Raw genomic sequence first — 144,179 nt, forward strand, 5'->3', positions numbered from 1 at the left:
TTCTGTCTTTTTGTAAACTAAAAAAAAATATATGTTTCCAAATTATTATTATTTTTTCAATTGATTCATTTGACGATTACTTATTTTCCTAGTCGGTTTATGGATGTGAAATATATGAATAATGTACAGCAATATAAAACTCTTTGTATAAATCATTTGAAATATATGTACATTTAAGTACTGCCAATCACTTTAGAGAAGTCATATTAATACGGCCCTATGCTATGGATGTCTTATCATTTTAGTTGACATCCATGAATATAATTTCTCACAGTTTTACCTCTATCACTGTTCTCAGAGGGCAACATATAAAAATTGGCACAGCTTCCCCCAATCTCCCTTGGATATTCGATGGATTAAAAACAAAAAGATGATGCTTTTTCGTCCTTTGAGCCTTAAATAACCCAGTTCCTGAGAACTCTTAGAGGCCTGTTTCACCAGAACTGTACTGATTATTCATCTGCTGTAAATGGCAATGATGGCCTTATGGAAACAGTTGCCATGACATCATGAAAGCATTCTTTAAAAGAGATGACAGCGCTTTAAACCAGGGAAGGGCATGTTTAACATGAGGGGCTGTTGTCTGATCAAAACCCCGTTGAGCTCTCTGTGAAAGACATGACTTTAAAAGCACCCAGCAGGGCATTGCACTGCCAGACTGAAAATCAAGGGCTCATCATGATTCGGTCACAAGGCAAAAACACGTTACTTTGACACTAAAGGCCACATTCTTCGACTTCCGACTGCTTAAAAATTACTATATCATCTGCTTACTTTAAAACAATAATGTCTTGTCAGTACCAGAAAGACTCGGGAGGCAAAATGACGTACACTGTAGCAAAGCATACATTTATTAACAGCCCAGCAAGCAAATGTTGAGTTCCGTCCGTAGCTCACAATCTGATGGTAACGGAATCTGCCTGAAGACGAAGGCAGACCCCCTGGGAGGTATGGGAAGGGACCATCCTGGTGGTGGTGGGGGAGGATGGAGGTGAATATTGGTGTCAGCATCTGCAAACTCAGACATGTGTAAGTACCGATCTTTTATACTATGAGTATTAGATCACGATTGGTTCGATGTGAAGGTTAATAAGTGACGTAACAATCGAGTCTTCCTGGCAGAACTTACGCTAAAGCTTTCATTTATGATTGATGGGCTTGAACTTCATTAGCAGCACTTTTGAAGATATCAAAAGAAACCATGGGCTGTCACATCTTCTGAAAGATTTTCCCATTTCCTCGATTTAGTTTCAAAACTGGGTTGTACATTTCCACTTAAAGCCCAATTAGAAGTCATGCTTTCTGACAGATTGATAGTTCATTCAGATGATCCAAATAGCATTTGCTCTGAAGCTAAAATGTAAAATTCACACTCTCCTTTTTATCATCTTTTCTCATCTTCTTTTTTTTTTTTAAACAGAGGATTTGGGGTTTTATGTCCCATCTGTCATGGCACATTTGTTGGGCTGCATTACAAACAAAATCACCCAGTGGGAACAGTGGACCTGATCCTGAAACCGAGACGGGAGACACGTTTCGATTGCACAAAAACAGGTGATTTAAAACAAAAAAATGTATGTAGATTATTTAAGTCCTATTTATTTTCACTCTACTTCTAAGCAACTTTTCAAGGATGCATGTGGACAGAATGGCTCAGCACTTTGATTTCAACACATCTGTTTATGTGACAAGACAACAAGACAGTATCATGTTGCGTAATGAGGGTTATTGATGCTCTAGGATAAAAATAGACACAGCCTGTGCACTACTTTTAAGATCCACCTGCTGTCAGGCAGTTGCTTTAGCGCTGCTGGAACTATTTTCTGCTTAACCTCCCTCTGATATCAAAAGAAAAGAAATGTTGAGTTTAAATATTCCATCCAGAACTTCTTACCTTTCTTGCTTTGAAACCTTATTAAGCTTATTATTAAACTGTTCAAATTTTGCTCAAATGCAGAGTTCAAGTATAGTTACTTTTCACTATTTCACTATAAAATACAGGTGAAACTCGAAAAATTTGAATATTGTGCAAAAGGTCATTTATTTCAATAATCCAACTTAAAAGGTGAAACTAATATGTTATATAGACTCATTACATGCAAAGTGAAATATTTCAAGCCTTTATTTGTTATAATTTTGATGATTATGGCTTACAGCTATGAATCCCTTATCACAATATTCTAATTTTGAATTTGGGGTTTTCATAAGCTGTAAACCAATCATCAAAATTATAACAAATAAAGGCTTGAAATATCTCACTTTGCATGTAATGGGTCTATATAATATATTAGTTTCACCCTTTAAATTGAATTACTGAAATAAATGAACTTTTGCACGATATACAATTTTTTCCAGTTTCACCATGTATGTACTATACGTACATCTATAGGTCAAGACCATGACACAACTTATTTATTAAACAAACAAACTGCAATTCATACATACAGTGTATGTATGAATTGCAGTTTGTTTGTTTAATCAATAATTAAACTTGAATTAAAACTCATTTTGATTGTTTCAAGGAGCATTAAGTCAAAAAATGTGAGGGTAATACAACTATTCTGATATCATGAAGAAAAAAAGCTAACCATCGACTTGAACGGTCGATATATTGATGTTGATGGTACATGTAACTCATGTTTAAATATGTTGATATAAAAATACCTTATAGTGCGCATTTATTAGCCAGTACAGACAACGTTTCGCTGTTTTTTACAGAGTAAAATATTGATAGCAGATTTGGGAATTGCTCCCCTAACTGTGCAAGCTCGTATCCCTGGTGACAGCTGCTTCCCCCTCAGGCAGACACTTTTGTTTTCATGCTTAAGAAAACAACCAGCAGTACAAGAGCACAGGGGCTTTCTTAGTGTGGCGAAGCGGAGCGGTACAGGATTTCAATAAGTTACTTTGCTTATGGTGATAATTGTCGACTACGCCACCCTGAATAAATCAGGGAATATCTAAGTAACCCAGCGGTTAGCATTAGGTCACACAGGTTCGTGTGTGTCAGGGAGGTTAGAGACAAGAGTACACATAATTACAAAAAGGTCTTTTATTGACATACAAAAATAGTTAAAAACAGTATCTTCTTTTAAAACAAAGGCGCACAGCGCTCAATGCACAAATGTCAAGGCACAAAAACAGGTGCTCACAAGGGGGCAATATGAGTGGCACACACCGACATAGTCCTCTACCCACGAGGGTAGGAGGAGTTTGTCAAACAAAAAGTAAAACAAACCAAAACCAGGCTGAGCTTACCGGCGGAAGGACCACTTAATGGCTTTTCCAAAAGCGTAATTCTACTCACACACACACGTCACCGTGCACTTGGATCATACACGCAAGCACTCCAAAAGGTGTCACTCACTGCAACACTACCACCACCACAAATGCACTCGGGGGTCCTCCCGCCTGGTCACCTCAGTTCCTGGGAGAAACAAGATAAACAGCTGAATTTGTTTATCCAAAAAAATATAATAATCAAGGTCCACAACAACACACAACAGTAGTTACAGAAACAAAATCTAAACAATAAACACAGCTGACCAAAAGAAAGAGAAAAAGAATCACAGTAGATAGAGCTGGTGCAGCACACACACACACATACACGCGCGTGTGCACACACACACTGGTTCTCGTACTAATAACAGTCAATTATTATTATTAATCAACTTTTCTAATCACACAAAAAAACGAAAGGAAGTAGAAGTAGACGGTATAATCCTGTGCCCTTATGAATTCCCGCCGGCACGATCAGCGCGACACGGAGGGACACTGGTTATCCAGGTGGACTCAAGTTCGTAGAAACACGGAAGAACGAGAGGGAGATTGTGCAGAGAACCAGCACAATGGTCCGGAGGACGAAAGGGAGGACCTGCGCCTCACGAACGCCTTAAAGAGAAGCAGCGGGATGTTAGTGCCTCTCTTTCCACTACAACCTTACAAACATCTTACATGACACTTACCAAAAGACGACATTACCCCACATGAAATCCCCACAGGCTACTATTTACCGCGATCATCACAACCACCGATTAACTGGGGTACAGGAAGCAACGCATTAACAGTGACATAGCGACTCAGTATACCACACGCCATCATAACCACCACTCAATACAGGGACAGTTTACATACCTGAAGGGTGGGCAAACACCTATTCTGAGCTGATGAAAATGCACCGTCAGACAAGTGCTTAAATGAAACGCTACAATTAAAAAGATAACATATCAGTGGCGTTCTAAACACATGATTTAAACCACCCGCTACCAGCACATACCTGAGGCGATAGTGGATGACGCAGGAGGGGGAGGACAAGACATGACGCATCTCAGAGTACAGCCAACCAGCGTTAAATAGACCGTACTCTTTCCTGATAGGACACCAGGACTGTCAGTCACTTACCTAATTCTGCCACAATCCACCCCTGCCTTTTGTATCGTCGCCCCGACGATAAGAGCCTAACCATACTCAAATCGTCTACCGGGAACAATGGATGGGCATCATCGTTCCTAAAATCGGCTACAGAGAACAATGGGTGGGCATCATCGAACTCAAACCATTTCTAAAATCAGTTACAGAGAACAATGGATAGGCATCATCGAACTCACAATCATATACACAGAGAACAATGGATAGGCATCATCGAACTCACAATCATATTCACAGAGAACAATGGATAGGCATCATCGAACTCACAATCATCTACACAGAGAACAATGGATGGGCATCATCGAACTCACAATCATATACACAGAGAACAATGGATGGGCATCATCGAACTCACAATCATCTACACAGAGAACAATGGATGGGCATCATCGAACTCACAATCATCTACACAGAGAACAATGGATAGGCATCATCGAACTCGACTCAGCTACAGAGAACAATGGATGGGCATCATCGTTCCTAAAAATCATTAAAACCCCTGTCTGTGGGTGCCCCTGTATCCCGTGCTGGAGGCCATCAGCAAACAAAACTGAGTGGCCCCGAGCACGCATACGCCCAGGCGTTCCTCCCCACTCCCTGCGAATTGCCCCACTGCGGATATCCAACTTATCTGGGTCCCCCCTCTCGTCCTCCAACCGATACCGAACCTCCCCCTCAGCCTTAATTTTTCGTTATCCGCTTTTAACTGTGCTACCAATTCTCTCAATTCACCTTCCATAGCGGCAAACCATACAAATCACTTACCACTACGGAAGTAACTCTCAGAGGGTAACACCTATCCTTTGCGACAGGACCACCACCGTCTACTTCCTGCCACAGACACAAAGAGAAGAAAAGAAAAGCAAAAGCAAAAATCCCCCCCCCCAAAAAAACTTTTTTTTTTTTTTCAATCACGTCTCTGCCTTACACAACTGACACACAATCCTGCCGACTGCGCCAAATGTGGCGAAGCGGAGCGGTACAGGATTTCAATAAGTTACTTTGCTTATGGTGATAATTGTCGACTACGCCACCCTGAATAAATCAGGGAATATCTAAGTAACCCAGCGGTTAGCATTAGGTCACACAGGTTCGTGTGTGTCAGGGAGGTTAGAGACAAGAGTACACATAATTACAAAAAGGTCTTTTATTGACATACAAAAATAGTTAAAAACAGTATCTTCTTTTAAAACAAAGGCGCACAGCGCTCAATGCACAAATGTCAAGGCACAAAAACAGGTGCTCACAAGGGGGCAATATGAGTGGCACACACCGACATAGTCCTCTACCCACGAGGGTAGGAGGAGTTTGTCAAACAAAAAGTAAAACAAACCAAAACCAGGCTGAGCTTACCGGCGGAAGGACCACTTAATGGCTTTTCCAAAAGCGTAATTCTACTCACACACACACGTCACCGTGCACTTGGATCATACACGCAAGCACTCCAAAAGGTGTCACTCACTGCAACACTACCACCACCACAAATGCACTCGGGGGTCCTCCCGCCTGGTCACCTCAGTTCCTGGGAGAAACAAGATAAACAGCTGAATTTGTTTATCCAAAAAAATATAATAATCAAGGTCCACAACAACACACAACAGTAGTTACAGAAACAAAATCTAAACAATAAACACAGCTGACCAAAAGAAAGAGAAAAAGAATCACAGTAGATAGAGCTGGTGCAGCACACACACACACATACACGCGCGTGTGCACACACACACTGGTTCTCGTACTAATAACAGTCAATTATTATTATTAATCAACTTTTCTAATCACACAAAAAAACGAAAGGAAGTAGAAGTAGACGGTATAATCCTGTGCCCTTATGAATTCCCGCCGGCACGATCAGCGCGACACGGAGGGACACTGGTTATCCAGGTGGACTCAAGTTCGTAGAAACACGGAAGAACGAGAGGGAGATTGTGCAGAGAACCAGCACAATGGTCCGGAGGACGAAAGGGAGGACCTGCGCCTCACGAACGCCTTAAAGAGAAGCAGCGGGATGTTAGTGCCTCTCTTTCCACTACAACCTTACAAACATCTTACATGACACTTACCAAAAGACGACATTACCCCACATGAAATCCCCACAGGCTACTATTTACCGCGATCATCACAACCACCGATTAACTGGGGTACAGGAAGCAACGCATTAACAGTGACATAGCGACTCAGTATACCACACGCCATCATAACCACCACTCAATACAGGGACAGTTTACATACCTGAAGGGTGGGCAAACACCTATTCTGAGCTGATGAAAATGCACCGTCAGACAAGTGCTTAAATGAAACGCTACAATTAAAAAGATAACATATCAGTGGCGTTCTAAACACATGATTTAAACCACCCGCTACCAGCACATACCTGAGGCGATAGTGGATGACGCAGGAGGGGGAGGACAAGACATGACGCATCTCAGAGTACAGCCAACCAGCGTTAAATAGACCGTACTCTTTCCTGATAGGACACCAGGACTGTCAGTCACTTACCTAATTCTGCCACATTAGCACACTGGGATGTCCTCGGGATATTGCTAGCAAATGCAAAGCAAACAAGCTGCAATCTTTCAAGCATTCCTCATTTATGTCATTACACACCTATTTCTCCTCTGGCATGACTACATTAAGTAAGCAAGTATGTACAGTCAGCTGGTCATTATCGTAAAACAAACTCTGACAGGGAGATCAGGCCAGAGGGTTTATTTGTGTGGTAATGTACGGTACATTATCGCATTACATTGCATTGAGAAAGAAGAGGTTGCAGAACGATATGGTCTTGTCATTACAGCACTTTTACGAGTGTGTCAAAATGTTAATACTAAAATAAATAATAAAACTTAAACTTTAGACACAATATTGACAGTTACTGTCTTTTTTTGTTCCACTAATGGAAATATTTCCAGACAAAGCCACCATTGCACTTCAAACAACACGTAATGGCGTTCCTGAGTGAATCAATGTTTTTGAACAAATTGTAAATTATTCAGTGATCCGTATTTATAAAATGGTTCACTGACTCACTCATAAAAAACTGTCTGCATCTGAAATCGCATACTTAGTTGGTACTTTGAATAAGTAATTAGCTTACTTTTCAAATATTGAAAAGCACATTCTATATAAGTGTCATAGACATACAGTACTACATGCATGTTGTCATTGTCATGTGACTGACCAGTGTGAGTTGCATCACTTCACTGGCATTCATTAATCCTCTCCCTTGGCCTCATGGGATGGTAAAGTGGCCATTGGAAATGCACTTCAGATTTTCACCGGAAGTTCAGTAGTAGGCCATTTGGTTACTTTTCATTTGGGCTTTCATTTTTTCGATTTGTTTCTGAATAGATCAGTGTTTTCGAAATAATTGGTTGTGTAAATGATTCAATGACTTACTTGAAAAGTTCGTCCCTGAATCAGTCAGTGCGTCTGAAATCGAATACTGTCTAAATTTGAATTTATAGTATGAATATGGGTAGTATGAATGAAATTCGGATGTGCGATATAAGCCATGTTGTTACGGTCACGTGACCTACTGTACCAGCGCCAGTTGCGTTGCTACACAGCCATTCATATACTCTCCCATAGCCACATGGGATAGTAAAGTGTCCATCGAATGCGCACTTCAGAATCTTGGCGAAAGTAGTATGACATCCGGGTACTTTTCACCTACTTTTCATTCAGACATACTACTCTTTTGGCATGCCGTTCAAGTATTTAAGTGTTGTTGAACGAATTGTTTGAAAGAATGACTCTCTCGCAGTCACTTGCTGCTACTGTACCGTATCGATAACCAGCAGAAAGAATCACTGAAAAATCCTCACTACTAATGCACAGAAAGTGGTCACTAAAGTGTAGCCTATTTTTAATCCCATATTGTCAGCTATGCACTTTTAAATGTCTACATTCTAACATATTTAAGCCCTCTTCTGTCTCCACGAGAAGACTTTTTTTCAGGGCGTTCTTGAATGAGTGCTTCTGAATGATTAGGCTATGCTGTACATGTAAGCAAGCTTCCACGGTGGGAAGAACAGGCCAGGTGAAAAAGAGCTCTTCCATTAACATTCCCTCACAGGCGTCTTTGCTCGGGGTGCATCTGTCAAACAAGAGTTAGTTGAAAACAAATGGTATGGGAATGCCATCTATTTGTCAGCTATGAGTGATGCGATGCCTGATTCAGAGCAGGCCACTGAACACAGTAGAACAACAGCCTCTCAGAAAGAATACCAGGGGAAATGGCAAAAATTGCTTTGGCCCCTCGGTTATTGTTTTTCAGGATGCGTCATATTTTTTGTTGTCCTGCAGAATCTTAGACTCATGACAGATAAGACGATTATTACTCTTCCATGGACTGAATCCAAATGCAGCCTAGAAAAGCACAAGGAAAAACTGAAGGTCTGGAATGTTAACATTCCTAGCTTACAAAGCACTGGTTACCAAAAACATTTGATCTACGTTCTATAGAGGCAGTAAAAGAGTTCAGGTGAAGGCCTAAATGTTTTTGAGCAGTAAACCTCTTTGAAGGTTAAAACACGCACTACAAAATGCTAAGCGTACTTTTTCAAGCAAAGAAGAGGTTTTTGAAATGACTGAATTGTGCACAGTGGTATCCTAATTATTTGAACATTCAAGATACAATATTTTTGCATTACAAAATATCAAACCAAATAGTATTCATTTTAATGAAAGATAGCAAAAGGAATCTTTTCAAACAAAACTTTTCACAAAAAGAAGCTTTTTAGGTTTCAAAGGATTAAACAATAGATACATTGTTCAAAATGGAGACAAAAAAAATAGTTATACACGGTCTGGTTGTCAGATGTTAGTGTATGTTAGTTAGCTTGTTCGGGACCCTTTGGCGTCACTTTTTAACGCACAGCGTCATTTTTCGATGCTCAGGGTACTCCATTGCTTTCCATGAGAAACCCTGGCATCATCACAGACACGTTGAGCATGAGAATTATAGTCATGATGAAATTATATATTGGGTTATAATTTTGCCTTGATGACATGTTTGAGTGTGATTCTCAATCCGCCAGCATAATTTTATTTACACGAACACGTAACCCAACCCAACACCACCCCTAAACCTATCCATTTGTGTATTAGATATCTTCAAACACAAGATATAACAGGCAGATATGACTACAGGCACAATTATTCAAAAAGTACATTCCAAGTTTTCCGGGGCCAAACGATTGATTTGTGTGAAGAAAAGACCTAAAAACGACCACCGTCTCCATCTGCCGTAGATCATGCTCATTGCAAACTGCATTGGCTCTCGTGCGTCTCATGATGACTCATTGTGCCATGCTAAAGAGTCGGGTGTATCTTTTGAACGAGACATGACTGCATGCGTTCACAAAGCAGCGGGATAATTTCAGCGATTAAAACATGAAGATCCATCCTGTTCTTCACATAAAAATATCATATGGCTTCAGAAGACTTGGAATGCAAAATAGAGTTAATACATGTATACTGTTTGGCCAGTTTTTGCAATAAATACTCGTGACTGTGCTTTTATTTGCCTGCTACGCATTTTATATTGTTTAGAAGTGGATAGGTTTAGGGTAAGAGCGGGGTTAGTTGCTCCAAAATATAAAAGTAGCCTATACATATTTATAAAACCATGTCTACATTTACAAATGCAAAGAATCATGCGTCTTGATCTGATCAGAAAAAAAAAACTTGTGTGAACTACCCCGTGTACTGTAGATGGATAGATAGATCTGATCTACTGTACAACTACAGAGAACTTATTTAAGCTAAAAGTAGAGAATAAATCATGTATTAGAGCAACTTTATAAGTGTGTAGGAAGTATGTTGCTGTGGATGAAAAGTGATGCCGGCAAGAGAGGAACTCACCAAATGCAGAGGACATGCATTGCTGTTGAGCCAGAATAGACCACGAAGAAGTCTTCAGTCCGATTGTATTTTAAAGTGTTTATAATTTAGGCCAGATTCGACTTACCTAACCAGAGAATAATACAAATAAGGTAAAGGTGGGTAAACCGATGGATGGATTGATTGATCGATTTGTTTGTAGATCCCACTAGGTTTGATACTTGGTCTCTAATAGAGAGGAATTCCCAACAATTCAAACAAGCTGTCCCACTACTTTTTGGGGCCACTGTATTATACATGTGATGGATATGCCAAGTCTCCTCCTAGGTGTGTAACACAGTGTGGGACGATCACATTTTCATTCATTTTGTACATGACTCAATGGTTTCAAATCAAATATATTTTTTACCAACCATTGGAGACGATGGTCAGTGAAGCTGACAGAGTAAAATGAACAATTGATAGACCTGTGAATTAGAAAAACACCATTCAATTTCAGTTTTGTATTTTCTTTCAAGTTGCCAGTTAACAATTCATGCTCCAACTGTCATCCTTTAATACAGAACATCAGCGTACGTTTCGCTTTCACACAGGTCTGATTGGCGTCAACATTATTTTAGATTTTCCAGCCAAAAATCACAAATACTACACGTCTTGGTCACGTCACATGCCTCTTTAACATATTTTAATGGAAAATACAGATACGGGCAGCAGAGAAGTAGGCTTTTGCATTCTCTGTACGAATCATTAACTCCGGCATTCTTTGTTAATATGCGTTTGTGATTTAATTTTTTTTTTATTATAAAAGAACATATTAATCTGTATGTAAATTATTCCTGAGGCTGGAGGAGCATGTGGTGCGCTCACAGCTGTGTTGCGTGATAGGCAAAACTCTCCCCGGTCGCGGTTAATTGACCCCTTTAGTGACACAATACGCACGTGTATCTGCTGTTTTCGGGTCTGTTTGTCAGCCGAAACGGCGGCATTGCAACCTAGCTCTCTTTGTTGAATCCAAGGCAAAAGTGCGGCTGGTAAACGACCGTTCTAGCTCTAAACTCTGTATTAAAATGCAATTCAGCACTGCTGTACAATCACTGGCTTATGTTGGGCGAATAAATGTTCAATCCCGTCCCGCGTTACTAACTGACTCAGCATGCGGCACCATGTGATCTCGGTTTGTCTGTGCTGCTGCTGTCCCACTGGAATATTTTACAAGGGTTCGCAAGAAATGAGCAAATGACTTATGCAAATTGTAAAGCAATTGAAATAACCACTGCTGTGACTTGCTTTTTCTGCAAAGATGAATGTGTCTGTAATGCTATGTGGCAAATTTCTAATATTACGGCAAAAACATAGGCTACAGGCTTAAAACTGACAAGGTCAATGCCAAGGTTGTGTTCTGAGATGGAACTTATGTATTAATTTATTTAAAAATGAATGAATCTAAAGTGCCTTCATTCATCTCAAAGTTGTCTAACTAAGAGTCATTTTTGAACACTAGTCACCGTGACCTTAAAACTAAACATGCTGAGTATCAGAAGTTCGACTTGTTTGATGTTTTTTCCTCCTCAGCAAATAACCCATGAGCGATTTTCTTAACAAAACTTCTCTGGGAAACCGCATGTAAGTGCAGCTGTTTCACAGAACTGCGATCTCCAATCAATTTGGTCGCAAATCACAACTGCAAACACCCTCAACGCTGTAAACTACACTTACGTGGGTTAAGTGGGCTCTGAGTCGTGTATTTGCCTAAGGCCGGCGTGTTCTGAAGCCAGCAGGAGTAGGATGAAGAGATTCAGTAGGAGATTTGGTCTGTCCTCACAACCCAGAACCTCCATTTCACTCTCCCAGCTGTGTTTACACCTCTCACGTGCCATCAGAATACACCCAAGAGTCAATTGGGTTGCACAAGTACCCCTTTTTCAAACAAAAAGAGCTGGTGCTCGACATGAGAATCTGTGAACTTCGGAACCTGCTCATTTCCTCTGACTCTGTCGGCAGAGTTATGACCAGAAACAGACATACAGTAGCAGTCTTTGGCTATGTTCAGAATAGCATGCATAAGATGATACTCTTAGTAAGGCAGTTTGCAAATTAGGACATTATGAATAATTCAAATCCGGAAGAAACCCCATTAAAAACTTCTGTAACTCTGCTGGGCGCAGAGGTGCTGAACTCGGTTTTCAAATCTAAGATGTTCTGGCAGCAGCAACGGTTGAGTTTGTCACCGTCCCAACACACATACATTTATTCAGATCTGACCTTTTGATGCAGCCAGTGGATTTTTCCAGTGTGGCATGTCATGTAATGCAGGGTACTTAACCACCATCTCTGTGTAAATCGTATGTAATCACAGGGATTTTTTACTTTTGTGTGGGTCAACAAGAGATGGGGGGGGGGAAAGCCAAGAATATTCACGGTTTCACACATTTACTTCAGGCTAATGTGCACGGATAACAGCACGGCTATTTAAAAGAATCAAACACGGGTACATTTTAACATGCATTTATTCCAGTAACAGTGAATTGACAAACATACTGTATGAGACATTTTATTAGTATTCAAAAATCCTAAATATTCAGTGCATTTGGGGTACAACTGGAAACTTCAAGTGGTTACTTCATATGGATGGACAATGCACAATTTGTATTATTCATGTTAAATTTAACTCACTTTTACTTACAAATTTAATATACAAACAATGAATGACTGTTGTAGTGCTACAGTTATGCTATCCAGTGGGATACTATGCCCTTCATAAATGTTTTACATTGTATTGCAAATAAAAAACAATTTAAGTTGAACAGTTTTTAAAAAGTTTGCAGTACCAGGACAAATTTACATTTCGTACATTCATAATGTTGCATGGTATGAAAAATGCATGATGACAAAGTGGTGAGGGGTGGAAAAATAAATCACTTAACTATATTATTCAGTAGCTATTTCTGAAGAATACTAGTGCTGTTTGCTGTCAAAACAGCTTAAAACAAGCTGGTCTATGCTGGTTCAGCCTGGTTCAGAGCTGGTGTTTAAAGTAAAAGTTTTTTCCATTAATTAATTTATTATTTATCTGCTTATTCATTTGTACCAAAAACAACTTCAGTCACTTCCCTTTATCATAATATAATGTGCATCTGGTACAATTCCCAATGGAAGACTATTGAATGTCCTACAGTAAATGCGGATTAAACAAGAACAGAGAATGAGGAGAACCAACTGTAGCTTTCAGATGGAACTGCAATATTACAGAAAAAAATCAGCATTGAATGCCCTTCAACAAGATCAAATAAACATCAAAAGCTTCACACGATCCACAACTTTCCTGCAATTAGTGGAGCATGTATCTTTCTACCAGCAGCTGCTAATGAACTTGCTTGTTAAGTAATGGTGATTTAAGCAGAAGTTTCATAATGACTGCCATATGGTGAAAATGTTTTCAGGTTGTGTCTATAAGAAGAAAAAAAAGATGTCCACTAAAATAGAATTTTAATTAAGCTTCACAATTCGCCATCATAGAAATTTAGGCCGTCAAGTGTTTTGAAACGCATTTCACAAGCTTTTAACACTGACCTTCTCAGGCTTGACTTTCAACTGAGAATCATGCGTTCACATTATCAAGAGTCAAAGGGCGAAAGTATTCTCTGAGTGACTCACAAAAGCATGCGAAACCCTTTCACTTTGCTTCTTACTTTCCACTGATATGATTTCTTCAGATGCGGGGGAATAAAATACCCGAGCAGCTCTGTGGCGTGGTTAACTCCAAAGAACATGATTCACTAAAGGTCGACCAGACTGAGGCCCTCAAGGAAATGTTCTGTCTGAATAGTTTAGGCCATGATTATGGTAAAATGAGATTTAATACATGGATCAGCATTCTCTACCGGTAAGTAAAACACCTCCAATGTATTGACGGAGGCAGAATTAACTGACAATTTATCATGAGCCTTTGAGTCATGGGATATTTTTCATCGGAGGACCTGGAGATCACAAGATCAATTAATACAGGAGACATTCCTTTTCTGGAATAGTGAACAGTAGAGTTGCAAGCCTCACATTTTGTACCACACATGCCCAGTGAAAAAAAATATTTCATTTACTCATCCTCATGTCTTTCCAAACCCAAATTACTTTGTTCACTCCGACTATCCTGGTTACCATTTTTCAGTATTATAAAAATGAATGAGGACTGGAGCTGGAAGGCAAAAAATATGACAATAAAGCACAAAAAATGGAGCGCAGATAGCTTTGTGTGAAGAACCAGATCAAATTTTACATTATTCTTCACCAAAAATATTGACATCCATCCCTAGGTGATGTCTCATTTGTAAACCACTCTTCTTTTGAGTCAGATTTCTTTAAATAAATCAGGTGAGCCAGTTCACAAAATCTGTCTGGATGACTTGTTCAAGAATCAGTTCTCAAGGTCAACTCACTGGCTACGTTTACATGCAACCAAATAATCCATTAGTAATTGGATTGACGGCTCAATCGGACTGAGAAGCCTTCATGTAAACACCTTAATCGATACGATTGAGCTCGATACGATTAACAGGGGTAGTTTATTTATTTTCTAATCCGATCGACAGGACATGTAAACGCTTGATCGGATTGAAAACCTAAACTGAAAGGACTGTTAGGACGAGCTGTTATTCCTGTTGAATAAAGTGTAGAAATACTGTATAAGCAGCACGGCACAATGGTTCATATACTCACTGTCTCCAAATTATGACCAGACGGATATTAAGTCTGCGGTTCAATAAAGAACCAAATGTCGGAGAATAGTTATTATGCTCAAACAGCGTGAATTTGTGCGGTGTGCGCATGTAAAAAAAAACGATTCCGATTTAAAGCTTGTGACAAACGCAAACATCAACCTGATCACTTTATTAAGTGATCATGTAAACCGTACGTTCGGATTCATCAATCGGAATGAATTCAGTCTGATTGAAACAGAAGGTGTGCATGTAAACATGGCCACTGGCTCAATGATCCAGTTACACTGATGCACTTGAGACAAATTTGCAATAAATTCATTCTTTAGTGCTTATCACACAAATATTGTATGACTTCAAAGAATAAGTCGTACGGCCATATTTAATGATACTTTAAAAAAAATTCAGTTTCCATTTATTGTAACTACATTGAAAGGAGTCACCGGTACATCAGTACGAATGACATGAAGGTGAGTAAATGATGACAAAATTTTAATTTCACTATTCCTTAAACGTAATTTCAACTCAAACAGCGAGAGGAAGCTGCCAGATCATAAGCATGCTTTCCGTGGTGGCCGGCATCGAACCCTCCTTCAGTCGACGGAAGCCCTTCCCGCCTGAGATGACCGCTACCGAGGTTACCCTGTCCCTCCTCACCCCTTCCCTCTCGCAGGGCCGACCCCTGACCCACATGTCTGGATCATCGCTGAGTTCGTAAATGGAGCCATCTTCCATGCTGTGTTCCAGAGATTCTAAAGACGAGTCTGAGGCCTCGTCCCCTCGTGCGGTTAACGGTCGCCCGGGTAACCCTGAAGTTGAGCGGAGGCGGTACTGTAGCAACAAGCCCCGCCCCTTCCCTTTGCCCTCCACATGGGCGGAAACACTGGGATGCTGGAGAGATTCCTGAGACGACGAGTCACTCCGATCTTCTACTCCACAGGCCGAATCATGTCCTTCCACCATAGAATCCCGCTTCAGAAGATCAGGAGATAAAGTGCTGGAAAGGGCAACTAAGAAATCCACAGGCCCACAGTGTGCATTAAGGGATATCATCCCCTTACCTGTGCCACAGTAAAACACACAGAGCTCAGACAGCTTTAATCAGTAAAAAAAGCAGCAATGCCAGAGGGCAAGAAGAACCTTAAAATTTGATTATTACACATTTAAATGCATATTACATACAGAAAGGATCTTGAATTAAAGGAATAGTTCAGAAAATTGGTCATTATACTAATCTTCGCTTGTTCCATCCCCTAGATAGTTTTTTCTTCTTCTGCGGAACACAAAAGATACAATTTTGAAGATTTTTTTTCCATACAAAGACAATTCATTGTGGTGATGCCCCAGATGTCTTGCTCGGAAAATAAAAATAAATGACATTTTATAATAAAATAGAAAATTGGTATTTTAAACAGTAATAATATTTCACAATACTGTTTTTACTGTATTTTTGATCAAATAAAAGAGATTATTATCGACCCAAAACATCTTTTTTCATGGCAATCTTCCTGCTTCAGCTCTTATCAAATACAACACTTATGTGTGTGTCATGTCAGGATGCATATTAAATGTATGTGTCATGTCAGGATGCATATTAAATATTTGGTCTCAAGACATTTGAAACTACTTTTAGGAGCTTCGCAATGAACTGACATACGGAAAAGACTTTGTAAAGACAAAATGATATTTTTGTGATCCACAGGAAAAAGCATACAGGTTTGGAACAACATGGTGTCGGATAAATAATGACCATAGCTTCATTTTGGGGTTGACTATTCTTTTAACAAAGGGCAAACTATTTGAATCATTATGTAATTGTCATGTCATTGCAGAGGAGACTTTCCAAAAGAACTAAAGGCAAGATATGTATTATGAAGAGCCCGCATCTGTGTACCTGTAATTTTGGGGATGCCCTCCAGCTTGGGCACAGGCAGGGTGATGATAATGCCCTGGGCAGTTCCCACCCAGAGCAGCCCCTGGCAAATCAGCAGGCTGGTAACTCTCATGCTCCTCTGACCTTCAGAAGAAAAAAAAGAAAAGAAAAATAGTATCACCATCACGACTTCTTTACATCTATGTAGTATGATACTATTTTTATACCAACTTTAATAAGAACAAACTATGCTAAATATATTTTTTTAAAGCTTTTTCGCATTTGGCTCCTAAACTTGGAACATTAAACTTCCTGATAATGTTCGGAGCTCAAACTCCCTTTCCCAGTTTGAATTTCGATTAAAGACACGTCTTTAGCTAAGCACATAATGCACCTCATAACCTTGTACTCCAGTTATATCAGATTCAAAGCACATGATTATCTTTACTTAATGTTATGAACAGCAGCCACTCCAATCATTTCCCACTCTCTTTTCTGTTTTATCTCAGGATGTCCATCCCGAGGTAACTAGAGTTACCTATCTCCAGTTTGGATCATTACGAAGACTTCCGATGACCCAACACCAGTGAAGAGATGACTCCAACTCTTGAAAGGATGACGCAAACTCTGAATCAACATACGCCACTGCCAAATTTACTATATTGTAATCATTATGATCACAACCTGTAATATCGGTAATTGCTTTAATGAGATGGTTGTCTAAATCATGTAAATCAATGTTAGCTAACTGCATGTCACCTCTGCTCACAGATTACTTTAAATTGTAATGTAGAAACATGCATTTTTCTGCAAAGCTTGAAATTATATGCATTGTGAAAAGCGCTATTCAAATAAATGTGAATTGAATTGAATAAAATAAAATAAAACACTTTTCTGCTTTTATATCAATAATCATAGTTTCTGTGGAGACCCAGATAAAAAAGATCAAATAAAAAGAAACAGCACATCGTTACGCTCTTCTCATCAGGTTTATTGAGCTGGTCAATTATAGCAGTGTGCCGGTACAGTATGACAACATTTAGATTGCTGTTGTTTAGACAAAAAGCAACATGGAACATTTTAGTGACTTTATTCACAATACCCAAATCCCTGACCTTGGGACTTCAGAAATCAGAAAGCAAGCACAGTGTAATTAAATCAAAGAAGAATAGCACAGCAGAGTCTCCAGCAATATAGACGGTGGCTCGCTTTGCATGAATGAGCGGCAAGTGGCTAATTGATTAATTTTCACGGCAGGCTGTCTGTAGTTCGCTATAGAACTCGCAGAGTCTTTGGCTAATGTGTAAATGAAGCATTTTCAGTATGGTAGTTAGTCACCAGGAAATCACTGAAGGTCATGAAAAAACATTAGTGAATGCACTGCATTAGGAAGAGCTCATTTCGTAGAAATGTCAGCTGTCCAGTTCTGCAGAACATTCACCTATTATACATTCTGTTTCTGTGCAAGAGGGATCGCCTTGATAATATATTGTCAAATAAATCTGCAGTACTACAGTAATGCATATGAATTCATGAATGCTGAAAACATAAGATGCTGAGGTTTGGAAAAAAAAAATGCATATTACATATTTTATTAGATGTCCTTGTAGTTGATGCATAATGTGTACTAGAACTTTTTCTGCATCATAATCACCGAGATTGTAAGTTAATCCGGTAACATTAGGTAGTGAAACAGCTAACATGAATTAACAATCAAGAATACATTCTCAGCATTTATTTGGTTAATATTGATTAATGTTCATATCTACATACATTCAAATATGTTCACATTTCAAGTTGTATAAAGTAATATTATAGTATTGTAATTAAAGATGAATTAACAATAGTATATTTATAAATAAACATTAACCTAGATTAATAAATGCTGTAAAAATGAATTAATTGAATGTAAATAATTGTTAGTTCATGACACAGAATGCATTAACTAATGTTAACAAGCTGAACCTTTGTTATCATCTGAATATATAAGGGAAAGTGTGAGTCTTCGATAACTGGTCATAACAGTCATTTTCAATTAACTGAATTTAATTTCAAGATTTTATGTAGTCTCAATTTTCAATTTATTTTCAACGCATGTGATTTCATTTCAATATTTCATGTTGACATGTTGAGGTCATAAAAGCTGCATGTTTAATACATAAATTATTTAAGATTTTTACACTGCAGGTCACACTTATTTATGATGGTATAAGGGCAGGTTAAATATAAAATTAAATTTGTAAATGTATTATTATAATATATTATATTATATATTATTATAAATATTTAAAAAGTTTCAAAGATTCTCTTCTGTATAATATCAACTTTCCCTGTGGATCGGACTTTTCCAGCTATTATTAAAGAGGAAGGATTCAGCCTCAGTGTGTTAAAGAGATGTCTGGCTTGCTTATCGTTTTCTAGCTGAGGAGAAACTGCAGAATAATCGGTTGCTTTAAGACAATAATTAATTCATCACCCATCACTTGCGAGCAAACCTGTGGGATTAGCAGACCATTGATCTGTAATAACTCTATCAGTCCTCCTATGTGTGATGTGTGCGGATTAGCATATTCAGGAAAACCAATGGGATGTTCTGTGGGCCTAGGGTAAAAAGAGGGGAAGAAGGCTTCTGCCAAAGCTCATTTTCACTTTTGTGCTCCGTGGACTGTAAACCCCCCGATATAACACGTAATCGTAGCGCTACCTCACCTAACACGAACTACATATTTAAACACAGCTTTCTGCGCAGGTTTGACAACAGCCTCAGGGTTGCAGGACCTTCGCAGACATCTTCGCCACAATACTCGCCTTTTCTCCTACATGTGTCTTCTGAAATGCAGCAGTAACTTTGATCCAAAGGTTTGATGTTCTCGGTCTTTGACGAAAAAACTGGAGGTATATCTTTTCGTAAAAAAATGTTTTATTGAGATGCGGCTATAGCAGGCCAGTTGACATTAACTTGCTGTGGCCAGTTCCTCAAGTCTGCAACACACCACTTTGGTTTTATTTTTTCTCCTTCTCCTTTGTATTCCACTTGATCGCAATTGTCTGTGACAACCGGAGAATCGTGGCTAAACGTGGACGATCGCATTCAAGTGAAATCAAACATTATTAGACCGTCTGAAAGGAGTTATTCTGCTCCGGAGAATTCTGCGAGCTACTGGAGCGACGCCGCAGATTTTCTCTTTATATAGCCTGATGTGTGGCGCAGAATTGAATTGAAGCGACAGTTTGCTGCGTGGATATGTAAACATTATTTATAAACTACGCTTTTTGGTGCCCTTGCTTATAATGAATGTTTACATGCGCTACCTTTCACAGAAGGCTTTGCCTCATATACATTTCATCTAACAGTAAAGGAGGGATGAAATAAAAATAATTTGGTAATTTTAAGATTTAAGTGGATCCAAGGGAGATTAAGACAGCTAAAGGTGAGCATTCAGAGAAGAAGAAAAAAAGTGAATGTAGAAGAATTTAAGGCCAGCTGCACAAAGAAAAGGCACAATGGCAAAAAGCTGGCACATTACCAACATGCCACGGCTGCTGATGTCATGAGAAGACCGTTGCCATGGCAACATTTCAAATGGAAAGCTTTGTCTGTGCCATTGTGACTTTTCCTGCCTGTAACCCCACAGCTCCATTACTGCTCTGCGGGGTCTTAAGTTAGCTACTTATTCACGGCCTATCCCTGGAGAGCCAGCCTACAGGAACCATTCCAAAAAGAACTCCTCCGTTATTACTTTTTTATCACTAGAAGAGCGGTTCAAAGAAAAGATGGAAACAAGCACTGATCAAGCATGTGAAAGCATACAAAAATGTCTATATTCAAATGAATGGAGATTCACAGGGTCAAAGGAGAGATACTCACTGGGGTTGTAAAACGACGAGGGTGTGGAAATGTTGATCTCCTGCAAGTGCTCCAGCGTTTCCGTATGGAACAAGCGTATAGAGGAACCTTCTGAAAAGGCCATCCATACGCCCCCTCCGGCTCGTACCATGTGGGCCACGCTCACCATCGGGTCCTGATGGACCTCAAATCTCTAAGACAGAACGGAGGACAATGAGACTACAATAGAGAGATTGGAATTAACTAACTTCATATCGATACAGGTCAAGTGGAACAGCATGCCACATTTCTCACATCAAACTGTTATAGTCTCTGCAACACTATTGAGAGGAAAAATAAATAAATATTAAAGGCATAGTTCAATCCGAAATGGAAAATCTATCATCATTTACAAACCCTCATGTCATTCTAAACCTGTGTGAGTTTCTTTCTTCAGAGGGAATATAAATGTCAAATATATTTTTTTGTGTTTCTCAGAAGAAATCTTACAGGTTTGAAATGCCATGAGGGTGAGTAAAAGATAACATAATTTTCATATTTGGGTCTTCTGTCCCTTTAAATGTAAAAACTTGTGTGACCGACTTTTCTAGTTGTCCGCTTTACCTGTAGTCACCCAACTAACTCGATGCATAAATTGATTTAGCCAAAGACACAATTGTGATCATGAAAAACCTCTTTGAAGACGTCAAATGATACATAATTTTAAGAATGTTGACATGCGTCAGAAATCTTATGTTCACATATAGCATGGTCATTATGACATTTCTGACATTTAAAATTGTGCAAGACATTTTTATGGATTTTGCAAATTGTCAAACTGTCAACACTGGAACATTTTGGTTTGAATTTTTAAGATCCATTATGCATTTGAGTTACATTTATTCAGTGGGAATTCAGCAAATACTCATTCCAAAGGGATGATACATGCCATATTATCTTTAATATAAAAAAGTCACAGTGAAATTGTACCAAATTCTGTGCACAACAAGAAAGAAAAAAAAAACTATAATAATTAGGGCCGGGACTCGCTTAAAAAATTTAATCTAATTAATTAGAGGCTTTGTAATTAATTAATCGAAATTAATCGCATTTTAATCGCATATAAATATTTGACCTGAGAACAGTGAGAAGTAATTTTTTCCACATGGATTTTTAGTATACCATTGAATAATGACTGAATACATAAGCTTAAGCAACAAAATATTGTTTATTTTTGTTTAACCAAATCCAGCAGACCAGTGCTATTTTTGCCATTAAGTGTAACGTTAGCAATAGCCGTTCCGAATTCCTTGTTGCACAGCTTGCACACAACCATGCTCTTATAGGTTGTAAATAGTTTTTTCTTTGACACTGGTGGCTCATCCGATTTTGTTGTGTTATCCTCCTCGTCCGTCTCTCCCCCAATTTCACACAATAGATGTAAATAGAACGTTTTTTTTTAAAGCTAGCGACAGCACAGGCAGTTGCTAGGCGATAAGTTGAGCTTCCAATCAAATAAAAGTAAACGCCTGGCATTGGCCAATCCACTGTTTTGCCCGTTTACGGACACAGGATTGGATGTACACAACCATGAAGAAAACAAAGTAACAGTAGACGGAAACGGTTTAATTTGAAACCAGGAAATTCTACTTTAGAAGTACATTTTCACAAAAAAAAAATGGGACAATTTGTGTCCCGGGTAAGAATATAAATTTTCCGGGACTGTCGCTCAAAAAAGAGAACAATCCCTGGAAAACCGGGACGGGTGGCAACGCTAGAAGTTATCGTTTAAATACTGTCTATGGAAGTTAATAACGCTAGTTGGTGCTCCAGTATAATCGGTCCGCCTAAACTCATCCAGTGAGAAACGTTCCGCGGTGCAAAAATAAGTGCGATTAAAATGCGTTAATGTTTAACGCGTTATTTTTTGTGTAATTAATTAATCTTAATTAACGCGTTAAAGTCCCGGCCCTAATAATAATGCTGTGTAAAGCCTAAGCGAGAGGCGATTAACCTCTTCCGATTGGCAATCGGATGGTCGGAAGAATTTCTGACATGCCAGGATTTAATGGCAGTATTAATAATTGAATACATAAATTGGAAATGCTAAATCCTCTTGATATCTATAGTCGATGCTTTTGACAATATCTCTGGATACAGGTTTTCTTATCGCACATATTTCACATGCATAGTGTGAGCAGTCAAGTCGCAGCTCGACGATCGGATCGAATTGTGAGCACATAAATCGTGAGTTTACATCACATGCGATTTACTCGTGAGTCGGTAACCTTGCTGAAATCGCACAGTCTATTCCCGGCCTAACAGAAAGGTGTAAACTCCTAATCTAGGTTGCAGTTGAGATGTTTGACCTACGTCCTTACCAGGGAAGTATAAACATGACATTAATATTACCCTCATAATAATGCTAATTCACGTCAGACTACAGTCACATAGCTTTACTAATGGGTTAAAAGGTGGACTGGAGAACCCGCGACCAATGAGAATCAACAAGCAGAAAAGATTGGAACACAGTTTGGTACAGAACTCAATAAGGCATGACAAAAACAAGCAGTTAAAAAAAACTCCATCTCCTTTTTCCTCTCATTTGCTTTCTCTTCTCCATTACCTCACAAACAGAAAATTGAACTATAATGACAAAGGGTCTGTTGCAAATGTATCTCGTTTTCAGTATCTCCTTTTATTCTCAATGCAGTACATCTGCAAGGACTCCCTCACACTCAAGCGGTTTGAAAATCAGAACAATGAGCATTCAGCCACTCAAGGTGGCATGAGAGAGTGAAAATCTTGCTTTTGAAGAGTGCACACTATTAAGTAACACATTCGAGCATATATGAAATGTTTAGAGAGTCGCTTTTAAAGGACATATTTTTCCACTTATTTAATAAGATCATGCATAAGGAAATTACGTAAATACATAAACCTTCCAACATCCGTCGCCATGATTTTTGGAATGACTTATCGCGAAAGGAAAAAAAAAACACGTTTTAGTCGCATAACATTGGTTAATACGTCATTTCGCAATTGTTTTTTTTTCTTATCAACATTTAGAAAATATCGCAAAAGTTTTGCACAAATCTGTAATGGAAACCCAGCTATTTTTTTACATACTGGAAGATCCAAAAATGAAGAGCAATTTAAGGCTCTTTGTATCATTTTATTCTCCCGAGTACACAGTGTACCTGCATAAAGTCCAAACTTTCTGTTCGAAAAATAGTTCAGAGCTGATTTATGGTGTTCTGTATTACCAGGCACGCAAAACAATGAAAGTAGATCTCAAAAGCAGCCACTGAGGTGGATAAGGGCATTCACATCTTCGCATTTCTCTTTTCCCTGGTCGTGTTCCTGCACTGATCCCTGCAAAACACCACAGGGCTCCATTAAAGGCAAAACCTAAGTACTTGGATTGCTCTGCTCCAGGGAAGCCCTGAATTTTAGCCTGTGGCTAAAGAGTTAAGCAGAAGGCATTATTCTGGTCACCCTCCATCAAAAGATCTCCAGCTGAAAAACAGATACTTCATCCAGAGGTTAATTTGGGTGTCCCTTTCTGGTCAAGACCAGTTCACTTTTGTCACTGTATCCGAAGCATCGGAGTTAAATATGTAATTCAGTGGAGAACATATTTACTATTAAAAGGATAGCTCATTCAACATTCATTCTTTTAAACATTCATGTCCTTTTAAACATGTATGACTTCCTTTATTCTGTGGAACAAACGAAGATAATCTAAAAAATGGTCAATGATGTCCAGTGTTGTTTTGGATCCCACTAACTTTCATTGTATGGACAGAAACATAAAATGTGAAATATTCTTCAAAATGTTCATTTTAGCATTAATAATTTCAAAATGTTACATTGATTTTGTTTCCCAAATAGAAGAAAGAAAATCAAGTGAAAGATGTAATCATAATGCTTTTGTTTACTGTCAGTGCATATTATTGCATCACTGATTTCAGCATTTATTATATAAAACAACCTAAATGGTAAAAACATTAGCAACCCATGGGTTACACTCGCTACGTCTGACCGACTGATGCAGATCTCTTCACTGACGTCTTTTGCATTTTCCTTCTCTGGAAGCGGTATAAAAAAGCTCAGTTTGTTTCAAAGAAGGTTGATGAGAAATGTCACCTTATCTCTGAATTTGTTGAGAATGTTAAAACCTGAAACCACAATAATAATATGCCCCGCCTGTTTCTTATTCATCCTGTGATCATTTTGCCAAATAATTTAATAAATTGTCGCACCCAGTCGAATGAACGGCTAAAAGACAAAACTCCACTAGACAGTGGAAATATGATCAATCTCAAAACAAACTGAAGGGGAGCTGAGTGTAAATAAGATAAACCAAAACTACAAATAGACTATGACATGTTAAGACAACGCCGATCTGTTCAGTAATGCAGTTAGAGCTGCCCAATGCGTTTAGTTCTGTAAATTGGTCTCTGGGAGCCTGCAGGGCTCGATTCTCAACTATGATGATTTTGCAGCTTTTTAAAGAGATAAGATATCCATAAACTGAGATCTTTGAATTTAAAAAGACACTTTTGACTGAAGTAACTCCAGAAATCATTTGACCAGAGGACCTACTTCATGTTTAAAAGAGTTCTTTATTAACGTTTTACCCAGCGTGCTGTTAATGCTCCAAAGGGCCATTGGTACAGTATAACTGCCTCATAAGTACTACTCTGAAATACAGACTGGTATAAATGATGAAATATTCCTTTTAGACTAAGACTATAATCTAACTCTCCAATTCCTTAGTTAAAGTTAATGAAATGTCAGTTTAGCCTCTGATGCTTTAGTCTAGACTCCACCAGTCTAACTGAAAAACTGTTGAGGTGGATTCCCTTATTGGGGACAGTTATGAGTTGGTTTAGAGATCCTGTCTGAACATAAAAACATTTATTTATCAACTAAGTCATAATTATGAGATAAGTAGAAATTACAAGAAATAGTTCCATTGTAAGAAATGATAAGCTACAAAGTCAAATTATGAGATAAAACATCACATTTTGAGATGTAAAGTCACAATTATGACATACAATTAGTCAAATTCTGAGATATAAAGAGAAGAAAACAGGCTTTCACAGTGTCAGTGGCAGGCTACAAATACAGTACTGTTCTGTCCGATTTTCCAGAATAAAGTCCTTGCTAGACTAAAAATTTCAAACACATAACACCAGAATGGGAACATACTGTACATTACAGCAGTTTATAAGTCCCCTTATTGGCTTCAACTTGTAGAATTTATTTCAAAATGCTGTAATCCTTCATGGAGCTTATTCTAAATAGTCTCCTACAGGGCCGGCCTGTGGCAAAGGCGGAATAGGCAAATGCTATGGGCGCCGGCCATCCATAGGGGTGGCCAAATTATTTTTGCAAAGCTTTTTTTAAAATATAACTAATACTATTAATTCAAAATATTGAAGAAAAAATCCAATAAAAAAATATATAACTACATTGCTTGGGCACACAACTCACCCCAGTCCGATGCATCAAGTAACGTTTGTTCATTTGAAAGCTATCTAGCCAGAGTTGGGGCCAGTTATTTTGACCCTAAAATAGCTACATTTTATGTAAAATTAACTTTATTTGAGTTCAGGCTATAGGTATGGCTTAGGAGCTATTTTTGTATATTTCACCATTATAATTTTTTTTTTTTTTTTTTTACATAATATAATGTAACACTCATTTGGTCTTTCATGATCCAGTATATATGCAGTTTTTGTGTGTGTATGATCACAATGATCAGTGGCTGCTCAAGGGACACCAGGTAAAACTAGGGCCAGATCTGATCTACTAACACAGGGATCGTTGTTTTGTTTTATGGGGATCCAACGTTCACCGTCTATGGTTCTCTTGCAGAAGAGTTTTCCAAAAGAGCTCATGCTGTTACAACCATTAAAAAACATCTTCATTCATTTTAGGAAATGCATTTTCACTAGTGGCTTTATTCATAATCCTCACTTTGATTTTGCTTGCAATCTGCATTTCTGCTTACCATTTTATTTTAAATGGAAAGCAATTGCTATAAAATAACAGTCTAAGGATATTCAGTTCTACAAAACACAAAAGCAACTTCCGATGTAAACAAACACCTTTTATCTATTCCTGCAATGCGTAGAATTATTGCGCCATCAAACTCACTATCCGACCAGTGGGTTCAAGGGCCACACATCATGAAGGTTTCAATGACTCAGGATCCAGTTTCTTTGATTTCAAAGTGATTCACAGCGGATACACTGTCTCCGAAAACAATACACCCCCTCCCAAGCACCTTTTAAAAGTCCACAGGGAAAGAGGAGCCATTTCATGCCTGATCCTCTAATGAGGCATGAGGGAGCTGCGCTCCTTATCGAGGGTTTGCACGCAGCCCCCTGAGGTCTGTGGTGCTACCGAGGAGCCCTGAGAGCTCTTACAAACAGCTAGTTCTCCAGTCTGGGGTTGAGGCAGATTAGTTGGAGGGGGTGAGGTGGGTGCGAGAGACCATTCTCTCCTCTGCACACAAGCGGACAGGGATTAGCACCTGTTTGCGTGCCCTTGCCAAAGGGAGCTTCTTTAGTTTGAGAGCAAGGGAGAAGACTGAAACTGCCTTTGATGTGTTTTCGCTTTTAATTGACTTGTCGGCAGTGCTTGCCTTTGTTCTCTCTATGTTTTTGTTTTATTTTGCTTTGACTATTTCTTTAGAGACAAGACACTAGAAGAATAATTCTATCAGAACTAATTTTAGAGTTTGGGGTCAGTAGGATTTTTATTAGTTAATTATTTGATTCAGCAAGGATGCTTTACATCGCTCAAAAGTGACAGTAAAAACATTTACATAGTTACAAAATTCATCAAAGACTCCTGAAGAAAAACGTATCATGATTTCCACAAAAATATTAAGCAGAACAACTGTTTTCAACATTGAAAATAATAAAAATTTATTCTTGAGCACCAAATCAGCATATTAGAATGATTTCTGAGGAATAAGGTGACACTGAAGACTAGAATAATGAATGACTATTGAAAATAGCTTTACCATCACAGGAATAAATTACATTTTAAAATATTTTTTATTTTATTTAAATCTGACCCCAAACTAACTTTTGAATGGTAGTGTGTATATTAGTACATTGGCCTATTGATCTCTGAATGCTAACGCTTTCAGAAACATATGTCCAATTTAAATCTGTCTTGGGTGGACAGGGCTAAATACAGGTGTAAACGGTGTCCAAAACATCACCACTACTTCATCCCATACAACACAACTGTGCTAAAACAGGTAAGGCTTTGCAGCTATCAAATAAAACAAATATATGATTGTAAAATGTGGAAAATCTCATAAATCTGCACAGAACTTCTCAGATTTGCCTATAATATACACAGATACTTTGATTTGGATAAAAGCATCTAAATGCATAAAAGACAGACCATGTGAAGCTCGCACATCTTAAGTTAATTTATCACAGCTGCTTGCTGAAATAACAATGATCATTTTGCTTGAAACATCATGTTTGTGATGATATTAACTATGTTTATCCACATACAGTAACATACTGATACAGTAAGCCATGCACATAGTTACAGGACATTCATTTAAAGGAACACGGCACGTTAAAAAAAAATAAAAAAAATAGGGGTTATTCACTGTCTCCCCTACATTTAGATAGGTGGGCAAACACATTTTTGTCTCAGTCTGGCAGCGCCGCCGCTAGCTTAGCTTAGCATAATGAATGTAATCTGTTGTTGCCGGATAGCAAGTAAAATAAAAATAATTACTTCTTGTGGCCTGCATATTCACAACGAGTACAAATTTGTTGTGTACTCGTACAATTATATAGTACTAATAGTACAAAAAACTGTATTGGGGTGAAGCACAGGTGAAGCACTGCTACTTGGGCGCAGCGATATCACGCATGGTGATTGGTTCAGTTGTTGCGTGATATCTCTTACTCATTCCGGCTCAGGTATTTCAGAATGATCAAACCAACATTTGAGATGCTATGCAATGATATTTGCCCACTGGTTAGTCCAGTTTTTTTTCCAATCACATTGACTGTTGAGGCAAAATCTTGTGAGTTTTTGTTGCGCATCAGGGTATTTATTTGGTAAATGTTTTTCCGTTGTAGTTTATGCATGTCTTTTTTTGTCAAATAAAAAAAATATCCGCCTCAATTGAACCAACCCGTTCTCATTAGACGAGTTTCTAAAGCACGCATTGTGTTTATCGTGCAATTTATACGCAACAATTTGTTTTTACGTGCATATGATACGCACTGTAAACCCCTTGGGTAGGATTAGGAGTGTGAGGTACGTGTGTATTATACGCTTGTGTAGGATTAGTGGTGGGGGGTGTGTGCGTATTAAGTGTGTGTCATATGCACGTGAAAACTGCGTGTCATATGCACGTAAAAACTAATTTTAGTGTATCAATTGCACGAAAACAACAATGCATGCTATAGAGATGCATTTCTTGAGATCAGACTGATTAAACGCGTGCTTTTTATGCACATTTTTAGAATGTAAGCGCATCTTGGCATTTCCATCCAGTGTTTTTTATGCGATATCCCAAAATGTGAGTTAAAATAAGTGGATGGAAACATAGCTACTGAGTCTCACAAAGAGACAGAGGTTGCCCCCACCGCTTCACCCTAAAGATACATCATCACTATCTCACAGCAGGAGATCACTGTTCTTCCCTAACAGCGGACAAACACAGCAAGCCTCCACCTACAATGCAAGCATCCCACCTAACCCCTCATTAGCCCACTATAATACTAGGTGACGGTGCTTAAGAGAGCAACATGTTTAAACAACCTCTCATTTTACCAAGTGTGGGACTTCACTCCTCAGCTTTTATTGTTCTACATGTTTATGAGCCAAAATTGGATATCAAGTTGGTTGCAGTCCAAGGTATTTATTTTAAAATGTTTGCTCTGCATAGTGTCCGGTCCATGTTTTTTCTGCAGTACCAAAGTTGATATATTTTTAGCATTCTACATCCATAGCGATCCAGCAGCCTCAATAGTTTTGGGTCGGGAACAAGGTGGCACACTGTAGTGTGGAATTATTACCTAAAAACCAGTGACGAGAGAGACAAATTCACAAAGGCTCTATTGCTTATCCCACCGACACACATCATTGTACGCCACTTTGCCATGAGTCCCAAAGGGGCAGATTTACAGCTGTAGAGGCGATGGTTCCCCCTCCAGCTGCTGGGCCAGCATGGCTCCGCAGGGAAAGGGATACAATGTAATCAGTCGAACAAAACAGAGCACTGGCCTGAACCATGGAGGATCAACCGAAAAGCAGCAGGGGCCCACTCACCTACCACTAGCTCAAATCTCCTCTCTGATGGGCGCATCCAGAGAAATCTCACAGGATAAAAGAGATGTTTGATTCCAAAGATAAAACCCAAGGAGGCAGAACTAAAAGGAAGGCTCAGGGTTATGGAGGCCCATGGGGTAGATCCCTAGGGTACATCTCCTCCATATTTGAGACAGCCGGAAAGATTATGAGCATGTCAGAGCTATTTACTCATCCTGTGTGGTTTAAAGGTAAGAGGGAAAAAAGGAGAGCAACAACAGACCATAGAAGAGACACCCTGGCCATATGGATCGCAGCTCTTCGGTAGGATTATTGATCTTCACACACAAGCTAATTTGTAAGTCAGTGTTGGCAAAATGCCCATGAAACATAGTATTTGCTCTTCCGTTTGTTAAAGTTTGGTGTGAACACATATCAGCGTAAGTAGAGCTTTGGAATGATGAGTCTACCTGAGTGGACAGACTGGAGCCATCAACTACAGTAACTGTGTTAGCACAGCTAGCCCAGACCGAGTCCTCCAAAGCAAGTAGCGTCCTCACGGGATCTGAACCAAATGTTACTTTTCTACAGGAGTCTTGGCTCCACAGTTCCCCTACAAAACAGAAACACAAAAAACACAATTTCAACTTTCCAATTTGCATCTATCAAACATTATTTGACTTTCCTTAAAATAAGGGCACATTTAGGCACTTAAAACACATTTTATACTAGTTTTTACTTAAGAATTGGGTATTTTCTTCTTTTTTTTAGCACTGTTATTTCCACACTTTCTCAAATTATGTATTCCGTTTAATTGCATTTTGTAGTGGAAATGACAATGATAGTAATGAACTGCTAATAGTTATGTCATTGCTAGGATTTAATGTAGTCTACATACACACATTGAAATATATTTTACACCTATGCATAATCTGATCAAAATTACTTTATTTAGAAATCACACACAATAAAACATTCAGCTCATAAGTGATATTTACCTCGGTTTTTCCATTACATTGCATAACTGATATCAAGCTTAAACTGCTATGTCCTTGTTAAAAAGTATGCAAATTAATCATTTTTAATAAAAAATTTAAATAAAACATTCTCAAATAATAAATAAGTGGTATGTTTGTTTTGATCGCCATCAGCTTTAAAAATGGAATACCCAGAAAATAGCCCAAAATATTTCCTCTTGTATATTCTGTAAGTTTTATGACACAGAAAAGAGAGTAACGAGGTAAAAGTACACGGGTAGCATACAGCGAGGCCTGTGAAATACCTTGCTGGAGGGCAAATCGCTAATCCTATCTGGTGGAACATTTCAAATATGGCCAAAGATAGTCAATGCTAGTAAATTTGCATGTTATTTCCCTTAAAAAAATAATGCTTCAAATAGCAGAGCGACAAAAATGAGCTGCATGCTAATTCCACAGCTTTAGCCCTGAGCAAGTCACTTAAAGTAAATTGGTTTCATTAATACTCAAGAGTAAATCCTTGTGTTTTTAAGACAAATATGTATAACTGGTGGTGGAACTGTATAATTTGTGGCTATGCCTTAAAAACATACAGCTAGAGTTAGCACTGCAAAGTGTGTTTGTGGACTGCATATCTGCACCCCCCACCCCCCCCAAAAAAACTGAGTGCTTTCTATGCTAATGCCCTAACAGTGCCATGTTAATAACTGCGGCGTGTTGTGTAATCCAATTTATACGTTTCTCTCCAGTGTGCTCAGAACACGCCAGACTTTTTCCTTGAGTTTTAATCACAGGGTTTGCGCCGTAGCCACCATGGACACCATTATGGGATGCATTAAAAAAAAGCTTTTTTCTTCGTCTTTTTCGCCCCCCATCACAGTGTGTTAATGAAGCAAAATTGGAGAGGGAAGCGCAGCGAGCCATTTAATTAACATTTCGAGTTGTTTATTTCTGCCTTTGAAACCAGAATAGCTTTACAATGACTTCCGACTTCCTCAGGTTAATTGCATGGCATATTCAAAATGTCAGTCTTCCCACTTTTTTCATGCATTTGCTTTGAAAACATCCCCTCAGCCACTCTGTACCCCTTAATTCTCAAATAAAGGCCGCCTTAGATTTGCTTCTTTCAGAGACAAGGACCTTCAGGGGCGGAGAGGACTTATCTGGACACTCAAAGCATCTGCAGATGCAGTCTTTATTGCTCCAAAAGTAATAAACTGGTAGGGGGAGAGATGCCGTTTCATTCAGATGGGCCCTTATTGCTTCTGGGAATAATATATTTACGTATTTTCTTCGGAAAGTTAGACACCTCATTATTATCCTTATAAATTCTGCGCACTGTTGATTAAACACAACAAAATGATCCTACCCTCTTAATGTATCTAGGAAAAAAGGGGGAAAAAACCAAGAAATCTCCCCCCCGAGCAATTTTGGCTTGCTCATACGTTTCAAAAAGCTTTCTGATTAATCTCATGTGAGACTCCAGTGTTTATTACAGTGTTTGAGGGCAATGCATTGCACCTCAGAGTAATTTGAAGGATATTTTTTTGCTAATATATAAAATTATATTTTATATTATCATATTTAATTATATATATATATATATTCACACACATACATACATACATATATATGTGTATAACAATGTATATATTAGTATATGTATAATGTATATTAAATATGTACTTCCCCGGGAATATGTATTTGTTTGTAATTTATTTCGTTCCAGTATATGAATAGCAATATTCAATCGCCACACTGCACATCAGCATAATTAATCTTACTTTCCACTTCAGTGGAGGTAATTCCTTGTTGACAGCCAGGTAAGTAGTGCAATGTGATAAACCCATTGTGCCAGGGTTGTCTGCCTTGCACCACCCCCAACATACACGTAGACACACACCGCAGTCCCTCGCTATCTATCATGTCTCCGAATGCAAGAGTTCTGCATGCCCGCCCGTCTCATGTTGTCATTAGCCCACACTTACTTACTGCAAATGAATAAGGCGCAGACGCGGACAGAGGACAGACTTGTGAAATCATAAATTGCTTTCAAGGTAATCCCGAATCCATTGGCTTTCTATCTAACTAATACATACCCAGAACAATCTTATCACCCCTGTCTCATCTCTGAATGCATTCAGAATACATGACAGAACTAATATCTTTCACATACTCACTGAGGCATTCAGCTTCAACAGAGAAGGGACCAAAAAAAAAACATCCTTGAATGTTTGAATAGAAGGTTGATGAAAGAGCAAATTGAACACGGGGACAATCAGATTCATTTGTACTATTAATTTGATTTGATTACCCTTTCACTCTATTGAGTCCCTTTCATTTGGGGGACATACTAATAATTACCACTCTTAATTATCCCACCCATTTAGTGTTTAATCCCATTAGTGAGAAAAAGAAAAGAGAAAACATACTGAATGCAACTGTCCATTTCTGTGCTAATGTGATAAAGAGAAAAAAAACAGGCCTAATAGGATAGAAATAACATAGACGTTTAAATCCAAAATCCTAAACAAACAGCAACAGTGTATGCAGAGTAAATGAGCTTTGTTTAGCATAATACATAAAAGCAAAAGAGAAACAACTATATAAATCCTCACGCAAGTGATAAGCCCTTAAATTAATCAGAATATATCGCAACTTATTGAGTGGTTATCAGTGGGAAACTCTCTGATATCCAAATTAGGATATTGGAATGGGCTTGGCCACATAAAAAACAAGGTAAAAAGCCAAAATAAAAGTGAGCCAAGAGTAAAAAAAACATTTTTTTTTGGCACCTTCAGTATTTCATTTCCAACTGGAATTCATGACAACTTGGAATTAACTCGTAAGTAAGAGCTTTTCAAGTGCACTTGAAGGAAACATGAGTGTAGGATGTGAAAAAGCATGGCAAACTCCACATCAGTATAATGAGACATCAAGCATTATGTAACTCGTACCTCTGTGATGTCTCCCGTAAACCATCAGCGATCCATCCCGCAGGCCAGCGAACAGGAAGTTACCGGAATGTTTGAGACACAGAACTGGACAGCCCTCGGGGTTACAGAGAGTTAGGAGACACTGGGCGGCTGTGTCCATACTGCCATAGCACAGGATGCTTTGGGAGAAAAACAATAAAGAATATACAAAGACATCTATGTGGAAAAAAGTATAATATTAAAAGAAAGAAAAGAAAGAAAGCTCATGCCGTATTTCCACTGTGCCTTGATATTGTGTAATGATATTTTAAAAGGAAATTAGCAATTTCAGGAAATGTGTCCACTGTATAGCTAATCAGTCCCTTTCATTTGCTTAAAGAATCTCTCAGAATACCTATTGTTCTTCTCAGCCTTCATAAATGATTGAACTTAGAGAGAAAAATCACAGTGATTTTAAAAGAGAAATTAATAAAATTTCTGCTAAAATGACTGCAGTTCAAAAATGTCCACAAAACACCACGAAACTACCTAAAAGTTTTAACTTGGAAGTAAAACTTTTTTTTCTTCTACATTTTTCAGTCACTAAAACTCATGCAAAACTATTTTTAGCCTGCTGAGCATACATGTAGCTGTCACCTCTTTCTGTACACAGCAATGTCAGTAATGACACCTTAAATCTGATTGAAAGGATTTTACCTCTCACTTCCTCTATTGCTAGACATGTGCTTAAAACAAACAGCTATTAGGCTATTAGTCTTGGCTAGCGCTTGGATCTCACACACTGCAGAGTGAGCTGACAGGAAAATAAGGGAGCATTGATGTTGCATTTCATTTACATAGAACCAAAAGCAGCATCAATATCTTTGATTTTACAGGCTTAGGTGGGTTTAGTTTCCTTGGAACAATCTTATCTTGGCTGTGAATAGATGCCTTTATATATTTAACAGGGTGTCTGCAGGGTTTTTAAAATCATATTTTAAGACTTTTCAAGATGTTCTTTAAAACCTGCACAAATACAACTTATACCATATGGCTGGGGTAGTGCAATGTCTATGGTAACATCCAAACCATAAAACCACTGTAAAAATTATGATTTAAATGGCTTTACAGTTCAAATAATACAGGTTTTGACAAAAATATTAAGTTTTTTTAAATAACTAACCTCACATTTCACCCTTTAATCAACCCATTTTTTTTAAGAAAAGGGATGAGTCAAAATAAATATAATAAATTAATATAATAGATTATTACTTTTATATTTCATTCAAATATATTATAGATTTTTAGAATACATATTTTCTTTCCAATCCACATGCTGAATGAAAATGCAACTTTCACTCTCTGACAGTAGGTGGCGCTTATAACCCCTTATAATGTTAACCCATGTAAACAACGCAGCTGTGCTTTTAGAAATGTTTTTAGTTTGCAGGTATGATATAAACACTATAAGGTAACCATTGTCATAAATTATTAACTTAATAAACTATTAACATACACATGAAGCCATATTGAGATTACTGGTTTTCTGTCCCCAAATTTGATAAGACTTTTCTATCATTTAAGATATTTAAGAATTTTATGCAACTGAATCGAAGACTTTAAGGACCCATGGGGGCCCTGATTTAACAGGTACAATTTTTATATTTTTAACTGGGAGACATTATATACAGTTCTATATGAAACACAGTCTTACCTGCCATCATCAAGTCCTACACAGATAGTATTTCCAACTCCAGTGGAGTTGTGAGGGCCGGCTTCAGCATCCTCTGAAGGGGTGGGCTCAGGCACATACTCCAGACACATCACTCGAGCGCCCATCTGGAGGGATTTTACAGGACGAGGTGTGGGTCTGTTCAAGGAGAAAATGTCCACCTGGCCTTGAGAGGAATCACCTCCACTGGCTACCTGCAAAAACAGAGCAAGGACACCACCATTATAGGTAGCCATCCAACCAAAACCACTCTCATATCCATGATTGTACAGGTAGGGAAAGAAAATAACAGTAAGGAAAGTGTCTTTCTATTTTTCTGCCATTTTCAACCACTCCCTCAACTTTGTGTTTTCACTTCCAGAGCCGAGAAACACAGAGAAAATTTCAAACGGCAGAAAACTTTTCACTTCCTGTGTACTTTAAAGCTTCCCAGCCCTGTTATTTTATTCTTGTCAATTTAAATTTCATGGTAACGGCAAAGTTAAAATCATATATCTCGTAAAATTAAAACTCAGTCTTTCGCCTGATAAAGTCTCTAAAATTCATACGCTATCACCCATAATGCATTCTCAGTGAGATAACTTCAAACATCTTTTTTTGTAACTCCAGGGATCTTTTCATCGCTGAAGCAGAGGAAAAGGTGAGGTGGAGAGATGTCTTTTGAAAGCTGCTGAGCTGTTTGACAATGGAGGGTTTCCTTTGGGCTGATGATTGATCGCCTTCTTAAGACAGAGACTGAGATGACAAACTCGATCCTTGGTGAAATTACATGTAGTTGACAGAATAAGACTTCAGCACAGTGCTGCTCATAAATCCATCCTCTGGTGCCTTTCCTCAACAATTGATCTAGGTTCTGCACCCATCCATTTTCCAACTGAGTTGCTTTAAAATGCAGACTCTTGTAACACATTTGGATTGCATTGCATCATAAATTAATAATCCCCCCTCCATGAAAATAGTGTTTGTCTTCACCCCCTGCACGGCCACTCGCACTCTCTCATGGTTACTTGTTCATGCATAATGCAAGGGAAGCAACCCGCTCGCTATTAGAAATTAAACGAACTGATCAGCGTCCCATCATGCCCGCCACATAAATTGGCTCATCTCTCCTTGTGCGGCACTAAACTGCTCCAATTACAAAATCCATACAAAAAAGCCTTCAAGAGGTGGTTTAACCGAGGGAGATAAAGGGGAAGAGTATTACAGCGAGTCTGCTTGGCCTTATTATAAATAGCCCTTGTTTAGGGGCCATCATTTATGATTACCTCAGGACACTGAGCCCAGTCACTGGCCGATTGGAGTGTAATCCCAACCGAAAAAATAGAAAGAAAAAAGAAAGAAAACAACAGCAGAGTGGGAGGGATGCTGCCAGACAGCAGAGATTAATTCTCATTCTCAGTCATGTTATGTGAGCAAAATGGCCAGGCTAAATATAGTCTTTAACCTTACAGTTCCCCTCTAATTTGCATGCAATCATTTGTCTGATTTGTATCACAGTGTAGAATCTGGACGGCCAAGGTCTCGTGGGCCGGGAAGAGCGAGGCAGAGCAAATATCGGCCTGTTAAGGCAACGAAGTGGGAGATAGGGAGGACTTATCTTCAGGCAAGAGGTACGGAAAATAACTGAAGCGGCCTGCATTGTTTGCTTCCCCAACCTCCAGCGGGCCCTCGTTCTCTTGCTTTCTCACACAGGCGCGAATCCATGTGCGTGAACATGAAGATGATCTACCTCTCCTCTTTTAATTCTATTCCTCCATAGACTAGGTGGAATTACAGCTCCCTGACAAACTCATCAGTACTTGTTTGGAGGAGTAGATATCTGGATTCATGCCCTGGACGCATCCCTGTTTTTTTGGCCGGAAAGCCATGAAAACCAGCCTTAGAGCCAAAGCTCTGGACAACAGAGCATTAATTAGGCTAAAATTGACTAAGAGCCTAAAGGGAGCAAATATAGCCTGGGGAGAAAGACTTCATCTGTCTATTTGTACATACTGGGAAAATTCAAACATTTGTCTATTGACATTCTTTACGAAGTGTTTTAGATTTGTTTGGCTTTACAGATTAAAATGGACAAAATTCATACAAGTCTAATAATTTTAATAACTCATCTTATCATCATACACATCTTGTATATAGATCAACATACAGTATATGTATATAGAGATCAACTTCTTACTTTGGTCATTATTAACCAACTAACTATATGAATAAAATCCAAGGAAGTACACTGTGAACACAGGCAAAAATCAATAGCTGAGCCTCAGCAAGAGGCGAAGAGGCTAAGAAGAGTGAATTTAGTTGCATTCACACTAAAAGCGACAAAGAGACATGATCCCATTCATTTCAATGGAGAGTGGGCGATTTCCGGTGGCACGAGAGACAGCGACCATTGGAGACCGAATGGGGCTTGTACAACGACGCGGCAAAGTTGAAATTTGTTCAACTTTATGCAAACGAATAGCAACTTTCAGGAGCGACAACCATAAGGAGTAAAGTTAGTGGAGCGCATGTGATCTGTCGCTCTTTGGTGGCGAGGCAAAATAGAGGAGAAGCTTTTTTTTTAGCTGTCAGCAACTGTCCTATAAGTTATAAAAGTTTACAAATGTCGCATAATAGCACATTTAATGAGAAACACTGCCAGCCCCATTGAGACTAAATGGATGCACTGAGATATATAAAAAAAACTGACCCCGTGCTTTAAGCTAAAGAGTGAAATTTGGATTCAGGATCAGATGTCGACGAAATTATATTTTAGATATGCAATACTAAAGATTTGTGATATGTCTCCATGTACATACAATGGTACTTGCCGTACTGACTCCAAGCCTGAATGGTTTCGTGAACCCAGATAGCCCGGCATTTGCCCTTTTGCTGCAGATAATTAGCCACAATCTCATTCATCTTAATATTAGGCATTTTATGTACCGATTCCATTTGTATTAAGACTTTCCCTTCCAAAATGTTTGTTTGTAGTGGCGAGAAAAGTGATTCGATGTCTACAACTTGGAGTAACATCCGTGAATGTCATTCACAAATGTTACTAGGCAACCAGTAGTGGGAACGCCCACTAGCGACCTCACCGCCAGCCACTGGCGACATGCAGCGACAAAGTTGCTGGTAGTGTGAACGCAGCATTTGGCGGATGACTGGCTGGCTTACTGTCTTGGACTGATTAGAAACAATGTTATTATTTTGATCTAAGCGAAGAGAAAAATTCCAGCAGCCCATCTTAGAGTGATCTGATTACTGTCACTGCTCATTTGGAACACTAGCAGTGAAAACTGCCTGTTGTGATGATGATTATGTGATATCAGTGACTTATACGTTTGGAAGTAGCAAACGACTGAATCATTTCCTCTCTCAGTCCAGTCGAGTTCTCCGAGAAATGACACCCGCTATAAGCTGAGGATGTGTTGATTGCTTTAGGGGTTTCTTTAACCCTACTATAGGCTTGTAAGACTTTTGACTAGCAGGATAAAGTCTGGTCCAAATCGCAGCTTATTATAGCCAAGAACTGCCAACAATCTTCGACTTTTGGGTGCAGCTAAATAGCTGCAAACATAATAATAAATCTGTGTGGAGAACAAAAGACTGCATAGAAAAAAACTGGATCTGTCTGAATTTCTGTCCATCCAAAAGTAATACATAATGATGATTTCACAGCCACAACTCAGTAGCAAGTAAGCTAATATCTCTGATTTGCTTCATAAGTGCCTCAAACAAACCCCAGTCTCTTTTCCACAGTTTTGACATTTCTAACCACACAAACTTAAAATTTCATTACTATTCCTTATTCCCAAAAAAATATTCCCATGCCCTGTTTGATTGCATTTGGTCTTGTAATACGCAGTGGACCAAGCCTACCTGCATTTATATATCTGAACAAGAGGCAAAAATTCATAGCACAGCTCCAAAGCACAAAAAAATAAGTTTACAAATACACTTAATGAGAAATACTGGCAACCCCATTGAGACTAAATGGATGCACTGAGATATATTAAAAAAACTGACCCCTGTGCTTTAAGCTACAGAGTGAGATTTGGGTTCAGGATCAGATGTCGACGAAATTATATTTTGGATATGCAATACTAAGGATTTTTGGCACTGGACAGAGAACCTAATCCAGCCAGATATAATTTCCCCCTGAATGTCTTCCTGTATCTTTTAAATCCGCCCAAGTCCACCCTCAGTGCTCTTTAGAATACCCACAAAAACAATTAACTCAAAGACACAGGCAAGGGCGTCCTTTTGTGTCCAACCAAGGCTTGAATTGGATTTATCCCCCTGCTTTGGGGGATTATGTGATAAATTGCCCACTGCACCAGAGGAGGGAGGAGAACGAGACTACTGTGTGAAACTTTTAAAGGTGATTTCACAGAGCTTGTTATGAAAAGCTGTTTTATTTTGCAGAGTTTCTTTGCAGAATACAAGTTACTTCCAACGTAACTTAATGGTAAATTAATGCTTGTCGTTGTGGTTTAATAGTGAGGAATAATAATTGCATTTAATAATTTAGCAGATAAAAAGCATCTGCTAAACGCTCAAGTGTAAATGTAATCTTTTCAATCTCGGATGCCACCGGTTCACTGTTTATGATATGTATATTTTATGTGCTTGTGTTTCTACTTACCCAGAGGTAGCCTTGAGGAAGTGAAGTGCTCACCGCTGAAACACCAAGTAAAGCACACTGAACAGGATTATGAAGAGCAGCCTCCAGCTATAAAAAAAGAAAAAAAAAATATATTTTTAAATTCTTGCCTAATGACTAGACCTGAGAATTGTACATGCAATCAATAATATATAAAAAGAATTAAACAAAAAAAGCATTTTTTCAACAAAGTTAGGTTACATTTATGCTTAAAACAAACAATTTTCTTCAATATTTAATATATTGTTTGAGTGAAACATGGTGCTAGCAACTCCAAGGTCATGAGGTTTTCGACTCCCAGGGAATGCATGACCTGAAAAGATGCCAAGTAAGTCGTTTTCGATTAAACAGTCTGCCAAACTGAAAAAAAAAAAAAAAAAAACTTTTCTTCACAAGTAAATGTGTCTCATTTTAAGACTGTTTAGAATTTTTTTTTTTTTTTTACAGGAAAACAAGAAAATATACTGATTAAGAAAAATATTTTATTATCACAATGAAGCAATGCTCAGTTCAAATAGTGGGTGGCATATTTATGAGACCATAATGTTGCGTGATATCACGCCATATTAACAGACCACAAACAGCCGCTGTTTGGGAATGTTTATATTTAATGTGAGAATGAAGGCTGGGAGAGATGGTAGAAAGCACGTCTAATTTAATTAGGGAAAAGGGGGGGGGGGGGGTATCTATGAGGACTGAATATCTTTCATGTTGCCCCCAATGGAAACTGGGCATCAATCGCAAGCTATTTCCAGCAGTCATTTCCCATTTTCCCCACTTTCTCAAAGTGCAAAATATAAACAGGTCCAAAATAATGCTGGAAAAACAGTCAGTCAAGAGCTCTGCATCTCCTTTCTCCAAACCACTCCCTTATTTTTCACAAGCACACCAAGATTCCTCTTGCATGTTTACGGTTTATCCCATTTTTATATAATTCATCCATATGCGGTGAAAGAGAATGTCTAATTTGTAATTAAATGCCAGTCGTGGCAGGAGCACATATGGCAGCCTGCGGGCAGCAGAGCTCGGCTGGTGGAGGGAAGGGACAGACTGTGTCTTCTGAGTCACTTGAGAACACTGTTGCTCAGTGAGAAGCACAGGCAATCTTCACAGGTGGAGATTGCTTTGTCTTTGTCCATTCTCCGATGAATAGCAAGTGCATTTGCCTGAATATCTGCTTCAGTCGCAGTCCCCCGGGGTCTAAGACACATGCTACATGATTTCCCCAGCAACACTGGTTTCTGGGTTCTCAAACATCAGTTTGCAAGACTACTGTCCAACTGCGGAGGTAATATACTGCTTCTGAAGACTGGGGTCTGGTCCATCCTGAATGCTTATTTTTATCTAAGGAATTTCAAACATGCTTTGTGACGTGTGGCACTTCATAATGCACATTGGTGGTGGTTGAGGAGATTCCCCCCTTCTATGTAAAGCGCTTTGAGGTCTCAGAAAAAGAGCTATATAAATGTAACGAATTATTATTATTATTATAACCATTCAGAGAGTGGGTCTATGCTTATTATAAAGTATGGGCGAATTCAAATGCATAAGATGCTAAGTATACATAAGTATATATTTATATTACTGGTCTTGACTTTAAAACACTCTAAAACCTATAATTGAGATATCACCAACATCACCCTCCGTTTGCTCAGCCCATTAAAGAGATAACCGAGAACAAGGAAGCAGTACATGTCACTTTTGTATTTCACACTCTGTTGTGTCTTGTGTTTGTGAAGTAATAGAATAATTCTGGTACTGATTATTATTATTTTTTAGCAATTTTAAAAAATAAACAGAGTGGAAATAAGTCTTTATGCATCGACTATGATGAGATTTCAGAGAAAAAATCCAGGACAGAAAAAGCGATAATACTGATCAGAAAAAAAATATAATAAATAAAGACATGTTATAATGTAAATGTTGTCATTTCAAAACTGTAGGACTTTCTTCTGTGGAACAGAACATAATATATTTTTATTTGAGAAATGTCTTTTTTACAATGGAAGTCAATCGCCAAAAAAACAGTCACCAACAATCTTCAAAATACCTTATTTTGTTTTCTATGTGGAATGACATGAGGGTGAGGAAATAAAGCATTTTGGATGAATTATCCCTTAATGAGTTCAGGATAAGACCTGTTATATTAATCATAAAAGTGTCAATCATTCAAACTCAGTTCACATTATCAGTGGTTTATAGTAATGAGCTCCACTCGAAATGACTTAATACTCTGCAATGCCATTTAATTAGCATCATGGTGCCTTATTCCATTAAGCCTCTTGCTCAGATGCAGGTGCAACACTGGAGATCCCAATGGGAGAAGGAGAACAACCGCAGAGAGATTTGATGGAATACTTCTGTTTGGGTGCTCGTCTGGGGAAAGGGCAAAAGGTGAGCTAATTAAAGGGAGATTTGTTGATGAAGAAAGAGGCCGGCCACACAGCTGCTGGCCCCAGTGACCCACTGCTCTACATGGTATCTATCCACCCCACCCTTCTGGGTGACGGGCCTTATGCCAGCTCCAGGTGGTGAGTATCCTTTCCATAGGCCATGAACTCATCTGGAGGAAACCCATATTAGCTTCCCCTGCAGAGCCTATCCTGTCTGCAATGTGTCTCATTTTATTCCTGTAATCAAATGCACAAGGATAGTCTGTCACAGCATCTAGAAAAACAGGAGAATGTTTCTAAAATGAATAAGATTTTGATGAAATGTGTTATTGTTTTTAACCAAATAGCCTTGATATGCATAATAATAAAAGAAACCAACTCATCCACTCAATCAACTCAATAATTATGAGTCATCAGGGTTGAGGAGGTTTAGGGACAGAATAATTAGAGCAAAACAAATGGAGCGTTATGGTTTGAGGTGCATTTTCTGTGACGGCAATCAAATCTCTATTCTACCTGTGACTTAATGCATTTTAGATGCGATTGAAGTTACACAAAAGGACATGGATCCTCCCTCTCTAGTTTTGGTCTCCTTTTATGACTCATTAAGGGACCACATCTTAAATAAAACATAGTATAGATGGTTAAATTAAATGTTATAGTTTATAAGTATGATGTCTGAACACATTATGAAACATTTATTTTTGAAATTGCACAATACATTCTGAATTGTAATCACAATAACAATATATTTTAAAAAATTGAAAAAATATATACAATTCAAATGTCTGGGGTTTTACAGTAAAAACTGCAATGTTCTGGAACATTGTTATTATTACTTAAAATAACTGTTTTCTATATAACTATTTTCTATAAACAGTTGTGCTACTTATCATTTTTGTGGAAACCATCAGGATGTTTTGATAAGACGTCAAAAGTACAGCATTCATTTGAAACATGATTTTCAACCTTCAAATTTTCAATTAAAGTTATAAATGTCACTCATAAATGTCAAGTTTTAAATGTCACTTTTGATCAATTTAATGCATCCTTAAAAAAAATCTTACTAACCCCAATCTTTTGACTAATAGTGTTTATAAAATTATAATGACGTGTGTTTTATTATACAATCAAATTTAAAATATAGCTGCAACCACGGAAAATAACCCAGATAGAGTAAGCTAAGAAAAAAAGAACTATTTACAGATAGGCCTCTTTGTTAATTCATATGAATACATTGTGTGTAATTATGTTGCATGATTTACATCACTGAATTCAAAACATCATACTTTTGGTAATTATTAACTATGAACTAATAAACTAGTTTAAACCCTATGCAATGCAAAAAATATAATTAATGAAATAAACAGAATCTGAGATATATATAACACTGACCCTAAAATGCCGTGTTCTAAAGAGTCACCAATAGGGGATTCAGCTAGTAATTTTACTTGCATTAATTAAATAGAATTCTACATTTTAAAACTTTTGGCCCACCATTTCTATCATTTAGTTTGTTTTGTATGTTCAGTTTTAAGCAATACAAATATGTTACATTTTTAGATTAAAACTGACAAATGGGAGATGCTCTCAATGATACCAAAACAGCATAGTTCATCTTTAACTCCACCACATATTAAAACACTAGGGTGAGCCTGGACTCCACAAGACCATCATTAAATGACCTCTGGTTAGCATTTAATCCACAAAGCTTGGTTAACACGGAGCGTAGCAAAACGAATAAAAGTCTAGCCTGAGTCACTACAGCAAAGCAGTACTTCACTCCGATGAAAGAAATCTCAAATCCTCCTGACAACAGCATCACAGGCGGCTCCCACACGCTAACAAACACTAATAGAACTCTTCTGTTGGTTATTAACTGATAATTGCCAGGCTTTAGAGCCCTCTTTCCCACTTCGTCTTTGCTCTTAGCCTCAGGATAGAAGAAGTGAGGCAGGGAGAGCCAAGATAGCACAATAAAAGCGCCAATGTTAACCTGATCACTGCTAGAAAAGCAAACTGAATTTGTATTTGTTTGATACAGGCTAAATCAGTGCTAGTCCAGGGCTCATGCTATATTGTAGCGTTCAGGTTAATGCTTGAGGTGTGGAGGAGAGCTGCAGACACTGGAAAACCAGAGAAACGCTGTATAATGCAAGGCTGACATGGGTGTGTTTAGCATTCTGCTTCATCGCAGGATTAGGAAGATGGAAATAGGAGTGGATTAGCCTATAGGAATTCAATACACGTGTGGGAAAGGACCGGTGACAGGGCAGTAGGACTAAATCTCTAGAGAGGTTGTGGCAGTTTAGCCTCAATGTGACTAAATTAATATAAAACGCCCAAGTCCCACCCTCGGAAACAATTACGCTGTCCCAAAGACTTGTTAGTTGTTTCCCAATATCCAATGAAGGACTCCAACACCGATGGATGACCGAATCAACGATGAAATATAAAGTGTTACGATTTCATGAGCTGGATGAAATCCAATCATTTAAATTTCATGGACCAAGATAAGCAAAGATCAAAGTGTCAACCTGCTGTGCTATCTGTTAGGTATTTTGCATAGAATATTTAGAGTAATATGAGCAGAAGTATAAGTTTTCAGTTGGACCTCTCAAATTTTAGCCCTCCAGTTACTTAGTGTTGGGTTTACGAGCTGGACTATGGCCTGTGGTGGAACATATGGCTGAGGTATTGAGTAGCGTATGCAAATTGCAAGGAATAGCTCACCTCAGAAAGAAAATCCTGTTATCATTATTCTCCCTTGGGTCATTCTGAACCTGTATCAGATTTTTTCCTCCAAAATCAAAAAACAATTTATAAAAATTGTATGAATAACCTGCCCATTTCTTTTCATGTGGGCTGTAAAAAAAATTTTTTTGTCTTTTCAGACTGTCAAACTCCAAAATGGCAAAAAGCTCCATAAATGTCTCATAAAAGTGGTTCATACAATTCATGCACTATATCCAAAGTTTTTTACAAATTATATGATAGGTTTTTGTGAGAAACTAACTGAAATGTAAGTGATAATTCCCTGAATATTCTGATATCTGCCTTCGCTATCTTTGGCACACTCATGATGAGAGTAGCAGCGATAACAAATGGATTCTTTGAATCAGATCTGATCAATGAATCACTCGATCCAGTTCATAAAACTGGTCTGAATGATTTGTTCCCAAATCTGACTGAAATGGTTCTGGTGTTCAACTCACTAACTCAATGATTCATTTGTGGTTGTTAACAGCTCATTGGAGGGTAATATTTTAGGTGAATAATGACCTAAGATTTGTTCAGTTGCTACAGTATCATTCAGCTTCTGAAGACGTGAAATATGACTGGTGCTTTTTTGTAATTTTGGAGATTGACAGCCCCATCCCCATTCATTTTCATACTGAAAAGAGTATTTCCAAAATTCCACATTGAAGGGTAATATATAGGGTTGTAACAACATAGGGTGAGTAAAACGATGACAATTATAATTTTTTGGGTGAACTATTCTTTCAACTATTTCAACGTTTCTTCTTTCTTTTAAATGAGGTGCTCTGGTTTCTGCAACAATTGATTGAAATGTTCACATTAGTGCTAGGCAGGTGGCGCTGCGAGTCATTTAGCATATTGGTGTACCACAGTACCATCTGACATTGGCAGAACATCACTAAGCAACATTCACATTCATGCAGGCATTGATATTTCCCTCATTATGTCCTGCTCAGTCATTCAGCACTTTGTGATGCATCTAGCTAATGTGATAATCCAACACATCTCTTCATCTCCGCCCAGCACAACTTCTCTGACATGGCGCGACAATCCCAGCATCGTTGAGATGAAAGCGATGGACTGTTCTGCAAATAATGGGCTTGAAAAGACGAGTGGAAGCCAAGAGTTGTCTGGAGCATATAAATCTCTCCGCCTCTGTATCTATCTCTCTTAATTTCCTTCCTTCTATCTCTACCAAGCGGAACGTGTGCACAGGGTAAAGTGGTGAGCCACCAAAATCTCGGCCAGCCCTCGGGATCTAATTGGAGAATGCCACTGCAAGGGACCACAGAGGGGTGTGACGAGAGGTATCTTTAATACCCTTGATCAGATGACATGGAACACAGAACAAAAGGTCTTCAAATCCCTACTGCGCTGAGCGGCAGGCACTGTTACCAAGCTGCCATGCTGGCTCAAGGAACGTATCCCAGGCTTTAAGCTCCCATTTTAAACACCCCTTCATCCTGCACAGCTGTGCCCCCAGAAAAACTGCTTAAAATTCTTCGACTGATCATAATAATTACAAGAAACAGCTACTAATCAGGTGCTGACAAGGGACTGGTAACATTAGATAACCAAATCTCCTGCTTCACTTTCAATTCCAGTACATTTCTCCTTATCAGCCTTGAGGGACAGGTAAGGTGGAGACGGACCCACATTAATGGTGGTGGAATGCTAATGAACCACATTTCAGCAGAAGACACAAGGATCCAGGTTTCTTCGGGTTCCCCGCGGAGGCTGAGTTTACACTGCGGCAAGAATGCAAAGCGCTTTAAAGTTGATGTGCGACCAGCGCTTAATTTGCAGAAGCCCGTGTGGGGTGATCGGTTGAAAAAGACTGACGGCATAATTAGCTGAGAAAAAGACAAACTAAGGAAATTCACAGAAACACGATTACCAGATTAAGTCCAAGATTGAGAATGTTTTAGTTCCCACTGTTAAACAATTACTTAAAATGTTCCCATACTCCACTGAAAGTATATCATAGGAAGCGTTAATGTTTAAATTAACATTTTTTTTTTTGCACGCTAAGCTTTGCTCCTTGTCGTTATTTTAGTCCCTGTCCTTTGTTTCCTCCACAAAAAACACAGGGGGCGTAAGGAAAAGGGGTGGAGGACAAGACTGTGACTGCTTGCTTCAAAGGCTATGTTTGAGCACTGATGATTTCCAATAATTAGCACGTAACTGTCAAAGCAACAGATCAACCCCTTTGCAGATGACCTCGCTCTCAGACAGTGCTGCAATGCCACCTCCAGAATGAGAAGAACAGATCCACACTGCCCTCTACTGATGGATAAAGTTGACAATATAGAAGCCAAGTCAAACTTCTGTGCTGCAAAACTGGAAAATCTGACAAATGTGAATATCTCATCCATCTGAGAGGTACTGCTAGTTTAGATTTATGATATTATACAACATTGGACCCTTTGACTCTCATTGTATTGACAAAAAGCCAATGACAAGTAAAATATGACATCTTGAACTATCCCTTTAACAAGATAGAATGAGTATTTTCTGTCTATTTAGTAATACCATTCAAAATTTGGAGATAATTTTACTGTCAATGATCTGAATAAAAATGAGTTTTTGGGTTCACTTATACTACACAACATTTACATACCTCCTAATAAGCCTTAAAGGGATAGTTCACTTTGAAATTAAATTTTGGTATGTTTTAGCTTACCTGAAGTGCATCCAAGATGTAGGTGTCTGTCTCCGCAGTAGTTTCAATTTTGATATTTTTAGGTCAAACCGTTCTTGTCTGTCAGTCATATAATGCAGGTATATAGGTACTGTCTCCAAAAGCATGCAGAGATGTCTCTAATAGCATGCAGAGAAAAGTCCAAATTAAAAAATTCCCCATTGTAAGTGCACATTGATGGCCTCATTGGGGGGGGGGGGATAGGGAATAGCACAAACCCAGAAAGTCATCCGGGCTTATTACCAAATTGGCCTTTCGTGGAACAAGATCTCCACACAGATGCTATGATAGCCTTGCTGCCATGGGCTATTCACATAGCGTAATGCGGTAAATCCTGGTCACAACCCTGAGGCAAGCACATAACAGATATGTCACAGTGCTATTGGGCCTTTTGGTGCCTACTGCAGTGCACTGAAAACCCTTGGGCTGCTTGCAAGAGTCTCTGAGCCTAGCTGGATGGTTATGAATACAGAAAATATTAATAAGGTAAGGGACAATTTATGATCAGGCAGTCAAGGAGCTTCTGGCGATGGTACCATATTAACTATCTGACTAGACAAGACTAGACTCAAGGTTGGTATAGGGAAACATTGAAGGGATAGTTCATCTAAAATCAAAAGACTGTCATCATTTACTCAAACTTTTGTGTTCATATTTCATTTGTGAACTGGATGGAGGGGAAGATTTTCAGTGAATAAAGACTCACAAAGTTATCTGGACTACTTTTATAGTGATTTGCATTTAATAACCCCAGTAAATATTTAACTATTAGGGCTTTCAAAAATATTTAACGCATTAAAAATATTGCACCTAATTAACGCAGCATCCGTATATGTCCTTGCATCCTTTGGCTATAGTGGTGCAAATTAATGTTGACAGCCAAGGATTCATTCAAGTGCTTTTTAACCATTCAAGAGCAAAAAGAGGCAAAAGAGAATTCAATACTGTGTGCTGTACCCGGAATATGCAGACAGACAAGTCTCGGGTACAGACAGGGCACTTGAGCGTACAAAAACGATGTCAAAATCTGGTTAGTATCCTCATAAGCACAGTCTTAAATGAGTTAAAAAGTCTTTAAATGTACGTAAAATGTTGGAAGATAATCGGCTGTGTCAGATCTGCGTCGTGTGTCACGTCACATAAAATTACAGCAGTCTAGTGTACCTGTTGCAGTCTGTGCCATTAATATAATCTAAGAACAAAAGAAAAAGATAAAGTCACTCACTACTCTTGATCACTTTATGGATCATTTACTTACCCTCATGTTGTTCCAGACCTGTTTCAATTTTCTTTCTCTTTTTTTTGTGGAACATAAAAGGAGATATTCTGAGAAGTGTTTTTGTCCATAGAATTAAAGTCAGTTTGGTCCAATGTTGTTTTGGACCTCACTGACTTTCATTTGTTTTCTGCAAAAGAAAGAAACTGATACAGGTTTGAAATGACATGAATACAAGTAAATGATATAATTTATATTTTTGGGCAAACTATTTCTTTATAGAAAACTATTTCTATTTCTTTTAGTTTCTCTGCCAGTAATGCTCTATTGACAGTTCAAAATATGACTGCTGTCAAGAGCAACACTCGTTACATTTGAAGTTGCAATGTTAACACCAGAAATGACCAAAGTCACTCTCGGAACAAGAGATTTTTGTTGCGTGCTGTCACCAAACTGTGCAATGGACAGTGACAAGCTCCAGTCGTGTGTTGGGAGCTTCCGCGGAGTGCAGCGATTTGAAGCCTTGACCGAGATGGCGAGTTTATATCAACACTGGTGACAGGTACTCTGTGATCTTGACAAAGAAAAGGAAATCAGATTTACACTTGCTGTCCAACATAATCCAAATGTGTTGAGGGCCCAATGCATTCGCCCTGCCTGAACTCTGCAGATGAACAAGGGACAGATTAGGGAAAAGCGATTTGAGCAAAAAACAAAAGCGCTCTTAATTAATTACACTGATCCTTGGCGATGAAGGGCCAGATGAAGATGAGGTTAAGCTATCAGCAATTAATAGCAAATGAAGCCTCCTGGATTTAGCTGTGAGTCGGGTTGGGGGTTTTAAAATTCAGCTCAATGTACTGTATACGTGTTTGTATTTACTTGCAGGATATACTGCAGCATAGGAGAGAAAGTGTCGCAGCAGTCCAGCGGAGATGTGAAGGAAAAAAGCTTTTAATCCATGCTGTGGCGTCTGTTCTTCACAGACGAGGAGGAAGATGAAATGCAGAACTCACAGAGGGATCGAAAGGAAGCAGAGAGAGAAAAAACGCAACCTTATATATGCACAGAAAAGATTGCAGAAGGCATAACCCTGTCTGATTTTATGGGGGAAAAAATGTCATGCTGACAAAAAACAAAGGAGAAAAAAAAGATTCAACAGAGTGCTGCCATGTAAGGGGAAGGGCACCTTTCTCCAAGACATTTCTGATCTATATTTCATGTGCTTTCTGTCTTGGTCTGTGTGTTGAGCATCAGCTTGAGATGTAATTTTTTTTCCCCTCTTCCTGCTATAACAGCTTCAAGTCATTGGTGTCATATATCAGTCCCCCTCCAAACGGTGCTATAAATAGACTCTATCCACAAATTCACTATTGCAAGAGATGTCATTGTACCATCTCGTCAGCAGTCAATCATTGAGTTATGGAGGCATCATATTAGTTATGGACCACAATTGGTCCACTCTCAAGCAACAGTACGCTAGCACTACTGATAGAATGTAGACAGGAAACAAAACAAGTATGTCCAGACCATGTCAGAACTCAAACTCTATACAGATCAACCCTCTATATCGGTCTGAGGGATGCAAACAAAGTGGGAAATTCACTTTTTGCCCACCAACCACAGTGGCTGTTGAATGCCCAATTTTACCAACCATTTTATTTCCCATTCAAATGTATAAGATGAAGCTGTAAATAAATACCAAATTATATTATTAAAAAACAATTTACAAACTGTTCACAAATGTATTCTATGCTTCACAGGCACAACACATGGCCAGACAAATGGAAGAATCTGCAAGCAAACAAGCCACACTGGTTTTTGCTTAAGATCAGTGATGCGTTAAGCTTATTGCTTGAAGCCCAAAGCTCCTTTTAACAACTTGAGCAGCTATTGACAATCAAAACACAACCATGAGTCACAAAAATGGTATTTAAACTGCAAAAATATCCAAGTTATCCAAAGTTATACTGGGCACATATACACAACAATAAGCTGAAGAAGGCTCTAGTTTCTGTAGGCACGCTTCATTGGACAGAACCATGACATGGGTTTAAGTACTATAAAAGAGATTCAGAAAACATTTCTCCATTTTCCCCCGTGTTAATCCCAAAAAAGAAAAGTCAAACCTGGCTGATACCTCCAAAAAAAATCATTTTTCCAGCATGTCTTCCCACACTTCAAAGCACCCGGTATGGGATCTCCACGGTATTGAAAAAAAAACACTCAAATAAGAGCCATCTTCTCTCCATCCTAATGCTTCATCGGGAAACAGATTTTGTTTCTTTCTCTTCCCACGAGACATCTTTATACTTCTCAGTACTTCTAGCGTAGAGCTTTTACAGCTGAAGTAGATTTTTAGTGGAGGGATTTTAACATGTTAAGGGACAGTCAGGCTTCCGTAATATCCATGTGAACGCTACCGACTGGAAACATGAGAAAACCAAACTCCAAATTTCTTGAAACACAATCTAGCATGTTAAACTTCAGAGTTAGAGCCGTGGCCTGGCAGTTAACACACATGGCATTTGCCAATTCCATTCCCCCTTTTCATCACCTCGGTATCTCTAATCTATTCTCATGAATACAAATCCCAAACAGGTCAACTCAACAAAATGGAGACTTGAAGGATACAAACATGAAAATCTACAATCTGACTGCCTAAGATGACATATGATTTGACAAGGAGTTCAATCAAGGTAGGTTTAACATTAGCATTCCATTTAGGAAAGCATGTATGCAAACAAACGTTGTTCCTCTTCACTTAGTATTGCATTTCAGGAAAAATAAGTGCCTGTTTGTGCAGTATTACAGGATTTTCGTAAGGTTTAGAAGTGGGTCAGATATTGCCTGGTGGACTGCTTAGGGGTGGGACATAGAGAGCCCAAAGATCCGCGTCAGAAGTGAAAGACCTGATAACGGTTATCTCCTCCGCCTAACAAGTCCACCCACCACCAGGCTTACAATAACGGCAGAACTGTGTGTGTGCAGATCAGTTGTTCATGGTGCGATGCTACAGAACTTCTATTTTATTATTGGAGACGACGAGTCCCCAGCGGCTTTTCTCCTTTTATCTTGGTCTTCAAGTGCCCCCTTTCCAATCCCTGCACCAATGAATGTTCTGCCAAGCGCATCAGATGCCAAAACCTAAACGTAAGATGTTTGGAGGCCTTGGCACTGGTTAACACATGCTGTCCGTGCCCAGTGGTAGTGGTAGTGGCAGTTAAGGAGCAAGGTTGGATAGATACTGACAGTAATACAAAAGACATCTCTGCCAGAATGTCTTAAAAGTCACTCACTTTAAATCCATCTCACCTGCTCAAGAACCTCCTTTTCAACAAGACATAGAACCACACGACTTTCCTAAAGACACCCATCCATAACCGGACCAAATTTCATACTGCATAGATGGCATTCGGATCTAATATGTTTGGTTGAGTATCAAACATATTTAATTTGTATACTTAAATTATCACAAAGAGTGTTTCTAGCCAAAGAAAAACATTGCAACTGAGAATAACAAAAAATCCTGTGACTGCATTAAATACAAAAATGTCCATGACCTTTTAGGATTTTATCAATCTTCATTTATTTCCCAGGCCTGGAATGCACACTTTTAAAATATACAGATATTTCTGTACATTTTAAAAGGAACATTGGAACATTGTTCATGGAATTTTAGAGCACAACTCAATTTATCTCAACCCAGAAAACAATTCTTGTTAAAGGTGTCTGAAACATTGCAGCTGGTTTTCACAAAGCAATGGCACCCTAAAGTTTGATACAAGAGAAACACAATTAAAAAAACTCCTAAGCAGCTGTGGAAAGAAATGATGTGGAAAAAGTACACTGTCGATCTGTTAGTCAGAGCTCCAAGCTGTTGCAAAAAACACATGATCAAGCAATTTTACCAACAGCCTTGACTTCCCATCTATTGGGTTGCAATAATCTTTATTTAATGCAGCTTGATTGATTTATTCTCGGGTGTCCAACAGTCATTAACGTAATTGCATGATCACTTTATAACACCCTCACATGGTGACTGGGGTAATTTGGCAACTATACTCACCATTCAGGGGTAAGTCAGCTAACTTCGTTAGGTCTTAAAATCTAGCCCGAAATATCATCTTCCAGACAGTAAAATTGATTTCATTCCTTTTTGACTGACTCTAAAGCCATTTTAGTCTGTCTCTTACCCGAGTTCACTATTTGATATACGAGGAGCTTGCCGCTCTTAACAGCTCCTATTGATCCACAACCTCCCTATCCTACAAGTGTGACTGGAAAGCTTCCATGTCACCTTGTAATTCCACAATCCTGGCACTGTTCCCATAAGATCATCCCATGGTCAGACTCTGTCTGTGGAGGTTGCTTTTGTGGGACTTTAATTTCCTAGCTTAAAAAATGATTGCATGCTATACAGCAGTTTCTAAAAGTACTTTGTCTTCCGGAAAGAAACTATAATCTTTTTTTCTGCTCACGGGAAGTTTCTGAACAGCCTATGGATGTCAAAGCTGAAAAAAAAAACACATGCTTTTTGTAACTGGTAGTCACTTACCTTCCATTCGTGGGCTTTGGAGGTGAAAACAGGCATGCGATAGGCCAGAAGTGGACACCAAAACTGAGCTTTTGTCTTCCCATAATCCTCTGCAGAGAACCAACCCGGTGTGTTTTCGTCCCCTGCAAGAGATTATATTTGGCTTAGTTTATTATTCGTTCTTCCCTACCAGATCATGCGGAGTGACATCATCTCATATGTCTATCTAATTATGAAAACAGAAGTATGGCAGTAGTTAAGATGTTTAAGGCTCCCGGTGTGCACTCTCTGAAGATATTTTCAGTATAGCAGACTAATGAGCCTTCACAAGTTTCATTCCTGCAGCAGGTGTCCATCTCAGCATGTGAAGAAGCAACCTCCAGGTTTCAATTAATGAAGTCTAAATTCTAGAGGCGTGGGCCACCTAGGTCTTCCCTCACAGCCACTTTGACAGGTATTTACAATTGCAAAGCACAATACATGCCTGCCAGTAACCACTCTCTATAAAAGCAATTCAGTAATTACCTATCATGGCCATCTTACGTTTGCATAAAAACAAGTCATGTTTTTCTTGTCGCCTGCGTCTTTACCAGCGCATCAACTCAAAATTAGCCCCAGAAACCATGAAAACAGGCTACAAACAAATGCAGTCAGATTGGACTCATTTGTTTTCACAGTGTGAAAGGTACGTGACACGGTTTGACGGCCGATGTACCATAGCCATATCAACGTTCAAGTCAGAGTGGGAGACTTAAGGGCCAATTAGCTTGAGGTTAGTCTCATTGTTTCTCAAGAGCTTCAGGATGATTTCTTTCCGATTTCATAGAGGGAGTACAAGCAGCCATAGTGTGACATCTCTGTATATCAGTGCTTTGTGGTCAACAAACTCTTAAGGGGCGTTAACATTTGATTTTGTCTCCATTCTCTCCCCACTAACGATGAACCCGACTCTCTAAAATCAATGCAATCAATGGCGTACTTCAGAAGGTCAGATTTCTAAAACTTCTACTTATATTTAACTTCTCAGATGGACTTCTTTTGCCAGTAAGTACAGTAAGACTATGGATAAGACCACACAAATTCTTAAGATAATTGCGAACACCTTGCAATAATCCCCTTTCAATACTTTAAGTCCAGAAATTAGAATTCTTAATCTAATCGTTTTATACAAAGTTGATCCTACTGCTACTGCAAACCTATGCATTATTTATAAAAGTATTAAAAAAGTAATTGAATTTTTTGAAGGACAAAGGGAAAACAGAAATTCATCAACATTTGAAGAGAAAATTTGAATGAACTTGATGAACTTTGCAGACGAGAAATAGGATTTTTCCATGTCTTTACAGCTGTGGTCACACTGTTATGATCATTTCTAAAGGAATATTTCTGCATATCTGTTAAAATAGTTTGACTTACATAGATAATGCTTTTCATTATCATGGTCAATGAAATATTGATTTGACTGAGTGAGAGATTTAAAAAAAAAAGGGTAACACTTTATTTTAGGGTCCAAGTCTCAGTATTAACTAGTTGCGTATTAGCATGCATATTACTAGGATATTGGCTTTTATCAGTACTTATAAAGCACATATTAATGCCTTATTTATGCATGACCATATTCTACATCTCATAATCCAACCCCATACCTAACCTTAACAACTACCTTACTAACTTAACTTAAAAGTCGTAGTTAATAGTTAGTTAACTATTGCATGTCCTAAAACTGGGGTTTTCAAAGTGGGGGCGCAAGGGGGCGCCACACCAAGTTGGAAGAAAAAAAAAAAGAAAAGAAAAAAAAACTTAATTTTTTTAAATATTATTTTGAGAATTGTTATGAAATAGCATTATAATAATTTGTCGCATAGCCTATCTGAACATTATACTTTTAATGCTAATCTTTTAGAGATTAGGCGACCGGCCGATCAGACTGACATATGCCGATTTTATGCCGGTCAAATGCACTCGCAGCATGATTAACATCGCGCAACATCAGCATCACGTGCACACGGAACGCACATGAAACCTCGTGAATTACGGCCGTTTCAGACCGCAAGCGTGAGCGGCGTGTGAGCAGCGCGTATTTTTTCCGGCGTGCATGTTAATCAATGAGTGCATTCACACCGCGAGCAGGAGCGTGAGCAGCAGTGAAGCGTGCTGCGCTGCTCACGCTCAATTAAAGTGAAAGCACACTTTTGATGGACAAAATAAATATGATTTCACACAAAAAGTGCCTAAAATGGACATTATTTGCATGTCTAGTGTGTTTCAACAAGAACTGGAGTAGGCTATGTCAGAAAAGACTCAAAAATATTTATAGAAAATTTACCTATTAAAACTTGTTTTTATTATTCAGTTTGGGTAAAAAGTATATGGTGTTTTATAAATATATATATATATAGAAAATAAATGTGTGTGCTGTAAAGTGGTTAGAAAAATTAAATCGAAATCGGCTAAAATCTGTATCGGCACGTCGGTCAAACTCAATGAAAAATCGGAATTGGCCTAGAAAATTGTAATCGGTGCATCTCTCTAATCTTTCTGATTGGCTGGTATCAAACACCATCACATAATCTGATGTTCATAGATGTTTTATTTATTTATTTATACATTTGCCGTAGTACTGTCGATGGGTTCAATAATACATGGCCAGAACCTAGTGGTATTTGGGGGGCCTTGTCATGGAAAAGTTTGGGAACCTCTATCCTAAAACATGACATGATGTGGACACAAATAACACTTTTTTGTGATAATGAACATGAAGAACTGAAAAAAAGAGAGATTAGGCCTATTAATTTTTGCATTCTGCAGTAAACATACGGCCTTCTGTGAGTAATTTGACGCTAAAAATTGCAATCACTACTTGTTCTGACAGATTGTTTATACATACAAGTCTGTTCTCATTTATAATTAGTATGTTAAGTTAATTACACAATGTGACAGAGGAAAAACATTGTTTACAAACATTGTATCCACAAGGTCTGTCAAATACTATTTAAAATGGCAGAATCCGACAATATGACAATATGATTTTAGCATAAAAGCAAATGGTATCCAGGCATGCATCTTTCTCTGATTTGATGCTATGGACCCTCTATGTTAGACGGATGTAATGAAAGCAAGGCCATGATGTCTTCAGTCATTTAAAAGCAGAGCCGTGACAGATATTACCTGCTTTTCTTTCGATCTGGCTGTTTATATTTTCACAGCACAATGAAGCATGAAAACGAATTCTACTAACTTACAAAAGCGTCTAATCCGTCCCCTCACAATGTCTCCTTTTCATTTGCAATCAGGACCGAATTCACTATATATTACTAAATAAACCAGTTATGCCAGGATCTCATTCTCATCACACGTTTGCCCTTTAGAGGGATGTTTGAGGAGCGTAGTTCACTTCTAAATCACTGTAACTGAATTCTAGCTGTCAGTCAACTACTTGTGGGTCATCAGGTTCCCTGTTTACCTGCCTTGCACTGCGCTCCCATACTGTGACCCTTAAATTAGCTAATGAAATGTGCTCTTTGCTGATTTGTTTGTCAGAAAAGGTCAATATTCATGTTTCATACACTTTTAGACATTAGTAACTACCCAAGTTTGTCCAAACGTGCATCATCAAACTCTCCGGAGAAGAGAAAACACTGGCTTTCACTGGTGTACTAGGACGCACTGTAGCATTGACATTCAGACCTTTGAAATATATTAATAATGAATAATAATTGATGTTTCACTTTCAATAAACGTAGCGTGGCAAGTTAGATGAGATATTAGCAACGTTGAGGCCTGTCTTATGCCCCTGCATAGCAAGGGCTAGCACTGCTAATGACTCTGGCATAATGCATTCTGCCTGCGTAAGCTCCCAATATCCTGGCTAACACAATGCGAGGAACAAGCCAGAACTCAGCGGCCAAACACACTCTCTTCACTCCCTCATTAACAATGCAGGAACCATCGTTCTATTCATGTTGTGTAGTAAAACTCAAGCCGCTTAGCAAAGGATAAGCAAACAAGTGTGCACCTCATCAGGGAGACTGGGGTTTAACCAGGGGTTGCTCATTGATAGCCGCTGTCAGAGCGTGAGAGAAAGAGAGACAAAGGAGAAGCAGAAAGTGAGAATGAAGGTGAGAGAATGATGGACAGGAGAGAGGATTTGGGCTCGGGGCGAACGGGTATCTCTACCATGCAGACAATGGATGAGAAACTGGGATAAAATAAAAAGTTAAATGTATTTGGAATACATCTACATAGGCAAAAGGCACGCACAAACACACACACACACGGAAGTAAAGGAATGATAAGAATTGGGGCTGTCAGTTTATTTCAGACAAATTGTATTGGAACTATTGTAGGCTTTGCTATTGCACAAATGTTCTGGTTCAATACAAGAGAAGCTCAGTTGGCAGCATCAGTTGAATAATGTCAATTACCAGAGAATTCTTTTAGCCTCGGCTATTTGTTTTGTTTTTGTTTTTTATAGTGTTTAGTATAAGGCATTTACAATGGATTACGGTGTCTGGAAGGTTTAAAAGAATTAAAAATGAAGCTTATATTTGGTTTTGCACTTACATAAAAATAAAAATAAAACTCTAAAGTTGTCAAATCTGGAGTTTTCAAACAGGGGTCCTGAACCCTTTGAGGAATGTAAGCCGGAATGTATATATATATATATATATATATATATATATATATATATATAGTCACAAATGCAAATACTCCTCTCCATAATCATAAACTTTCCATTTGTAGCACAAAAAGTAGTTTGCATGAGATCTCTCCACTCCGGAGAAATTTTAAGTACTTTATCCCACAACTTAGGAATGTATAGTGCCATTCTTATGGTTCACACAACCCCCTAAAAGAAGCACCCAAACTATTAGTGCCCTTGTATTGCTTTTCTCCTCAAACATCCAAATTGCTATTTAGTACCATAAATGCATAATAGAAAACATTCATCAGAATGGTCCAGCGGACCGGCACAAAGCGAGGCTGTGAATAGCTGAACCACCAGCCTTGGAGTGTACTAACTATACTGCTTTCTTTAGAGGTTTGCTGCCTTGACTCTTTGAGAGAACAAGCAGGCACAACTATTTAGGACAAAATGTGAAAACACAGTTTTTAATTAACAGCTATGTACTCCAAAAGAATACACTGAACTTCATCTAACTTGTTTGTCATTTACAATAATAGCTGGTAACCACTCATGGACCTTAGTTTTTTTCCAGTAGAAGCAAATATACAGAAGCATCGCATAATAGGGATTTATTTTTAATTATGCTTTGGCATTATCGACTAACAGCGGTGGGCTTTAAATCTACTGTGATGATTAATTACAAAGCAGGCCAATCTATAAGCACTTTGACAAAAGCAGCAAAGATATAGTCGAATCAAAAGAGTTCACAGGATGTTGCTCGACACTTCAGGGATCAATGTTTAGCAGCACAATTGTTTATTGAATTCCAATTAATAGTGTATTTGCAAATCATAAAAAAAAATCAACACTTATTTTTTTATGAATGTATAACAGCATGGCTTAATGCGGTTATAGATTCACATTAGAAGAAAATAAAAAAGTATGCGTGTACTGTGCATGCTTTATGATTTCTAAATAGTATGCATTTAATTCAACAACTGAATAAATAAAGAGAATAAATAAAATATTATCCTGTTGCTTGGGTTTTGACTACAGTTCCAGCAGATGAAATCATAAGACAAATCAGTCAGTCGTTTGGAAGCATAAGACTCAATGCTGAATAGTAACAAAAGATTCTTTGTGTGCAGTAACCGCATAAAAATACACAAGAAGTGAACAATGCCTTTTATGCCTTTTCATTTACTTTAGCATGAGCTTTTTCCATATGCTGTTTTCCTAGGAAGCATCAATGGGTTTCAGAAAGGGCTTTGATGAAGGAAAGCTCCCTAACTTGGTCACATTTGAAGGTTGGAGGAGGAGGGATCAGTTGCTATGACATCCATAGACGTTAGTTCTTGCTTGCCAGGTTGCTGAGCCGTATAGTGAAAGAAGAGACAGGTTAAGGACAGAGTTGTTCTGAAAGTCCTCTCTTCTCTCATTATGTAGCCGTGCCAGACAGTCCACGGCAGTGATCACTGATCAGGAGCGGGAGGAGATGGAGTGTGTCACTCAGGTGGAGTGGGGTAAACACATGCTTCCCTTCCTCAGATATGCACACACATCCTAAACTCCACCTGGAGGTAAACAGTGTTTATCATAACCTGATCGATCTCAACAATAGGTTTACAAATGATTTCCCACTCTTCTTTTCTGTGCTTAATTTAGAATGCTTTGCTGTCAGTCACATCCTCTTGTTCTTTGTCCACCACTATCACACATTGAGTAGATACACACATAAATAGAATTTGCCTTCATATAAGCTTTTCCATATCTCTCCTGCCGTTTCGCATACTTTTTCTTTCCAAACTTTCTTCCTTCAGCTCTGTGGCTAATCTGCCGCCTTTTGTGTGTGTGTGTGTGTGTGTGTGTGCGCATGTACTTACAACTGACAATATAAGCTGCCACAAGTCCAGTACCGAGAAAGCTACTTTAAAACTAGTATACCAAGCTAAAAGTAATTATTTAGTATTTTAACAAGCCAAAAAAAAAAAAGTTAAATGCTCTAAATCTATGTAGTAATGTATATTCATGTATACATATTTATTTATATTTATATTTATTTATATTAATAATTATATTAAAATATTTGAATGCATTTTATGAAATATCACATTGGTTATATAATATATCATATAATAAGTAAAATACAGTTTTAATATACAGTACTGTACAATTTATATTAAAACATAATATAGCATATATACTGTATTATATATATAACTATATAGCCAATAAATAATACATAATGAATAATATATTATATAAACATGTACTAATATATATATATATATATATATATATATATATATAATATTAATATAAATATATGAAATATAGTTATAAATCTAATAAATATTCAATATATATGTTTTTGTTGTTTGTTGTTGTTTTTCCTGGTACAAAAAAATTAAATAAAAAATAGAGAAATGTACTTTTTTTTTTAAAGAGAAGGAACTGTAATGCCACAAGAACTTGAATCTGTCAATCAATTTTCAGATTGACTACATTCTGCAAGTCAAACATTAATTAAAGGTGCACCTGTGAACATGCAGCAAGGGAGCATTTGTAAAAAGAACCAGGTATTTTCTCTGCACCACATGACGTTGTCGTGGCAATCTCTGAACCACATCTTCATAATTAATGGAACCCTCAGGACACACTCATCCACAGTCATGTTGAAGTTCTCGATCTCACGCCCCATGAGTTCCCAGCATGCCGCCACAATATCACAAACACTGTTTTCTGACAGCATGTTTTTTTTGTAGATACGAGCATATGTTACTCATTGCAGAACCTTGTTAATGGCCCTCCTAACACACAAAGCAGCTGCACTTTATATCACACAAACGTTGCCCATCAAAGCAAGGCTTGTAGCGGGAAACAGTTGGGATGGAGGACTCAGGAAAGACCCTATGCAGCTTGTTGATAGGATCAATACGTGTCAAAGAGGATACAGGGGATGGATGAACATAGGGATTGATAACACAAGGAAGTGGCTTGGGTTTTAATACACTGCCATATGTGTTGTGAAGGGTCTCAAATGACCACAATCAAAGGTGTTTTTTTGCACACATCCGACCCACACGTCCTCAAAGGATGTAAGAGAGCTCAGTAACAACAGGCCACCCATGAAATTGCACCCGCATTTCTGTTATTGTAATTTCATTTGGCTAAACGAGTAGGCAATGTGTGGGAGTAATGAAATTAGGGTGTAACTGACATCTTCAGCTGGATAACGACCGTCTGCACAAAACGCTTGGAATGTTTTGACATGATTCTAAGAAATACACATCATTTCTGCACATTCCAAATGTGACATGTTATGACCCTGCAAAGTGAAGTGTGAAAGATACACTGCGAGTTGTGAATTAAATCTCATTTTGGTCAACAAGCTTGGCTGCGATGGATTGCTCCAAGAAAAAGCAAGAAAGCAAACTGGGGGAATGCACAAAAAGCCAAATGGCTTCTTGAAGCAAATAAAAAGTTTCCTGTGAAAAAGGCTCTCAGAAATGTTTGTCATTCTCTCTCAGTTGCTATCTAGCTTGTTTTTTAAGTTTTTTTTAGGGATGTTGCCACTTACGCTGCCAACATCCACTTAGTGTCAGCCGAGATTGTTATTTGCCTATTGCCATAAAGCTCTTTTCAATAACAGCTCACAAATAGCCATAGGCAGCATATAAGGCAATTATTGTTGTTTTGAAAACAAGACAATACACAGCGAAACTTGAAACAATTTACCTTGCATTTAGAATGATTAGAAATAAGAGGTAAAAACAGGTCCCAGTCAAGGCTCTTCCAGATCTTGGCTCAAAAGCATAGCTCCAGTTCGTCCTATTCTTGCTCATTTCTCTGTGTGTCCATCAAGTAGGCTGGTGTAATCTTTGATCATGCCCCTCATGAAGTAAAACTACTTTTTTTTTGTTTTTGTTAAACTTCAGCTGCTGTGGAAAAAGCCGCAAAAACACGGCACTGAGAAGTCAGATACCCATCAGTCACTGGTAGTTTTGATGCATCTATTCACACCTCTGACCCGGTCTGCAGACTTAAAGAAACTCTCTGCACAAGTATTTCGTGCATGGCATTAATGACACGAAAAAAAATCCAGACTGCTAGATTTGAGTTGTCATCCAACATTCAAAGACTTTATCACAACTTAAAACAATGTACTGTACTACCTCAATAGCTCAATGCACCTTGACCCTGATAGCAACATTTAACACATTAATACCCAGATGTTTTTAATGCAAAATCACATGAACATGACGTGCAGTTGTTTTGCAGCAAGCATGCTAAATTCAATATCCAATAACTGTCACCCTCACCCCCGTTTTTGAGCGTAGATGTGAAAATGCAATCCAAACTTAAATGACTGCGGATCATGAATGCTTTGGAATACAGAGCTAAGGTCAGTCTCCTTTTAAAGAAGACACTCAGCAGATTATTCCTGAAGTGAAAACACGTAAAAAAAATATATTTTTTTGAAGTGTAAAAAATATATATGTTTAATTTTATTGTAAAACAAATGTACTGGATTAAATGTGTTATTTTGATGGTTCCCTTTGAACATTCTGTTGACTATAAGAAAAGTTGCACCTAACTCTGTTTAGAGCATTAGTAGACTGTCTCCTTAATATCTGCTAACACTTTCTTGTGATTCTCCCCCAACATACATTCTACTGACTATAAGCAACATTACAAGTACATGTCACCTTATTCTAACCCTAACCACCAGTCAGCTAATATTCTACAAACACTCGAATGAGAGTTAGTAGACAGTGCAACTTTACTCATAGTCAAAAGAATGTGTATAAAGAATGCCAAAATAAAGTGTAACCAACATGTTTTACTTTATACAAAATATTTCGACTATAAAATTGCTATAAAATCAAAGCCATATGTCTAACCAAGTTGTGTTCCAAATTTGAAGTTGATATCACAAAAACTGAAGTTCCTATGAGATTTTGTTGAGGCGATGTACCAAAAGGTTTAGGCTATTTCTATTAGCTGGTGATAGAAGGAGGTATGACTTCTTCAGGGAGTTAGAGATGATGTGGCTGAATATATATCTTTGCCCTAAGGTTAAAGCATATTAAAATGGTTTATGCATTGAAAAGACCAAAATAAAGCATGGCTGCACTCTGATTTATCATTGATGTGACAATCAGAATGCAAGTCAAGAAGTCACAACTGGTAAAGCAGTGAGATTTTGAAATTGTATTTTAAAGTCAGTTATTTTACTGCATGCAATTCTCTGGTCAGAATAAACATTATTATTTCTAATATTACTTAAGAAATATTAATTATTAATTAAGCAGATGTGTGTTTTGCTCTGAATAATACATTATTAGTATTTTATTTAGATCTTAATTATCATAGTCCATATTTCAGATCAAACGGCCTAAAGTCATGGGTTAGTGGAGAATAAACTCAAACTTCAAACTCACTCAGTGCTATCTTCGCTAGGTGGAACCGGTTGACCCAGGAGATCTTGCTGACAGGGCTTGGTGTGTTGAAGACCACAGTGAAGCTTACAGGTCGCCCAGACCTACAGTACAGGAGAAAAACATTGGACAGGTGGTGAGATACATTGACCTATCCAACATGGGCTCATTGCTATGGCCCTTTGAGGAAGATAATCTTGTAAAATTTCCATAAAACACATCACAACATGGTGGCACCTTAATTATCAGTATTAATAATACAGTAAAATAGTTTTGCTGCAGTGCACCAAGGAGCCCTGGGGAGAGCAGCTGCCACTCTCCCGAATACAGCTTGATCTCAAGCTGAGTCTGGATCTGTGTGCTGAGTTTTATTAATCAGTTTATTTCATTATTTATTTTGTCATGAAGTCTGTGCTTAGAGGAGGAAAAAGCAGACAGTAGAGAAGGAGGAATGGAGATCCCCACAACTGCACGTATATGATACTTTTTTTCTTAATAGAATCAAAGAGCCGGTACGAAGGTCAACGAGACCGTAAGATCTGTGGATGCGGTGGCATGGAGGGTTACGTAGGGAAGGATGGAGAGTGTCGGGCCTGTGAGCTTGCTGAGTTCATCTGCATTCTGAGCCAAGATGTTTAGCCAGGTTAATGGACCAGAACTTTTCAGCAATTCCTTCTACAAGGGGGGAATGAGCGAGCATGACTGAGCACTGTGTGCTTCTGGATGGGATGAGGTTCTTAATATGAGTTATTGAAGGAGATTGGCCACAAGAAATCCATCTGGAGTTGACTTTGAAGAATGACAGTTTAAAATTGAAAATGTGATTCAATTTCTGGATTCGATCATTATAAATTCTGTTATCTGAACCTCAGATATACCCATAGTAAGGAAAATAACAGTTGTGCTCATAAGCTCATACAGTAAGTACACACCTTTTGCAGAAGAAGTCAAACATCTACCATTATTTATAAATGCTTCAGAAATAATAAATATCTAAAACAAAAATATATATTAGGGATGTCGATTTAATGCAACGATGTGGTGCGATTATGGGAATAATAATGCGTAGACATATACGTCATCTTACATTGCATGCAGTTTAGTTACGAACATGATGCAGGGCAACGACTGACTGCATGATGAATGCAGTTAAAAATGCCACTAAAATTCAAGATATGAGGGAAAAAAATTTCCCTCTATGGTTTTTGTCTTATATTTATATCTTATGATATAGTTTAGCAATATCACACGAGCAAGAGTGCGGTTTTCCTCCCGAATATCTGCATGATTGTAAATGTGATTTTTATTTTATACAACAGTTCAATAAAGAAATTAATATTGTTACATTTCAGACACACTATTGTCGGTATTGTTTGTTTTTGCTCAATTTTGCCAATGAAAATGGTTCCAAACAAAGCCACAGTGAGTGTACTGTTGTGCGTCTTCGAGCAGCCACACTGCAGTGTTTTATTACTGAATGAATCTGAGGGTTTTATTGAATCGAGTGAGCCAATAGTTCAGTGAACCATTTATAAAGATGGTCATTTGCTTAGCTCCTCGATGAATCAGCCATTTGAATGAATCGGTTGAATGCATGACTGAATGACTCACTTATTAAGACAGTGACTTGCTGCCACCTACTGGCAGATTTTAGTTTCATATTTAGAGTAGTTTTCATTAATTTTCAGTGTTTTCAGTTGTATTTCTATCTATTTTTGCACTTACATCCAATCATCAAATATCTCATTTATTTTAAATTTAAATGTATTTATTTAAAAATGAGGGTATTTTATCTGTTAAATTGAAATTCATTCAGTCAGAAAACAGCGTGCGAGTAACAGAATGAGCTCCCTTTCGCGTCTTCTTGGCTTCAGTATTTAAATTATCAAGGGTTAAACTTTCGTGACGATGAAGCACTGGCCCGTCAACTGTCCAGAGCGTCGTTCATTATTAGAATTCATATAAGAATGCTAACACCTGCCAACCGTTGGTTCTAAATATAATGTATATATATGTCACCCCCTTGAGCATTAATGGCTGCTTGCAACCTTTTTATTAATTTGGGACATCTAGTTGAGATAAATACGCTTGAATTTAATATTATAAGAGAAGTACTACATTAAAAAAACATTTTAGTTTTTATGATTCCTCTTATTAAAAAAAAAAAGTGTAGAGTGCGGTTTATGCAAGCAGTACATAAACCTTTGAGCTAAACCGTAGTTTTGCACTCGCCTTAACACAGCTGTCCAGGCCTTCAATGAGTCAGGAACCCATTCGACACTTGTAAAAATACTTTGACTTCATTTCTAACACTTTGCTGGGTAAAGAGAGTCTCTCAGCAAAGGCTCAGGGACACGGAAAGCAATTCACATTCAAACATCATTAGAAGGTAATTGACTGGAGAATACGATGACGCCTGCCTTGGCTACTGTCACACCAGCAGCCTCTGCCTGCTCTGCATTCAATCCAGTCCAGAGAGAGAGAGAGAGAGAAAGAGAGAAAGAGAGAAAGAGAGAGAGAGAGAAAGAGAGAGAGAGAGAGAGAGAGAGAGAGAGAGAGAGAGAGAGAGAGAGAGAGAGAGAGAGAGAGAGAGAAAGAAGCGTGAAGTGCGAAGACACAGATATAGAAGAATGAAATGAAACCTTCGACGACGCTCTGAGATAAAGAAAGCGAATTCCGACTGAAATTCATGTGGTGCCTGGCTCCTTCCCAGAATGGCAAACGCAAACAACAACTCACAGATATTTCCTTCACTCAGCACAATGGTTTCACATGGAAAAATAAGCAAAAAGAGGTGGGATAGGGGGAGGGCTGGTTTTTCAGAGCAGAGTAAGTGCGCTCCATGCTTAATTTGATTCCTGGGATAAAGCTGGGCTCCCACATTGGTCTAAACACGATAAACAGAAAGGCCCTGGGTTCCTCCCGCTGGCTGATTGAAAATCTGGGTGGTTGCGAGAAGGTGTGCGAGTTTGTGTGTCTCTGTGCGGCCTGAATGAAGAAACAGCAGAGGAGGCAGACTCCCAGGCAGAAAGGGCAGAATGGAGAGCAGACAACAGACTGATTTATGGCTGCAGGTCAGTGCTGTGGCATGTGTGTGACACTAATGCAGAATGACAGGACAGATGGTGGAATGGAAGCAAGACACTCAGCTCTTCCCTGTGCCGATTGGAGGTGACTGTAAATCACAGAGGAAGTGGCGTTGGAGAAAGCACTCTAAGCTCTATAAACCCTATGCCCATTAATCCAAGTTCAATTAACCTGTCAATTTCACACTTAACCCTGGGTTAACATCTTTTTTAAACCAGGTTAGGCTTTTTTTAAACTCAAGCAAAGTTTCACACAAGTGGGTTACACTCCTTTGAAGTTGTATAGCCACAGACAACCAATCATAAATTGTTTCAGTGCTTACCTTATTAAATATGCATGTTCTTTCAAACTTTGTTCAGGGTGTGAGTGAAAGTGAAAGCAAATGCATTAACTGGAGTAATTATCATTATTGTGGCTTTTTTTGAGATTTTTGTAGAGTGTTTTAGAAGATGGAGTCTTGCTTACTTTATTCAATATTCATGTGCTTTCACTTTGTTTAAAATTCAGCTTGTAAATGAAACAGTGGAAGCAAATGCATTAACTGGAGTAATTATCATTATTGTAGCTTTTTTAGAGATTTGTGTAGTGTGTTTTAGAAGATGGAATATATGTGCCAATCTGTATTTGTCCAATCAATGTTACTAACCTCATGAATATGCAAATTCCTAAAACTCAAATAGGCAGCACCACCGTGGTCATGGGTTTGATTCCCAGGGAATGTGAATGATAAAATGGAAGTGATAAAATGTACACTTTTAATCACTAGAAGCTCCTGACTGTAAATTTAGGTAGCAAAGATTCTGGGTCTTAGCATTAGTTTATGATAAACATTTTGTAAGCTTTATATGCTAAACACATGCAAAACACTTTTGGCAGAGGTTGCGTTATCCAGCCTGAGGGTGGCGCTCTAATGTTGATTGACAGGCTTTAAGTACACATGAGACACACAGAGAATGCAAAGAAAAGAAAGTCATGTCTATTCTTAAATCAAACACAAAAGAACACAACAGAACTATATAAATGCTAACGGCTATTCACATAAGCCCGTTTAAACTAAAAGATTTATAGTTTCATTAACTTTATACGCTACTCCACATATGACAGACATGCCAAATTGTTACTGACCTGATGCAGACTAATACACATAGGCTGAATCCGAAATCGCCCAAACCCTCAATCACTATTCCCTATACGTTAGTCCGGTAATACAGTTCACTTGGAGTGAATACAAATGAGTGAGTGAATTCAGGCAGCAGCTGTTGAGTGTACATGGGCTGTACACTCCTTATTGCCGTCCAATGTGGGGTAGAATGAGTGCACTCTATAATAATATGACGTCACATTGACGTTGGATTTTGGCTGGAAATGAAAATCGTGTTGAAGTCAGAACCCAACGTCAGATTGATGCACTTTTGTGGACTTTAAAACAGAAACGGCCATTTACTGCCATTATAAAGCTTGGAAGAGCCAGGGCATTGTTTTATATAAAACTCTGATTGTATTCGTCTGAAAGAAGAATATCATATACACCTCTAGGATGACTTGAGGGTGAGTAAATCATGGACTAATTTTCATTTTTGGGTGAAATATCCCTTTAAGTCAGGGTTTACATATATGCAGTGGGAAATTTTGAAACCTGACTACCTAGAGCTAGTAAGAATGATCTTGGATTAACAATTTCAGGTGTGAAAATCCCACTAGACACAACACAAACAATTGTATATGGCTAAAAAGCTCATTTAAATACAGTGCACGACATTTATCTCAGAAGACCTAGAATAAAAACATTCTGGTAGGGAAAAAAAAGGCTCTCGGTTTTTAGACATCTGCGTGTCTACTACATTCATTTTTGTTCTCAATCAATTCGCCATGTTTTTGTCAACGTGTAATAGGCAGGACACGTAGGCACACACACGGATTTGCAGCAAGTTGAATGGGTGATGTTAATTATCCTATTTCCTGAATGTGCATCAGCCTCCATGGCAGCGCTTTGAAATTCCATGTGTCACTATCCCTTTTGCTGCTTGCTGAGAGGAGTTATCTGAAGGTAGAAAAGGCTCCTAGACTAACAGCAGGTGAAAAACAAAGAACAGGGGGTGCATGCTGGGAACTGCCGCTCTCCCTGGGTCTGTATGCGTGTGTTTGTTAAAAAAAAAGAAGGATAGGTAAAGAGAGAGAGGATTTGTGTATGTGTTCCAAAGAGAGAAGGAGATGGTTTTAAATTAGTGTTTTTTTCTGTATTCAAAGATTTATTTTATTTTATTCTCTGTGATCATGTTCTCCTTTTTTCCTTAACAGGATCTTTTTGGCCTTGTTGCCAAAAAAGTTTATTTATAGACCAGTGGAGAGAGGAGAGGAAATGATGGGGAAAGAGGGTGAAACCAAATCAGCAAATTTTGTGAGCCGGATTCAATTAACATCAGCCAAATGAGCACTATAGCTCTGACAGCTCTATTCTGTTCCACTCTATTGTACTCTATTGTACTCTATTGTACTCTATTGTACTCTATTGTACTCTATTGTACTCTATTGTACTCTATTGTACTCTATTGTACTCTATTGTACTCTATTGTACTCTATTGTACACTAAAAAGAGCAGACTCATAAGAATCACATGTTTGGGTATCAAATTACACTGGTCGTGCTGTTTTTTGATTCACTAAAACAAATTGCTTATCAGAGTCATTCATTCAGGATTAAAATGACAGTTTGTGCTGTAAAAAGAATCAGCTCATAAAAGCTATTTGGAATTTCATTGTAAATTCTTGATTCACTAAAAGGACCACATGGCGGCTCATTAGTTTGGGTATCAGACAACATTCACTGCGATAAATGTTTTTGATTCACTAATAAGAGCTGGCTCATAAGAATAATTTGTTTGGGAATCAAATTGCACTGGTTGTGCTGTGTGTGTTTGATTCACTCAAAATAAATGGTTTATAAGAGAAATTCGTTCACAGGGGTGCAGAAAGTATGGGTGATGCAGTATGGCGTTTTCACAGGATTGTAAATGCTACGCAAATGTTTGTTCATTTACATTGATTCATTTTTAGCGTTTAGTAATGTATGTGTAATAAACACTTTAAAAAAACAGCACCCCCACCTAACACATCTTCCTGTGACCCTGTTCGTTCAGTATTAAAATTACTCTGGTTTTTGATTCACTAAAAAAGTATTGGCACATAAGAGTCATTCAATCTGGAATTAAACTGGCTGTGCTGTATGATTTTGATTCACTAAAAAGGATTGGCTCATAAATGCTATTTGGAATTCAGACTACATTTTATATTCTCGATTCACTATAAGAGCCTGCTGTGGCAGCTCATAAAAATCATAATTATGTTTGGGGATCGGACAACATTGGCCCCACTGTGTCAGTCTGAACCAGTCTGGTCGCACTACACGTTTCAATCTGGAGATTCATAAAACTGTTAAATGGAACCACAAGTCAAGTAAACTATTTGGTTTTACTGTTTTCTCAAAAACAGTACCGGTTCTGAAAAATATCTTGGTTTCCTATCCTAAAGACATCAATGCATTATGACATTACAGCAGGCTGACGCAGGCATTGGAAAATTCAGGGAGTGTGACTGTTTTGGAAGATCTGTTTTGGAAGCAGGGCAGGGGTTCTGATGAACATCTGACTGAGCATATTGCTTTTGCAGGTTCTCCAGAACGTGAGCCAACCAAGCAGGCCTGAAGAGCAGGGGTCTGACAGATATTGGGAAGACTGCAGGGTACTAAGCCGCTCTGGGCCGGTTGGGCTGTCACATTAGGTTGAGAAAGCACACGGAGATTAAATGTTCTGCCGAGTCTCTTCCATGTGCCAAGGCAAAAAATCAGTCCCTAGTACCTCCTCTCAGCTGGCAAGGCACTATTTGTCTTTGTAGTTGGGTAAGTAAGGATCAAATGAAATAAAAAAAAAGTGTGATATGCTTGTGTTGAAACAGTTCATGTGAACACAACAAGTGAGATTATACAAGAATTTCTTGAACCCTCGTGTTATCTTTGGGTTCTCAGAGAAACCAAGACTTATTAAAAAGCGTAGCCTAATTCACTCAAAAATAAAAAATCTGACAATTTTTTACCCTCATGTCATTCCAAACCTGTATGACTTTATTTCCACTTTTGGAACATTAAATATGTCAACTGCTCTATGTGCTTTACAGTTTATCTTTTATTTCTCTCTGCTTCTCTTCTGTCATGTTCTTCCCGTCTCCTCAGCTCTTTTCCTAGTTGAATCCCCCACTAATCTATCTTCATTTCTCTTCCTTCCACGGCCGATTCTATGAGTGAAGTTTCCGCTCGCACTCTGCATCATTAAGATAAGCACATTCAGGTGCAGTGCACTGTGAAAAATGTGCAGCCTCCGCCATGACACATTTACATTCACTGACTCTTAATGTGACATAATAAGAGTACATTAAAGCCTCTGTCTACGCATCAAAGAGAAATGACACCAGTGCTCCAAATGGGAAACAGCAGCTCCCAGACTAAGTTAAATGAATTGAATAAGCTCGATGACTAGCCATAATGTAGCACTTCCCAGACTGAAAGAGTCTGTGTAACTTTACCTCCAGCATTCCTTGATCTCCCAAATCTGAGAACTACCACTTAATGATTTCCCGTCATGCTATTAGGCTTGTAATTTGCCGCTTGGCTACGTTAAAGGTGACAAGGGGTAGGCTTTTAACACACGCCGCAAATAAAGCCGGGTAGTGCACATTCATTAGGGGAAATTAACATGGCGCCAGGCTCCTTCATCATCTTAACGTTGTTGCGGATGAACATTAACATGTTTGTCATCTGCCATTATGTTTCAGTGCCACTTGGGATCACCTGTATCAGAGAATGTATGCAGGACTTTATAAGAGTCTGAAATCAAGCTGTGGAGTAATCAAAATAGTTGTTTCTTGCTATTAAGTCTCAGAAGCCATTTAGCAAAATGTCTTACTACCAACATTCTTGAGGCAAATGTAATCTATCAGGAGAAGATAAGTAAAGGAAAATGTGTTTTTGGATTAGGAAACGACTATAAAAAAAAGCACATATGAATGGGTTCAGATATTTGTTAATTTCATTGAGGGTGCTAAAGAAAATGTTAGCTTTTGCCCCGTTTACTCACTTGTCTGGTCTGTCAGGGACCTGCAGTCGTAAACGGCACTTGTTGGCACTCTGAATTTGGTCCTCTTTGATGCAGATCAGCCTTTGCAACGCCAAACACCAATCCTGAGCTACCGTAGTGTTCAGATTCTATAAACATAGCAAAGAATGACAAGTGTGATTCTAGCAAACATGCTATTTACTGGTAGTGTTTTAGGACCTTGACTTTACATTGGACATCAGAGTTTTGAACCAACACTGTACAGAAATTGTACAATTTAGATAAAAATGTACTGAAAATCAAGCACTGAAAAATTTTAATGTTATTAGGAACTGCACATGCCCAATAATAGCCAATGCAAAATTATTAATATAACAACAGGTAAAATCAAAGCATTTCCTACTCCCTTATTTAGATATGTCTATTTATTCCTGTGGTGATAAAGATTGAATAATAAAGCCTCAGGATCCTTTAGAAATGAAAATGCTGATTTGCTGCCCAAGAAACAGTTCTTAATATTATTAATGTTGAACACAGTAGTGCTTCTCAAAACTTTTGTGGAAACTGTGATATTTTCTTTTTCTTTTAGAAATCTTTGATGATGAGAAATCAAAAGAACAGCATTCATTTGGAATAAAATTATTTATATGCATGCATTTACTGTCGGTTTTGATTAATTTAATGTCTCCTTGCCAAAAGATCCTTTGCCCAAAAAAACAACAAAATAATCTAATCTTACTGACCCCAAACTCTTGATTCATAGTGTGCTGTATATTGTTAGTTGCATTTTTATATGCATTTAGCATTGTTTAGCACAGCTTACCATATCGGAACAGACCTGTAACCAGTCGAAAACTACTGCTTTATATCACTTTAAATGCAGAAATCACTGTTTTTTTGTTATGTTAATTTTGGCTTTGGCCTCGAAGTATTGATGAAGTAATAAAGGCTTCCCTCTTATAAACAAAATTATTCACACCTCCCAAAAGCCAAATCCAATTGAAATACATCTGCAAAATCAATGAGGTCTGCAAAAGTTCACCCATTCTCTATTCACCTCACATTTACATTCTGATTAGATTGTGGTAGGAATTAGTCATTTGGAGAGAGGCCAAAAGCATGTTTATGGACAAGAAAGCATGCAAGACAAAGCGCTGTTACGGTTTTCATATAACACTCAGAGATAAAAGAAGCAAACTAGCTGTTTTTGTATTGGTTTAGTGGCTGCCAAGGCATCAGGGGAGCTGTCCTGATTTGAGAGCCGCCTTGTGCTGTGCAGACATGTTGTTCAGAGCTATCTCCCATCTGAACATCGACTGCGGATCAGATTATGAAGGTTTCCCCGCGTTGACGTCCAACTATCAAGTGAATGCTGTGATAATCAATTGATGATCCACGTCTTTGGTTGCTGAACTTTAATCAGAATTTAATTACGCTGAACGCTGAATTACCCCCAAAGGCTTCCATCCGATGGCTGCAGCATATGTGGCTAAAACTGCTTTTGTTTTGGTGCTTAATATATTCCACCTTGATTTTTCCTGAACTTTGTTCTTTTTATAATTTTTGGACAGTGTGGATATTATTTTCATAACGAAAATTCAGTTTATTTAAACAAACGCACAGCTTATCTTATTGAGAAAGGACACATTCAATTAGAACACAGTAAATACAATACATAAATACAAATGATTTACATGGAAAAAAGGGTATCATGTTTTTTATTATTTTTATAATATTAAGCAGCACAACTCTTTTCAACATTGATAATAAAAAGAAATGTATATTGAGCTCTAAATGAGCATATTAAAATTATTTCTGAAGGATCGTGTGACACTGACGAGTGACGACTGCCATCACAGGAATAAATGACTTTTTAAGATACAGTAAATTAGAAAACCAAAATTTTTATATTTCACTATATTAGTGTATTTTTGATCAAATAAATGCAGCTTTGGTAAACATACTGTAAGAGATTATTTTAAAAACATCTTACCAACCCCAAACTTTTGAACAGTATTGTATGTAAAAAAAAAAATTGTTTTAATGTTTATATGAATTATACAGTTAGTCAACATTTGAACATTGGATCAAAAAAGTGAATCAAAGTTGTCCTAAGACAAGACTGGGTATTGTTCAAAATTCATGTATAACTTTGATATAGTTTGATGAAAGGTTCCCTTCAAGTTTCTGCTTAAGTGTTCAGATACATTATGGGCCCATTGAACATTATTTACCTGGTACGTTCCCTGTAAAGTCCCCACGAGCTGAGTGACTTGCTCTACCACTGAGAGGTCGTGCTGCAACTCCTGCAGCTCCTGATACAGACGGGGCGGGCCCAGAATGATACTTCCTGTCAATCAAAAATAACCAGCTTCACTTATCCAGCACTTAAATTGCACACCACGCTTTATCAGAACATTCACCTGCACTCCAGGGTTTTCGTTAGGCGAGATGGTATTTCTGCGGATATGGCTTCCCGTAAGGTGCTGAATCATTCGAATATGTAATCGAGTCAGGAAAGCTCGGTTACACTGTGAGCTATGCTCAAATAAAAAAGCACTTTAGGATTTCCTATACAATGCACATTCCTCCATTTCAAATAATTGATCTGAGACCTGCATAGTGGTCTACAATGACATACATTTCTGAATGATACCTGACCTTTAAAAAGGAAGACTCGTTGTCTTTCTCTTAAAAGAACTTGCCCTAATGCAAATCTAAACAAAATCAACTTAACTTTTAAAGACTTCTGCACTATCACAAAACTTTAATTTGTCAATAGTCTCCAGTAGCTCCACTAACAAAGAGAATCAATACTGAAGATAGATCGATTGTTCCCATTGTTTGTGCAGCCACAGAGGCTAATGCTATAAGGAAAAGGAGCAGAGTATAAAATGAAGCCATTTGGAAATATGAAGCCCTTTAAGGGTGACGAAACGAACACAGGTGTCTCATTAGACGTGAAATGTACCATCGATTTGAATCCCCATTCCCTTTTTTGAGGTCTCTGGTCTCTGCCTGCAGAATCAATAGCGGGGGTGAATCTGCTCTATTTGTCCGACCGATAGCCCAGGAATGAGGAGTGTAATTAAATCCCAGAGCTGGATACGAAGACTGCAGGACCGTCTGGCCTTTCAGCACCTCCGCATAATCACATGACCTGTGTGCAGAATTGGGGCGGCACGGGCAATTGTTGACCCCCAGCTAAACCTAATTTTCGAAGTACTGCTGGAAGGTCTGTCAGAGATCTTTCTCAGGCTCTGACACGCCATCTCTCTCTCTAGCTCTCTTTTTTCTCTCTAAAGGCCTGCCTGTCTTTCTGCCTTTCACTGTCTGTCTAGGATTCAATCCACTTCTCTTTACACCTCAACATCTTTTTTCCACTGTTTTGTCTGTCTCTCTCTAACCTTTAGAAATTTAATAGGGTCTTCAACTCACACAGCCACAGAGACATCTGTCACTGGCACGGCTTGATCAATAGCAGGCACATTTGAATAAAAATAGGCACAGTGAGCCCCTACAGCGCACGCTGGCAGAGTTTACACGCTCCTCTGGTTGCCGTGGCAAGGCCTCAGGCGGGCCTACAGGTTTGTGGGCTTGTGGCCCACCCTGGCCTCAGGTGAATGTGCTGACTTGTAATCCAGATAATCCAGTTGGTGTGCTGGGATCTGGTTTTCACACTATTGCATGGTTTTCCACAATTTCCACTAGTCTATCTCCCTCACACACATTGTCATATGTAAACGGACACACACGCTGGCCGGCCACCAGCAGAGGCCTATACAGACACAATACAGTAGTCCAAAGCCTAAAGTTAACCAAGCTGTTGCCAGAAGGGCCATTCAAATTTGGATTTCTCATTCAAACATATGCTCCTTAGGCAAAACTCTTCAAACCTATTGTGCTTTTTTCACACTTTTTTTGTTTTAGCAAGGATCTATCTGGCACATGTTTTGTCAAATATTAAAATGGTGTGTATGCCATGGCCATTAAGAAAACTAGTCTGTGATCATTTCCAGGGACTAATGCTCAATTAATATTGCACCGAATCAGCTAAGGGTAAGAGAGACAAACATTTTAACTTGACATAATTTTAACATCTATATATTGAATATTACATGTATATATTAATTATATTATATTATATTTTGTGCTGCTTAATATTTTTTTATAACCTTTGATAATTTTTTCATGATTCTTTGATGAATAAAAAGGAAACAAAAAAATCACAGCATTTAATAAATATTATTATATAAAATATATTTTTTGTAACAGTTGAATATACACTACCGTTCAAAAGTTTAAATATTATACCATGTCATATTATTACATATATAGATAATGTGTAGTATATTACATCAATATACTACACATGATCTATATATAATTCATATTAAAACAATATAAAAAGTAAAAATAAATATTAGTATTAATAATTATATTATTCATATTATAATATCATTTGTAATAAATCATCATTATCAGCAACAGTAGTATATTTATTAATAATATACAAGATGTTATATAATATACATGATTTATATTAAAACAATATAACAATATTCTTGTTGTTATTATTATTACTTCATGTTGTCCACCATATTTACTTTGTCTAAATGGCAGAAGTCTAGAAATATTTCAGCGGGATAATTTTTTTGAGAGAGGACTTATGGTAATTGTCCAAAATAGCATCGCTGTACAGTGAGTCTCCATTAAGAATACATATCATTGCTCACAGGCCTCTAAGATTTGCAATACTGTTTTATACTGCTTTAGAGTGGCAGCAGCGGAGGCCTTGCTCTTCCTGGAATGCTGGCCTATTCCATCAATAAATTAGGGCACTGGGGCCTGCAGGAGATGAAAAATGAGTCCATTTTAAGGTACGCTGGGGGAGCATGGGATCTGATTTGGGCAAGGAGCCCCATGGAGTGACATCACAAGGGAGGAGAGATGTGACGCGGGCCAGGCAAAACAGGGCTGTGTGTCTATGTGCTGCTATAAATAGCTGAAGAAAGACATATTCAGACTAGACCAGACTACGACAAAGGGGTCTGGAAAATAGTGATTAAAGTGGCGGCTTCTTGTTACTTAACCAGAAGTGTGTGCTAACAGTTCAAACAGGTCATTGAATAGAATAAAAGAGAGGGACACGTCTGTCTTATATCTCGTCACAGACATATACCGAAATGTATCCTCACCAAATACAGGCTCCGTGACCAGTCTAGCCATAGAAAAAGGCTTTCAAAAGAATAAGTATGTGGCTCTCAATAAAACTAGTGAGGTTGAGACAGAGCGGCATACTTCACTGTAATAATTTTATATATTTTCTCTCTCTCACACACACACACACACATACATACATACATACATATATATATATATATATATATATATATATATATATATATATATATATATATATATATATATGTGTATACAGTTTGTATAACTATTACTTATTTTACTGACCAAACCTTTAAACGAAATTGCATAATAGAAATACAGACTATATAATAAAGTGCCCTCATTGTGCTATTTTAAACATTCCTAAATGTGTAGGTCTCATACAAGAGGCGTACATGCTTTCAAGGTCAAAAAACACTTTTAATCATAATATACATTGCACATCACCTCTTTTCTCACAATGCCTGAAACGACTCAAAGGATTCAGTCTCTCTAAACACCTCCTTTCCTCTGCTCTAATAATTTAGACAGCCCAGCCTGTTGTGATTGGTCGACAACTTACAGTGTGTCGCAGTGGCGTGCGCAAGGGGTCTATGCAGGGGGGCTTGAGCCCCTGCCCTTTTCGGTCGTATCTCGTTGCCCCGTGGAACGCGATTTCAACCGAGGTAGAACCCACCAACCGACATGTTGCTTCTCAGCTACAACTACAATGGTTGAGCGTTGGGTCAAAGAAGTACTATGTACATGTTGTTTGCGGGCAGTCGATGAAGATCATAGGCTGGCATTATGCACATTTTTACCAACCCATGTTGATATGTTACGGAAGTGAGACTTGAATTTCTGATGGCTCGTTTCTTTATTTTAGGAGACAATAACTTTATTTGTCGTGCACTTTGATCTTTAAACCTTTGCAGACATTTTACATTCACAAATAGTTATTATACACTGCATGGCAGGTAATATTTGAAATGGCATAGGGGCGCTTTAATAAAAGAAAAACATTTATTCTATACTATATCTTTATAGTATACTATATTTATTTTATTTTTTCCTGTCACTGTTTTTATTTTTTGTATTGATTATTTGGCAACATTGTATGTCAAACAATCATGGCAGTATTTTGACATTTAAATTGAGGGAAATGACAGAGAAAATGATGAGAATGAGAAATAGGAAGTAGATGGGAGGCTACTGCTGAGTTATAAAGTAGCAGGAAGAGAACGGAGGCAGATAAATTGGACAGAATGCTGTTTTATAATGATTTCAGAGAGAAATAAGGAATAGGGGGCATAAGAGGTCTTCTAAAGACTCCTGCCCGCGAGCTGTCTGCCAGGCCCTGGCATTAAACATCTTCTGTCATCTAATTTCCTGGCTCCCCTGTGTGCACAATCCAACATGGGTGTTCCAGAGACAACACCATTAATATTTCAGCTCAGAAAGCAAAAGGCTTAAACAGCCAGAACCTGTACATCCTGATAACACTTTGTACCTGGAGCTCTGTCAGCATATTTATCTTGGTGCCCCACAATTGCTCTCTTCCTCCTCCTCGTCTTCGAACTCAAAACACAATAATGTTTTGTAAGAGTGTTCAGCCCTGATTCCAATCTCCTGAACTTGCTCTCTCTGATTGGAAGTGGAGGTGGAAATAATGCGCCAAGACTGATGACAGCACGCTGAATATGTTTGTGGTCTATCAGACAGTGAAATAAGATTGCTTAGGCAGTTCCTCTGTTATTCTTATTTACCTCACCTGAGATACACTCATCTGTATCTGAGGCCATAAAAAGTTGCATTTCTCACAAAAAACGGACAGTTATTTCAAAATGTCTCAGAGACTCACATCAAGGGGTGCATGCTATCTGATTGTTTAGAAAGTAGCAGCACCAACGGCATTGCCATTACCTGGTCCCGAAGAGCCGCCCGAACGCTTGACGCCTCCAAGCTGGTAAAGAGTGTCCTTAGATTGGGAGCCCTCTTGACCCACTTCAACTACCTGAACCTGCTGCAAGGGGGCACTCCACTTCAGGCTGTACTTGGGACCTACTGGAACCAGACTGCTGATGTCAGGGGGCCCCCTGGTGGTGACAAGAAGAACATCATGTCAAAATGTATTTGCATAGTCATAAAAATAAGTAACCTGACAGATCATTTGGTATAGGATTCACTCGAATGCAATCTTGTTAAACATACCCCAATACTCTTTGTTTTTTATTTACAACTTTTTTTTTTACAGATCAACTGAGTACATTGTGGAAGTCTGGAGCTCCAGCTGTTAAAGGGGGGAGTTATTATTCATGTATCGTTGTAATCACAATCACCTCGTTTAGATCTTCTAAACGAGCATGTCGAGCCACACTTTAGTAGAACAGAGTCCTAACATGCTGCAGTGCGAGGACTAGCTCAAAAGCTTTGAGATTCAGTATCACCGCAAGCTTTTTCACTTAGCTTTTTTACCTTTTGCACTGCTGAGATGTGATCAATGGAGCTGTCATAGATAATCTATTTGGGTGGAACAGAGAAGCGCCTTTATGCCTGTGATCTATGGGGATAATTCCTGTCGCTGTAGCTAAACACCCTGCTATTTGTTCCCAGATAATGAAGGCCCATTTGACTCTGCCCAATTCTGTCCTGTGCCTTAAACATTAGCGGCTAACCCCCTCATATTGGGGCAACATCACAGTAATGCTCCTGGAGAGACTCAGAAGTCTGTATTTAGATCGGCAATCAATCAGTCAGCGTGGCCTTAAAGGGGGGGCGGAGCGACAAAGAGAAAGTCAATCGACCTTGTCCTGGACACATACTTGACATTGATGTTGGCACAGATGAGCATGTCACCGAAGAGAAAGACTTTCCTCTCCTTAGACTTAAGGACCTGTCCTCGTTCACCATACACCGTCTCAATCAGCGTCTCGCAAAGGATCAAAGAGCTCTGCTCAGAGTTCAGCAGCTGAAGAAAAGACAGGGGAGACACTGATTACACGTAAGTCTTACCAAATAGAGGCTACCAATTACATGGCTACACGCTTACTTAGAGGCCACAGAGTGGCGTAAAAGACACTTGAAGGTTCACAGAAAGGCAGCACAGAAGATTGGAAACGGCAGGATATTTGAAGCGGAAAAGGTTGGGGAAAACCCAATCTTAAAGGAGATGCTCCTTTTAAATCGGATTGAGAAGAGTAGACTTACATCTACAAACTACATACATTTAAATGTGCATTATAAAAAGGAAGGTTCCTAAAGGTTTTTTAATTATGTAAATACTTAATTTTAGAACAATATCCATTTTTCCTGAATAAAAACTGCACTTTCAAATTAAGCTCCTTTACAGCAGAATTTCAGAATCTTTTTTGCCTTAGATGTTCTGCCCCTAGCCTGGGTTTCCCCATACTGCCTTTGCGCAGCGCGATTTTATTCACGCTGAAAGGCAGTCTGGAGACCATGGACCAGATTTTCGCCTCGTTTAGGGAACCAATCACAGAACGGGGAGGGAGCAGCAAGACGATGACGACATGTGACACAACTAAGCAGTTTGTTTATATCTATGGATTCAACATGGCAGCAGACGCGATTCACGCGAAGCTACCTTTTGATGCAGCCTTAGATATTGTTCTAAGTAGTTTACAACGCAAGTTTATTTTGAAAAAAGAGCAGCTTTTGGCGTCTCTACATACGTCGTCTGGTATAATGGAAACGATTGGCTATGAGCTACGTACAGGCGCATTTGATAGACATTCTTAGCACCCAATAAACGGCGCCGGGCATTCGTAAACCACGCCTCAAATACGAGAAAATGCACATGTGGTTCCCAGACCCAAGTTTTAACGAGAATTGGGTCTGGCGTTAGCCAGGCTAGTCTGCCCCATCAATCTGATATCAATTTGAGAAACACATTTGGAGATTTATGCACTAAGGTAAAGAGGAAACATTTAAAGTCCCTGTAAAGGCAATTAAAAAAAAAAAATCTAAACACATAAATGTTAGAAATGTATTGCTAAAACATATTACAAAGACTGTGAAGTACTGAATTGTGGAGTTAGACCGTTAAACAGTTTTTCACCATTGCTGTGTTCCGAATTTTTTGGGCGGGGCTAAATCGGTGGCTCGATGACGCACTAGAGCCACTGAGTTTCTGGCCCCGCCCCTACTTGACGCACTGGAGCCACTGACGCTGGCCCCTCCCCTAACAATAGAGCACATCAGTTTGCAACTCAATCGCGAGTTACTGTCAGTACTATTAGTTACTACAGCCTACTGTCACGAAAATGCGTACTACCTGGATGCGGTCACATACAAAACAGATCGGTGTCCTTATTTCAATTTCCGAAAAACGATCACATCAAGAAGAGGTGGATTAATTTTGTGAAGAGCCACCTTGATGGAGAGCTGAAAATCACCGTCAAAACCCGCCTCTGTAATGATCATTTTACACGGGATAGATTTATAACTTTCGTCGGAGACAACTGGGCTTCACTGATAATACGCTGTTACTGGTGAATGGGGCCGAACCGACTATCTCCCGCCTCGGCCTTTAATCCTCCCGTCGCACCGAGAACTGTGCCATCATCGGCAGTGCGTGCCCACCAATGAGTGCAAGTTGCCTTGTGTGCTTATGTTATAATTATAGGGAGTCCAGTCCACACAGTAACTCCACAGTTGAGTGTGGCGACTGCAGCTTTCCCGCGAGTGGGCGTGGTTTCAGCGCAGCCAGTGGACACGCCCCCAGCGTTTGAGAGCAGAGAATACTGCTAATTTTTTCAAGATTTTGATAGCTTATTTTATGTACTTGCCGGCTTTTTTTATCATTCAAATTTGTCTGGGTGGCTAATAACACTTATTTCTGTGGTATGACAACTCAGAACACATACTTAATTTTGACTTTAAACGATAATTATACATCGGAAACACTTTGGAGAAGAAACATAATTATATTGTTAAAAATCCCTTTAACCCTTTTAAGAGAATAAAACTCTAAATCTTTCTGTGATTCAAACTGGTGGAGCAGGTCATATGTTATACTGGATTTTCTTAAAAAGAACTTTATGCGTAAAGGTGAATTTTATAAAAATCAGTTATTGTAACTTTTTGAGAGCCTTAATATTTTACTTACATTTTCTGTTTTTTACATTTTAAAAGTTTAAGATGCACTATGCAGGATTTTCAACAAGAAGTAGTTCTAGACTAAATGTGAGCATGCATTCTTACTTGCACAAAAAAAGAGATTCAGTTAATCCTTAAATTGAATAAGAATAGTGAAATGCAAATTCAGAATATTATGCAAACTTCCAATAATTAAATGTTAAACACAAATATACTTAATTTAATCTCACTTTATTAACCAATGTCTTTGCTGCTGACCCAATTCAACCACACAAATAAGCAAAAATGACTTTAGATAAACATCACATCTGGTTAAAAAAATGTATTGCTACAAAAAAAGTCTTGAACTTTCTTTTCCAGCATCCTGTTATTGTGTTATCCAGAATGACAGTCCAGCTAAAAGGATTGTTTGAGCTGCTGCCTCTATTGTACAGGCATGAATTTGCACTTCTTTCAGCCTGAGGCTTATTCATTTCACTTTTGCCATGAAAAGGCCTTTACATTAGCCAAAATTTTAACTTTTGTTTTGTTTTTATCAGAAAACAAACAAGCAAGTCCAGCCCAGTTGAGAAAAAGAAACGCAAAAAATAACACAACGCATTACTTTCCATAAAAAGTAAATAACACAATTAGTTCCTTTTTTAGGGATTAATGTAATAAATATTGTAATGCATTACTAAAAGTAACTTTCCCCAACACTGGTTGCTAATGCCTTTTTGACTGCTCTGTAACTGTTATTATGACACGTAATTATTGTTCATAGTGAGCTAGACTGAAGGTGACTAAACTCATTCACAAATTACAGTCATCTAACTATAAGCTTAACCCTTCTTTCATTTACACAAAAATTGTATTTATGCATGATAAACACAACATTTGAAGAAGAAAAAAAAAGAGCAAAATAGCTCATCGTTCACCTTCCCGCAGGTACCGGTAGTTTCTTAAGTCGGGTGAGCTGCGTGTTACGCCTGCGAGGAGGGGCAAAGTTTGAATGTAACAAACTCCAGCAGAGAGCACCTTTAAAAAGATGAAATTCTGTCATCATTTGCTCACTTATGCATTTCTAAACCTGTAGGACTTTCTTCTGTGGAAAAAGACATTTTAAGATATGCTTTTTTTTCTAAATCTTACAGATTTGGACATGAGGTGAATAAATGATGACAGTATTGTCCTTTTTGGATGAATTATCTCTTTAAAGTGTACAATTTCTGCACCACTAACATCACAGAAACAGAACTGCCAAAATCTGCCAGTGTTGAAGAAACGGGTATATTTATCCTGAATGCATAAAAGATGGGGAAGATAAAAATATTTGTATTGTGTAAGGAGACAGTCCCAGAGTTCATCCTCATTACATCAGCAATAATATATAAGCGGCATCACAGCAGCGAAACCCAATGTCCAGCGGCTCAAATAAATATTGTGTGTTGGTGTTTGATCAGTCGGGAGAGTAGTTTTATAAATAATGCATCTGGTTCTAGCCCGCATCACACAAAATGAGTTGCCGGATCCAAAGGGAATTGGCAACACTGCTTGGCCTTTGTTGAAATGCATTGAAAAATTAGACCTTCAGTCAGTCAGGAGGCATGCTCCAGGCCCTGTGTTTTTATATAGTAAGAGCGCCCCCCAAAGGCTGTCGAAGCAAACAGAATGTTGTCGGAAAGGACAGATATCCTTTTCAGAGACTTGAGAGTGTGACTGAAATGGGTTGTAAGTTTGGATGGATGTTTGTGTGTGCGCGTGCGTGTGTGTGTGTGTGTGAGGGGTGTATGCGATATGCTTGCTGAAGAGCGACAGGGAGACGCTGCAGTCTTAGCCTGTGCACCATACTATATTTGCTGGCCTACTAACTCAGATAGTGTGAGACAGACAATGAATATTTCATTGCGTGTATATGGGGTAATGGTACTGACTGTTTTACATTGGAATGCAGCTGAAATCCCTGAAAAAAAAAGGTAAGATTGGAGCCACTGCACAGTAGGTAGTGCACAAGCTCACAATACATACAGTAAAAGCAATGTACAGTACATGGGACACCCCATTTTTGAATAAGCTCACAATGCATTATGGGATTCAATTTCCCTTTTTTGGTAACTTAGAAGACAGTATAGCTATTTGAACACACGTCACATGTAGAGTGCACCAACCATGCCTTATGATGCTGTCTATGCAGGTCGCTTTGCAACAGATCTAAAGAGACATAAGAACACAGGTTCAAACTCTCACCATTTTTCACTAAGCTCGCAATGCATTCTGGGATTTGAGAGAGAGAGAGAGAAATGACTGCAGCAGAGGGAGGCGTGACACACAGTGATATAGACAGATAAAGACAGAAAGCAAAAGCAAGTGAACCAAACAAGAGATACTGAGAACAACTTAGACTATCCAATTAAGTGTCTCATTTACTCTCTAATTCCTCTTATTCAGACACGCATTTGTTTAGATTTGCAGCAGCTGGCCTGTGATATGAGCATAGTAATGGAAGAGAAACACCCCTGCCATGTATTCAGACATCATTGCTCGCTGATGAATCCGTGAAGAAAAATACAGGCCAGAGATAACGGAAGAGGTGAGTTGGTTATTTTCAGGGTCAGCTGTAATGTCCAGGTACAGTACTTGGCAGCATGTTTAAAGGCTGACTGTCAGGAGATGGAAACCAACAGTGGCCTTGTGAGCATACAGTAAGATTAGATGTGTTATAGATGTGTAATAACACGTTATTAAATTATATACGGTAGTCTTAGATTATTAGTTAAGCAAGGTCTACAATTGCCTTCATGATTTGTGACTCTAGTGGGCTTAAAAGTCAAGGCATACTGTGCAACATCAAGGGATTATTATGTCAGAATGTACGATCAGGGCTTAGGTCATGCCTGAATACATTGCCTGGTTGTTCTACATTATTAATCGTGTCACGTTTTGATAGAACAGACAGACAGAAGAAATTGAAATGGTACCGCGCAAACTAAGCAAGACCTTGCACTAATATTTGCAATGTTTAGCCTTGAAAAGAAAAAAAAGAAAAAGAAGTCAGAGACTTCCCACAGGCTGTCGCAGCTTGACAAAAAAAAGGGGGAATTTGTAGACTTTTCATTATTCAGAGCATACCTGAGGTACAGTTACATGATCACAATGTGAAGGGAACACTAAATAACAAGATATTTCTGATGAATAATATATAGACAAGCTAGTATTAACTTGAAAACCTCTCCCTTTCCTTCTCTCTCTTTCACACACACAAACAAGTCACACAAATTTATCAGAAGTTCTTTGGAGGCTCAGAATTCATTATGGAAAATGCAGAACTGATCGCCATATTTATTCCTGTTATGGCAAAACTGCATTTTTAGAAGCCATTACTTCAGTCACATGATCCTTCAGAAATCCTTTATGCTGATTTGGTATCAAGAAACATGTCGTATTGTTATTAATATTGAAAACAGTTGTGCTGCCTAATATATTTTGGAAACTGTGATATGTTATGCCTTTAATGTTCCGTGTGATCAATTTAATGCATTCTTGCTAAATAAAAGTATTAACTTACATGAAAAATATTATGCAAGTAGCTTTTTTAGGTTTCAAGTGACAAAATAATAGATATATTGTTTGAAATTAAGACAAAAAGCATTGTGGCATTTTCTGCTTGTCAAATGCAAGTGGAACATGCCCATAGTTAATGTGATGAACCACATCTGTGGCTCTCTGCTAGGAGAGCTGTGTGAACATAATGACCTTGGGACCAGCTGGTGAAAAGTAATTGCAAAAATGTCTAAGAAAAGGGAAGTCAGAATGAAACCATGAAATGGTTTTGGGATTAGGAATTATACTGTTGTGATTACATCAAGGCAACAGCATCCTGCTATAACAGCTGAGTAGCTGTGCGCGCGCGCGTGTGTGTGTGTGTGTGTGTTCTCACCTTGCTGAGAGAGCGGTCACTGACACAGCGAGCCAGCTGCTGCGTCTCAGTGATCTGATCAGCCACCCTTTTCTGCTCATTGAGTTTCTCAGCGAGGGTCTCCAACTCAGTCAAAGCCAATTGTAAGGGCAGCCTGTCCACATGACCAGTGGGAGTATTCTTCAGCATGTCCTAAAGACAGAGAGAGAGAATGAATGAAACTGCTATAAGAGAGTGAGGATGGAAGAAAGACACAAAGTGAACAAGTAAAAGAAGCACAAAGAATCATTTGAGGAAGCTAATGGCATAGCGTAATGACTGCACCTCTACCACAGACAACACATTAGCCATTGTGATGTTGTATAGTACTATTAGCATTCATTTAAAGCTGCCAGTACCTTTACTCCCACTCAACAGCAAGAAAAGAGGGTCAGAATAACAGTACCGGTACATCTCATGTTTAGGAGACAAGCATGTTGTCAGCTCTCTGGGAATCATTACCACAGAGATGTGCACTGAAACAACAATCATTCACAAGCTCTCTCTGAGAAAGAGTGGAGAGCGGATGGACAGACATTGTGCTCACTATTTTCATGAAAAAAATATTAAGCATAAACTGACATATTGACAGTCAGATACAATTAAACTAGACAAAATGCCAGTATTGCATTCATAACACCCATGCTGTACAGTCTAAATGGAGATGTGATAAATGTAAAGGTAAATGAAAAATCTCTATAATTGGAAATAATTATATTTTATTTCTACATATTATTTCTAATCAATAAATCCTCAAATACTATACTGCAAAAAAGTTACTTTCTTAGTAATCTAAACATACTTAAAACAAGATTAATTTACTCATAAGGAGATTTTAAAGACAATATAGTATCTTAAATTTAACGTTTTTTTTATATTCACAGGGATTTTTTATTTAGTTTAGTTTGAAGCATAATCCAAGCACTTAGTATTCAGTACAAAATAGTGTCAGGTTTGATGCCACCAATGTCAAACGCCACTTTTTCACATCCAAGTCAAATACATTATGAATGCAAAGATGAATAAGAGCTGTGGCAAAAAAGCAGATTATCGATAAACAACTACTTAAAAATTACTTAAAAGCACAAAGTCACTATTTTATGACACTTTTATGGTGTTTATTTTGGCCCTTTTAAAATAAGTTGAACATAGCAGCCATACTGTATGGAAAAGGGCAGCTTAGACATTCTGCTTAACATCGCTTTTCATGTTTCAAATAAAATGTGTCCCTTTGTGGTTGATTTAGGCCACTAAAAAAGAGAAAGCAGATAAAAGAAAGCTCTCAGCCTGTCATCAGATCTTGTTCTGTTTTATGTGCGATTAAACAAGCAACTCTAAAGTCAGAGCATTGAAGAAAAAAAAATCATATTCACATTCATAACTTATCTATCAAAATTCACAGATAATCGATGCCTACTGAGGTATGAAATGAAGTGCCACGGCTCCTCTCGCATGGGAAAGTTCAGCACTGACTTACTCGCTTGCTCCTTGTCCGTAGAAATGAACAAAAGTGAAGGAAGGACATGAGAGAAAGCAAAACGGTGGTGCAAACAGTTGGGCGATGGAAATCTGGTAAATTCATGACATATCTGAGACCCGCTGGCTGAAGATATGTCTTAAGTAGATCTTGATAATTCTCTGATATTTTAGCATGCAAGTTATGTGTGTGACAGATTGGATATTTTAAATGTTTTTTTTTATATAGAAAAAATTCAATATTAATTACTCCGCCCGACTGTCTTTCCAAACCAATTTGACTTTGGGACACAAGTGGAGAAATGTAGAAACAGTGCAATGACCGTTTATTTTTATATGGTGAAAACTAAATTGTCAAGTTTCAAAAATAACTTGAAAAATTTCAAAATATTTGGAATATAATACACAAATCATTGAAACTTCTGTGGTGGGTTTTGAGGTTTGTGGTTTGGGTTTTTTTTTTAATTGGATGTTTCACAGAAGAAAGTTTGGGGGTGAACAACCTCTTTTATTCAACCAAACTGCATGTTTTTGGTTTATTCATGTTCTCTATATAGACATTGGAGTCCGTGGTACACACCCAATGCCGAGTCATGGCCGTGAGTCAAGGGGACAGTAAACTATTGAGACAATAGCCTGTCAGAAGAACTGGCATGGTCTTAGCCAGTCATTCAGTTTCTAATAGACTTGTCTGGCAACTCATTTCCAGTTACCTGAAGGAGCGCGTCCCCTGCAGTACTCTGAACAACGGCACTGTGTGAGCAGTTTATGAGTAAATACTGACCTGCAGGAGGAGTATGAACTGAGGAAAACGCTGAATAGGCTTCACCATCAGGCCGTAGAGGGTTATGCGGTCAATGCTGGATGCCTGCTTCTTCTGCAAAAGTAAGAACAAGTGCCCATTGAGAGAAAAGCAAAGAAAAAGAAAAGGGTAGATCATGTGGAAGGTCATTTCCACATACAGAGCAGAAGAATCTTGACACTCAAGGGAGTCAGAGAGGTGGGTGGAGGTTAGCATTATACTATTGATTCTTTCGTGCCGCTAGCAGGCTATGGCGGTCATTAGACTGCGCACTGTCAGAGAGTAGGTGTACTTGAGAGCCCTCCAGCAGGTTTCAAAGCAAGGATATTAGACTACGGTCAACTGTGTATTTGCGGAGTTTAGCTGCTTGTACAGATGTTAAAGATTACAGTCACGGTGAAAATGTGTTGTCATGACAACACCAGACACATATTGTGTGTTTTATGTAACTTTAAAGAACAGATAACCTCAATCTCATACAAAGTAGAATATGTTGACAACACTTAGAGATGATACATTCAGCATTAGAGTACAAGTGGCTTGCCTGAAATGATCCAAGCGAAAGAGGTTTTTACTCTCAGACTAACCTCGAAGCTATTAAAATTATTGTCCAATGACTTCTCGTGTTTTTAATTATTCTTTGTGACTCATTTTTCAGTTAAAATATGGAAAAATCTTTGAGAAAAGGTCAAATTACTTGAGAAGCAACACTGCATTAGATTGTAAGGCTTTTTGGAGAATGAATCGTTAATAAATAAAAACAACACGGACTTTCTGCACTGTTAACTACCATGCACAAACAATGAACAGCTGTATTTTTTATTAACTAAAACTAACAAAGATTAATAAATACTTTAACAAATGTATTGCTCATTGTTAGTTAATGTTATTTAATACATTAATGTTAACTAATGAACCTTAGTGTTAAGTAAAGTGTTACCGAAAAAATATTCACATGTTTGAAACAACAAGAGAAAACATACTTTCCAATTTAATTTTTTGCCATGCAAAAGGGAAAATTACAGGAAAGAAGTCAATTACCCATACAGCAGCACAGCTCAGCAGTGAACAGAGGTGATTTAGGGCTATTGGCAGCAAATATCAGCTCTTACCTTGAGGAACTCCAGAAATGCTGGTTTAGACATGCAGGCTTTCTTAATGAGGGCCATGGCATTGGTGAAGTTATTGACGTAATCACTATATACATCCAGCACCATGGACTTCGAGAACTATGGGGAATGCAGAGAGAAGATTGTTTAGATAAATCACATTTCACTTGCTTTTATGTTCATTTTCTGCATTGTTTCAGCATCTCTCAATCTGTACGGTTCCTCCTTCAGAGCTGAGACTGCTCTTAAATTTCGCTGTTGTGGCGGGCAGGCCACTCTAAAGGTGATTAAAGGGCAAAAGGATGGAAGTAAACAGTAATTTTAGTGTGGTATTTATGCAGTGCAGCAGCACTGTTTGCCATCTCAGGGACCTAAACATCTTTGACAGTCCATTACTGCCGGGTGTTTTAGAGCAGGCAAAATGGCAGCCATCCATTCGCTCTGCTTTGATTGAAGCTGAACAGACCTGCTGACAGCAGCAGTGCTCGCAGGACTTGGAGAGGACATTAACGAGCCACAAATAGACGTTAACCCCTGTCAAACTGTACCGTCCCTCTGGGGCCGCCAAGTACGGCAGGAAATGATACACATGGGTAAAGATGTTATTATCAACAAACACACATACAGGGCAAATTCACGAAACAGTTGAAGCACTTTGCAGCGTGAAGTATTTCAGTGCAAAACTATTAGCAATGTGCTATGAACAGATATTCAATTGATTTTTATTAAAAAGAGATGTCTGTATACGTTTTATATTGATCATGGCAAAATAATGTCAGCATGCACAGAGCAGATGAGTATAATTTCTGCAACAAAAAAAACGATTTGGGTATTTTCTTTGTGCTATTACCTGATTTGCATAATAAATCTGGTCCTGAAACAACACAGACAATGCATCCAAATAAATTATGCTATCTGTGTCTGCAGTTCAACCTTAGCAAATGTGCCACAGTGTGTACATATGCACTCAATAACAGAAACAAATGTGCAAACTGATGCAATATGATGTGTGTCATGTGGTTTGTGGGTCTATTTTCTGCTTTTCAATGCACAGCAGTGCAACTTCAGCTGTAAGTGTTCTCTCTATGGTACTGCTTTGTGCTCCAGGGACATTACAAAGACCAATAGTGCCATGCAATAAAAGCAGGTCAGAGGGGCCAAACGCACTCTTTTAACAGAAGAATAATGAGAGCAGCTTATGGATGCTGCCTGTGAGGAGGGTCACTACAGAAAGCTCATTCATTAGTCCACTGGACACCCTGCAGCCCAATGGTGCCAGCATGCTTACTTTGGTAAGAGACAGCCATCCTCACTTATAGTAATTGGCTATGCTTTTAAAGTAAACTGAGGACTGTTAGTACCTGAAATACAGCTTGCCAGCAGAGAAGCAGAACAGCAGACAATGCTCAGTTTATCACGGGAAAGGAGAGATTTGAGGCAAGGATTTAGCCGTATTTATTAAACAAAACTAAACAGTTCTGGATTGGAGATCGATGCCACACGGAGAACGGGAGTGGACTGGGGGGAGACTGCCGATCGTTGATGTTGTCCTCTTCCAATTCACCAATGGTAAAGGAGGATCTACTCTGCCACCGTACATACTATGTACTGGGCCAGAGTACAGGTGGTTTCTCCAGCTTCAACAGGGAATCACCCAGCCCACTCCAGTGACATATATTGCGAGTGCCGTCATTTCAGGACACCTGATAGCTAAATTCCAGGAACACCTCTACATAATCTTCCAGTAGACAGTCCTTCTGTTGGAGGGAGAATAGCTGGTCCTCCAGGTGGATGGTGGCTGATGTTAGATCCATTATATAGGTCTGTTATTCTGTCATGGGTTTTTGTAAGCAAAGGAGAGATTTGAGGAATAGATCTACATTCAGCAGTCTTTACTAAACAAAATAAAAAAAACTCTGGAATGCAGGAGAACAGGAAACATGCAGGAGTAAAGCAAACCAACCTTAACATTGACAATAACATCCATGAACTGAATTAAACTAAAAAAGAGGTGAACGTAAAACCAAATCAGTAACTATGGAGACAAATGACAAGGGTACTGACTCAGTGAATGAACTAAACTCAAAGACCGCAGACACAGTTTTCAAAAGCTTAGTTTAGAAGTCATTTTCAAGCATTTTCATACTCACTGAAGCAACAAACAGGTCCCCAATCTTTTCACTAGAGTCCCATTCGGCCACCCGAGATGCCAGGGCAATCTGGAACATGGAGTGGCACTGCATGATCTCCCACAGACGGAAAAAAATGGGCCGGATTTTCCTGACACTGAGGATCCGAGGCTCGGCCTCTATCAGAGGTCGCTGGTATTCCTAAGGGATCATGGGACAATGGAGACATTTCTTATGTATGTTATAACTAAAACATTTTAATATTTATACAGGAGGAATAATTCATTCACAGCTCTGACTTGCTTCACCTTGACAAGGGAGGGAGATTAAAAATGTGCTGAATTAATCTTAACAGTGAGGTGAAAAAAATCACTAAAAGTCTCAATATGCATTATCCATTTCATTCATTTGAATACAAGATTCAAAATGTCCAATTTGCATATATGAATCTATCTATTTGACATCAAGTCAGTAGCTCACATCAAGCAAGTCCATTCAAGTCCCATTTATTTTTCCCCGTACAAATTATTAACTTTAATTATACATGTAAAATAATAATAAATAATAAGTACTTATAATACTCATTTATAAGTCTTATAATAACAATAACGCTATAAGAAGAAAAATGTTGAAGGTAAAATCACTTAAAGGTGAATGCATCAGTGTGATGCATCAACATAAATGTTTATTTTAATTGTCTTGTTTAACTTTGCTTTTATTTTTTCTATGATTTATCACCTGACAGTGACAGAAATTAACTTTCCCATTAAAGGCCAATATTTGCCCCCTTAAATTGAATTGCTTGTTAAATATACGGATCATCTTAGAGGTGGCATAAATGCATTTACACTGCAATTACAACTGCATAAAACATATTATGAGATCAATGTTTTAAATAACTTTTCACATTTCATAAGACCTAAAATACAAAGAAAAATAAACAAAGGTTTACATTACATACAGTAGGTGGGTAAAAGTTAACACATTTTTAATTCTGTTATTTTAATGTTAATTCTCCCATTGATATTGGCTTTGACTGTCTTGCCACATTATCAAATGTGCTCTGCTAAATGTTTGATAGGTTTGATTTCCTTAAATTGCAAAACAAGCTAGTGATGTCTATAGATAAACTCCAAGACTTAATCTTTAAAAGCAAAGACACTTTGCTAGTTAGACTGTGCACACAATAGATTTTTCATGGCTGCTTTCTTTCCTATCCTGGAGTCTCCAGAGCTAATGAATTATCGACAAATAGAAATAAGACAAAGGATGAGGCAATGGGACTATTTCTTTTTCTAAAGAGATGTGTCTGACTGCCCACAACAGCAGTACTAAACTTAATTATGCAGACCCCCATCCCCCTGCTTTTGGGCAACTTTACCTGATCCAACCACCCTAGACCATGTCTAGCATGCTATAAAGAGAGCAGGAATTGTAAAGTACACCCGACAGAGCTTTGATTTGACAACAAAGCTTGGAGATAGATCCTGAATGACTAGATTTCATAGAGCGTAAAGCTGTCATTGATCGGTGATTCAATTTTATACTCTGCCTGTGTCTTCAAAGGAGTGTGATAACAAATGCTTTTCTCTCCTCCACTAGCTGAGATCAGAATTATGTGTAATGAAACTCCACACTACGAAACCCACCAGACCCGCATGCTTCCATTTAAAGGAATGTGAATGTGAACACAAATTCCGTATTAAAGACCATATATAGTGTTATCTTTTGTTTGAAGGCTTTGAATAGCTGGACTTTCACATTAAGATGGAGCTTTGACATTATTTGTAACCCTTCCAAAGACTTTTGTTGTGCAATCATAAGAGTTATTTAACCATTTTAAGATAAAAGTAGCAACATTTAATGTTTAAATGTGTGCTAAAAAAAGCATTTACAGAAACACTTAACATGGCAATAATATTTAGCATTTTAACTACTTTTCTGAATTTATTTTTGTATGAATTTATTTGATGTATCAAAGCACTGAGTTTCAGTTTGATCTTAGTACGCTGAAAATAAAAAGACACACAAGACTTACCAAAGTTCTCAAAACTTTCTGTTATGTGAAAACATTTTGTCACTATCAAAAATATTTTTTTTTTTTTTTTTACCAACACAGCTGTGGAACAGATCCAATGGCACGTGAAATCATCCATTTTACCTGTAGGATCCGTTTAAGAGAGTCCAGGTAGCTCCTCTCACTCTGCACAATGGAGCTCAAAATGTGGCGTCGGACAATCTGTGGATGAGATGAAAAACATTCATACTAAGTAGGACACCATTTGAAATAGAAATATTTTGTAACACTATAAATGTGTTTGAATGAATTACTTTTGATCATTATGATGTGCCCTTTCTGAATAAAAGTATTAATTTGTTTAAACTATAGTGTATATTTATATAATTACACATCAGAATATTTTAATTCAATATTTATTAAAACAATAAATACACCAGGTCTCCAACTGCGACTAAATGGTCTCCAACTTTTTTCCTGCCAGTGCAACTACTTTTTGCTAGAGGTCATCCTGGTGCCACTAACAATTTGTTAAACTGATAAACGCTACCATTTGTGTTGCATATGAGAAACATTAAACGGCTACAACAACAACAAAAAAGCAGAACGAAACAGCGCTACCCCTTTGAACCAGAATATTTAGATTTTATCCCATAAAAATGAGGTTACAATTAAACAAGTAAAGACAAGTAAAGTCAGTGAAAAAAATCTGAACAAAAGGGCCTCATTCATGAAACTTATGTACATTTATGAGTAAATTCTTTGTAACTTGCGCGTAAAACTGACCTTCTCGAAAACTCTCTTCTGGATACACAAATGCTTAGTTAATATCAAATTTGATATTTAAACGTATGTACAGTATGTTAATGAATTGTTTAGTTACCCATATTTTTCAAATATCTTCTTTTGTGTTCAGCAGAAGAAAGACATTAATATAGGTTTGGAACAACTTGAGAGTGAGTAAATTATGATGACAGAATTTTAATTTTTGGGTGAACTTTCCCTTTAAATGCAGTTGTCACTCCTGAAACTTTACAGTGTGGATGTGGCCTAAATATCTTAAAGCTGTACTGTGGAAGGTTTCTTGGTTAAAAATTAACGGAATTCCATTTTTTGAGTCTACAATTTTGATTTAAATTTGGACAAGATGAGAGACCTCGAAAGTAGGACAACAGAGAAATGAAAGTACAATGCATTATGGTTACAATGGCATAGCTGTATGAATTTGAAAAGAAATATTGATGCACATTTTACTACCAAAATGAGTTCCCTCAAATGTGTATACCACATATACATACTATACTCAATTTAAAATATTTTTTTATAGAAATAAATACATATACATGCACCTGTTGGCTGCTAAGCCCATCTGGCATTGGTCCCAGTTGTGCAAGTGGGTGTTTTGCCTCGGATACCATTACATCCAGATACCCTGTATCATCCTCCGTGTCATCTGCCAGTATACATAAAAAAAAACAAAAAAAAACATTCAAAGACATTATATATCCCTGCAAAGCTAAGAATACATATTCACCTATTATTTCAACTCAGAAGAGATGCTCAAACAGAAAAAAAGAACATTCAAACTTAGTAAGGAACAGGGTGTTCTAAGCCACATCCAAGCATTCTTTTACTCGACGGTTACAAAAGAAAACCATCCTGCATACAATTTTGCACCTTTTCCCAAAGACTTAAGATCTTCACACAAGTTTTTGCAGGCTCTCTAAATGATAAAAGAAATTATAACAGAACCTCCAAATCAAATGTTTAGCACTATACGCAGTGTGGTATGTCGTTTAAAGTGGTGTTTCAATAGGCATCACACCAGTCTCCACTTCCAAATAGTAATTTTCCCATTGTGCAGAAGGGCATTATGGGGACCAATCCCAGCCAATTTCCCTGTGCATCAAATGCCCTCATCAGCTCATATGCCTACCATTTTATATTAAAGACCCAGTCTGATTTATAATACTTTCCTGCTTCATGACAAATATTTCACATCATCGTGTTTTTCAGGCTCTACCTCCAGGAGTCAATTCTCTACTTAAAAGCAGAATATAAGAAAGCATTCCATCAACCTTTTCTATCGCATCTGACTCTGTGGCTGTCAGATCATATGCCATCTGTAAAGAGGTCTAACTTAATTCCATGAATAGACCTGTTTCTTTGAGGGAGAAAAATGCATTAGAAATCTATAATTGCCTCTTTCCTGAATGGGATTCTATCAAAGCAAAAGTGGACAGGATGAGTGCTTGAAAGAAGATAAATTCTCAAAAATATTCTTAGATTACCTGAGTGGTCCTTTTTATGTAGGAATGGAACTCTCCTCATCACAGCGATTTTGGTCTTCTCCAGGCCATCTTTCGTTCCGCTACGTGCCGCCCGCATCAGCTGGTGGACCTGCAAAGGGACCAGAGGGGAACAGAAAATCACAGGCAGTCCAGCTGACGTTTCTCTATAACCAGTGACGTTGAACACCCTTATTGAAAAAGGTTGACCGTCTCAAGCCCTCGAGCGTAAACAGCCATGCTTGGGTTTGCCTGCCATTTGTGAGGCACCAGTTCAGTGCAGCGTGGCGGCAGTTGGGTGTGTGCTTAAGGGTTTGCTTCAATGGCCACAAGCCACAAGATCCCAAGTGTGTGAGAGAACATCAAGTTACAGAGATATTTTTAAATTTGAAAAAAAAAGGAGGCAGACAGCCCATCTTCGAAAGCAGGTCATTAATGGAGAGCATGTGGAAATGTCTTGCTTAAACCACATGAAGAGTGGTTATATATATATATATATATATATATATATATATATATATATATATATATATATATATATATATATATATATATATATATATATATATATATATATATATATATATATATATATATATATATATATATATATATATATATATATATATATATATACACACACACACATACACACACACACACACACACACACACACACACACACACACACACACACACACGTGTGCCCATATCCCAGCCTCATACAAATCAAATTAGAGATTAGGGAAGCTGAATCAAAATGTTTTATAGTGGAAGTGAATTGAATGGTTTGTTTACAACAGAATAAAAGAAAGTGAGAATAATACAGAGAGGGACTTTTAATGCAAAAGGAAAGGCAGAGGGTTCCAAATTGACCATAAGTGCCTTGGAAAGTGGACATGTGATAGATATGTGACTGTTACACGCAAGTAGAATACACATACTGTTCAGAAGTTTGGGGATTGTAGATTTTTCAAACATGCACACCAAGGCTGCATTTCTTTGATCAAAAATAAAGCAGTGGAATATTATTGCAATTCAAAATATAATGTATAATTTTCTAATTAAATATATTTTACAATTTAATTTATTCCTGTGATGGCAAAGCTGAATTTGGAGCATCATTACTCCAGTCTTGTGTCAAGTGATCCTTCAGACATCATTCTAATATCCTGATTTGATGCTCAAGAACCGTCTCTTACTATAAATGTTGAAAACCGTTGTGCTGCTTAACATTTTAGTGGAAACATTTGTTTTCCAGATTCTTTGATGAACAGAAACTTGAAAAGAACAGCATTTTTTAAATATTATAATTTTGATTTTTGATTTTTGTGTCTTTAGCCCCAGTGCCTTTGATTGGTTTAAAGGCCCCGATATACTCGCATCCTTTTTGTTCGTCGCTTAAGTTAGGGTTAAAAAGAAGTTGGAAATATGCAAGTAGTGGTATACTGTTAGAGAACATCCTGACGCCGCCCACAATGCTGAGAGCAGCGTTTAGATGAACATGTTCTGTGCGCTTTCCAATCAATAACAAAATAAACACCCAACAAAAATGACAGCGATGAAAAGCCAGTAGTTAATAAAGCATCTGATCATAGCGCTGTGGATGTTTGCACAAGCTCTCTTTCATTTAGAATTTTAAAAAATTCCACTATAAAGCGGCTCTCCAGTGCGTTCATGTTTTTACTCCCGGACATCTGACTTCGAACAGAAGAAATGAACCGACGAAGATTTCACCGTCAAAGAAGGTGGAGCCTCAGTCAGAGGACACCTACCTATTACTGTATTTAATCACCATGGACCAATGATAGTTAGAAGGTGTTTACCAACCGGAGGGAACTCTTCCGGAAAGTTTGCTTTGGCAAGCTGTTTGAACCCCCGAAATGAACACAAAACGAACTTCGTTTTGGCCAGATGTTGCTCGAAATGACGTCACACTAGTTCACTCTTCGCTTTAAGTATATAGGTGCCTTGATGAATGGAAGCATGTTTCCACCACAGAATAAAAAAAATTATAATTGCAACTTTTTATCTCACTATTTTATCATCGCAATTGCCAGTTTATATCTCGCAATTCTGACTTTATAACTCACAATAACGACATTATATCTCACAATTCTGAGAAAAAAATTGTGAGCTAAATAGTCACAATCATATTTTTAATTGAATTATTCTGTGGCGGAAACATGCTTCCATAATGCATCTTTGCTGAAAACGGTGTTCTTTAAAAAGAACGTTTGCATGGTATTGTATATATACTGTAAATCAATCTTTAATTTGTCATTTTATATTTCAATAGTAAAATGTATTATATTAAATCCAAAAAATGTGTAAAAAAAATTTCACAATGTAGACTACACCTATTATCTGCATGACTTAAATTCATATGACAAAACTATCAAGTGCAGTGAACATCTACAGGTATTTCCAGCTGTGTTTGTAGAGATCAGTGAACACTCCATTCAGACCCTGTGCTTTAAAACACAGATAAAAAGAGAGACAGAAAAGCAAGACAGGGACAGACAACTCAAATGAAGAATGAAGACTTATCCTGCTGAAAAAAAGAGACTTAGCATATTGCTGTGCTTTGGATGTGTTGGTTAATGAACCAGCATGGAAATTCAAACTAGTCTTTTGAGCAGGGAAAAGTGAGAAAGAGAATATGTAATCTTGAACGCAGGTGACTGTGATCGCCTCTATTGACAGCTGTGAGCTGGTACATCCCCATGAAGCCCATTCTTCCCCATACGTGCTTGAGTGTACCTGATGTCTGCCCCCCAGTCTCATGGCTAGCTCCTGTTTGGTCCTGGTGTAACGTTCTCTCAGTCGTCGCACATCGGGGGAGAGCTACGGATATCGTCACGGCAACAACACAGGCCATGGGTGAGAGCGCAATAACATGGTAACATGGGGAAGAGGAAGGAACGGAGGAGTAAGCATAAAGGTGAGGGAAACTAAGGGATGAGGGCAAGGCAAAATCAGGATCAACCACAAAAGCATATGCAACAGAAATTACTGACACAATGGGCGTGGCTTAAATCTTAAATCAAAGCAGCATGGGATAGACAGAGGAAGATACAATTATGACAGCATGTACACCCTCGCTAATGTGAATCTCAGACAAGCACCGCCTTATTTCCAAAACAAAGCCACAGGCTGTGTCCAAAAGAGAGGTAGGAAGTCATCTCGTCCTAATCCAATGTTTGTGAAACATCCTGTCAAATAAGATGCATTCGTCTGATCGGTTTCCCAAGGATGCATCTATGCTGCCTTCAATGCTTCTGATATTCCTGAATGCTTTGAGTGCAGTTTCACGATTAGTGGAAAGAATTAATATTGCGTCTGATGGAGCATTCAAAAAATGTCTGAAGAATATTAAAAAAATGAAAACTTATACCATTCAAAAGTTTGGGGTTGGTAAGTTTTTGTAGTGTAATGTTTTGAATTAAGAATTAAGGCAATAAAATGCCTTGTTTATTATGCACACCAAATGAAAATAAAAACAATATTATATAATACACTGTATACAATTTAAAATTAAAATTTTCTGTTGTAATATATTTTAACATGTAATTTATTCATGTGATGGCAAAGATTAATTTTCAGTAGCCATTACATTAGAGTTCAGTGTCACATGATCCTTCAGAAATCATTCTAATATGCAGTTTCTTACTGCTCAAGAAACATACCTTTTATTATTATTAATGTTGAAAACAGTTATGCTGCATTGTATTTTTGTGAAGAATACAGGAATATATATATATATATAAAATATATATAGAGAAAATTCAATGGAATCGCATTTGTTTAAAAAATACAAATCCTTTGTAACAATGTAAAAGTATACTGTTACTTTTGATCAATTAAATGCATCCTTGCTGAATAAAAACATTTTATTTAAAAAGAAAACATTTTGAAAGATATTGTATATTCATACAATTTGTATAACTATTTCTACAGAAAATTTGGGCATTGCATTCATTCATCATTTAATATCTGACAATCGCAAAGACTCATTCCCAATTAGACCATGCTGTTGTGAAGTCAGTTGTTGCTTGTTTGTCCTTTTGAGTTAGTTTTATTCTTAACAAGCCCACTATAAAAACTTGTGACACCTTCACAAAAGAAAGCCATTCCATTCCAATTATATAAGCACTGAAAAAAAGCAGGGGGAATAACTGGTTAAACTGAGCTCAAATCACTGTGGTATTAGACTCAGCAATCTAATTCTTGCTTATCGCGAGTCGTCTGGCAGCAGGAATCTTATGGAGCCTAATTCAGCGAAGGTAAAGGTGAGTCTGGCCATGGGAAATTGGTTTCTGAGGGACTGCCGCCTGGGCAAAGTGTTTTCCATACCAGTGTGACCTCATGAACGTGTAAGGGCAGATAACACAGTGCACACAGAATTCAAATTTGCAGCAATATAGAGCAGTGTAAAAGTGTGTCAGTCACGCCCCAGCGTTAGTAGCGATTAGGCAAGTGCTGGCCAACACTGCGCTCTTGTGGTGGCAAAGCAAACCTTCACCATCAACATATCACAAGAACCTGCATCTCAAATAAATGATCAAAACACATACCAATCAATCAGCCTGCAACCTTCGGGGGTTTAAAATCATTATGAGGAATGTGGAAATGTGTCTGAAGATAAATCAGATGTTTGGAAGGATGTAATTATTGCCGTTGTGGGGAATATATTACCACACACGCACCTTGCTACGGGTTGGCGCCCTCTCAGAGTCGGACTGCTCATCATAGCTTTCAAACTCACTTGAGCTCCAGCCATTTTTGGACCCTTGCAAGCCCTCCTCTTTCTGAACGTCCTCGTAGATCAAGTCAGCTGACACACAAAGCAATGCAGGTTTCAGAACAGTCCTGTTAATACTGTAGGTCTTCTGACAATGACATGTTGATTCAAAGAAACATCTACCTAACATAACACATAAAAATCACACATATGCTAGAAAGGTGTTTCTTCAACCAAGGGCACTTTTGGCCCATGTGGACTTTGTGAAATTGTTGTTTAACCTTGACATTATAGCAAATGTCATTTCCACCATATCTCAAATGATACATTATTTTCTCTTTTTTCCTTTGTCAAATATCTATCACTGGTGAACAGGTACACTAACTTTATTAGGGGCAAAATGTTTGATTTTGATGGAAATGGTGCCATCTGTTGGTCGTAATTTGTGTAAAAACAGATATAAATAATTGAAAATGATTCATCGTCATTTGTAAATGTATATTTTATGATGAATCTTCATATTTTAAGACCGTTTGTCAGGATCTGAAAGAGTAAAACTATAAAATGTATTTGAACAGTAGAAAGATAAATTATAAAATTATAGTAAAAAGATTCCAAAACAGTTTTATATCACAAAGAAGAAAAATCTGAAATGTGAATCTGTTATTTTATTATAAAAACCAACCTGCATAAAATTGCTTGCCTTGAAGTTGAAGAAACACCCAGATATGCGCAACATTAAGACACTGGAACTGAGAGATCTATATACGCTGAAAGACAGACACAAACACGTGACTGACCTTCTCCTGAGGACAAATCTTCACAGGGTACATCATCATAGATCACCTCGGGACCAGCCGTCTGGTGTTCAGACTCAGCGCAGGCATCATCTGAAAAAAAAAAAAAAAAAATCAAGCAATAGTCTGTGACGTAGCTATATCAGAGTGAACCGGGACTTGATTTTGTCCATCTGGAATTTATTTAATGGTTGTTGTTTGCTATTGCTGTCATCTCTGACAGGTTGTCCCGCCCAATAAACGTCATCGGATTTGATAGTGTGCTTTTGTATAAAAGCAATGCTTACAATTGTTTTTGGACACTCCCTTATGTTTGACAGAAAATATATATATATTTTTTTTTAAAGGATTTTATGATCTAAGAGCTGCTTTCCACAAGTTGCAGTAATCATTCGCGTAACCTCATATGATTACTTCTTGTGAGTTTTATGCAAGTTTTGTGCTACTTCTGTGATCGCCTTCACACTGTATTCCCAAACTGTAGTGCCCCAGTCAACATCAATCAAAACAAGTCAACAAAACTGAACTTGGCGGGCCACATTGATTTTTTTCTTTTTAAAGATTATTTGCCCAGAAAATTTTATTTTTAAAACTTACCCAAAGCACTGTTTTCAATTGATCAGACATGAAGTGAACTATGAAGAAAACCTGAACTAAAGCCAGGTCAAACAGCAGAAAGCTGTTGCAATGTTTAATGTTGGTATGATTCCTATGCTAAGAAAGGACGTGACCTTATCTGGCAATCTGTCACCACATCAGAAAACCCAACACAACTTCCAATCCGACAGTAGATATACTGATGGAAACAGCCATTATGTTCACACACCACAAATGTTAGTAATTTCTAGTGGCATTTCCAATTTGGAAGGGAGAACATTTTTTTAATGTGCATTTTAAAACTAAGCACACTTCTGGCTTCTGCCAGTGCAAAGACACTTAATATTCAGCAGCAATTTTATTGATTTGACTGAACTGACACATTTGTTAATGATTATCAGTAGAGATGCACCGATATGAAATTTCTCAGCCGATACCGACAGCCCATTATTCAGAATGATATCGGCCGCTGCCGATAGTTTGGTTTTTCTTATGGAAAAAGATATCTCTCCAAAATAATGCTGCAAACTATAAAGAGAAACCTCTCATTTGGAACACTATAATATGAGGTAAAATTAACACCAGAGCTATTATATTCAACTGCTATTTATTTCCAGATATTTACACAAATAAGCTGAAATTTTGTAGGCTATACAACTCAGTTAAACATACGCCTATCAGGTAGTTTTCATAAGCACTTGTCTTCATAGCAAATTTGTTCAAACATACATAGGCTATATAATTAACAGTAGGCCTAAATAAGCTCCTCTCTAAAGCTAACTAACAAACGGATGACATTATGTGGTAACATAAATTGATATTGTTCAGCTGTTTTTTTTTTTTTTTTTACATCTTTCTGCGGTTGAAACACTGATTGAGTGAAATACATGATGGTGTCGGTAAGTTGTACTGTATCTTTCAACTTACCTTCTGATATTCATGTATGTTTTTCAACATATAAGTTATCAAATTAAAGGAATAGACTCGCGCTCCGCGCTGCTGCTTGAACTGATCGCGCTACAGCGATCTGGCACGTCACATTTAAGAGCGTCAAAACGCCATTTAGTGTGAATTTCGTGATAAAATGGACAGAATTTGAGAGATGACACTTTGTTTCTTTTTAGAAGTAGCAAAGCACAGAGCTATTTGCGATTATTGGATGAGAGGCACGCAACAACAAAAAAAATGTTTAGTAGCTATAGGAACACACTGCAAGCCTGGTTTGAACTACGGGTGATTCATAGGGTCAAATAGAGCCTGCTTTTATGTAGCTGTTTTTCGCTGTTAATGCCAATGCCTTTGTCGCATTATAACTTGCCCTAACTGACTCAACACTAGAGATTTTCTTCACACAATGGTTTACTGCACGCTTTTGATTGACATGATATAATCGGCACTGCTGTTTTTAAACAATCAATTGCTTTTATCATTAAAATAATTGGTTTTATCGGCCAATATCGATTGTTGGCCGATTATCGGTGCTTCTCTAATTTTCAGTTTTGTTCAAATGTAACAGTATGGTATTTGGGGTAAAAAGCACCCCTGCTTTTGGGGCAAAAGGCACAATAATTAACATGATAAATATAGCTGGCTGACTTCAGATTCAGATGGTAGCCTATACCATATATTAAGTAGGGTATACACTTTAGAAATAATCCCCACATTTATAATTAAACTATAATATAAAAAAAACTATATTAATTATATAATATTATAAAATATTACTACTGTAAAGCTATAATAATTTATTATGGGATCTCATTCAATGCTTTCAGAATCTTTACTTTTTAAAATAATTTAGTTTATCTTAAAATAAACATTTTAATGACAGTAGGCCTATATTTATTGAACAAAAATTAATTATTTTATTTATCAAAATAAACCGAAAATAGTACAAACTTGTACAAAGTGATTGTTTTGAACAAGTATTAACTTCATTGCATTATTATAAACTACATTATTAAAAACATATTATTTTAGCTGATGTATATCAATACTTTGTGCCTTTTGCTTCATGCTGGTGAGCCCTTTTTACCCTGCTTTATATAAACGCTATAGCTGTAATTTGATTTGTCTCTTACCTTCGGCATTCTGTGATGGGCTGTGTCTGCTATTCTCTGTTTCTGTGTTAGTTTCAATGGAGCATGTTTCCCTCTCGGTCTTCTTCACCGCAGTGCAAGTCTGGTCTTCCTCTTCATTTAAGTCCTCTTGTGCAGAGTCTGTGAAAGCTTGATCTCTGGAACATTCCCCAAAAATAGAGCCATATTATTGCTGACCTCTCAAGGGTATAAGATCACTGATACTGAGATCAGCTGAGATCAGCTCAAGCCTAAGACTGTGTGGTGGGTGGTAGGAGAAGGGAAAGTGTTCAGATGCCATCAGCCTCATATAGTCAGGATTACAAAGGGCACTTTTTTCCCGTTATGAGTGCTACAGTGTTAGAGTGAAAATGGAAATGTGGTAGACTATTCAAAGTGTAAGTAGAGAGTAGGATAACCAGTACAATATGAGTTATTTTTATATATAATTTAATTACATTTAAATAAATGTTTGTTATTTAAAACTAGTATTGCTTAAGTCAACTTCATTCAACTCATATTTGATCTATGAGCTGTGCTATATGAAAAAGGGCATACGTTATTCATAAGGTTTACCATAACAGGAAAGAATATGATGAAAAATCATTCTGTTCATGGAATAATGCTTTCATGCTTCAAAATGTTACAGCGCTTCTGGTCATTGAAATGTATTTCAGCATATAATCTCCACAGTTTTTTTTGTGCTTTTAAGAATAATCATCTATTGCCTCCAATGACACGTCCTCACACGTTCAATTCAATTCACACCACCTTTACTTACAGTATTTCAAGAGCAGTGATGCACTTCACATGCAATACCTTAATCTTAGTTGTAAGATTAAGGTAGAGATAATTGTTTTAAGTCTTTGTAATAACAGTCTATGTAGACAACATCCCCCAAGACTTCAAAAAAATGCTCTCTACCTTAATCTTACAACTAATTATAATTAAATAACAATAGCGCTTTCACAGACCCAATGGCCACCAAAGCGCTTTACACATTGCCTCACATTCACCCACCGACGGCGTTGTCAGCCATGCAAGGCACCATCCAGCTCGTCAGGAGCAGCTGGGGTTAGGTGTCTTGCTCATGGACACCTCGACACTTGGAACCGAGGATTGAACCACCAATCTTCCGGTTTGTAGACAACCTACATGAACCACTGAGCCTTTTTTCAACTTTTTCCTTCCTGAACAGGAAATTGCTTGATCACAAAACATGATTATCTTAATTATAACAGGCAACAGAACCAATGTATAGGCAATGTATGTAACTAATGTAAACTATACATTTACATCTCCAAATATTTTAGCCATGAGGGAGGTCTGAGAGTTCTTGATGGACATCCCCTCGGCCCACTGAGTTCTCTATTTTATCACAGGCAGACGTTTCCTCCGCGAGAGCAGGTGCAGGATCCGGCATCTGAACAGCTTGTGCCAGTTGTGAAGAATGCCATTTCCTTCCATCCTCTAGTAAGTAGGTATCTGGACCCACTTGTTCCTCAATTCCAACGGGGTCGGAAACTTTGCAGTGTCCCTTCGGCACATGAAAGGTCTTGCACACCCGCACCCTGTCCCCCTTTTTCAGGATAACCAGTTGTACGCTTCGTTTTGCATCAGTGTAATGATTCATCTGAGATTGCTTATGAACGATTCGCTTGCGCACAGGCGCTGCCCGGAGAGTGCTGGCAGGAGGATGAAGGGTTAGTTTTGTCCTCATCTTCTGCCAATGGAGCAATTCAAAGGGTGAAACTCCCGTGGTGGCACGTGGAGTAGAACGGTAAACTTGGTGAAAGTCAGTAACAGTACGCTTCCATGGCTTAGACTGTATTATAGCTATACGCAGTCCTTAAGAACCCTGTTAAAAGCGTTCTATGGCACCATTCACTGCTGGATGACAGCGTGGCGGACTGGAGTAATGTCTCTTTCTCGCAGAAAGGTTGTGAATGCAAGTGAATTGTGGCCCATTATCCGTAACCAACTCTACCAGGTAACCATGGCGACTAAAGACGCTATTGAGAAAGTCAATCACAACCCCCGTGATCACAAACGATGTAAAAGGCAACTTCCAGCCATTTGGAATGGTAATCAATTAAGGTAGATATAGCATCCATACAGTCCCAAGCTGTGTCAAATGTCCATCCCCAGTTTACTCAATGGTGCATCTGGGAAAGGTACCAGTTGAAGGGGGACGGTAACAGTCTGAACAGATTTATCCAACTTTTGTCAAAACTCGCACAAGGATAGCAGATTCTGGATAACTTTATCCATTCCAGGGAACCAGTAAGATTCCCTGGTGACTATGGCTCTTACTGTTACATTTAATTATTGGTCAAATGGTATTTTCACTTGTTTACAATCAGGGTTAGGTGCTTCTGTGTTATTCGCTATTCACCCATCATTTCCCTCTGAATTCAGGGTTAAATTAGGGTTAGATTCAAGGGTATAGATAGTGGGTGCTTCTCATTTCTTATTTGTGCATCCTCGTTTCCTTTCCTCGAGTCTCAGCTCCAACCCTTTAGGATGCGAGGCAAGGCTGCTAGTGTAGCCGGGTGAGGTATAGCCCCGGTACGATTGGCTGGTGTCACCAAAGCCTGTGAACCAATCAGTGTTTTTACTGCATTATAATAATTGGTCAGTATTATGTAGTTCGATGAACCTATTAGAGCCTTAGAGTATAAAAAAGGGAAGTGTTTGGTTGCTTAGGATCCATCATCCTTTGACTGTTTTGTTATTTTTGTATCTGGTGTTGTGTGTTGAAGTCACCGACACAGCACTGCGTTTGTGTGAGTTAGCTGGGAGGCTAAGTTTAAGTAAGCTGGCCATTGTTGGCCATTTTTGTTTCCTTCCCTCAGTCCCTGTGGCTGTGTTTTTTTGTATTTTTGTGTATAAATTGTTATTGAATTGATTTTCTATTTGTATGTTCCTTTTTGAGTGGATTATTTACTTGTGTTTTGTTTATTTTGATTATTGTGAGTGTAATTGCTTTTTATTTAAGTTACAAAAGAACTGTACATTTTTGTTGGCATTGAGTATTGAGTGGGGGATAGAAATCCGAGGGCCTCTGGCCATCTCCCTCTATATTTCTCTTTTTATTGTACTTGTGATGTGATTGAGACCTCATGTGAAATTGTATTTACTTGTTTTTCACTTTTTTTGTATGTTTAAATTAAGTGATTTTGTCTTTAGAGTTTCCATCCACGTCTCCATACTCACCCTGCCTTTGGCGACAAACCTGTGTGCCCTTGCGTAGGGCTGATATTTCGCTGTAAATATTTTGGGTGGCGTAGTCGACTATAGGATTCTTGTTTCCTTTGCCACTTTGTAACTCCTCCTACCTGACCGCTTTAGCCACACTCGGAAAGAAACCAGTCACTCGAGCGTCACTTCAAAGCGTCATCAGCTGTGCTCAAAGGATCTGCCCTTATGTTAAAGTTTGGTTATTTAAGAAATGAATAAAGATAAAGCCAGATGCCCTGTTGATATATGTGTGATATATGATTTATTTAAACTGCAAAGGTAAAGCATAAAATAAAATTGTGACAGATGAGAAGAGGAAGGAGAATTTACAGTATATTTTATTGTATACTTGCATTAGGTTTCTCGACAAGAATAGGTTTCACACATTAATAAAATACTGAATGCAATATAAACTGAGTCAGATGCTGGAATAGCAGCAGCACATCTATGTAAACAGTGCTGACACACACCCCACCAATGAAAAAGGCTATTGATAGCTCCAACCTGCAGCAGTATAGACAACTTCATGGTGGAAACATTAATTCAGCTGACAATAACAGAGAATAATCTTAAGATGGTTTCCTAATGGCACCAAACAAATATCACTTACCATAATGTGAAAATGGTGACACCTGAAACTCATAACTATCCATTAGAGGTTCCTGCAACAACTGATTGGTCTAAGACAATAATCTATTAAACTGTGATTGATGGTCATGATTGATGAGTCAGGCACTATAAAAAGATGAGTTCAGTAAAAAATCTACATAGTTGGGTAAAAGTGTTTCTTTTTTTTGTAGCTGGTGAGCATAGGACAATTTTGGCTGGATAGGGGTGATACCACTATGCAAATCTTAAAGTATGTTGTTTTGATTTAATATATCTGTTTGTTAGTTCAACTTTCTAACTTTTCTTTCTTTTTTTCAGTTTTTCTTTGGCAGTACTCTTAAGCCTTATTCATGGCAGTATTGTGATTGGTAAGTTTATCCAGTTGAATTAGGCAAATTAGTGTCAACACTATTTTAATGATGGCATTTTGTCTTTTTAGTTTATGGCTATAGCTCTATAACCAATGGAGGCTATCCTGGAAATTACAGACCCGAAGCAGATGTTAAGCTACAAAGTTTCTACAGCTGGTATAACCCAGATGTTGCAGGACCAATCAGGCCCCTGGGTTTCAAGAACATTTATAGTACTGCAGTTAAGGGAGGATATGACACTGGAAGCCATAGTTCTCAGATTGGCTCTTCAGGTGGTTCAGTAACAAGTGGAAAACCTGGTTCTGATTCTGACACTAGAAGCCAGAGTCTGGGATCTCAAGTTGCTTCAGCTGTAAGTGGGAGTCTTGTTTATGGCTCTATGGGTAGTGCAGTGAGTATGGGTATGATGCCATTGCAGCAAAGCAATGATTCTGTTCCCAAGCCAGTACAGGTAGTTCCCCAAATTCCACTGCAAACCAGCAATGAGCGTATGGCAAAGCCCAACATTCAACAGCTAGTGCAGGCAATCTCCCAGCCCAGTGTCCCACAATCAGGACAAGCCAGCTACCAGCCTGTGGGTCAGCCCAGTGAGCAGCAGCCAGTACAAGCCAGCTACCAGTCTGTGGACCAGCCCAGTGTCCAACAACCAGCACAAGCCAACTGCCAGCCTGTGGCCCAGCCCAGTGTCCAACAACCAACACAATCTGGTTACCAGTCTGTGACTCAGCCCAGTGGCTTGACCCTGATCAAGCCAAAAAAAGGTAGATTTCAATTTGGCTCCCTGGTCTTTCCTGGTACCAGGCCACTCCAGAAACCTGGTTTTAGCTCTGTAGTTCATTCCAATAACCTGCAACCAGCACAAGCAAGCTACCAGCCTGTGAGCCAGCCCAGTGGGTCACAACCAGAACAAGCCCGCCTTCAGCCTGTGAGCCAGCCCAATGGGCCAGAACAAGCCAGTTACCAGCCTGTGAGCCAGCCCAGTCAGCGACAACCAGAACAAGTGAGCCAGCCCAGTGGTCCAGAACAAGCCAGCTACCAGCCTGTGAGCCAGCCCAGTGGGCCACAACCAGAACAAGCCCGCCTCCAGCCTGTGAGCCAGCCCAGTGAGCCAGAACAAGCCAGTTACCAGCCTGTGAGCCAGCCCAGTCAGCGACAACCAGAACAAGTGAGCCAGCCCAGTGGTCCAGAACAAGCCAGCTACCAGCCTGTGAGCCAGCCCAGTGAGCGACAACCAGAACAAGCCAGCTACCAGCCTGTGAGCCAGCCCAGTGGGCCACAACCAGAACAAGCCCGCCTCCAGCCTGTGAGCCAGCCCAGTGGGCCAGAACAAGCCAGTTACCAGCCTGTGAGCCAGCCCAGTCAGCGACAACCAGAACAAGTGAGCCAGCCCAGTGGGGAACAACCAGCACAAGTCGGTTACCAGCCTGGGACTCAGCCCAGTGGCTTGACTATCTTCAAGCCCCAAAAAGGTAGATTTCAATTTGGCTCTCTGGTTTTTTCTGGTACCAGGCCACTCCAGAAACCTAGTTTTAGCTCTGTAGTCCAGCCCAATAACCAACAGGCCAGCTACCAGCCTATGGGCCAGCCCAGTGGGCAACAACCAGAACAAGCCAGCTACCAGCCTGTGAGACAACCCAGCAGGCCACAACCAGAACAAGCCAGCTACCAGTCTGGAACTCAGCCCAGTGGCTTGACCCTCTTCAAGCCCCCAAAAAATAGATTCCAATTTGGCTCCCTGGAAGTTTCTGGTACCAAGCCACTACTGAATCCTAGTTTTAGCTCTGTAGTTCAGCCCAATAACCAACAACCAGCACAAGCCAGCTACCAGCCTGTGCGCCAGATCAGTGGGCTGCAACCAGAACAAGCCAGCTACCCATCTGTGAGCCAGCCCAGTAGACCACAAACTGAACAAGCTAGTTTCCAGCCCAGTGAACTCCAACCAGTACAAGCCAGCTATCAATTTGTGGCCCAGTCTGTTGACCAACAACCAGCACAAGCCAGCTACCAGCCCAGTGGGTCACAACCAGAACAAGCCAGCTACCAATCTGTGGACCAGACCAGTGTGCTGCAACCAGAACAAGCCATCTACCAGTCAGTGGGCCAGTCTGCTGGGTTGCAACCAGTACAAACCAGCTACCCGTCTGTGAGCCAGCCCAGTGGGCCACAAAAAGAACAAGTTACTTCCCAGCCCAGTGGGCTCCAACCAGTACAAGCCAGCTACCAGTCTGGGGCTCAGCCCAGTGGCATGACCCTCTTCAAGCCCAAAAAAGGTAGATTTCAATTTGGCTCCCTAGTCTTTTCTGGTAATGGGCAACTCCAGAATCCTAGTTTTAGTTCCGAAGTTCAATCTAGTAACCAACAATCAGAACAAGCCAGCTACCAATCAGTGGGTCGGCCAAGTGGGCCACAACCAGTACAACCCTGCTTTCAGCCTGCAAGCCAGCCCAGTGTGCCACAACCAGAGCAAGTCCGCTACCAATCAGTGGGTCGGCCAAGTGGGACACAACCAGTACAACCCTGCTTTCAGCCTGCGAGCCAGCCCAGTGGCCCACAACCAGAACAGGTCAGCTACCAGTCTGTGCGTCAGCCCAGTGTCCAATCACCACAAGCCGGTAACCAGTCTGCGGGTCAGCCCAGTGGTCCACAACCAGAACAAGTTAGCGTCCAGCCTGCTGACCAACAACCAGTACAAGCCAGCTATCATTCGGTAGTCCAGGAGAGTGGACAAACTGTTTTCAAGCCAGTGACATCTCAAGGAGGACAACTTTTTCAGATTGGGTCGAAGCTTTATTCATGCCAGCAGTTTGCATCACAGCCCGGTTACCAGCTTGCAGCCCAACAAGGACAGACTAGCTATCAGCCTCAATCCAGACCTAGTTCTCCATACTTAACTCAGCCTACCTACGAGTCTGTGGTGCAACCCATCAACCAATTCTCTCCCACACCACTGCAGTCCACACTCCAGTCTGTTTTCAGACCAGCTCAGCTGCCTGAACAGCCTAGCCACCAGGTCCGAGTGCCTCCAAGCTTCTTGCCTCTTGCTAAGCCTGGACCCTCCAGTTATGGTTCTGTATCTCAGCCCAGTGGCCAGCCTTTGAGGCAACTGCACCAGCCTGGCTTCCAGCCTCTGGCCTGGGTTTATCAGCCCTTAGTGAAACCTGTACAATCTAGCTACAGACCCTCAAGCAAGCTGGAAAATCTCAACTACCAGCCTCAAATACTGCCTAGCCGCCAGTCTCCAGGTCAGTCCAGCTACAATTACCTTGCCATGCCAGTGCAATCTAGGTACCAGGCACAGTCAAGTTCTGAGACTGTTTCTTCCATAGCAGGGCAGTCAGATTCCCAGCCTGAAATGCTTATGAGCAACCAGTCTCTAGCTCAGTCTGGCTACTCTTCTATAGCCATACCAGTGCAGTCTAGATACAAGCCCCAGGTACAGTCAAGTTATGAGACTGTCTCAGAGCCTGGAATCCAGACCTCTTCAATGCCTGGGCAATTAAGTTACCAGTCTGTATCCAGATCAAGTTCCCCAGCCCTGGAGCAGCCCAGCAGTCTCTTTGTTTCAAGCGTTGAGTCGGTGTTGGAGTCAGTACAACCTGGACTTCAGTTTCCAGCAAATTGGAATTACCAGTCTGTCAAAGGTCAAAATCCTCATAGACCTGCTCAACGTAGACTACGTTAATCTCAGAGCTGGTTTAAGCTGTTGTAACAGTTTTTTTTTTTTTTTTTACTTGTGTTTGCGGTTTCCTGTTTTTGGCTGATGTTTTAATAAAAAATCATAAGCAAATGCCTGTCTGTTGTGTTTGTTTGAAGTGAAAACTAATTTTGCAACTTACCTTTTGTTGGTGGTTGACAAATCTGAAAAGAAATTAAGAGGTGGGTAAAATTTAAGGACTTTGCAAAGTCAACTAATTTAATTGATATAACCTTTAGACTGAATGTTAATGTTCTAAAATGGTAAGCCAACTATGGCAAAACCTTGCAGTGTTTTCTAAAAACATAGTTCATTAAAAGCATAAGTCACCCAAAAATGAAAGATTTATGCCCCATGATTTACTCACCCTCAAGTCGTATGAGTTTCTTCTTTCAGGTGAATACAATTGGAGTTATATTACAAAAATATTCTGGTCTTCCAGGCTTTATAATGGTAAATGAGATTTTGAAGTCCAAAAAAGAGCATCCATAATGTATTGATGAATATGGAAGCGTAGAGGATAGAACCAAACATGTCAATCACCATTTATAAAGCGAAATGTCAGAGGAGCTTGAATTTGTTTCCCAGCCCTATTTGTTTGAATCCTAGGAGGCCTACATCTTATGTCATGCATCGTGTCAAGGGTTATTCTTGGCATAAGTCAAATTGCATAGGCTATTTGAAGCTAGTCATTTTAGTTGATAAAGTTTTAAATATGGATATTTTTCTCACACAAATGCATTGCTTCGCTTCAGAAGGCCTCAACTCCCTGGAGCCGTATAGAATACTTTTATCATGGATGGATTCACTTTTCTGGGCTTTAAAATCTCATTTACCATTCACTACCATTAAAAAGCTTGGAAGAGCCAAGACTGAATGAAGAAAGTCATTTACACTTAGGTTGGCTTGGGGGTGAGTAAATCAAGGGGTCATTTTCCTTTTTGGGTGATCTATCCCTTTAATTCCCAGTAACAAATGAGTTCTGCGGTGAATATTTAAGATTTGTGGGAATGACTGAAAAAACAAACTTACTAGTGATATGAGAACCTGTACACTCCTGACCAGCAGGGGAAACTGTAGTGATGGCTTGAGATGGATCTGCATGTTTTTCCTGAGTTTCATTCAATTTGCTTGAATGTGTCTTAAGCTCACTGCATTTGCCTGATGTCTCATCTCCAGAAGCAGTCTTGCCCTTTTGTTTGCCAATATCATCTTCAACTTCAAATTTCTCTCTCTGCTCTTTGTTCTCCTCATCCTCCTCCAGCTGCTGGTGAGATGAACCTTTGGACATAGGCTCTGTAAAACAAGGGTCAGATGTTATTCTGTACATGATATATACATTTAGAAGGCAGCATCTCATTACTGACAAAATTGGAAATCGTGCTGTGAATGTGGTACAAAGTCCAGTCATTTATTAATTTACCCAAAAAAAATATCCAAAGTTACTTATGAATGAGGAATGATACAAATAAAAACCAGACCTGTTGCATGGGCTGTGCAAAGCGTGGCTTCACAAGGCCTCATCAATAGACAGAGGTGGTGAGTTATCGCTCAACATAAAATGAGCACCTCAATGATTTCCGCATTCATTTTAAATGCATATCAAACAAACTAATAATCGGAAGCACTCAGTTAATTATTTTTTTGGTGTAGCTGTTCTGCATTGATTCATTATGTATCTGTCACATTTTCCTCAAGCAGTGATTCAAACTGAACAAATTTCACAGACCGTACTGCAGCTCAAGCCTAAGACTGGGTGGTGGTGGGTGGTAGGAGAGAAGGGAGAGTTCAGATGCCATCAGCCCCACATAATCAGTACCACAAAAAGCACTTGTTTCATTATGAGTGCTACAGTGTTTTGTGTAGGGAGCTTAAACTTGTGAAAATGGAAATTAAATGGAAATGTAGAAAGTCAGATAACTGTGCAATACGAGTTATTTTAACTTCATAGAATTTGATTAAACTGAAATAAATGTGTATGTTATTTAAAGCTAGTATTGCAAGCCAGTCAACTCATTAGTGTTGCTTACATGTAAGTCAACTTTATTTAACTACAAAAAAATTGAAATGTATTTCAGCATTCAATCTCCACAGTCTACTCCAGGTTTTAATAGTGATTTATGTTTTAATAAAGCATTTATGTACCGCTTTTAACTTCTGTATATATAGAGGGAAAAATTTCCTTCTAAAATATCACATGGCGAAATAAATTAGGCTCTTTTCAGTCCCGTATTGATTTTTGGTTAGTTTCCAAACAACTTAATGAGAAGGTCATCTGTTGATATTTCAGTGACTCCTCTCACTGATCATAAAGCTATATATGTATATTAATTTGTCCCTTACTCAGGATTATAATTAAAGAGCATCGTTCTGGAAATTGAACATCTCTCATCTTAAACATGATTGTGTTAAGCTAAATTTCAGATATTCAATGTAGATAAAGCTATACAAATGAGAACAATTTTAGCTTTTATTGGTAACTGTTTAAATCTGAGGTGGGAAGATATCTAAGAAGATATGGTAGTGATTTACCTAGAAAGAAGAGATCTGAAGAAAAATGATGTCATTTCTACAATAACATTTCTTTCCCAAAAACCCATAGAAACGTTGTCTGAACATGGAAATGTGGAACTATCTAATTGAACCATGTCTGAAGGAGCTTTTATTAGATCTAGACAGCGTTGGTTAGAGCATGGAGAACAAAATTCATCTTATTTTTTCAACTTGAGAGATGTAATTCTAATTATAGTACCATTCAAAGATTACAGATTAATGGACATATAGCTGAGAATGCAAGAGAAATTGCACAATTTTGTGATGATTTTTATAAGACGTTGTATAGTTCCTCTTTGATCATGGATCATGCTACTTAGTTGTTGTAAAATTAGTGGGGTAGATGTGTGACATGTGTGACCAACCTCTTTGTTTAGAGGAGGTCACTGAAACCATTAATCATCTTAAACTTAACAAATCTGTGGATGATTTGTCTTCTAAGTTCTACAGATTGTTTGCAAAACAACTTGCTCCTTTACTTTTGCAAGTTTTCAGAGAAAGTATTTTAAAAGGATCTATTCCCCCTACACTTACACCAGATCTTATTACATTACTCTCAAAGCCCAATTAAGATGTTCTTTTTCTTGACAATTATGTCTTCTTAATAATGATTAAATTTCAGCTTTAGTTTTTGCTAGCGTCTTTAAAAAAGTAAAAGTCTCATCTCAGTCTGTTTTTTTTTTTTATTGGGGAAAAATATTTCTTACAATATTAGATTAGTATTAGACGTATTGATTATTCAGACTTAATTATAGATGAGAGCTTTATTCTGTTTTTAGATTTTTAGAAAGCATTTGATTCTGTTGAGCATAACATCATTTTCTTTTCCGTACCTTCATGTCTTTTTTAATCAAAGCAGTTCAATCACTAAATGCAAACAGTAACTGTTCTGTCAAATTGAAAACAGGCTCATATACCAGATTTAATTTGCAACGTGGAATTAGACAAGGATGCTCGATTTCACCATATTTACTTTTATTAGCTGGACAATTGCTTTCCATTCAGCTGTGCAGGGCATTAATATTGCAGACAGGCAGATTATACTGAGACAACTTTTTAAGTAACTCTGCTCAGGTTGCTTTAGTTATTTATGTATTTAGTTTATTTTCTCAAGCATCAGGCTTACACTTAAATATAAATAAATGTGAGCTATTTTCAATCAAAAATTGTCACTTGACAAATGTAGATGGCATCCCAGTGAAAGACAAAGTCACTTATCTTCATTTCGAGAAGAGTAGATGTGTTAATAACTGGTTACACAGAGATTGGTCTCTCAATGGTAGAAGGTCTGCTCTGGCCACATCTGCAGTCCTCATGGCTGCAGGACTATGGCATGTTCATACAGATGATCAGGAACTCTGGCCATCTTTTTCCTGGTGTTTTTCAGAGTCAGTAGAATGGTCTCTTCAATGTCCCAAGTTATTGTAACTGTGACTTTAATTGTCTACCGCCTGCAAACTGTTCGTGTCTTAATGTCTTTAGGGCCTTTCCAAAGATGCATGTGCAGTAATTGTTAATAGTTTATTGAACAAGCATGAAAACATAGTTTAAACCCTTAAAGTAAAAGGCACCAGCAGAATTATTTTTTGCTTTGCATATTATGTCACTAATTTAACCCATTAGACAGGCTCACTGGAATATTCAATAATTAATTACATGTCTTGTGTATGATGATGGACATCGTCACTTTGAGTCAAGATCTGGGTTTCTGAAGAACTAACCACAAATGGTACATTTGCCTATTATTCTAATACTGAATCAGTTACAAAAATGCTAACGTGAGGAAGAGAGCATGAATGACTCCAGACATGTTTTTCAGAAACACTATTCGTGTCCATTCTGATGTCCTTCTGTCCCTTACAGTGGGCCACAAACACAGTTTCTCCAGAAAACCCACTTCATGTTAGACCACACCACACACAATGGGACCCTTGTGATCAGACAAGAGTGCCATGATGCATTCATCACTGAGGAATCCCTGACTGTTTGTTAGATCACAAGTCAAAAGATCAGTGGTATGTGATGTGTGAAATGGTGGAACCAAGCACTGATGGAGAGAAAGGATTGTCTGTCTCCAAAATATTATCCATTCCTGTATGACATGTACAGTATGACATGACATCTCAACCAATGAGAGCCACAGAACATGTATGTCATGATGATAATTTATTTATTTATTTATTTATGGTCTGATCAAGCACATACAAACAAAAATGCTTACACCAAACTGGTCTGATCATGCAATACAGCATTACGATTAACATGAAATAACAATAAACATAATTGACTGTATGTACAATTATTCAATATAAAACTGGAATCCTCTACTGAAATGCTGACCTATTTTAGCTAAATATAATTAGACCTACATTGTAGGACCTTGCAGCATCAATACATGTTTACATCTGCCTAATTTGCCTATAGCTTCAACTACAGTAAGTGAAAGATACATTTTTAATCCTATAAATTAAATTAAAATTGAATTAAATCCTCATATTGAATACAAGACCTCCACATCAACTTGATCAATAACTTTCTATATTGTCTGCCCCCTGGTGTCATTCCTAATATGCTCACCTCTGTCACGATGCACACATCTTCTGACAGCAACATAACATCACAGAAAATATGTTGTTATTTATTTATATTTCAAGAAGAATATTGACTAGATTGAAGCAACTTGCATATTCATATTTAGTATAGTTTTTTCCTGCAGTCTGCATTTTTGAGTCGCAACCCACAAACTACCGAGTAATTTATGGAGGGGGCAGTGTATCAACACAATGACGAGACTTCCTTTTCCACTTCTTATCAGTGTCCCAAACGTCCATCTCATGAAATAGTTGGAGTTATCTTAAGACAGCTCAGAGATATGCCGTCTGTGATTCATACAGATTGATGATGTCATCCTTGCCCACAGGGTATTAAACCGGCGCATTTGCTCAGGATGAATGAATGCACTGCAAAATCTTAAAATGTGTCAAATTTTAAAAATGTGTTGCTACAGTATGTGTGTATTTTTTGCAAGTGTATATTTACTTTGCACAATCTGCTTTTCAATTTTAGCTGACAGACAAAAAAGCCTGATTACAATAACATCAGTGCACTCTGACTTAATTGCAGGTTCCATGGAAACATCGCCCTAACCTTCTACTTAAACCGTGGAATGGCTGTGTAGTGTACACACCTCTACATGTCCTCTATTGTCACAAACCACGCACATCCTTGAAATGTGCCACCTCAGCAATGGCTGATTTTGCAGACCACAGACATCCACGGATGCATTATTCATCCTTGGGGTTGTCTGTAATGCACTTTTCCAAATTAACGTTAAAGTCTGTGCATACGTCTGTGCATATGTCTTTTTTATTAACTGTTTGACCTCATACTTATGTCAAGTCACATTAATTTTATATAGTGATTGATACAACAGAGATGGTTTCAAAGCAGCTATACACTAATAAACAGGAAAATAACAGTGTAAATGTTGCAAATTGAATCAATTATGAAACTAATTTAATTTCAGCTTTAAATCAGCTCTCCAGAAGATGTCATTTCAATTCATTTCAATAACAGTGTCGATGTAGCTGTGACAGGAATGGTATCCGACGTAAAACCTGTGCCCAATCATGTGTGTGTGAAGCGGACCCTGGACTCTGAGCGGGAATAACGCGAAGAAAGAGAGAGAAAGAAAGTGCAGTGTAGCTGTAGCAAAGTTAGTGTCATTATCCAGCTCAATTTTGTTCCCAAAGAGCAACATAGTGTTGCCACATCTGGGCCGTGTGGAATTCCACGTGTACCAGATGTGGGCCGACACTATGTTGCTGTCTGGGGTCTCATATCCGATATAGTGTCAGAGGAGTTCAATTGATAATATTACTGAATATTAATTGTCATTTAAAATGTCCTAACTGGACCTTCCAGTGAAAATGACAGACATTTCTGTGATGATTTATGCAGGACTTAAACTCCACCAGTTCAAGCTCATGTTCATTTGCCTCCACTTCTGAGAGAAATGGTCACATCTCAAAATCCAATCAACAATTGGTCCATAGATCCAAGTACTTTTCCTAAATTGTTTCTTTTTCGATAATCTGTAGCGTATAACTTGGATGTATGTCACAATACAGAGGAAAAGATCTGGCACCACAATAAAATGCAGGGTCAACATGTGTAAATGACTGAAGCAAGGAATCCTATTGGCCACCTGGTAATAGTGATGCCAAAACACAGTATAGCCATAAAACTCAGTAACAAAGAGAGTCATGTAACAGGTCATTGTTCACTCAGATTGTTCATTCACATCCTCAAACCTTCAAAGCATGATGTGGTTTGGCATACACAGATTCAAAAGATCTGTTCAATTCTGCCTTTACGTCAATTGAAAGAATCACATAAAAAGCACAAGCTCCTCTTTCACCTTCTAAACATACAGTATAGTGTTTCATTTCTCTCATGCTGTTGTGTAATGTGTTCTCAAAAAGAGCAGAGGTCTTCATACAACACCTTTCACTTTTTGAAGAGCTCACATGCCCCAGGGAGTCAGGCAGGAACCTTCAAATTATTGCTAACATGTGGATGGAGCTCCCTCCACCCAATATCAGTATCACATCCGCTAGGAGGCCCCTGCAATCGTACACATGCCTTTGTCATCCCAGAGGGCCCAAAAAAGCCCCAGCAGTGTCCCTTCGGATTGGAGAGACCACTGACAGGGTGTGTTTGTACTGCAGCTCTCTCTCTCGGACATGCATGGACTGCTAATGATGCTGAACTGTCAGAGAGAGAAAAGGAGGGAAACGGAACACTGCCCATTTTTAAACCATCTAATTCTGGAAATGCAAAAGGAAGCAAGTGATAGCTGACTGGCAGCTAGATGCAGATTAGGAGTTCCAGGATTGTGAGGCCCTCAGTACTACACAAAGTGTGATTGTGGGATTTACATTGGAATTAGTCCATGAAAAAAATCTGCTCTGTGGTTGAGAGAGTCAGATATGTGGTTGTACGATAATTCCTGGTTTGCATTTACCACCTCAGAGTTGCATCTGTGTTAGAAGTTCTGCTGGATAACACTGGGTTAAGGGGATAGTTCACCCTAAAAAAAAATGCCTCTTTTACGCACCCTTGTCCTGTTCCAAACCTGCAAGACTTTTATTGCTCTGTTAAACACAGAAAAAAAACAAAGACTATTGGAGTATACTTTACAGGAAAATACTATTTCAGTTTTTCTACTTCAAAATGTCTTGTTTAATTCAATGTGATACTTGTAATTTCTTTGTAATTGTTTGTGAAATGTATAAGCAATTTCTGAGTGAAAATAGTTTCCACGCCATTTTTGGGTTAACTATTGCTTTAGCTGTCTGTGACAGGGTCTCTTTGGGTTGAGTGAGTTTTGTAAGATCCCTCTGTTCCCCAGTGAGCCACTGAAAGTAGGAAGAGTGAACACCCTCCTCTTCTGTCTTCTCTTCTCCTACCCCCACTCTACAGAAAACACCCCTTTTCATGGTGCCCATGCCTTTGTTGCATGAAAGGGGAGCAAACTTAGAGTGCTAGTGTGTGGGAGAAAATGTTAGATTGATAGAGCAATAAACAGAACAACTCACCTTTTTGTTCTCAGTAGTACTACCACAGGAAAGCTTCAGCACCTCCCAAGAGTGACTTTAATCCCAACAACCTCCCATGCACTTCCTGCTATGAAATCAGCTGTCTCCTTGAACACATCCTCCTCCTCTGTTTATCCGCTGCTGTTGGACTGAGGCCTCTGAGAGGGCGGCAAATACTGCTGTTTACTTTCCCACAGGCAGCAAGTTCCCGACTCTGCGCACTAACCGCTCCACTCCTCCTTGCTTTCGTAGGCTAAATGAGCCCCCCTCTTCCCCCGGCCTCCGTCACTCCCGTCTTTTCTTTCGCTCCTTCCCTCCCCTGCTGTTGGACTGTTAGGCTATTCTGAACAAGCATAATAGCTGTTAAGCTCCACCAATGGCTGAGCTGCCGGCAGACTTGTTGTCCAATTAAAGCCAGGTTAGTTGGTGAAGGGGCAGAGTCGAGAAGGGGAAAAAAAGAGTAAGACAAGCCTGGAGAAGGAGGGAGGGAGGAAGGGAGGGAGAGAGAGAGAGAGAGAGAGAGAGAGAGAGAGAGAGAGAGAGAGAGAGAGAGAGAGAGAGAGAGAGAGAGAGAGAGAGAGAGAGAGAGAGAGAGAGAGAGAGAGAGAGAGAGAGAGAGAGAGAGAGAGAGAGAGAGAGAGAGAGAGAGAGAGAGAGAGAGAGAGAGAGAGAGAGAGAGAGAGAGAGAGAGAGAGAGAGAGATTATCCCATGGTTAAGGTAGGCTGTCTCTCGGTTCATCTAATAAAACAAAAAGCCAAATGTGTGCCTCTTTTCACATTTACAATAAAAGTCATCGAATTATGCATAGGCTGTGTAATCATGAGATTTGACTATGAAATAATAAATATGGTCAGGGTGAAAGTCAATAGCTCTTGGCACTAATGCTTTCAGCCTCATTGATTCCTGGGCGTCAGAATGTTCAAATGTGAGAGAGAGATTACAGCATCTCCAAGCTGGGCAAAAGTGGAGTAGTATTAACTGTTGGTGATCATTCAGTATTGTGCAATGATGACATTACTGTAAAGCAAATCTCTTTAATTGATTTTTGTCCGTTTTGAGGATACATTAAATGCAGTGGGAAAAACACATTTCTACCCTTCTATAAATGTATATGTAAATTATATTGGAAATGCACATTTTCAACACAGTCCATACAAATGGGAATCATGATTTTGCATAATTCAGACTTTAATGTGATGGCATGCATTTATAATGCAAAATCCCTCTAAGAAAACACTTTATGTAAAAAAAAAAAATGCAAGTGATACCTCCAAGCACAGTGTTGACATCTCTGTAATAAATATGTCCTTTCAGCAGAATACAAAAGTATACGCTGGTGAGGGTCTCATCTGAAAACAGCTCTCACCACAGGAAAGCTCACTTATAGTCCTGCTAGATTTTTCTGTTGGCATGTATTTCCTCATAACAAATCTGGACTAAAATTACCAGTGCACTTTGCTCTAGTTTTTACACAATTTCAATGAAGATGAAAAATATCTGTATTTTTGCATTTGAGAACTGCAGATCATAAATATACCTCCTTAAGTTACTCTAAACAGAACTGTACATTTATTAACACAAAATAAAGCCATAAGTACAAATTTGTGAGAAAAAAACAAACATTTATAACATATGTAATCATTGAATGAATTACATTTTAATATAAAAATATATACGGCTGCTTGACAAAATCAATGCTATAAGACTTTTGAACAGGCAGCTACCAGTCTCTGTCCCAACCCAGTGGCCACCAGTCAGTACAAATTTCGCTACCAATCTGTGTCCCAGTAGCCTGAATTCCAGGTTTTTCCTATGCCAGAGCAGTCAAGTTATGGGTCTCGTTCCAGTCTTGGCTCCCAACCTCTGGAGCAATCCAGTAAAGTAGTTTGTGGTGCAGTCTGGCTTTCCTGATCCAGCACCTCTGCACTCTCAGACTGCTCAAAACAATCATTTATCTCCAGGAGTAGGCCTATTGATCGTTACATTAAGTGAAGTCTTTGCTGCTTTCTTCATTTAGTGTTTGCTTTTGTTTTTGAAAATAAATAAATAATTAAAACAGGTTTGTGGTTTTGGTGTTTACTAGGTGTGTGTGTGTGTGTGAGTGTGTGGGAGGGAGGGGCTGGGGAAGTCTTTGACCTTTGATAGTCTTTAGTGCTGTGTTCCAGTCCACTTGACAGGCACTTGCAAACTTCCCTAAGCACTTCCCCTCGGGGGAATCCCTGCTGCCATTTTGAAGTGCGTTCCACTTCCTGAAGTGGACGAGCGTTCCCTCGATTTTGACCGAGGGAGCGAGTCTACTTCATATGTACACTTCAGGGATCTACAGGTATATGTCCCACATAGCGCTTGCACTTCATTTATCAACACCTGACACCTTGCACAGATGATGGAGGGAAAAGTACTTTACACCTGTAAGTGAACTTAGGTTACTTAAGTAGTTTAGAATAGTTATATTGAGATGAAACAACACAATGTAATACAATAACTGTTATTGTTTAGATTTATAAAGAATTGTTCATTGTAATATTACATTTTATGGTTGACCCACAGGCTTCATTTGCACATTAATAAAGAAAACTACAATGTTAATAATAAACCAGCTTGCAGAAAAGTGGTTTACATAATTTAACATTTAATTGAACAACTACACAGAAATTGTAAGAATGTTTAATGTATTACAAATGTCAAATGTATTACAGCCAAGTGTGTTATTGTATAGGGTCAGATCAAGACACTGAAGCTTATTAAGCTTCGAGGAGGAAATGGCAGCCTGTTTACTGGCCGGAGAAATGCTGCCAAACTGGCGTGGGAGTGAGTACTCCTATCAGAAATGTTACATTTCATTAGCCACATTTGCAGGCTTTTCTGTTATTTTGAAGTACATTAGTATGTCTGTTATTCACTGCCACACATAAAATAAGTCATTGTTTTGGGAAATAACAGAATACTGGACGTTCATGTTATTATTATTATTATAATAATAATCAGCTGTGTTTATGTCTTTGACCAGGACAATTGTTAAATAAATTATGTTGGATGGAAAGGTGACAGGTGCCCAGGCTTCAAAAAAATGGGAACATTTTTAGAAAAAATATAAGGTAGCATCTGGCATGTATATACAATTGTTCTGTAATCTACGCTGTGGACATTTAAGTGCTGAGTAACAGTGTTCTGTTCTTTCAAACCTTATTTAGGAGCTCCGGAACCCTCCAACTGGCACTGGGACAGACCAGGGGGAACTCAGTGCCTGCACATGGAAGTGGTTTGCTTTGATGCATTCCACTAATGGAGCAATTGGGGCCAGCATTACTCACCGTTTTAATTTCATTTTTTTTTTGACTACCACCAAACTCAACTAACCAGCCGGTGCCATCCTCTTATGTCATATTTATATTTGCATACATTTCGTTTTTATTAATTGATGTGTTGCCAAATTGTCAAAAATATATTTAAGATGTTTTGTCTCCCAATTATGGTTTATTTCTTGGCTAGTTACAGTAATTGCAGTTCTTATTGACGAGAAAAAAGTAATTAAGTGAATTATTTCACTTTAATATGAAACATTTCATTTGTGACTTTACATACTGTGCACATGTTTTCTTTAATTATTTTGAATTAATTTCAATATTTACACTGCAAAGTTTTCAATAAAAAGAACACAAAAAATGTGTCTGAATGTATAATTACCACTACAGTTTAACACATTAAACTATTTACGTGCAGCAAGTGATTTCCTTAAATAAATAAAAATGTCATACATTTTATGAAAGAAATACAGTTAACTGCCTACAAGTAGTTGTGGTCATGTAGCTGGGTCCTGGGTGCTGAAATCTGGCGAGCGAGTGTGTTCCTCACAGCTACTCCTCTCAGGTCTCCAGGAGCCATTGTGGACCCACATCATTTTCTGCTGCCTCAGGTCCAGGATCCTCCAAGTCCCCAACCCATATATTATGCAATACAGTACAACATGTGATGACGTCAGGGACAAAATTTGAGTCAACTTCAAGGGTCTTAAAGAAGATACTACGCCACCTTCTATTCATAATCCCGAATATTCTCTCAATTACACACCTGGCTTTTGAAACATGGGCATTAAAACGTCCCTCAATGGCATCCCTCAGAGGTTCTTTAAATGGTGTAATAGTGCATATTGTTGGGATGTTCAATGCAAGGATAACCACCATCACATAGAATCAAATATCCTGCTGGTGGATAGAGAGCTTGTGTGTATACTGGGCTGTTTTTCAGTACTCTTGTGTCATGGATACCCAGCAAAAGTGTCCAGAAAAAAATCCATTGCTGTCACATATGGCCTGTAATTGAACAGAATAAAATAGCTTTCGATTGAAGTAATCCTGTGTGTCTAGTCCAACAGGTTTTTTTATTCTAACATGGCACCCATCAATGGCACCAACACACTTTTTGAAAAAATGGCTGTGGGCCAGTCTGGCAAATCCCTCTCCAACATTGTCAAAGTCCTGAGGTTTAGGAAATTGAATACACTTGGTTCGTAGAGCTACAACTTTCAAGGCAACAGAATGGATGATCCGAAAGACACTGGTCTTTGGAATGGAGACACAGCACTATAAGAACCCCCATGCCCAAGCCAATAGAGAAACACCTCAACTACAGGATTCAAGCCATGCCTCTTTTTAATGCCAAGTAGTCTAACCAACATAGATATGGCATCTCGAGACAGTCTGAAGTCTGTCTTTGTGTCCACTATTTCTTCAAAGTAAATCTGAAGTACTGGCACACTGGGGTTGACCTTTGCAATTTGCCTTTGGTCCTGAAATTTGGAAGAATACATTTTTGGTTTACATAATATGAAAATATTATGTAATGGGCCAGCCAGAGGAACACAAGCACCTTGTGCAGCATGCAGAGAAAAGTCCAAATTAAAAAAAATTCCCCATCGTAAGTGCACATTGATGGCCTAATGGTGCGTTCACACCGGACGCGAATAGCGTGTCAGGCGCGAGTGATTTCAATGTTAAGTCAATGCAAAGACGCGTTACACGCGTTTTACGCGCGGAACGCGTCTTTGCATTGACTTAACATTGAAATCACTCGCGCCTGACGCGCTATTCGCGTCCGGTGTGAACGCACCATAAGACACGAAACAAGCGGTTTGTGTGATAAAACTACAGTATTTCTATCGTTTTTATCTCTTTTACACAACGGCGTCCAAGTGATCTGTTGAACGCTTTCTTCCCCGGAATTTCTTCCCCGGAAGAAATTCCTTCCCCGGAAACTAATCTAACCACCTTCGATTGGACGTTGCATTTTTAAACTCAGCAGAAACGTGTGTGATTGGCTGTACGGCTCAAAACGATGGGGAATTTTTTAATTTGGACTTTTCTCTGCATGCTATTAGAGACATCTCTGCTTGCTTTTGGAGACAGTACCTATATCTGCATGCTTTTGGAGACAGTACCTAAGACACCTTTATCTTGGATGCACTTCAGGTAAGCTAAAACATACCAAAATTTAATTTCAAAGTGAACTATCCCTTTAACTAGATTGCTTTCATAGTGTAAACGCTTGTGTGGTCAAATGCGTTCAAATGGCCACAAAAAGACTGCCTAGTGTACTGACCCAATGCATTACATTATGGGAAGCATGCTAGCCAAATGGGATTCAAACTTTGTTGGCTGAAGTCCCAAGTCAACAACACATGAAACAAAGCTTTATTCAAATGTATTGTTTTAACAAACTATCACACATTTACAGGCAGTGAACCCCACATCTTGCTGCCATCTCAACACAGTTGTGCCAATTCTGCGGCTTTATTTTGATGAAGCAGCTGACCACCGTGCCCACCTTCACCTGTCTTTGCCGTCCATCATGTCTCTCATTGCTGCAGTCAGATTGGAATCTGACTATGGGTGGGAAAGGGAAATCAAGGTGCTTGTGTTCCTCTGGCTGGCCCATGCAACATCCTTCAGGGTTGTGTCATATCCCCAAGACCTGTGCATGACATTGTGCACAGAGTGAGCAAGGCAACCATGGGAATTTTGAGGTGACTTGCTTTCCAACCAGAGATGACCTGGAGGAAGTGGGAGCACCCTCACGAAAAAGAAGTATACTTCAAGTTCATTTTATGAAGTATACTTAAGTAATGTTCAAGTATATTTTTAAGTATACATTATGTATTAGTATACTTATGTCAATATGTACTAGTAGTAAACTTGTAAGTGTACTATTTTAATACCGCTTGGTACTAAATTGGCCCACTTGAAGTATATAAAAGTATATGTTTAAGTGTACTATAAGTGTAACAGTAGTAAACTTTAAGTGCACAACTAGTTCATAAGCGTTTCTCATTTGTACTCCAAGTAAACTTATGGGTATACTAGTAGTTTACTATTTGAATACTTGTAGCAAAGTTTTAGTTTATGAAAGTACCGGTAAACTTTGAAGTACACTCTCAGTAAACTACTAGTTTAGTAGTTTTATACTGAAAGTATGTAACAGTATACCTGAACGGTGTGTTGAGGGACTTAGGCACATACCCATGTTTCGGCTTTAGTACGACTTTAGAGTCATTAGGGCCGAACTCCATACACGACGCTCTCACCGAGAGCGCTTGTAAATCCCCCACACGCTTTACTGAAGCGAGAGCCAGAAGAAACACTGTCTTGAAAGACAAGTGCTTCATGTCAACTGAGTGCACAGGCTCAAACGGGGGCCCCTTCATGGCATCCAATACCGTAGAAAGGTCCCAGACGGGGACTGAAAGAGGTCTGGGAGGATTCAATCTCCTAGCTCCAACTATGAGAGGTGTTGGTGTAGTGGCTTAAAAAATTCCGATTCTATTTTTTGTGTGGGGATGGGGCTTACCTGGCACCAGTGTAAAATAAATATATTTTAGAGTTTTTGCCTTTTATTGTGATAGGAAAATATGGGATCAAAAAAAGTAATCGAGCCGGGACTTGAACTTGTTTCACCTACAAATCATCAGCTCTGAAAATCAGTGCATTGACCACTAGGCTGTGGAGGCCTAATTATTTTCTGCACTTTGATAGATATTAGAAGATCCTCCTCGTGTAAGAAATACAGGGGGAACGGATTACGACGGCTGTTTTTTTGCTGTCGGATTCTGTTCCCCCTGTAAAAAAAACAGCTGTCGGAATCTGTTCCCCCACTCCCATCATGAGAGGTGTTGATGTAGTGGCTTAGAAAAATGCATATTTTATTTTGTGTGTGGATCGAGCTTACCTGCCACCAGTGTAAAATAAATATATTTTAGAGTTTTTGCCTTTTATTGTGATAGGAAAATATGGGATCAAAAAAAGTCCACATGCCGGGACTTGAACTTGTGTCACCTAAAAATCATCCGCTCTTGAAGTCAGTGCATTGACCACTAGGCTGTGGGGGCCTGTTAATTTTCAGCACTTTGATAGATATTAGAAGATCCTCATTGTGTAAGAAATACAGGGCGAACGGATTCCGACAGCTGTTTTTTTGCCGTCGGATTCTGTTCCCCCTGTAAAAAAAACAGCTGTCGGAATCCGTTCCCCCACTCCCATCATGAGAGGTGTTGATGTAGTGGCTTAAAAAAAGTTTTTTTTTTATATAGTGTGGAATGGAGCTTACATGGCACCAGTGTAAAATAAATATATTTTAGAGTTTTTGCCTTTTATTAAGATAGGAAAAAATGGGATAAAAAAAGTCATCGAGCCGGGACTTGAACTTGTGTCACCTAAAAATCATCAGCTCTTGAAGTCAGTGCACTGACCACTAGGCTGTGGGGGCCTATTAATTAACAGCACTTTGATATATATTAGAAGATCCTCATAGTGTAAGAAATACATGGGGGAAAAGAATCGGACGGCAAAAAAAATTATGTCGGAATCTGTTCCCCCACTCCCATTATGAGAGGTGTTAATGTAGTCGCTTGAATAAAGGTTGATAGTAGTTTGTTTGTTTTGTGGATGGAGGTTAACTGTCATCGTTTACATTTGAGCATTTGGTATATTTTTGATCCAGAGCGACGTAGATTGAATTTCATGGTACACATTTTGTATTTTTATCAGTTTCTGCTTTCCCTGGAAATCGAACCTATGACCTTGGCATTGAAAGCACCAATGCTCTACTGTTTGAGCTAGTGGGAAGCTCTTTAAATAAGTGCATCAGTTTAAGGAATCATTTTTGGGAGTTTTTGCTGTTTATTATGATAGCAGAATACAGGATCAAGAAAAATCACAAAATGGGACTTGAACTCAGGTCACCCAAAGCCCTACACTTCTTAACACCAGTGCACTGACCACTAGGCTATAGGAGTCAATATATCAGCAACAGTTTAATAAATATGAGAACCTCATTGTGTATGAAATACAGGGGGAACAGAATCCGATGGCAAAAAAACAGCTGTCGGAATCCGTTCCCCCACTCCCATCATGAGAGGTGTTGATGTAGTGGCTTGAAAAATGCATATTTTATTTTGTGTGGGGATGGAGCTTACCTGGTATCAGTTTAAATAAATATATTTTAGAGTTTTTTTTTTTATTGTGATAGGAAAATATGGGATCAAAAAAAGTCATCGAGCCGGGACTTGAACTTGTTTCACCTAAAATTCGTCAGCTCTTAAAGTCAGTTCATTGACCACTAGGCTGTGGAGGCCTAGTCATTTTCAGCACTTTGATAGATATTAGAAGATTCTCCTCGTGTAAGAAATACAGGGGGAACGGATTCCGACGGCTGTTTTTTTGCTGTCGGATTCTGTTCCCCCTGTAAAAAAAACAGCTGTCGGAGTCCGTTCCCCCACTCCCATCATGAGAGGTGTTGATGTAGTGGCCTAAAGAAGCTTTTTTTATTTTATGTGGGGATGGAGCTTACCTGGTATCAGTTTAAATAAATATATTTTAGAGTTTTTTTTTTATTATTGTGATAGGAAAAAATGGGATCAAAAAAAGTAATCGAGGCAGGACTTGAACTTGTTTCACCTAAAAATCATCAACTCTTGAAGTCAGTGCATTGACCACTAGGCTGTGAGGGCTAATCAGTTTCAGCACTTTGATTGATATTAGAAGATCCTCATAGTGTAAGAAATACAGGGGGAACGGATTCCGACGGCTGTTTTTTTGCTGTCGGATTCTGTTCCCCCTGTAAAAAAAACAGCTGTCGGAATCTGTTCCCCCACTCCCATCATGAGAGGTGTTTATGTAGTGGCTTAAAAAAATGCATATTTTATTTTGTGTGGGGATCGACCTGGTATCAGTTTAAATAAATATATTTTAGAGTTTTTGAATTTTATTGTGATAGGAAAATATGGGATAAAAAAAAAGTCATCGAGCCTGGACTTGAACTTGTTTCACCTAAAAATCATCAGCTCTTAAAGTCAGTGCATTGACCACTAGGCTGTGGAGGCCTAATTATTTTCAGCACTTTGATAGACATTAGAAGATTCTCCTTGTGTAAGAAATACAGGGGGAACGGATTCCGACGGCTGTTTTTTTGCCGTCGGATTCTGTTCCCCCACTCCCATCATGAGAGGTGTTGATGTAGTGGCCTAAAAAAGCTTTTTTTATTTTGTGTGGAATGGAGCTTACATGGCACCAGTGTAAAATAAATATATTTTATTGTTTTTGCCTTTTATTGTGATAGGAAAATATGCGATCAAAAAAAGTAATCGAGCCAGGACTTGAACTTGTTTCACCTAAAAATCGTCAGCTCTTAAAGTCAGTGCATTGACCACTAGGCTGTGGAGGCCTAATTCTTTTCAGCACTTTGATAGACATTAGAACATTCTCCTTGTGTAAGAAATACAGGGGGAACGGATTCCGACGGCTGTTTTTTTGCTGTCGGATTCTGTTCCCCCACTCCCATCATGAGAGGTGTTGATGAAGTGGCTTAAAAAATGCATATTTTATTTTATGTGGGGATGGAGCTTACCTGGTATCAGTTTAAATAAATATATTTTAGAGTTTTTTTTTTTTTATTGTGATAGGAAAAAATGGGATCAAAAAAAGTAATCGAGCCGGGACTTGAACTTGTTTCACCTAAAAATCGTCAGCTCTTAAAGTCAGTGCAATGACCACTAGGCTGTGGAGGCCTAATTCTTTTCAGCACTTTGATAGACATTAGAAGATTCTCCTTGTGTAAGAAATACAGGGGGAACGGATTCCGACGGCTGTTTTTTTGCTGTCGGATTCTGTTCCCCCTGTAAAAAAAACAGCTGTCGGAATCCATTCCCCCACTCCCATCATGAGAGGTGTTGATGAAGTGGCTTAAAAAATGCATATTTTATTTTATGTGGGGATGGAGCTTACCTGGTATCAGTTTAAATAAATATATTTTAGAGTTTTTTTTATTTTTATTGTGATAGGAAATTATGGGATAAAAAAAAGTCATCGAGCCGGGACTTGAACTTGTTTCACCTAAAATTCATCAGCTCTTAAAGTCAGTGCATTGACCACTAGGCTGTGGAGGCCTAGTCATTTTCAGCACTTTGATAGACATTAGAAGATTCTCCTTGTGTAAGAAATACAGGGGGAACGGATTCCGACGGCTTTTTTTTTGCTGTCGGATTCTGTTCCCCCTGTAAAAAAAACAGCTGTCGGAATCCATTCCCCCACTCCCATCATGAGAGGTGTTGATGAAGTGGCTTAAAAAATGCATATTTTATTTTATGTGGGGATGGAGCATTCCTGGTATCAGTTTAAATAAATATATTTTAGAGTTTTTTTTTTTTTTATTGTGATAGGAAAAAATAGGATCAAAAAAAGTAATCGAGCCAGGATTTGAACTTGTTTCACCTAAAAATCATCAGCTCTTGAAGTCAGTGCATTGACCACTAGGCTGTGGAGGCCTAATTATTTTCTGCACTTTGATTGATATTAGAAGATCCTCCTTGTGTAAGAAATACAGGGGGAACGGATTCCGACGGCTGTTTTTTTGCTGTCGGATTCTGTTCCCCCTGTAAAAAAAACAGCTGTCGGAATCTGTTCCCCCACTCCCATCATGAGAGGTGTTTATGTAGTGGCTTAAAAAAATGCATATTTTATTTTGTGTGGGGATCGACCTGGGATCAGTTTAAATAAATATATTTTAGAGTTTTTGCCTTTTATTGTGATAGGAAAAAATGGGATCAAAAAAAGTAATCGAGCCAGGACTTGAACTTGTTTCACCTAAAAATCATCAACTCTTGAAGTCAGTGCATTGACCACTAGGCTGTGGAGGCCTTATTGTTTTCAGAACTTTGATAGATATTAGAAGATCCTCCTCGTGTAAGAAATACAGGGGGAACGTATTCCGACGGCTGTTTTTTTGCTGTCGGAATCTGTTCCCCCACTCCCATCATGAAGGTGTTGGTGTAGTGGCTTGAAAAAATGCATATTTTATTTTGTGTGGGGATGGAGCTTACCTGGTATCAGTTTAAATAAATATATTTTAGAGTTTTTTTTTTTTTTATTGTGATAGGAAAATATGGGATAAAAAAAAGTCATCGAGCCGGGACTTGAACTTGTTTCACCTAAAATTCATCAGCTCTTAAAGTCAGTGCATTGACCACTAGGCTGTGGAGGCCTAATTATTTTCAGCACTTTGATAGACATTAGAAGATTCTCCTTGTGTAAGAAATACAGGGGGAACGGATTCCGACGGCTGTTTTTTTGCTGTCGGATTCTGTTCCCCCTGTAAAAAAAACAGCTGTCGGATTCTGTTCCCCCACTCCCATCATGAGAGGTGTTTATGTAGTGGCTTAAAAAAATGCATATTTTATTTTGTGTGGGGATCGACCTGGTATCAGTTTAAATAAATATATTTTAGAGTTTTTGCCTTTTATTGTGATAGGAAAATATGGGATAAAAAAAAGTCATCGAGCCGGGACTTGAACTTGTTTCACCTAAAAATCGTCAGCTCTAACCTGGTCAGTGTATTGACCACTAGGCTGTGGAGGCCTAGTTATTTTCAGCACTTTGATAGACATTAGAAGATTCTCCTTGTGTAAGAAATACAGGGGGAACGGATTCCGACGGCTGTTTTTTTGCTGTCGGATTCTGTTCCCCCTGTAACAAAAAACAGCTGTCGGAATCTGTTCCCCCACTCCCATCATGAAGGTGTTGATGTAGTGGCTTAAAAAATGCATATTTTATTTTGTGTGGGGATGGAGCTTTCCTGGTATCAGTTTAAATAAATATATTTTAGAGTTTTTGCCTTTTATTGTGATAGGAAAATATGCGATCAAAAAAGTAATTGAGCCAGGACTTGAACTTGTTTCACCTAAAAATCACCAGCTCTTAAAGTTAGTGCATTGACCACTAGGCTGTGGAGGCCTATTCATTTTCAGCACTTTGATAGATATTAGAAGATCCTCCTCGTGTAATAAATACAGGGGGAACGGATTCCGACGGCTGTTTTTTTGCTGTCGGATTCTGTTCCCCCTGTAAAAAAAACAGCTGTCGGAATCTGTTCCCCCACTCCCATCATGAGAGGTGTTTATGTAGTAGCTTAAAAAAATGCATATTTTATTTTGTGTGGGGATCGACCTGGGATCAGTTTAAATAAATATATTTTAGAGTTTTTGCCTTTTATTGTGATAGGAAAAAATGGGATCAAAAAAAGTAATCGAGCCGGGACTTGAACTTGCTTCACCTAAAAATCATCAACTCTTGAAGTCAGTGCATTGACCACTAGGCTGTGGAGGCCTTATTGTTTTCAGAACTTTGATAGATATTAGAAGATCCTCCTCGTGTAAGAAATACAGGGGGAACGGATTCCGACGGCTGTTTTTTTGCTGTCGGATTCTGTTCCCCCTGTAAAAAAAACAGCTGTCGGGATCCATTCCCCCACTCCCATCATGAGAGGTGTTGATGAAGTGGCTTAAAAAATGCATATTTTATTTTATGTGGGGATGGAGCTTACCTGGTATCAGTTTAAATAAATATATTTTAGAGTTTTTTTTTTTTATTGTGATAGGAAAAAATAGGATCAAAAAAAGTCATCGAGCCGGGACTTGAACTTGTTTCACCTAAAAATCATCAGCTCTTGAAGTCAGTGCATTGACCACTAGGCTGTGGAGGCCTATTTATTTTCAGCACTTTGATTGATATTAGAAGATCCTCATAGTGTAAGAAATACAGGGGGAACGGATTCCGACGGAAGTTTTTTTGCTGTCGGATTCTGTTCCCCCACTCCCATCATGAGAGGTGTTGATGTAGTGGCTTAAAAAAATGCATATTTTATTTTGTGTGGGGATGGAGCTTACCTGGTATCAGTTTAAATAAATATATTTTAGAGTTTTTTTTTTTTTTATTGTGATAGGAAAATATGGGATAAAAAAAAGTCATCGAGCCGGGACTTGAACTTGTTTCACCTAAAATTCATCAGCTCTTGAAGTCAGTGCATTGACCACTAGGCTGTGGAGGCCTATTCATTTTCAGCACTTTGATAGACATTAGAAGATTCTCCTTGTGTAAGAAATACAGGGGGAACGGATTCCGACGGCTGTTTTTTTGCTGTCGGATTCTGTTCCCCCTGTAAAAAAAACAGCTGTCGGAATCTGTTCCCCCACTCCCATCATGAGAGGTGTTTATGTAGTGGCTTAAAAAAATGCATATTTTATTTTGTGTGGGGATCGACCTGGTATCAGTTTAAATAAATATATTTTAGAGTTTTTGCCTTTTATTGTGATAGGAAAATATGCGATCAAAAAAGTAATTGAGCCAGGACTTGAACTTGTTTCACCTAAAAATCGCCAGCTCTTAAAGTTAGTGCATTGACCACTAGGCTGTGGAGGCCTATTCATTTTCAGCACTTTGATAGATATTAGAAGATCGTCCTCGTGTAAGAAATACAGGGGGAACGGATTCCGACGGCTGTTTTTTTGCCGTCGGATTCTGTTCCCCCACTCCCATCATGAGAGGTGTTGATGTAGTGGCCTAAAAAAGCTTTTTTTATTTTGTGTGGAATGGAGCTTACATGGCACCAGTGTAAAATAAATATATTTTATTGTTTTTGCCTTTTATTGTGATAGGAAAATATGCGATCAAAAAAAGTAATCGAGCCGGGACTTGAACTTGTTTCACCTAAAAATCGTCAGCTCTTAAAGTCAGTGCATTGACCACTAGGCTGTGGAGGCCTATTTATTTTCAGCACTTTGATTGATATTAGAAGATCCTCATAGTGTAAGAAATACAGGGGGAACGGATTCCGACGGCTGTTTTTTTGCTGTCGGATTCTGTTCCCCCACTCCCATCATGAGAGGTGTTGATGTAGTGGCTTAAAAAATGCATATTTTATTTTATGTGGGGATGGAGCTTACCTGGTATCAGTTTAAATAAATATATTTTAGAGTTTTTTTTTTTTTATTGTGATAGGAAAAAATGGGATCAAAAAAAGTAATCGAGCCAGGACTTGAACTTGTTTCACCTAAAAATCATCAGCTCTTGAAGTCAGTGCATTGACCACTAGGCTGTGGAGGCCTATTTATTTTCAGCACTTTGATTGATATTAGAAGATCCTCCTCGTGTAAGAAATACGGGGGGAACGGATTCCGACGGCTGTTTTTTTGCTGTCGGATTCTGTTCCCCCTGTAAAAAAAAACAGCTGTCGGAATCCATTCCCCCACTCCCATCATGAAGGTGTTGATGTAGTGGCTTGAAAAAATGCATATTTTATTTTGTGTGGGGATGGAGCTTACCTGGTATCAGTTTAAATAAATATATTTTAGAGTTTTTTTTTTTTTTATTGTGATAGGAAATTATGGGATAAAAAAAAGTCATCGAGCCGGGACTTGAACTTGTTTCACCTAAAATTCATCAGCTCTTGAAGTCAGTGCATTGACCACTAGGCTGTGGAGGCCTATTCATTTTCAGCACTTTGATAGACATTAGAAGATTCTCCTTGTGTAAGAAATACAGGGGGAACGGATTCCGACGGCTGTTTTTTTGCTGTCGGATTCTGTTCCCCCTGTAAAAAAAACAGCTGTCGGAATCTGTTCCCCCACTCCCATCATGAGAGGTGTTTATGTAGTGGCTTAAAAAAATGCATATTTTATTTTGTGTGGGGATCGACCTGGTATCAGTTTAAATAAATATATTTTAGAGTTGTTGTTTTTTTATTGTGATAGGAAAAATTGGGATCAGAAAAAGTAATCGAGCCAGGACTTGAACTTGTTTCACCTAAAAATCATCAGCTCTTAAAGTTAGTGCATTGACCACTAGGCTGTGGAGGCCTAGTCATTTTCAGCACTTTGATAGATATTAGAAGATCCTCCTCGTGTAAGAAATACAGGGGGAACGGATTCCGACGACTGTTTTTTTGTCGTCGGATTCTGTTCCCCCACTCCCATCATGAAGGTGTTGATGTAGTGGCCTAAAAAAGCTTTTTTTATTTTGTGTGGAATGGAGCTTACATGGCACCAGTGTAAAATAAATATATTTTATTGTTTTTGCCTTTTATTGTGATAGGAAAAAATGGGATCAAAAAAACTAATCGAGCCGGGACTTGAACTTGTTTCACCTAAAAATCGTCAGCTCTTAAAGTCAGTGCATTGACCACTAGGCTGTGGAGGCCCAATTCTTTTCAGCACTTTGATAGACATTAGAAGATTCTCCTTGTGTAAGAAATACAGGGGGAACGGATTCCGACGGCTGTTTTTTTGCTGTCGGAATCTGTTTCCCCACTCCCATCATGAGAGGTGTTGATGTAGTGGCTTAAAAAATGCATATTTTATTTTATGTGGGGATGGAGCTTACCTGGTATCAGTTTAAATAAATATATTTTAGAGTTTTTTTTTTTTATTGTGATAGGAAAAAATGGGATCAAAAAAAGTAATCGAGCCAGGACTTGAACTTGTTTCACCTAAAAATCATTAACTCTTGAAGTCAGTTCATTGACCACTAGGCTGTGGAGGCCTTATTGTTTTCAGAACTTTGATAGATATTAGAAGATCCTCCTCGTGTAAGAAATACAGGGGGAACGTATTCCGACGGCTGTTTTTTTGCTGTCGGAATCTGTTACCCCACTCCCATCATGAAGGTGTTGATGTAGTGGCTTGAAAAAATGCATATTTTATTTTGTGTGGGGATGGAGCTTACCTGGTATCAGTTTAAATAAATATATTTTAGAGTTTTTTTTTTTTTATTGTGATAGGAAAATATGGGATAAAAAAAAGTCATCGAGCCGGGACTTGAACTTGTTTCACCTAAAATTCATCAGCTCTTAAAGTCAGTGCATTGACCACTAGGCTGTGGAGGCCTAATTATTTTCAGCACTTTGATAGATATTAGAAGATTCTCCTTGTGTAAGAAATACAGGGGGAACGGATTCCGACGGCTGTTTTTTTGCTGTCGGATTCTGTTCCCCCTGTAAAAAAAACAGCTGTCGGAATCTGTTCCCCCACTCCCATCATGAGAGGTGTTTATGTAGTGGCTTAAAAAAATGCATATTTTATTTCGTGTGGGGATCGACCTGGTATCAGTTTAAATAAATATATTTTAGAGTTTTTGCCTTTTATTGTGATAGGAAAATATGGGATAAAAAAAAAGTCATCGAGCCGGGACTTGAACTTGTTTCACCTAAAAATCGTCAGCTCTTAAAGTCAGTGTATTGACCAGTAGGCTGTGGAGGCCTAGTTATTTTCAGCACTTTGATAGACATTAGAAGATTCTCCTTGTGTAAGAAATACAGGGGGAACGGATTCCGACAGCTGTTTTTTTTCCGTCGGATTCTGTTCCCCCTGTAACAAAAAACAGCTGTCGGAATCTGTTCCCCCACTCCCATCATGAAGGTGTTGATGTAGTGGCTTAAAAAATTCATATTTTATTTTGTGTGGGGATGGAGCTTTCCTGGTATCAGTTTAAATAAATATATTTTAGAGTTTTTCCCTTTTATTGTGATAGGAAAATATGCGATCAAAAAAGTCATCGAGCCAGGACTTGAACTTGTTTCACCTAAAAATCGCCAGCTCTTAAAGTTAGTGCATTGACCACTAGGCTGTGGAGGCCTATTCATTTTCAGCACTTTGATAGATATTAGAAGATCCTCCTCGTGTAATAAATACAGGGGGAACGGATTCCGACGGCTGTTTTTTTGCTGTCGGATTCTGTTCCCCCACTCCCATCATGAGAGGTGTTGATGTAGTGGCTTAAAAAAATGCATATTTTATTTCGTGTGGGGATCGACCTGGTATCAGTTTAAATAAATATATTTTAGAGTTTTTGAATTTTATTGTGATAGGAAAATATGGGATAAAAAAAAAGTCATCGAGGCTAGACTTGAACTTTTTTCACCTAAAAATCGTCAGCTCTTAAAGTCAGTGCATTGACCACTAGGCTGTGGAGGCATAATTATTTTCAGCACTTTGATAGACATTAGAAGATTCTCCTTGTGTAAGAAATACAGGGGGAACGGATTCCGACAGCTGTTTTTTTGCCGTCGGATTCTGTTCCCCCTGTAACAAAAAACAGCTGTCGGAATCTGTTTCCCCACTCCCATCATGAGAGGTGTTGATGAAGTGGCTTAAAAAATGCATATTTTATTTTATGTGGGGATGGAGCTTACCTGGTATCAGTTTAAATAAATATATTTTAGAGTTTTTTTTTTTTATTGTGATAGGAAAAAATGGGATCAAAAAAAGTAATCGAGCCAGGACTTGAACTTGTTTCACCTAAAAATCATCAGCTCTTAAAGTCAGTGCATTGACCACTAGGCTGTGGAGGCCTTATTGTTTTCAGAACTTTGATAGATATTAGAAGATCCTCCTCGTGTAAGAAATAAAGGGGGAACGGATTCCGACGGCTGTTTTTTTGCTGTCGGATTCTGTTCCCCCTGTAAAAAAAACAGCTGTCGGAATCCATTCCCCCACTCCCATCATGAGAGGTGTTGATGAAGTGGCTTAAAAAATGCATATTTTATTTTATGTGGGGATGGAGCTTACCTGGTATCAGTTTAAATAAATATATTTTAGAGTTTTTTTTTTTTTATTGTGATAGGAAAAAATGGGATCAAAAAAATGTAATCGAGCCAGGACTTGAACTTGTTTCACCTAAAAATCATCAGCTCTTGAAGTCAGTGCATTGACCACTAGGCTGTGGAGGCCTATTTATTTTCAGCACTTTGATAGATATTAGTAGATCCTCATAGTGTAAGAAATACAGGGGGAACGGATTCCGACGGCTGTTTTTTTGCTGTCGGATTCTGTTCCCCCTGTAAAAAAAAACAGCTGTCGGAATCTGTTCCCCCACTCCCATCATGAGAGGTGTTTATGTAGTGGCTTAAAAAAATGCATATTTTATTTTGTGTGGGGATCGACCTGGTATCAGTTTAAATAAATATATTTTAGAGTTTTTGCCTTTTATTGTGATAGGAAAATATGCGATCAAAAAAGTAATTGAGCCAGGACTTGAACTTGTTTCACCTAAAAATCATCAACTCTTGAAGTCAGTGCATTGACCACTAGGCTGTGGAGGCCTTATTGTTTTCAGAACTTTGATAGATATTAGAAGATCCTCCTCGTGTAAGAAATACAGGGGGAACGGATTCCGACGACTGTTTTTTTGCTGTCGGAATCTGTTCCCCCACTCCCATCATGAAGGTGTTGATGTAGTGGCTTGAAAAAATGCATATTTTATTTTGTGTGGGGATGGAGCTTACCTGGTATCAGTTTAAATAAATATATTTTAGAGTTTTTTTTTTTTTATTGTGATAGGAAAATATGGGATAAAAAAAAGTCATCGAGCCGGGACTTGAACTTGTTTCACCTAAAATTCATCAACTCTTGAAGTCAGTGCATTGACCACTAGCCTGTGGAGGACTAATTATTTTCAGCACTTTGATAGACATTAGAAGATTCTCCTTGTGTAAGAAATACAGGGGGAACGGATTCCGACGGCTGTTTTTTTGCTGTCGGATTCTGTTCCCCCTGTAAAAAAAAACAGCTGTCGGAATCTGTTCCCCCACTCCCATCATGAGAGGTGTTTATGTAGTGGCTTAAAAAAATGCATATTTTATTTTGTGTGGGGATGGAGCTTACCTGGTATCAGTTTAATTAAATATATTTTAGAGTTTTTTTTTTTTTTATTGTGATAGGAAAATATGGGATAAAAAAAGTCATCGAGCCGGGACTTGAACTTGTTTCACCTAAAATTCATCAGCTCTTAAAGTCAGTGCATTGACCACTAGGCTGTGGAGGCCTAGTCATTTTCAGCACTTTGATAGACATTAGAAGATTATCCTTGTGTAAGAAATACAGGGGGAACGGATTCCGACGGCTGTTTTTTTGCTGTCGGATTCTGTTCCCCCTGTAAAAAAAACAGCTGTCGGAATCTGTTCCCCCACTCCCATCATGAGAGGTGTTTATGTAGTGGCTTAAAAAAATGCATATTTTATTTTGTGTGGGGATCGACCTGGTATCAGTTTAAATAAATATATTTTAGAGTTTTTGCCTTTTATTGTGATAGGAAAATATGGGATAAAAAAAAAGTCATCGAGCCGGGACTTGAACTTGTTTCACCTAAAAATCGTCAGCTCTAACCTGGTCAGTGTATTGACCAGTAGGCTGTGGAGGCCTAGTTATTTTCAGCACTTTGATAGACATTAGAAGATTCTCCTTGTGTAAGAAATACAGGGGGAACGGATTCCGACGGCTGTTTTTTTGCCGTCGGATTCTGTTCCCCCTGTAAAAAAAAACAGCTGTCGGAATCTGTTCCCCCACTCCCATCATGAGAGGTGTTTATGTAGTGGCTTAAAAAAATGCATATTTTATTTTGTGTGGGGATCGACCTGGGATCAGTTTAAATAAATATATTTTAGAGTTTTTTTATTTTTTATTGTGATAGGAAAAAATGGGATCAAAAAAAGTAATCGAGCCGGGACTTGAACTTGCTTCACCTAAAAATCATCAACTCTTGAAGTCAGTGCATTGACCACTAGGCTGTGGAGGCCTTATTGTTTTCAGAACTTTGATAGATATTAGAAGATCCTCCTCGTGTAAGAAATACGGGGGGAACGGATTCCGACGGCTGTTTTTTTGCTGTCGGATTCTGTTCCCCCTGTAAAAAAAACAGCTGTCGGAATCTGTTCCCCCACTCCCATCATGAAGGTGTTGATGTAGTGGCTTGAAAAAATGCATATTTTATTTTGTGTGGGGATGGAGCTTACCTGGTATCAGTTTAAATAAATATATTTTAGAGTTTTTTTTTTTTATTGTGATAGGAAAATATGGGATAAAAAAAAGTCATCGAGCCGGGACTTGAACTTGTTTCACCTAAAATTCATCAGCTCTTAAAGTCAGTGCATTGACCACTAGGCTGTGGAGGCCTAGTCATTTTCAGCACTTTGATAGACATTAGAAGATTCTCCTTGTGTAAGAAATACAGGGGGAACGGATTCCGACGGCTGTTTTTTTGCTGTCGGATTCTGTTCCCCCTGTAAAAAAAACAGCTGTCGGAATCTGTTCCCCCACTCCCATCATGAGAGGTGTTTATGTAGTGGCTTAAAAAAATGCATATTTTATTTTGTGTGGGGATCGACCTGGTATCAGTTTAAATAAATATATTTTAGAGTTTTTGTCTTTTATTGTGATAGGAAAATATGGGATAAAAAAAAGTCATCGAGCCAGGACTTGAACTTGTTTCACCTAAAAATCATCAGCTCTTAAAGTCAGTGCATTGACCACTAGGCTGTGGAGGACTAATTATTTTCAGCACTTTGATAGACATTAGAAGATTCTCCTTGTGTAAGAAATACAGGGGGAACGGATTCCGACAGCTGTTTTTTTGCCGTCGGATTCTGTTCCCCCTGTATAAAAAAACAGCTGTCGGATTCTGTTTCCCCACTCCCATCATGAGAGGTGTTGATGAAGTGGCTTAAAAAATGCATATTTTATTTTATGTGGGGATGGAGCTTACCTGGTATCAGTTTAAATAAATATATTTTAGAGTTTTTTTTTTTTTTTATTGTGATAGGAAAAAATAGGATCAAAAAAAGTAATCGAGCCAGGATTTGAACTTGTTTCACCTAAAAATCATCAGCTCTTGAAGTCAGTGCATTGACCACTAGGCTGTGGAGGCCTAATTATTTTCAGCACTTTGATAGACATTAGAAGATTCTCCTTGTGTAAGAAATACAGGGGGAACGGATTCCGACGGCTGTTTTTTTGCTGTCGGATTCTGTTCCCCCTGTAAAAAAAAACAGCTGTCGGAATCTGTTCCCCCACTCCCATCATGAGAGGTGTTTATGTAGTGGCTTAAAAAAATGCATATTTTATTTTGTGTGGGGATCGACCTGGTATCAGTTTAAATAAATATATTTTAGAGTTTTTGCCTTTTATTGTGATAGGAAAAAATGAGATCAAAAAAAGTAATCGAGCCTGGACTTGAACTTGTTTCACCTAAAAATCATCAACTCTTGAAGTCAGTTCATTGACCACTAGGCTGTGGAGGCCTTATTGTTTTCAGAACTTTGATAGATATTAGAAGATCCTCCTCGTGTAAGAAATACAGGGGGAACGGATTCCGACGACTGTTTTTTTGCTGTCGGATTCTGTTCCCCCACTCCCATCATGAGAGGTGTTGATGAAGTGGCTTAAAAAATGCATATTTTATTTTATGTGGGGATGGAGCTTACCTGGTATCAGTTTAAATAAATATATTTTAGAGTTTTTTTTTTATTATTGTGATAGGAAAAAATGGGATCAAAAAAAGTAATCGAGCCAGGACTTGAACTTGTTTCACCTAAAAATCATCAGCTCTTGAAGTCAGTGCATTGACCACTAGGCTGTGGAGGCCTATTTATTTTCAGCACTTTGATTGATATTAGAAGATCCTCATAGTGTAAGAAATACAGGGGGAACGGATTCCGACGGCTATTTTTTTGCTGTCGGATTCTGTTCCCCCTGTAAAAAAAAACAGCTGTCGGAATCCATTCCCCCACTCCCATCATGAAGGTGTTGATGTAGTGGCTTGAAAAAATGCATATTTTATTTTGTGTGGGGATGGAGCTTACCTGGTATCAGTTTAAATAAATATATTTTAGAGTTTTTTTTTTTTTTATTGTGATAGGAAATATGGGATAAAAAAAAGTCATCGAGCCGGGACTTGAACTTGTTTCACCTAAAAATCATCAACTCTTGAAGTCAGTGCATTGACCACTAGGCTGTGGAGGCCTTATTGTTTTCAGAACTTTGATAGATATTAGAAGATCCTCCTCGTGTAAGAAATACAGGGGGAACGGATTCCGACGACTGTTTTTTTGCTGTCGGAATCTGTTCCCCCACTCCCATCATGAAGGTGTTGATGTAGTGGCTTGAAAAAATGCATATTTTATTTTGTGTGGGGATGGAGCTTACCTGGTATCAGTTTAAATAAATATATTTTAGAGTTTTTTTTTTTTTATTGTGATAGGAAAATATGGGATAAAAAAAAGTCATCGAGCCGGGACTTGAACTTGTTTCACCTAAAATTCATCAACTCTTGAAGTCAGTGCATTGACCACTAGCCTGTGGAGGCCTAGTCATTTTCAGCACTTTGATAGACATTAGAAGATTATCCTTGTGTAAGAAATACAGGGGGAACGGATTCCGACGGCTGTTTTTTTGCTGTCGGATTCTGTTCCCCCTGTAAAAAAAACAGCTGTCGGAATCTGTTCCCCCACTCCCATCATGAGAGGTGTTTATGTAGTGGCTTAAAAAAATGCATATTTTATTTTGTGTGGGGATCGACCTGGTATCAGTTTAAATAAATATATTTTAGAGTTTTTTTATTTTTTATTGTGATAGGAAAAAATGGGATCAAAAAAAGTAATCGAGCCAGGACTTGAACTTGTTTCACCTAAAAATCATCAGCTCTTGAAGTCAGTGCATTGACCACTAGGCTGTGGAGGCCTATTTATTTTCAGCTCTTTGATTGATATTAGAAGATCCTCATAGTGTAAGAAATACAGGGGGAACGGATTCCGACGGCTGTTTTTTTGCTGTCGGATTCTGTTCCCCCTGTAAAAAAAACAGCTGTCGGAATCTGTTCCCCCACTCCCATCATGAGAGGTGTTTATGTAGTAGCTTAAAAAAATGCATATTTTATTTTGTGTGGGGATCGACCTGGGATCAGTTTAAATAAATATATTTTAGAGTTTTTGCCTTTTATTGTGATAGGAAAAAATGGGATCAAAAAAAGTAATCGAGCCGGGACTTGAACTTGTTTCACCTAAAAATCATCAACTCTTGAAGTCAGTGCATTGACCACTAGGCTGTGGAGGCCTTATTGTTTTCAGAACTTTGATAGATATTAGAAGATCCTCCTCGTGTAAGAAATACAGGGGGAACGTATTCCGACGGCTGTTTTTTTGCTGTCGGAATCTGTTCCCCCACTCCCATCATGAAGGTGTTGATGTAGTGGCTTGAAAAAATGCATATTTTATTTTGTGTGGGGATGGAGCTTACCTGGTATCAGTTTAAATAAATATATTTTAGAGTTTTTTTTTTTTTTTATTGTGATAGGAAAATATGGGATAAAAAAAGTCATCGAGCCGGGACTTGAACTTGTTTCACCTAAAATTCATCAGCTCTTAAAGTCAGTGCATTGACCACTAGGCTGTGGAGGCCTAGTCATTTTCAGCACTTTGATAGACATTAGAAGATTCTCCTTGTGTAAGAAATACAGGGGGAACGGATTCCGACGGCTGTTTTTTTGCTGTCGGATTCTGTTCCCCCTGTAAAAAAAACAGCTGTCGGATTCTGTTCCCCCACTCCCATCATGAGAGGTGTTTATGTAGTGGCTTAAAAAAAT

The 144,179-nt window shown here is 38.5% G+C and overlaps 2 protein-coding genes and 1 long non-coding RNA gene across 5 annotated transcripts; 1 reads left to right on the top strand and 2 right to left on the bottom strand.

Moving 5' to 3' along the window:
* Positions 1-2,928: 2,928 nt before the first annotated feature.
* LOC306990546 lies at positions 2,929-6,939 on the bottom strand. The gene is made up of 3 exons (XR_013795885.1): positions 6,658-6,939; positions 6,489-6,561; positions 2,929-6,414 (listed from the first exon to the last, which is right to left on the bottom strand). It is a non-coding gene; the product is annotated as an uncharacterized lncRNA (long non-coding RNA).
* A 5,823-nt stretch (positions 6,940-12,762) lies between these two features.
* On the bottom strand, positions 12,763-120,758 carry arhgef10la (Rho guanine nucleotide exchange factor (GEF) 10-like a). 2 transcript variants are annotated; one of them, XM_079596673.1, is made up of 27 exons: positions 120,450-120,758; positions 113,329-113,592; positions 112,439-112,460; positions 104,386-104,540; positions 101,711-101,800; positions 100,876-101,003; positions 98,930-99,013; positions 96,170-96,278; positions 95,228-95,331; positions 94,023-94,100; positions 91,883-92,062; positions 89,736-89,852; positions 88,606-88,698; positions 86,328-86,498; positions 80,116-80,261; positions 79,217-79,389; positions 74,365-74,480; positions 72,152-72,279; positions 63,943-64,043; positions 53,893-54,014; positions 40,247-40,333; positions 35,599-35,810; positions 33,927-34,084; positions 30,463-30,605; positions 20,726-20,897; positions 16,879-17,001; positions 15,376-16,045 (listed from the first exon to the last, which is right to left on the bottom strand). In XM_079596673.1, the coding sequence occupies exons 2-27, from the start codon at positions 113,585-113,587 to the stop codon at positions 15,510-15,512; spliced, it is 3,807 nt and encodes a 1,268-aa protein (XP_079452799.1). In that variant the 5' UTR covers positions 113,588-113,592; positions 120,450-120,758; the 3' UTR covers positions 15,376-15,509. The 2 variants fall into 2 exon arrangements, with proteins under 2 accessions (XP_079452800.1, XP_079452799.1); XM_079596674.1 differs by lacking the exon at positions 98,930-99,013 and having other exon boundaries at positions 12,763-16,045.
* Positions 108,348-112,388, top strand: LOC306990178 (uncharacterized protein). Of its 2 annotated transcripts, none has more exons than XM_079596675.1 (3): positions 108,348-108,481; positions 108,550-108,599; positions 108,671-112,388. In XM_079596675.1, exons 1-3 carry the CDS (start codon positions 108,468-108,470, stop codon positions 112,282-112,284), a joined length of 3,678 nt encoding a protein of 1,225 aa, XP_079452801.1. In that variant the 5' UTR covers positions 108,348-108,467; the 3' UTR covers positions 112,285-112,388. The 2 variants fall into 2 exon arrangements, with proteins under 2 accessions (XP_079452801.1, XP_079452802.1); XM_079596676.1 differs by having other exon boundaries at positions 108,390-108,456.
* Positions 120,759-144,179: the final 23,421 nt, after the last annotated feature.

The sequence above is a fragment of the Phoxinus phoxinus genome (assembly GCF_949152265.1).
Source record: "Phoxinus phoxinus genome assembly, chromosome: 22".
NCBI lineage: Eukaryota > Metazoa > Chordata > Actinopteri > Cypriniformes > Leuciscidae > Phoxinus > Phoxinus phoxinus.

What these genes read in the sequence shown, in the direction of transcription:
- LOC306990178 (XM_079596675.1), top strand. An exon ending in TCATGGCAGTATTGTGATTG is followed by an intron (nt 108,600 to 108,670) that starts GTAAGTTTATCC and finishes TTGTCTTTTTAG; the next exon opens with TTTATGGCTATAGCTCTATA.
- arhgef10la (XM_079596673.1), bottom strand. Translation starts at nt 113,587, where the DNA reads ATGTCCAAAGGTTCATCTCACCAGCAGCTGGAGGAGGATGAGGAGAAC. An exon ending in GACTGGGGGGCAGACATCAG is followed by an intron (nt 96,279 to 98,929) that starts GTACACTCAAGC and finishes GTCCCTTTGCAG; the next exon opens with GTCCACCAGCTGATGCGGGC. An exon ending in GGGACCTGTTTGTTGCTTCA is followed by an intron (nt 89,853 to 91,882) that starts GTGAGTATGAAA and finishes CATTCCCCATAG; the next exon opens with TTCTCGAAGTCCATGGTGCT.